We start from the raw sequence: 144179 nt of genomic DNA on the forward strand, positions 1-144179 counted from the left end.
CAAATCAAGCACACATGCAGTCAAAATTCCAAACCTAAATGCTGTGCTGCTCTAACCGCAAAATATGAGGGCCAGGTTTTTTTTATCCTTGTTAGAAGACGAACAGATATTTTAACAGAGTAGGTTTTGTTCGGTCTGTCTGTGCAGCCCATGACACCAGTGCTTGGTGCTATAAAGAAATTTTTATAAAAAAAGCTTGCACACATGCCACAGAAAGAGAGAGACCAAATGATTGGCAGAAATACAAAAGAATCAGAGGCACAGATGTACAGGAATTATTGACAGTTAGATGAAAAGCAGACAGAGAGAGAGAGAGAGACAGAGAGAGAGAGACAGAGAGAGAGACAGAGCGAATGAGGCACCCTTTTCCTGTCTGCATTCCCCTCTTAATTTTTTGTGGTCCTCAGGCCTTGGGCCGCATATGTGTGTGTGTGTGTGTGTGGAGGGGGGTATAATTGCCTCAAGGTGTGGAGAGAACAGGACTAGCTGAAATTGTGCGGCACTGCTCTCCGCTGTGTGTCACTACGAGAGTGGGGGGGGTGGGGGGGGTTTACGAGGACATTTTTTTTAGGTTACAAACTGGTAATTACAAGAGTATTATGCTATAAATGTGGTTTATGAGGACATTAGTGTCCCCATAATTCAAATCGCTTAAAAAAAAACATACTAAACTATGTTTTCTTTTTTTTTTTATGTAAAAATGCAGAACGTTTTTGTGAGGGTTAGGTTTAGGGGTAGGGTTATGGTTATGGTTAGGGGATAGAATCTATAGTTCGTACAGTATAAAAATCATTATGTCTATGGAGAGTCCTCATAAGGATAGCCGCAACAACCGTGTGTGTGTGTGTGTGTGTGTGTGTGTGTGTGTGTGTGTGTGTGTGTGTGTGTCGGACCAGGAGAACATGAGAGCCAGCGAGAGAGAGAGAGGGAGGGGGACGTGTTGAAAGACAGGTGAAAATACTGAGACAGAAAGAGCAAAGATATGAGGTGAAATCGGGGTAAACTATGTGCGGATTAACAGATGTCGACACAATGGGAAGGCAAAGAAAAGCATGAGTGTTTTATTTCATCAGTTGCGTTCGCTAAAGGTTTTGGTAAAAACTGTGAAAAGCGATGGTAAAATGTTACGTTTGTGGATTAGGGTTTTTATTGATAATCTTACAAAACTTTTTAAAATGAAAGTGATGGATAAAATAATAGAAGAACAGAATATACAAACTATGAAAATAAACAAATAAAAAAACCAGGCACCAGCAAGAGAGAAAGAGAGAGAGAGAGGGAGAGAGGGTGAATGAGAGAAAATAGGGAGGGCAGGAGAAGTTTGGGGGGAAAGTTAGCGGCCCACTGGGGGTGACTTTCAGAGTTCAGGCCTCTTGAACAAGGGGAGAAAAAGGAGAGAGGGGGAGGGAGACTGGATCATATAGGATGTGGGTTTGTGTAAACTGTGTGCCATACTGTTTCTCTCTATCTTCTCTGGAGGAAAACTGATTATACTGAGACTTACGAAGAAGTGATGTAGAGATTTGATCAGAATGTTCCACTGAAAAAACAGCAGAAATGTTAAAGGGATAGTCCACCCAAAAATGAAAAGTCTTTCATCATTTACTCACCCTCAGCCATTCTAGATGTGAATGACTTTCTTTCTTCAGCAGAACACAGACCAATATTTTTAGAAAAATATCTCAGCTCTGTAGGTCCATACAATGCAAGTGAATCGTGATCAGACCTTTGTAGTTCCAAAAATCACATAAAGGAAACATATGACTCGTGTTTAAATCCATATCTTCAGAAGCAATATAATAGGTGTGGGTAAGAAACAGAACAATTTTTTATTTCGATCTATTTTTCACCCACACCTATTATATTGCTTCTGAATATATGGTTTAACCACTGGATTATTATGGATTACTTTTGTTTTCTTTATGTGATTTTTGGAGCTACAAATGTCTGATCACCATTCACTTACATCGTATGGACCTACAGAGCAGAGATATTCTTCTAAAAATCTTTGTTTGTGTTCTGCTGAAGAAAGAAAGTCATTCACATTTGGGATGGCATGAGGGTGAGTAAATGATGAGAGAATTTTCATTTTTGGGTGAACTATCCCTTTAAAAAAATATATATATATATTTTTTTTAGTTGCTTATTTTACAAAACTGCCAATTAACTGTGAACAGTCACAGTTAATTCAAATATAAATTACATGCTGTTTTGCTCAGGAGAAAGACAAATTGCTGTTTTTGGTGCAAAAACACAACATCCCTGACATAATTAAACACTTGCGCAATCAATGTTTCCCTACTGATGCAATTTCAAAACAGGCTAAATAAATGTGTGGAGAAAAACACTGAAGTGTCTTTAGGCCTGCAGTGTAAATAATGCATATTAATATGAAAAACATGGCAAAGAAAGAATACTGAATGCAGACGTTGGCTGACAAAAAAACAGAAAGAAATCATGAGGAAAAAAAATCTACTAAATGCCATAGGGACAGTTGACGTAGACTTCAGCATATTTCAGTAGCAACCATGTGGAAGAGTTACCACAGATCTGGACAGCATTAAGTTGTGGTGCAGTTGATGAACTGACAAACTAAGAAGTAAAAAGAGAAAAATAAATGTGATGTAGCTGGAACTGAAAAACAAGTTCAGAACAATTAAACGGAAGAGGTGTTGGTTGGGGGTGATGATGAGAAACTGCCAATGTAAATATATCAAACAAAAAGAAAGGGAGGTGAAGGAGTTTGCCTGGCTATGAGTTACCACAAGGTGGCTATGTTTACTCTGTGCACCATAAACCTTTGCAGCCAAATCAAAGAGATCTATGATACCTGGAGAGAACTATGACCCTGTTCACACCTGGTATTAAGATGCATCTCAAATGCATCTCCTGTGACCACTTGTGTTCAGATTTCGAGGGGGTAGTCTCTGATTTAATGACTACATACATCAATCATTATGTCACTCTGTTACTGCATGATAATAAACTTTGAACAAGTCAGAAAAGACAAGGAAAGTGCGAACAAAACTGGTGTGCTGTTTTTCCCAGAAGCAGTTGAAATTAAATCTAAGCACAAATGCAACATTTCGAGCAGAATTATAAGTTGTTTTAGCGGAGAACCTGTGTAAGCTGAGCTTCAGACGATTGTGCTTCTCATCTGTGTCTCTGCATGTTGATATCAGACACACTGAATAAGTTCTTTTAAGTTCTTGTGCTTGTATATATATATATATTTGTTTTTCAAATGTTCAGATTGGATATTTCCTTTTTTTTTAAATTAAAAATAATAGAAAATATAACCACAAACCACATGAAATAAAAAAAAAAAAATTTTTTCTCCCCGATCAATAATCCCTCCACCCCACCTGACACAAACAAGCACTCTAGTGATCGGAAGTCAACTGACCAAAAAAAAAAAAAAACTCTAATCCCTCTCCACTTCCCCTCCCCATGAACCCTCCAAAAAGGCCAGATAACCACCCCACTTCCTAATGAAAATATCAGTTATTTCCTTTTTAAAAATGTCCTTTTAAAATGTTATAATCCGCAAAAGCTCTTGTTTTAGGGCTGTGGTTGACTGACAGGTCAACCAGGTGGCGACAGGTGGTGTTCGGTGTTGTCCCGGATCAGGATGAATTAGTGTTTGCACCTCAAATGCGATGTGGTCACATACATATTTGACTACCTCCGTATGTGTTTTTTGTGATCTGATCACAAAACGTTTCAAACCCCATTTACACCTGTATTTAGCACTGACCACCTGTAATTGGATTACCCGAATGCATCTTAATACCAGGTGCAAATGGGGTCTATCTGTTAGGATTCCCATTCATCTCAATGGCAGTTGCTTGGCTGGTGAAAATATTCCGAAATACACAACTTGGAGGCGGTTGTCTTTGCTCATGGGCACTCAGTTCTGGAAGCATTTGACTTGTGACTGATCACACTTATCAGGGAAAAATGTGAGTGCATTTTTTGCTTTTAGGAGTCTTCCAAATACCTATCACTGGAAAAACATTTACATTCTACAATGGAATATAAAACATGATTTAAATGTTGTTTGAAATTAAAAACAAATTCTTCAGAAAACATGAATACGCTTAAATGGTCATCAATGTGGAAACATGCTTTTTGCCATGATAATAGTGTAGTTCTGCCATCTACCAGCAGAAGCTAAGGGAGTGACACTAACTAGCCAGTTCCTGACCCTCTGAACCAACCAAAAAAAAAAATATTCTTTACTAAAGCATTGCAATGCATGATGACTTTTTAAATGTATTTTTGGACACTTTGATTGATACTGATAGCAGGAAAAGGACAGTAAATGGGGTGAAGAAAGATTGGGAAATGTTGTGAGATGGACTGGAACTCCCACATGAACTAACATGAACACCAAGGCTCAACTCCTTAGAGATTGTATGCTAACCGCTAGGCCACAGCTCAGATGAAGCTGCAGCATGTAGTGAGTGATTATGTTATATATGTTTTAAAAAAAAAAAAAAAAAGTATTTTGTTATTAATGTTATTATTTTATTTTAGGTTCTATTTGCAATTGAAATGTACCTGAATGACAAGCAATCTAAAAGAGGCTACCACTGCACACTGTTTAGTATTTATGCCTGTTTTGGAGTTCTTTACTTAGGGTGACCATATGTCCTCTTTTTCCCAGACATGTCCTCTTTTTCGGACCTTAAAAAAGCGTCCGTCCGGGATTTCAAAATTTGTGAAAATGTCCGGGATTCGGCTTTAGTTGTATTATGATGTGCATCTGGTCTAATACTTCATTGTGTGTGTGCACATATTTGTTTTGCTTAAACCCCTCTTTGTAAGTCCCACCTTCTCACACACCAATTGGTCAACTGTAAGAGGCTTGCAGCAACTATTGGCCAAATTCCTGCCTGTCAATCTCTGTTGTGTTCGGCATCAAACAGTTGCTTGACAGTAGCAGCAAATGACAGCTGAGTGGAAACAATGCCCAAACGAAAGTGCAAATTTACAGAAGATTTGCACAAACAATTCCCAAGCTTTCATCCTGTTATGATATTTAAAGCTGGCACTTATGTGTCAGTTGCTAATAAAGGTGCAAGTGATTTAGAAGCACACATTAGCTCTGCGAAGCATAAAGGATCAGCAAAAGGTGAAAGTTCATCAGGCAAATTAATGGACTACTTTTTGCGACCAGGTAAAATTATCACATTGCTTCCTTTTCCATGGCCATTCAAAATAATAGTAAATGAAGGTACACTCACGGCATCAAATATTTTATTTTAGTACATGGACATTCAAAAGAATGTTGGAAATTTTTATTTATTTATATATATTTATGTTATGCTAATAGAGTGTTCTTTTTCACTGTATTAATGTTTGCATTCATAGTAACACTGTTTTGAACCCTATTATTCCAGGGTTATCCTCCACCTGGTGGAAAAAATGGTGTCCTCTTTTTGGAAAACCAGAATATGGTCACCCTATCTTTACTGCAATTGGCCAGAGTAAATGGCAAAAGTTGAATTTTCCACATTTGTTCTCTCGGGTCCAAAACAAAATGTACACAGAAACACGGGCCAGTGGATTGCTATTTCACAAGGTACTGGATGGAAGAAAAAAGGTTTTGTATTTTTTGTCAAAGCCGTTTTGATGATGTTTGGATTTGCATTGAGGTGCACAAATTATTTTGTGTGTTTCACTGGCCGATACTGGCTATGTCCACATTAATCTGGATACATTTGAAAATGCCATTTTCATTTTCAAAACGCTCTCCGATCACACTGACATTTTCAAGCGTTTTCCCAAAGTTGCTCGTCCATACTAAAATGTATGAAAATGCTTAAATCCCCTTACTGCGTATGCAAAAAATAGATGTTCCATGTACGGTCTGAAAAGCAATTGTTCTGTCACTGGACAGCAATTCCTAGTAAACGTCCCGTCACCTTTGAAGTAATGCATGTGACAGTTGTACAAAGTAACATTTATCTTTAACAATGCTATCCAAGTGGATAGCAAGCACAACAACGCCTCTATAACACGGGCCACCCTCTTGATTGTTTTGAGTTGAATGGATCACATGACTGCATCACATGACAACAAATATTTCATCGTTTTCATATATTTCCATCTTCCCAGTCCACACTACAACGCAAAGATGGCGTTTTCAAATTTATCTACTTGGAAGAGCATTTTTGAAAAAAGCTCTGTTTTTACTGGATAAAATGCAGATTCAGTGTGGACGGAAGGCCTAAAATTAGAGAAAAAGATGCGTTTTCAAACGAAAATGTATTTGTGTGGACGTGGCCACAGTGTCTTGGACTTTATACTCACACCTATTGGTGTGGAGGCAGCATCACACAAAAGCAAAAGTTTTCAGTTTACAGCGGCCCTTGAAGAAATACTGAAGCCTATTCACAAGCAGCCGTGGCCCGTGCATTTTAAGTCTAGGCCTTCAGTGCGATTCATGCCATTAAGAAAACACAGTTGCACAATGATTAAGACACCGCATGCCTATCATACATAACGTGGCAGTCAACTAATAATGCCAATTGAAATTTTAAAAACACGTCCACGCACGTAATCCAGAACCAAGGAGGTCTAATACCAAGAAAAAGCTCTCTAATAATATCTGCGATTTAAATTTGCTTGCAATAAATTTTTTTTTGTCAGGGTACACGGTAACTTTTCAAAACTTGATCTGACAGTGAATGCTCAAGCAGTCTAATTTACACTTAGAAAACTCCTGATGTTGCTATAACAATGCAAAAAGCACTTACCAATTTACTTGAAGTGAAAATCAGTCCTCCTTTCCTGTTTAATTAATCAATCGCACGATCATGCAGAACATCTTAGGTTTTTAAATCCATAAGGATCTCTTTCTCAACTGCAATAACAGCAGTGACAGCCCACTCGTTAGCATCTCGCACTCTTTGCTTTCAAATTACGTACATCACTTAAAGCATGTTTGCATCACTCAAGGCCAGCTAGAAGGCCTGGACTGGGACATATCCTAAAGACCACACCCAGCAGAACAAATAAATCAATCTGATTGGCTGATGAATCTGACAATCTGACTTTAGATGCCTATTCACTTACACTGTTGAGGGATTCTGTGGAAATTCTGAAGGCTTGACGGGGTGGAGCTCAGATTCACGCGGTGCTTCGGCTAAGGAGCATGGCTTCGGCATGCGATTTGTGAAACAGTTGTCACACTTTGCTTGTAAGCATCGAGGAATAAATTCTGATTGGATAAATTTTTTTGAAGATGAATTAGGAGTGGAAAGCGATTGGAAATACATGGTTAATGGAAGGTTTTCATGAAAGGATGAAAACATGTTTAATTATTAGGCATGTTACACCAGCAGAGAAGGCTTTGCTTGCCTTGAGAAATCGCCACTGTTCACAAGCATATTTGTCAAACAAGATTAAATCATTCAGCAAACGAAAGGGATAATGTGGGTGTAACAGGTAACGTAAGCAGCGGTGGTTCTAGGGTCAGTGAATATTCAGGGCTTAGCTAAGTCCACTGTGGAAACCTATGGGTCCATCCATTGAGAAATTATCAGAATATTATACACATTATAATAACAGTTTACATTTTAAATCTGTGAGGTGTAATTTATATAGTATTTTTTTTTAAATTACCGTAACTGAAAGTAAAAGGTCCTAACCTTTGTCTCCTAAGACTTAAATATCAGAAATTGCATGATTTTAACACAATGTACTTAAAACGTGATTAAAAAAACACTATTTTGTCTTTCCATAGGTCAACATGTATTGCATACAATTCACAGTTTTATTGCCTTTTATTAATTTATCAGGTGCTTTTAAGTTAGTTTGGAAGATAACAGGCTGTAAATAGTGTGAAATAGCTCCTTATAAGAAAAAAAAAAATTTTGCTAGTTTTGCCAAAGTTTGCTATGTTCATGGTATCGTGTCTTAATAAAGAAGTTTGGCAAAAATGTGGCTTGTGATTAAAAGTTTGCACATTTCTTGAGCACATCTATATATTACCCTTTGTTTTTTAGGTTATATAGTATATCTAAATATTTGGTAATTAATGCATCTGGATGGAAGATCTCAACACAGTTTCCTGTATCTCACCAGGAAAAGGCTTTTTGACCATTCACACACATCTGCAATTGCTAGTCACAGCAGCTCTTCTTGCATATGTGCATGTACACAGTAGCCGCCAACAACACAGCGCGTGGGTGCTGAACTGAGTTAGTATTTGGTGTTATCGATACAGTAGAAAGACCGATCTCATTAATGTATACATATATTACATAATATTAAAATATATCTATATTTTAGAATCAACTTGTTACGAAGCACTGGTACTTTCAACATCACTACATGATGATAAAAATATTTGGGGTTTTACTGAAAACTTTCGTGGCTAAAGCCCTGGCAGCCCAGCCCTAGTGCTGCTCATGAACCTTAGTAGTACAGCTGGTCATGTGATCTCAACATGTTGGCCACCATAAGGGGGGATGCAATATATGCCTGTATGCTTGACAGGCTGATCAGGACAAAGCAGAGCACCTTCTACCAATGGGTTTCTGGACCACTGATAAGTCTGGATACTCAAGTGAGTGGACATCATAAACACATATGTCAAAAGTGCTATTTATTTCTTTATTGGTAAAACTTTAAGTACTTAGTACACCTTTAAATAAACTGTCTCAGAAAAATTATTAAATGTATTTTGTGATGTTTTGTAACCTTAAAACCTTTTGTGGAAGTATTTTAGTGTTAAATAAGAGCATTTAAGTCTAAATACAGTTGGATCCAGAAGTCTGACACCACTAGTGAAAACACTTTAATTTAGCATTTTCCTAATTTGATTAAATAATTAAAATAAATTAATAAGTTGCAAATTATAAGCATTACAATTTGAAAAAGTTAAGGAATAGTTCACCCAAAAATGAAAAGTTTGTCATAAATTACTCACTACGTTGCATGAGCGCTACTATACTTTTCTTTGTTTTATGTTCTTTACCTTTTGTTTTTTGTTTTTTTTTTTTACAAAAATTATTACGAGGCTTGAATTTAAAAATCCCATATTCTGTTTAGGTAATACATTATTAACACTTTCATATTAAAGTATCTCTGTCACTGTTGCTCCATAATGGATTTAGAGCAAAGGTCAAAATATTTAAAAGTAAGAGGAGGGGGAGATAATTAGAAATAGGAAATATGAGGAGGCAAATAGTTTGTTTTCATTTGTAAAAGTTTAACATTTGATGCAGGTTTACAGATTACTCCAGCAGAAAATGGAAGAAAACTTCTTGTCTTTCAGCCAACCAGATGAGCTCCGCCCCCTCCCTCTCTCTCATTTCCCTCCCTCGCTCTGTAATTCCTTCCTTTCTCCCTCTGCTGTGGGCTAAACTAGTCATAGTGACTCCATGCGAGTGAAACCAGTGCAGATTGTTGAGCCACAGATTGTTAGCTGACACTAAGAATATTGACAATCAGGCTGGGTTTGTCGAAACTCAATAACTTAGACACCATTGGAGAAGAGGCATTGGGTGGTGGTCACCATAGAGTTGGACAGGAGCCTTCTGACTCAAAGAAGAACACCTACGGGGAAGTTAAGTAACTAAGAGAGAAGCAATTGGCTACAGTGACAGCTACATCTGAAGCACAAGTCTGAAGTCCTTCTCCAAAATCTTCCACTGTGACTGATTGCTTTGGCAGTTTTGGCAAACTGACTGGAAAGCTCCTGATACTTGACTGTTGATGTTGGTCCTCATCTGCTGTTGTTTCTTAACTGTATCTACAGTTGAAAGACAGCTCAAGACATAGCACAGAACATCTGGGACAAACTTTGCAGAGCTCTTGGCGAGAGGTGGACATCATGTTTGACTATGTGGAGGCTCTCGGGGTAGGGGCAAGACCCCTGTTTGACGTTGCTCAAAGTTCCTGCATGCTCAGGAAAGCTAGATCCTTCTTCCCTGACCTAGAACCCTTCTCATGGACCAACAGCACTAGCCTGCAGTGTAAGTGTGCTGTATACTTACACTATACTTAGCATAATTGTGTTCGTATAAGTTAAATTTAGCCACTTTTAGACTAAAGAACTTCCATTTAAATCTGTGTGTCCTTAGCACTGACTGTGTTTGTTATAATTGTCCAGCATATTGTGCATGGTAACTGACTTGATACTCATGTTAACTAGGGTTAAACACTCAAACGTGACTTTCTAAAGACCAACCCCTCCAAATCATGCTTAGCTCATTGAACATGTTTCTGTACTGCTAAATAATAGACTCTTATATTTCCAAGCCTACACTACACAATTTTAGACTACAGTAAGCCTCTTTTAGAGTATGAGTGAGGCATATTTTGATCATTTTTATGCATTATAACATGAAGACAAATCATTAATGTGATTTAATTATTTTAATTTGACTAATATCCTAACAAATAACTAATGTGATCTAGATCAGCTCTTCTCAGCTGGCATATGAATACTGACATCTTAATATTTAGCAATGATAAGATGACTCCTTGTGTTTAGAGGAGATATACCACAGTAAAACAGTCAACCACTGTCAGAAAAGACATGTATAACATATAATAATATTATATTCAGGATTATTTTATAGAAAATTGCAAGACATACACTCACATGCTGATATTTATTAATAGAATTCTAATCCATAAACAGCAGACATCTATGTTTGATTACATATTCACTGTAAGCATTATGTAATAATTAACGCTGTCAATTGAACATGATAATTCAGTACGATTAATTATTCCAAAAATAACGCGTCTAAAAATGAATGCAATTAATCATGTACTCTGCCGTACATAAATTCCATATGGAATTTTCCTACCAACGAAACAATTCAAGCTTAAAGTGCCACCTCCTTGTTGTTGCGAATCTCAGTCAGCACATGGCAGTAAGCGAAAATCCAGCTGTACAGGCAACATGCAGCTGCACATACAACAAACAGACAGCTGTTCAAAGACAGCTGGGCAGAGCAGAGTACAGGGGTTTCAAGAAGCATTTTTTCAAGTTTTCAAGCTACTTTGAACTTGACAAAGCATGCAAAAACGCATATATAGCTATAGATACACAATATAGCTATAGATACACAATATAGCTATCATCTTTTCCATTCAAATTGGCTGTCTAAAGTTGACATAAAGGTTGAAATGTAATAATAACAGAAAGACGCAAGGAAAACCATATCATGCCAAACATTTATTGTGTATGGTAATTACAAAAAGTTTAAAAGATGAATTAATGCATACACAAACTTTCTCTCATCTGTGTGTATGCTTAGAGCATCTTTGTGTCTGTCAAATGGCCATTCCATTTTGACCTAAAAGGTCTTTAATTATTTAATTATAAAGACAATGGGCCCAATTAAGGGATTAGAGAACTAGTTGATACTGGCAGAGAATAGAGTGAGAGATGAAAGAGGAGGGAGAAATTTAACTGATGTGGGGGGTAGGGATTTTTTGTTCTCAGCTTTTGCCTCTTCATGACCATATCAAGATCCATTAGCGTGTTCATCCAATATGGAAATTACATTTATTTATAGTGATGTTTATTAAGTGACGCATGCGTTACTGAATGAGATTTATGATTTTTCATTAGTAGATCTGTAATATGCTATTCCTTTACCAACAATCCACAAACAAATGCTTCCTGCTCATTACTGCAGTTTTTCATTCTGCTGGTTTATCCTGAATTACAACAAAGTTGCTGAATTTTTTTTCTAAATAAGAAACTGTTGTAGTCTTCTTAGTGCACCTGGTACATGCAAAATATGCTACCGTCCCCACTGACTTCATTTTCTGTTTGCTTTTGTTCAACCATTTGGAGTCCATGACAATTTGAATGAGATGTCAGCTCAAGCCCTCTTCAGCATGGACTCATTACTGTGTTTATTACAATATTCAAACCATTTTCATTGATTCTGTTACATTATAACAACAAAGTTCATCAATAGATCATATAGGCAATAGAGCTAGAAGTATTATTCAAGGTCAACTTCAAACACCTCCAACACAGAGATTCAGAAGAGAAGCAAAGGGAAATGAAGACAGTTTAGACTGTGAAAGATCTGTGGAGTAGTAATTGAAGAATAACTGGCTTTATCCTAGTCAAAAATATTATTTAATTTGGCTGAATTAACTTGATTCAATTAGTTTATGCCAATGAATGTGATTTTTAAGGTTGAGATAAATTAGGAATAACTCATAACTTAAGGTGACAACTGCACGTAACCACTTTTTACAGTGTAAAGTTGGAGGAAAATACAGAAACAAGAGCTGAATTTAGAATCATGGATGACAAGAGAAAGCCCATCCAAATGTGTCTGTGTGTTATTTTGTGTGCGGCTGAGTAGATTTCACATGCCCCTGCTGGAATTTGCCCCTCTGATGTAATGGCATTTTATAGCCAGACTGTGCTGCTTGAAAGAACATTGTAAATAACATGAGCCCAACCCCACAATACATCCATTTGCAATGGACTGTTCTCTCTACTCACCTCCTGTGAACTAGCCTCAGAGGCAACAGTCCCGTCATACCTCACAATCTAAATTTGAACTTGTCAGCTTTAACTAGTTCATTACCCCTAGGATCTGTTCTACCCGAGAGTGCTATCTCAATTTTTTTTTTTTTTTCTTTTTCAGTTCTCGGTTACCTAAGCCTTAGGTTAGTCTTGGTTTTTCACATTGCAAACTTCTCTTAAGTTCAAGATGCCCCCCTCCCCCTTTTTTAACCTTTCCAGATATAGTCAGGTTGGGTTCTTGTTAGAATGGAACAGGTTATTGGGGGGGGAATTAAGTTCAAGGAGATTGTGGATGGGATGACCAAATGTTGACTCAGCTTCATCCTGAAAAGGCAAAATAAAGAAGTTAGTTTTTGAGGCGTTATAAAGAAGAAAGGAAGCATTATATGCATATCGTTAAATGAAAGGGGCTAAGTTTAACAACTTGTTTAAATCTAAGTTTAACAACTTGCATCTAAGAAAGACTGCTCCTGTTTTTCCAGTCTACCTTTAGCTGAGCAGGACATGTGTTTTTGGACCATGTGTAAAGTGGGTCTGGGGGAGATCCTCCTTGTTTAAGTTTTTTGCTAGTTAAATGTTTAATTCATCAAAGATCAATAATTGTTCAATCAGTCAGTTTGTCTTGTGTGCATATACTGTACTGTATGTGTATTTAGTGGTCTTTTCTGTATGTTTTGTTGGCAGTCCACCATTGCATGTTGTTGTAGGTAAATGCAAAACCATTCTCTTGGATGTTTTGTTATTGCCCATTGTATCAGAGCTGGAAAGAAATCTAGATAGAAACATTGTATGTGTGTGTGTGTGTGTGTGTGTGTGTGTGTGTGTGTGTGTGTGTGTGTGTGTGTTGATGCATGCAATGCTAATCTCATCAATAAAAGTACTAACATAAATGTTTAACAAAGGTGTTTTTGATTTTGTCTACATTAACAAAGACAAGATAAAGAAAGACTACTAGAAAAAATAATATACTGCTAGATATTAAAGGGATAGTTCATAGTTCATAATTCTCTCATGATTTACTCACCCTAATGCAATCCCAGATGTATATGACATTCTTTCTTCTGCAGAACACAAATTAAGATATTTAGAAGAATATTTCAGCTCTGTAGGTCTTCACAATGCAAGTGAAAGGGTGCCAACATTTTGAAAATCCAAAATCTACATTAAGGCATCATAAAATTAATCCATATGACGATATGATAGGTATGGGTGAGAAACAGATCAATATACAAAGTCATTTTTTTGTCATAAATTCTTGTCCCTGCCCATTAGGGGGAAACATGCAAGAAGGATGTAAATAAAAAAAAGAAAAAAGGAAAATGAGAAAGTGAAAGTAAAGTGGAAATTGACTGAGCAAGGAGGAGAATTTTTAGTTCAGAAATGACTTAAATATTGATCTGTTTCTCACACACCAATCAAATCGCTTCAGAATATATGGATTTACTGTACTTTTATGGAGTACTTTTATTTTGCCCATATGTGGATTTTGGAGCTTCAAAATTTTGGCACCCATTCACTCATATTGTATGGACCTAAAGAGCTGAGAAATACTTCTAAACATCTTCGATTGTGTTCAGCAGAAGAAAGGAAGTTAAACACATCTGGGATGGCATGAGGGTGAGTAAATGATGAGAGAATTTTCATTTTTGGGTGAACTAACCCTTTAAATAAAAACTAACAAAGGAAGGAATAATTTGTATACAATGAATTGATTAAAATAAACTAGTACTTGTTGGGGATTTCCCTGCTTGAGCTGCATGAGCAGAAAGAGCTGAACACCTGTAAACTGAATCGCTTTATTAAAGGGTTAATTAGGCCTAACTAATCAGTCACTAACTGAAACACATCCTATGAAATTAATAAGCTATATTCACAACATAAAAAATTATTTCAATTTACATATGCACAGACAATGAAGCAAATGCGCAGGTAAACTTGAACTAAGTTACATGCTAGTAAGTATGTGTAACATGCATTGTGTATACACTGTTTCCAGCAAAAAAAAAAATAAAACAAAAAAATGCGTGAAGAATTCAAAACACAGAAACTTCTAAAAAGTTCCTAAAACTGTAGTATACTCATTATCATTACTATTATTTGTATGTATGTGTTATTATTAGGGGTCAAGCCCTGAAAGGGCTTCGCCACACTGCCCCCTACTGGTCAGGAGATACTATAAAACTGCTCTCTTTAGATACAGTGAAACATTCCGAGTCAAACGATACCCAATTTTCCCATGTCGGCAATTTTGAAATTTGCCGCAAAATGCTGTATTTTATGAACGCATTGGTGTATCATTACGAATCGTTGTATGTGTCATCAGGACCATGCCCTGAAGGTGCCTGAGAAGTTTGGGACCGGCACCACCTAGTGGTGGAAAAATGAATTTTTGTAACTTTGTGAACTTTTAGTGCCGTTGGTCTATTTTCACAGGACTGGTCTCGTTAATTTCGGGAGGTCTTGCCGAGCACAATGATACCATATTTGCTAAGGTTCGCCTTATGGCCTGTTGCCACTTCGAAAATAGTTCCGAACTACTTTAGCGAATTGGTTCAAAGCCGTTCATCTGATCAGAACGAAACCACCAAAATAAGAAGCGTCATTAGTAAATTCCTTAAGATTAAAGAGAACATGGCAAAATTTTGCTCGTAAATGCCAAAATGAATTTTAAAAGTGGTCTCTGCTTTTATGTAAATTGATATAACTCTTAAGTGAAATGAGATATTTTCACCAAACTTGACACACTTATATAAGGGCTCAACCTGAGAACACACAGAAAAAGTTGTGGGGTTTGGCCATTGGTGGCACTATAACAGGGAACAATATTAAAGTGGCTCTAAATATAGAAACATTGGTCCAATTAATTTCAAAATTTGCATGCAGTGTCTTTGCATTCAGTGTCTTTGTGGGAGTTGCCATCATTGATCATGAGGACAGTTGCATATATTGAGAAACATGGCAGCCACTGGCCAATCATCTACAAATTTGGCATTGAGCACACCAAAATGGACTTGAGGCTGTATGTTTGCATTTTTGTGAGACTGGTCTTGTTAGATTGTGTGGGTCATGCAGAGAAAAATGATACCATGGTTGGCCATGAATTGATTTTATGTAAATGTTTTGTTGTTGCTATTACTCCTGTAACATTTGCCCAATCAACATGAAATTGAAATCTGCTGATTATTTGCAGACCATGCCTGAAAATATTAGCAAACAGATTTTGTTGTTTAGAACTGTTTCACAAACAAATTTGAAAGTACCAAATTTATAAAAAATACCAAAAAAGGAATTAAGGCTGTTGCATTTGCTTAGTAAAATGAAAATATTTTATGACCTTGCCCTGGGGGGTCATTGTGAATTCTGGATGCCCTGTAGTAAACAATTGCTAAATGTGCTTGCTTGAAATATTTCGATCAATTAGACAAATTGTTTTCAATTAAGTTAGTGTCATGGAAATAATCAAAACTTTTTTTTAGTTTAAATTGGATTAAATTAATATTGCATAGATGTCTATAAATGTATTGCTTATAACTCTATGGATGTAAAAACTAACCTTTCCAATTTTTACCAAAAAATCCTACAAAGTGCTTGAGATTACACAAAACAATGTATAGTGTGCAATGTTGCACTTAACACCCTGTGCACTACCTTGAGTAAATGCTCTTTATCTATGTACAAATAGCCAAAAGAGCAAGCACTTTTGTTCTGCAGATGATCGAGATTATAATGTGCAACTAGTACACACAAATAGAACAGTAGTGTATCTTGAGAAACATGGCCATAGATGTTTGGTTTTTTATATTTAACTCCTACAGCATTCATCAGAATTCTAACTTAAAATGTGTCACAATGCTTCTTTCGCTGCTCATGCTGGCCAATAATTGGCGTGACCCCTGTATTGGTGCTTGCAGCTATATTTATTATTATTATTATTATTTTAATCACAGTAATTCTTTCAAAGGTTTGAAGAACTCCTCTCCCTTGAAGAGATGGAGGGGGTACAGGAGTTTAAAGGGGGCAGATGTCTGGCTTTATTATTTTTCTTTTTTCATATTTTTGGGTTTTAGGTCTTTGACTGCTAATGTAGAGAAAAACATATTTTAACTGAGTGTCTGTGATTTTCACATTTCTCTCTTTTTGTATATTAGAAATTCATGATAAACCTTAATGGCATTTTCAATGGCCGATGCCTATACCAATATCTAGAGAGCAACGGTGGTCAATGACCAATATAATGCCGTTATCAATTATACAATTTAATCGTAGCAAATTACAAATGTCTACAAAAATGCTGAAATTTATTTATTTTACAAAATGTATTATCTATTGATTTAGAACTGACATGGGGGACTAACAATATTTGAATCAGCCAAGTAGGGTTGCACGGTTTACCAGTACTAACGAAGTATCGCGATACCAGAAAAATTTAAATGGTACGATATCATCTTTTTGCTAATTTTGGTACCATATTACAGTATGCTGTCATTAGCAAAATGATATGAGATGTGACAGTTTTGAGATGATGTAATTTAATTAAATATTATACAGTCACATGCGCTGCACGCTACGAGGTGCCACTCTGCTCTGTCATCTGCTTCACACACACACACACAAAAACACACTCTGCTTGTCCTTAATTTTCTTGCAGTGTGTTTGCTGTTAACACTTAAATTAACTCCTCTGGTGCAGCTCAGAGATTTCAGCTCCGTTCCATAAAAAAAGCGATTTCATGTACTATACTGTGCGTTACATTTAAAAACAACGGTCCAAATTAATTATTTTTGTATTTTATTACATCTCCATAATATGCCTATTAATAGTTATTGAAGTGAATCGAGCAAGAAAATATGTTTTTTCCATCAGCATGGAAGCCATCTAGACTAAAGTAAGTGCACGTCACTTGGGAAGGCACTGGCCATTAATTGCCATCCCTGGTGATGGCCCTGAATTTCAAAGAGTCGATTCCATTGACTCCAACAGCTGGAGTCGGGAATCGGAGACACTCCAAAAAACTTGAAAATGAACACCCCTAGAGATTCCCAGCATTAATGGGAAGCTTGATATAACTAACCCATCACAAACAGGAAGAACTCAAAGGTCTATCAAAATAAAAGTCCAGCTTAAAGGAAAGCTCTATTCAACCGGATGCATGAAATTGAAGACAGAAAAATATAACTACTGTATAAAAATGTAATATTCAAAAAGTAGCAATAATACTCATAATAACAATGATATAATATTAGATGGTTGTTTTATTATTATTATTATTATTATTATTATTATTATCATATTATTATTATTATTATTATTATTATTATTATTATTTGTAAGCAATATCACAAATGCAAGTGTTTTATCAGCATGTTGTGATTCAGCCATAGCAGCCTTGTGCCACAGGTAATCAGATTTTTTTTCATTAATGTTTTCATTAATACTGTGCAGCTCTGTTGTGCAGCATTTTATTTTACCAAAAATAAAATTGCAATTGTTTTGTTTTATATATATATATATATATATATATATATATATATATATATATATATATATATATATATTATTTGATTAATGCTGTATGTATCAATTTGATTAAATATTTAATATAAAAGAATTTTGGTATCGGACCAAGCCTACAGCCGAGTTAGCACATGTATCGGCCAGTGGCGTTAGTCTCAAAATACAATATATCAGCTAGGGGTGGGAATCATTGGTGATGCAATATTACATAGATATTTAGGTCATGATACGATATTATTACAATTCTTCATTTTTGGTGTATTGCGATTCAAAACTATGATATATTGCGATATTTCACTCAGTGTTTCTCATTCATCTTCACTGGACTTCAGAGAACTGTTACCAAATCACCATTTCATAATATCCATGTTCAACGCAAAGCCATAAGCATTTAAGACCATAATGGGTCCTTATTTCTGTGGTTAGGTCAATGTAGCTAGTCTTTCTAAAAATAAATGATAGTATTTATGAATACAATAGTAGCATCATACTTCAAAATAATTATTTATTAAAACACAGTTTCAATACACAATGGATTTCACCTAAAAGGTTAGCAATATGATAAAAAATGTTTTGTCAAAACACCTCTGTTAATTTTACTACTGTAAAATTGTAATACATTTTAGTAATGGTGGTTGATTGTGTAAAGCATGATAACTGCACCTTCTAAGGGACTGTTGTTGATTTCCTAGATCAATTTGGCAAAGAGAAAAAACATTTCCTATCACCATAATGTGAAAAAATGTAAATAATAATATCACTATTTGGCCTTCAAATATCGATACAATATCACAAGGAAAAATATCATGTATCTATATTTTTTCCCACCTCTAATATCAGCCAACTATTCCGTCTGGGCCTCGCTTCCCAAAAGCATCATAAGCCTAAGTTATTTATTTATTTATTTATTGTTCTTTTGCAAATGTACTATGGTAATACCATAGTTTTCTTTGAAATACCTTGTGTGTGTGGGTGTGTGTCTGTGTCAGTTTCTGTCTCACTCAGTTGCTGTATGTTTCTGTCATTGTTTTCCATTTCTCTTTTACCGCTGTTTTTACATAATATTTAGTGGTTGACCGATATATCGCTGAGGCCGATAAATTGGCCAATATTCTAACTTTTTTAATTATCGCATCGGCCGATACATTTTCCCGTTTGTTTGGTCTATTTGTTTGGTAAATAGACTAAACAAATTACATTTAAACAAAACATCAATTCATTATGACTGCATAATAATATTTAGTGGGGTGAAGTTTAATTTAAGTTAAATATTTATTAAATATTTGTCCACACACTTTGCTAAAATGTCACTGGTGTCCAAGTGTTCAGTGCAACTGCCTTGCATGTTCTGCCTTAAACAATTCTTTAAAAAAAATTACACATTCTAAATATTGTAAATTGTATGCATAACTTACACTTGGATTGGATAATTGGATTACTTAAAGAATTTATACTTGGACATCTCCGACGTTTTAGTGCTGTGGGTGGAATTTTCAGAGGGTCCCTTACAAGCGCTAGTTAATGAAAGCCAATCGGAGAATATTTAGGCACAATTCTAATTTTCTGACTTATTGAATGCACCTGAGCCCAACTCATTATAGATCGCTCTTATTTGGCAAGCATTAATTATGAAACAATTTTTGTATGTGTATCTGTCAGGTTTTCATTTCTGGAACAACATACAGTACACACTTAAGTTATTTATAATGAGGTATTTTTTCCACTTTAAAAATACCTCTTTAATTTAATGTTTTGCACTGTACAATGCAGAATCAAGTCAAATGAAGTGCAACAAGTTTGACAAAACAAACAATGAAGTGACTCTGATGAAACAGCATGCAGGAACAGATGTATAGAAACAGGTATAAAGAAACAGCAGCTAGTGTTATACAGGGCCACACCGCACCTCCAATGACAAATTTATTGTGAATACACTTAAAAGCCTAAAATTGGAACCTTTATAAACTGCCCCACTAAAGCCCAAATAAATGCCTTACCTTCAGTGAGAAAGGCTCTTATAAACTAAGCTTGCCACTAGGGCTGAAATGATTAGTCGACGTTATCATCAACATCGACAATAAAAACATTTTCATTGTCAAATAGTCATTTGATCTCATTTAACGTAACATGAGATCATATGAAACTAATGATAGCACGCCTGACTGAGGAGAGGAAGAATTAATTTTTCAGCACACACTCCAAATGTACATTAAACTTTCCAAACAGCTTCAGGTGATGTAGATCGCAAAGTATAGAGGAATTATACAAAAATACCAAATAAATAAATACAGAAGCACTCTCATTGTGGAATAAGTGGAGCTTAAACAAAACTTGCTTATTGAGCATCTTTAAAGGAAACACCCCACCGTTACATCTTTAATGCAGTTATATTTAATGCGCTATAGCTTTATTAAAGTTCAAATAATAAGGAAGCAGTTCATGTAAATAACTACAAACTCCAAAACTGCCATTTCTCTGTGCGGTCAGCGCCTCTTCTATGAGTTGTGCGAAGTGTCCCGATCTAAGGGGGAAAGATTAAAACTGCACCCGGCTAATGCCCACTCTGTCGTGAGGATGCTAGTCCCTCGAGCGTGTGCACTTGCTGCAGCTAGATTATAACGTGATGGCTCGCGACTTATTGAATCATAATATATGTGTCACTGTGCATTTCTTATTGTGAAGAAAATTGGCAATACGCAGCTTTATTAATAAGAGAGAGTTTTTTTTTTTTTTTTTTGTGAGTTAAAGATGGGTTGAAGTGAATAAAAAGATGAGAGATTCTTGGCCCCATTATACACTGCAACAAAATACATTTTTGATTTGTTTTTGTTTTGGCTTGTTTTTCAATATAAATTTATAACATTTCTTTAAAACAATGCACATATTTTTTTTTTTTTAAATCTGAGAATGTTAAATATAATATTAAAAATACAAATATTTAAAAATATCTAAAAATCCTAAAAAAAAAAAAAAAATGCATTCACCTGAAAAGCAGCATATAAGATATTTAGACTTGCTTTTAGAGAATAGATCTTGAATATAAGTATATTTTGTCTTTACTGCACTCGCAGAAGTATAACCAAGTGAAAAAATACACTTATTTATAAAATACACTTATATTTAAGATACATTCTCTTAAAGCAAGTCTAAATATCTTATATGTTGCTTGTCAAGTAAATGTATCTTGTTTTAAGATTTTTAGACTATTTAAAATTGAAAACAAGACAAAAACACTTGAAAACAATAGAATTTTTTGCAGTGAATTTTTCACTGAATTAAATTTAATAAAAACATTTTTTCCCCTTTAATTCAGTGAATGTCATTTAGAGGTATTTTTAAAAGATGATTTTGTCCTCTTTATTGTTAGCAAGCATGTTTAATACAAACTTTTAAGTCACAAGCAGAATATTCGGTTAAGAGATAATGATTAATCGTTGCAATAATCACCCAAATAATTGTTCTAATAATCATTAGATTAGTCGATTATCAAAATAATCTTTAGTTACAGCCCTACTCACCACATCAGTGCACTTCAACCTAATAATATACACAGATTAATATTGGTACTGTTGGGTACAGGTGCAAGAATAAAAAGCAAATGCGCAACTAACTGGGAGAGAGAGAACAAAGCTACAGAGTTGATCCTACTGCTTCTCTTGCAAACGAAATGCAAGAAAAGCACTACATAGTTTACGGGGTAGATAACAAACACAACTTCCTTTATATGAACACCATTTATCAATCAAATACTTAACATGCGGCACACCAATCGCAAGGGAGAGGCACACGTGTGCTCAATAACAGAGAATTGAGCTTAATTTTAGCAACCACATTCTCTTATAAGAGGCGCACACCATGCGTGCTCAATAAAGAATGCACATAGACACTGATTGACATAATAATGATGAAAAACACACACACACACACACACACACACACACACACACACACACACACACACATTAAAGCCATCTTATTGGTCACTTATAATTACGATGCATGCAACTTTTTTAAACTCATAGTAATTGAGATACATGCATTTAAAAATTCACTTGTTACACTGGACCATTTAAAATGAATGAGTGAATTAAACAATGTGCTTAAAAATTCTTAAAATAATCTTAAAAGAAATGGTGACCATTTACAAGACCTGTACATGCTGATTATAGCCTACTGATTAAATTCTAACCTAAAATCTTAATGTAGCCTATCATTTATTTTACTCAAGAATTTTACTGCATTAGTCATTCTAAAGAACAGCATGGCAACATGGCTTAAAGTTTGTGGGTAAAACCAGTATGTTAGGGTGTATTGACTAATTGAAACATTTGTCATGAGCCTGTTTGTTTATATATATATTTTAAAATTAAAAATGTAAAAAGTTTTCCTCAAATTTAGTGAATCTTTGGTTGTCTTTAAAGGGGTTATGAAATGCTCTTTTTTATAGTTTCATTAGCTTCCCTGAGGTCCACTGATAATGTTAATAAAGTTCAAAATGATGTCATCATTTTGTAATAGATGATAATTTTCCACCCTGTCTCTGACCACCTTTCTGAAAGCTTGATTTTTGCCTCTGCTCCTCCTTTAAACTTCAATGTAAACACCCTCTGTTATGATTTGCTAACAGCGTGCAGCCTCTCAAATTCAGCCATTTTTGAAACTCAATTAGAAGAGAATAAACAAGCACCAAAACATTAGAAATTTATATTTCATGGTTTACACATAACGCACATCCAACACATGGCATCCAAATATATTACACTATTCATCTCAAGCACAACTGTTAACACTCACACCCTGTCTACACCGGATGCTATAATCAATGATACTGTCTACCATGGAAGCGTCCATTGCGGTGCATCACTCCAGTAAACAAACAGGTGTACTGTTCCATTTTGCGCTGGCGCTACTACTGCCAACAACACAAAGAAACGTTTCAGAAATTTTGTATCGACATGCCAGGTGTAGACAGCATGTCAGCATCATAAACAATCATGACATTTGAAATATTAATGAATGGAACTGTTTACTTACGTTTTTGATTGGGTCCAAAAGTGTTTTTAACTGCACCATATCCTCAAGTGACAATTCCTTGGCAAAGACTCATTTTATGACTGCATCACAGGATGCACACATCCAGTTTATCATCCTGTACTGAGGTGCACATCACCAGAAACAAATCAAAATGGTCAAAGATGTCCATCTAGTGCGTGTTTACATACACCAACAATAAAAATAGCTCTGGTAGGAGTTGCGTGGTGCCACGTGAGGGTCAGACTTGTGAACGATAAGTTCTGCGCGCTTTGCTAGTTTTTAATTCTTTTTATGTTATAAACCGGGAGATTCGATACACACTGCTACATAACTGTTCTAAGAAGTCATCATGTCAAAGAATTCAAAATCCTCAGGCTCTGAGCTGATACCTCAGAGAGGACCGCAGACCGGGGACTCACTTTGGATGGTGCGGTGGGAGAAATCCAGTGGCAACTGGCGAGCATGTCTGTAATGCTGACGAAAGTCGTAGCGGACCCGGAAGGTCTTCGATCGATTACGGCAATGGAGGCGAAATTCTCTGAATTGGTTGCAAGAATCGGGGACGTCGAGAAACGGATCGATTATCTGGAGTCATCAGAGAGGAAATTAGTTGCTAATCCGCTAGTGACCAAAGTAGATTTGCAGCGCATTTGGGAAAAGCTGGAAGACCTTGAGAATCGTAATCGACAAAACAATGTCCGAAATGTTGGAATTCCAGAGCATGAAGAAGGTCGAGATATGGTGAAATTCCTAGACAAGCTCTTTCCAAGTCTGCTCGACATAACAGGCCATAGGCTGGAAATCGAGCGAGCTCACAAAGACCCAGCTCGCAGATCCACTGAGGGAGACAGGCCCCAATAAATTCTGGCCAAATTTCTGAAATCATCTGAGAAAGATCTCGTGTTACGCAAGGCGAGGAGTAAAGGAAAGCTTTCTTGGAAAAACCACAGCATTTTCTTGTTCCCAGACTTTGCAAATTTGACCAGAGAGAAACGTGATAAATTCAAGGAATGCAAGAAACTCTTACATCAAGGGAAGTTCGCTTTTGCACTGATGTTTCCGGCCAAATTGAGAATAGATACTAAGGGTGGTCGCAAAATATTTACATGCCCACAGCAAGCATTGCCTTTCATAGAGACAATGGGGTGAGTAAGCCATTTGCTGTTTCTCATGTGGCCCCCAAGTGAACTTGACTCGCTGAATATACACTTGACTGTCTGAGAAAGCTGGGCGCCATTTTGTTTCTTTTTGTGCTGGTTCCGCCTAGCGGCTGGAGTTTGTTTTGTGTAGTAACACTCCTTCAAGAAACTCTTGCATCGACGGAGGATCGCATTTGCACTGATGTTTCCGGCCAAATTGAGAATAGATACTAAGGATGGCATCAAAATATTTACATGCCCACAACAAGCGATGTCTTTAATAAAATCAATGGACTGAGGAAGTCATGGTGTGTTTCTCACGTTGCCCCCAATTGAGCTTGTCTCGCTGAATATTCACTTGACTGTCCGAGGAAGCTGGGCGCCTTTCTTGTTTCTTTTTGTGCGGTTCCTCCTAGCAGCTGGAGTTTGTTTTGTGGAATAACACTCCATTGGGACAGTTGTGGATGAATCTGCTCGTTCTTTGTGCTTATGCCTCCTATTGGCTGGAGTTTGTTTTGTGGAGTATTTGTTGCAGGACACTGGAAGGATTAGGTCATCTGCTGCATTCATGAACAGCCGGCTTATTGAACTGAACTTCGTTTGATTGTCTGAGGAAACTGAACTTTTTTTTTTTTCTTTTTTTTTTGTGCTGGTTCCGCTAGCGGCTGGAGCTTGTTTTGTGGAGGATGCAGTTTTGTGAATTAATCTATACGTTCTTTGTGTTTATTCTGCCTATTGGCTGGAGTTTGTTTCATAGATTATTTTCTGTAATGTAATTCTGTCTCACAAAATTTGTATAGAAACACCTGACTTGAGCAATCCGATGGCAAAGTTGTCACGGGGGCTCTCATAGGCATACATGGACTGTTTGAGTTTAGAGTGATGGACGCCGGTTGGCACTGTCGTGCACGGGGTTAATGCACACTTTTTTCTGTTTGTTCGGGGGGGAGTTTGGGGTTTGACTGTTGCACCAATGGGGAATGTGGTCTTTATAATTTTATTTTTGACACACAATCTATTTTTTCAAACATGTCAAAATGTCAAATGTTAATACTAGTGAATTGTCTCTCTCCACGTGGAATGTAAATGGGTTGGGGCACCCCATAAAAAGAAGGAAGGTTATTTCTTTTCTTAAACGTAAGAAATATCATATAGTGTTTCTTCAAGAAACACATCTTTCCCCTCAGGAAGCTGAAAAATTTAGGAAGATATGGGGTGGACATGTTTTCTTTAGTGCTGGCTTAAGTAAGAGCAGGGGAGTCATTACATTGATAAGTAAGCATCTACAATTCAAACGTCTCAAACATATTAAAGATAAATTAGGAAAAGTCATTATTGTTTTAGCAGAAATTCAGGGGCAAGGGTTGATTTTGGCTAATATTTATGCACCTAATGTTGATAATCAGGGCTTTTTTATAGATCTTGAAGGGATGTTGCAAGCTGCTGGTAACCCTCATGATATAATATTGGGAGGAGACTTTAATCTATTGATGGACTCAATCCTTGATCATAGTGAAGCAAAATGTGTAAGCCCCCTAGAGCAACACTGACGCTTCACAGGATGTGTAAATATCTTGGTTTACAGATATTTGGAGACTTTTAAATCCATCTGGGAGGGACTATACATTTTTTTCATCAGTACATAAGATTTATTCTAGAATAGATTTATATCTATCTATCTATCTATCTATCTATCTATATATATATATATATATATATATATATAAAAATCTAAAGTCCCTCATTTCATCTGTTTGATTGTTCAATTGGAAACATCTTAATCTCAGATCACGCCCTGGTGAGTTTAGAGATGTTGCCACATATGGAGAAAAATAAATCATATAGTTGGCGCTTTAATGTATCCCTTTTGCAAAATCCTGATTTTCAACAAATGTTAAAGACTTAAATCAATGTTTATATGGAGACCAACTGGCCCTCAGTATCCTCTGTGGGCGTGGCTTGGGAGGCATTTAAGGTGGTTCTTAGGGGTCAGATCATACAGTATGCCTCATTCATCAAAAAATCCAAAGCACGGGGGCCTGGGTAGCTCAGTGGTAAAGACGCTGGCTACCACCCCTGGAGTTCACTAGTTCGAATCCCAGGGGTGCTGAGTGACTCCAGCTGGGTCTCCTAAGCAACCAAATTGGCCCGGTTGCTAGGGAGGGTAGATTCACATGGGGTAACCTCCTCATGGTCTCTATAATGTGGTTCGTTCTCGGTGGGGCGCGTGGTGAGTTTAGCATTGCTTGCTGCGGTGGATGGCGTGAAGCCTCCACACGCGCTATGTCTCTGTGGCAATGCGCTCAACAAGCCATGTGATAAGATGCGCGGGTTGACGGTCTCAGATGTGGAGGCAACTGGGATTCGTCCTCCACCACCCGGACTGAGGCGAATCACTACGCGACCAATACCAACATTGGGAATTGGGCATTCCAAATAAAAAAATTTAAAAAAAATTCCAAAACATGAGAACTTGTGGAGTTGGAAGGGGATAATAAAAGTGCCGAGGCAGAGCTGAAGTGCCAAATGTCATCTGATGGCCTCAGAGAATTGACCTGATTGAAATACAGATATAATACTATTTTGTTGTGGAAGGTGGAGTTTTGGCTATTCAGGGCAAGACAGTCATACTTTGAGTCGGGGGACAAAGCAGGGAAAATTTTGGCTAGATACATAAAGCAGAGAGAGTCTTTTTCTACTATTCCCTCAGTGAAATCTGCTGGTGGTGAAATATTTACCTCGGCCATCGATATTACACTTTTACTTAAACACTATAACCAGGCTTTTGAACTAAAATTTCAAAACCATAATGCCATTTATCAAAAACCACACCCATTTCTCTAAGCTATAAACACTATTCCCCTGTTTTGACACGAGTCAGATTTGTTGAACTGTCACTGCAAAACTCTACACACAAATCCCTTCATTTCTCACTGCCTACAACATGTGGTCATTTAGAAAGCACTAGCATTTGATATTGTTCACTCAAGTCAGCACAGCTTGAGCTCAATTAGCACACAATTACCCAGGTGGAAACACTAAGAGTCATAATTGATCACACACCAATCAGAACTTTCAATAGATAGATAAAAGTGCCCAATCAGTTTATTCAGAATTGGAACAATGGATCCAGAGAGATATGAAGGAAGAGGTCAAGGACACTGGAGAGGAGGAGGAGGAAAAGCAGTAGGGAGTGGAGAAAGAGGTGAAGGAAGAGGAAGAGTAGGAGGTGGAGGTGGAGGAGGAGTAGGGAGAGGAGGAAGAGGAGGAGGTGGAGGTGAAGGAAGAGGAAGAGGAAGAGGAGGAGGTGGAGAAGGAGTAGGGGGAGGAGGAAGAGGTGGAGGAAGAGGAGGAGGAGGAGGAGGAGGACAAGGAAAAGGAAGAGGAAGGGCAAAGTCTGGGATGAAATTCGTGCCACTCTAATTGACCATGTCCTTGTCCATGGTATGACTATGAGGGAGCCAACACAACCAGAGCAGCCTCGCTACATTGTTGTTTGGGATAACGTCAGCTTCCATCGCACTGCTCTGGTTCGTGACTGGTTTACCTATAACCCGAGGTTTTCCAACACTTTTCTGCCTGCATACTCTCCCTTTCTAAACCCGATAGAGGAGTTTTTTTTGGTATGGCGGTGGATAGTGTATGACCGAGAACCTCACATCTGTGTTCACCTCCTACAGGCTATGGAAGAAGCCTGCCTTATCCGCTTGTATTGCGTGCCACTACCTGGGACGAAACCAGTTCCACCCGGAGGTTGTAGAACCTTGCAAAGGTGTTGGGTGTTGCCCAGCCCACTGCTCTGCAAATGTCTGTTAGAGAGGCACCCCTGGCCAGGGCCCAGGAGGCCGCTACACCCCTGGTAGAATGGGCTCATAGCCCTACCGGGGGCGGCACGTCCTGGGCGTGATATTCAATAGCTATGGCGTCAATGAGCCAGTGGAAGATCCTCTGCTTGGAGACAGCGTTTCCTTTCCGCTGTGCACCAAAGCAGACAAAGAGCTGCTCAGAGATCCTAAAGCTCTGTGTGCGATCCAAATAGATGCGTAAAGCGCACACCAGACACAGCAACGACAGGGCTGGGTCTACCTCCTTGGGCAGCGCTCGCAGGTTCGCCACCTGGTCCCTAAAAGGGGTCGTGGGAACCTTGGGCACATAGCCCGGTCGGGGTCTCAAGATCACATGAGAGTAGCCTGGACCGAACTCCAGGCATGTTTTGCTGACAGAGAACGCTTGCAGGTCTCCTACCCTCTTGATGGAAGTTACCTGGCTCCTTGTGACCACCCCCGGAACAGCCTGGGACTGGGGAGGAAGAGGCCTGTCCTCGCAACCCGTGGAGACTGTCACATTGGGGGCGGATGTGTGCCACAGCTGGGCGCGCAGGAGCGGGGAGACCGCCGCTGGAGCGCCAATCCTGCAAGAAAAAAAGGTGGACGGTGGTCGTGATGGTGACCGTGCACACTGGGTATGTGGCCCAGGGGAGGAGGAAACTGCTCTTTTGCTGAACTGTTGGGTACCGCAGCCATTTGGGCATGTGGCGAAATCAAATAAAAAGCCCAGCTGAGGCTTCTGCGTCTGACTAGTCAAGCCCGCTCTCCGATGCTGCGCTCGAGAGCTCATCAGCTTCGCGGGCTCCGAACAAGAGGTCGAACTCGCCATGAGACGAGCCGGTGGACTCATCCAGAAGCCCGATCGGGGCAGACGAGCGTGCTGGGGAATGGGAGATCCGCGGGGGGATACCTGGCGGAGGCAGTCCCATTGGGGTCCCCAAATCGCCCCCAGTGCTAGCCGCGCTGGCCTCAAACCCGTAGTTAGAAGGACCGAGGCGGGGCGCTGCTGGGGTGGCTTACGAAAACAAGCTGCGACCGCAACGTTGCCATGGTCATGTTCTCGCAGTGAGAACATGAACCATCCATGAAAGCTGCCTCTGTGTGGGTCGTGCCCAGACACGAAAGACAGCGAACGTGACTGTCTGAAGTTGAGAGGTAACAACCGCAACCAGGAACAACACACAATCGGAAAGTTATCTTTAAAAAGACACGTCTTTAAAAAGACGTTCCGTGTGTGCCGCTCTTTTAGAGAAATATACTCTTTCAGGAAAATATACTCTCTCTTTTCTGCCGAAGCGCCCAGGGGCGTTCTCTGCAGTGCACCAGTGCAGAGGAGGGAGAAGCCGCTGAAATGCTCCGTCAGATCCGGCAGAGGTGAAAGTCGTGAGAATTCAGCTCAGTGAGCATGACTGTTCGGCTCCGAAGAGAAAATCTGAATGAGTGGTTGCATACCAGATCCTTTTATATCCGTATGTCCGGGGGAGTGGCATGCAAATACCACTCGCCAATTTTCATTGGCCTTTTATCAATGACCAGAGGTGTCTCGGGCTCCCAAGAGTGACCCCTAGTGTCACTACTTCGACACAACTTCTAGTGAGTGACAGATAGGGAACATGTGGTTTCTCCCAAGTTGTTTGTTTGGGTGGAGCTCTGCTTATTATGTAAAGGATTAAATGGGCTTTTAGTCTACCTGGTGAAAATTGACTTTGTTATATTGCTTTAAATGTGAATGAATCAGCTCAAGTCATGACCTTTTATGTGTTTTCAAAGCTGATGCATTTAAGGTTGTTGCTTTCAAAATGGTGAAATATGAGGGCAGATAGTGTGTCTTAAAGTGTGTGTGTGTGTGGGCTGGTTTGGGTGGTTTACGAGGACAATTTTTTAGGTTACCAACTGGTAATTACAAGGGTATTATGCTATAAATGTGGTTTATGAGGACATTTCTAGTGTCCCTATAATTCTAATCACTTAAAAATGTAAAAATGCAGAAAGTTTTTTGTGAGGATTAGGTTTAGGGGTAGGGGATAAAATCTATAGTTCGTACAGTATAAAAATCATTATGTCTACGGAGAGTCCTCATAAGGATAGCCGCATCAACATGTGTGTCTGTGTGTGTGTGTTCATGGAGACATGCCATTTAACTCAGAGTGGTGTTCCTCAGTGCAGTCACAGATGCTACTATAAGGCATGAGAGACTGAAACTGAGCCCGTTTCTCGGGGACATGCTGGCCCTCTTTCACACATTTGGCTCTAGGGCAAACTATTGTATTTCACTTAATCAGGATCTTCATTTGAACTATTCTGATGTTGAGCCTTAAAGTTCCATGATCACTCTTTTATTCTGTGTGCAACCCTCTACAATGGCTGCATCCGAAAACATAGGCAGCTGACTTGCTGCCTAATCAGTTAATGGCTTGACTGACAGCTGTTTTGAATGAATAGAACTCTTAAATAAACTGGTCTCCGAACAGTTTGAAAAGCACCTTAATTTCATCCTGGCTCTGTATACATACTCCGAAGGCAGCATTTTTTTTTCCCCTGGAGATGAATCAACTTTTTTACAACCACAACACAGAGAAAAATAATCAGGTGAGTGCACCTATTAAGTGTTCATTTTCAGTTATTTCTGAGAAGGTAACTCGGACACGTTAAATTTGAGCTCATAAAATCAGATGAAATATTAATTCTTTTGAATCCTTATAATGCTCCCACTATGTACAATTTAACTATGGTTTATCCATACCTTGCTAAAAACATCAGCTAGAAAACAGCTTAAAATTGAGTAAAATTATGGTTTTAATAACCTATTTTTTTTTAAACATTTGATACAAGATTTTCACAAATACACAATTTAATTTTGCTTCTTTTTTCCATACAATGAAAAATAATGGTGACAGAGGCTAACATTCTGCTTGTCATCTTCTTTTGTATTACACAAAAGAAAGTAATTCATATGGGTAAGGAACAACATGAGGGTGAGAGTAATTGTTGTCAGAATTTTCATTTCTGGCACCACCTCTGCTGTGAAAAAATAAGTACAAGCAGAAGGTCTTGGAAGCAAAACTGAATTGACCTGACCTGTCAAATTTCTCAGTAACACTGCAAGTCGAATGTTGTGAGATGTAACAACATCTAGCAACATGCAGGAACCCTGTGAAATTGATTGTGTCAGTATTTGGCAAGAAATAGAATAAAATCATATTATTCCAGACAAAATAAGAAATGTACATCACACAACAATGAACTAAATATAGATCTACTGTACTGTTTAATGTTTGGTGTCGTCCCAATAACCCATCCACCTGACAATTAAAAAAAAAAGCTGCATGAAAATCAAAGCAAAGGTTAGCCTATGCGTTAAAATCTGTTTGTGAACTGACTCTGAATTTGTCCTTGTTACACATTGGAATTCAGAACATTAAGAACTTCATGAAGGAATGGAAAAAGACTTTGTAACTTTTGAGCTGTGACTCAGTCATGCAGTTCAATCCATCCACACATACAACCATGCAGAGGAAATGAAAGAGGCGATTCATCTCTCTCCATCTGCAAAAGATTATGTGTGTGTGAGTGTGTGAACTGTATAACTCATACTGTGTTTAGGTCCATCTGGCATACATGAAAAATGTATAAGAGATTACTACAATGATCTTTGATACTGGTCCAAGGAAGCCTTCCAGCTCTAACCAGCTTGACCAAGATAGTCAACTAGATGGTCAACTAGGTCGACATCAGTCCCACCAGCAGGTAGTCTAGCTGATAAACCATCCAGACCAGCTTAAACCAGCAAATGAACATAAAGGACTAGCTTGGACCAGCTAGAAACCACGTGAAAGCAGCTACCATCAGAAGCAGTTTTTAGCTAGATTTTCCAGCATGGACAGTCATGGTACATGTTATTCGTGTTATAAATCTATTACTATTTCATTAAATAACCAATTGCCAGACACTGGCTAGACTAACATTTCCATTACTAGATTCTTCTCTGTAAAGAGACATTTAGTTCCTCACTGACGTAAAGTGAGGCTGTGGTTACCTGCTGTTAGTGTTGCTGAGGTTTCTGAAAGACATGGATTAAATCAGTGTTTCCGTCAGCTATTCCATGCCTCAAGCCGACACAAAGGAACGTAGGCTGTCGTGCTAATGAAGCCTTCAACTCCTTCACTGATTAGACCTGCATCACCTTTCACTGCATTTTTTGTCTATACAGGACTGCAGAAATGTGGGCTGAGGCTTCAAAAAAGATGCAATGAAAGAAGTTCTGGTTTTGTAACTTCAGAGAGCTGTAACTGTATTTTAGTTTGAATGTATCGCTAGCTTAAGTAAGTATAGCTCAACTTGAAGAGGACAGTGCTAGCAATACCCAGGTCAGGGGTTTCCCAGACAACACATAAAAAGATACATTTATTAAAAGAGTCTACTAAGTCAATAACAACATGATCACATGGGAAGTCAGTATGTTGTTTCTGAATGTTCCAGTACTCTGACATCAGCCCTACTATGACAGTTTACTGACAAGTGTGTTGCATCAGCAGTGTGGGAGAGCTGGGTTCTCATCCCGTGTTAAAACCAGGAAGTACTGTGTTTGCACAATCAGTAATTAGCATGATTCAGAGGTTTAATTTTCCCTATAAGATTACATTTTTACTCCCCTGATATTTAGATTTAGGGCTTTTGGGGTTAATAAAATATGCATTCCTCTTCACTGTATTACATCCTTTACATCTAAAAACAACTCATTTTACAACTCGCTTTTGGAGCTCCTCTTTTGGCATTTCACCCAGAAACTGGAGCTCAAACATGCCCTTAAGTTCAAAAACAATTTCTGCTTCAGCCACTGGATTCAATGCTTCACATTTTGGTAAGACCTAGACCCAGACCTAGTTTAGCTCAAGAAAAGGCAAACTACTGTTTCCCAATTCACTGTGAGATCAGCCTGGGGTGTGATTTCCATACAGTGACGTATCTCACTGCTTAACCACCATAGTACAATGCATCATTGGAGAAATTAACTAGCTAGTCACGACTGTTTCCTGGAACCATAATAACTATGTCGCACATCCATTGTTCGAACCATGTTGGTTGAGCTGTCGTTAGTGATGTTACTCAGGGGATGGAGTAATAACTTCCGCAAATATTAAATTGTAAAAGCTCATTTAATGCGAGAAAGCTGCTGAAGACAAGAAAGTGGTGTGCATTGTGTAATGCGATAGATACATAAGCTGCAATGGATCTACATCAGACTTTGGGGATACCCCGACACTTGAGCACATACACACTCTTCAAAAACAGCATATAAACGGCATTTATGCATTAACATAAACCCATGAAAGCCATGTTCTCTGACAGAAACCGTGTGTGTTAAAGCACTTTCTCTTAACAGCCTTTAATCCCTTAAATGGCTGCATTCGTGTTTATGTGACATTTCAGAACGCAGCAAAACTCCGGAATAAATTGTTTTCTTAAATGCATGTAAACATGGTCAAAGTCTTGACAGAATGATATATATATATATATATATATATATATATATATATATATATAATCACATGTGTTTATCTTTACCATTTCAAAGGCGAAAAAAATAAATATTGACGCTCTTACCTAGTGTTCTACTTCAAACTTGAATATATTGTTTTCTAGAAAATCCACCCAGTTACATTGAAATTGTTTTTTCCTGATTGCTATGCTTAATTCGATTTTCATGCTGACAGTGATCAGATGGGTGGGCTATGTTTAGAATTCAAAATTACTCGCCTGTGCTCAATCCCCCTCCAGTGTTTGTGATAATCTTTTTCAGTTTTTGCAGCCGTAAATGTTTTTTTATTTATTTATTTATTTATTTATTTATTTATTTTTATTGTTTGCATTCGTATGCAAAAATAACTCACTCTGTTGGGCATTGAGGGGAATTTAGACCCTACTCATTAAAGGTCTGGTTAGATACAGATAAACCGGAATCAGATCTTTTTAATTTTTTAATTTGTAATTGTATTTATTAATTTACATTAAGTTTCCTGCCAAATCAGACTTGATTTATTTGATTTAATTGTTATTTCTGAATTGCCCTTGCTGCTTTACTTTACAAATTATCACAAAGTACTTGTACATGTATTTTCCAGGAGTCAATAATATAGTATGTTAAATATAACAAAGAGAGAGAATGGAATGAAAATAGAATAGCTTTCCATTTTTCTCCCCCTTTACAGCTGTCAGTCATTTCTCTGGTGGCGCTAGGTTTCCACTCCTCCAACACAAAAGGAGTTGATATTTTTCAGCACCTCTCCAGTCACTCAAGTATTGCTGCCATATAAAAACACAAAGCCAAATCAGCCTTGGGTTACTGCATAAAGTTATCAGGTTGCGTCCTGAATTGGGAAAGCCCTGCGAGCAAGGACTGAAACCCACTCACTCATAACCCTCAACACTGGGTATCAAAGAACATGTGCATTGTGCAAAAACTACGTCAACTAGCATTCCAGAAACCTGGAAGTCTTGACATGCAAAATGATCCAAACAATATCAAAAACAATTGTTGATTTTTATTTTGGTAGGTCATAACAAATGTAGTAGAAACTAGCAAAGCTGTGAAGCAAATCGCTTGCCTGGGACAATAATCAATTATAGAGTTAAACAGTCATTATACCGAAATATTTGACCACAGAATGCCATAATTAGACATGTTTCCATCCAAGTTACATATTTAATTTTTGCAAAAATAAGAATATTGCTAGAACAATGTGAATAATTGGGAAATTGGCACAAAATGAAAGTTACACTTCAAAAACACTCACGAACATGTTTACTACTATTCAGCAGAAGATGCCTTATATTTGGGTGCTAAAGAGTGTCAGTCTGGTAGGTAATATTAGCCAACCATTTTAATTGCAGGCTTTTGCTCTGGCATTTCAGAATAACTGTAATATTTGAGATGCTATGCAATGATTTTGAAAATATTCTCTGAGCGAATTGCAGAATGTATTCACATGGATTTTTGAGGCAAAGTCTCACTGTATATTTCTATACAATTCTATAGGAATATATTTGGTAAATCTGTTTCCACTGTAATTTTTGCAAAACTCTTTATTGAATAAAATTTTATCAACCTCAAGCAAGCATTTCATGCACATTTTGGAAATTTTATTTGCATCTTGGTGTTTTCATCCAGCATTTTTTATGCGATATCCTAGAATTCACATACAAATATGTGGATTGAAACCTAGTTAACTAATCACAAGTATTCCAGACAGTCATGTAATAAAATCAATAATCAGGATGATTTGTTTAAAAACACCATCTAAAATTTTACACATTTGAATTTCTTTTGTAAACAAACCTAACAACAGAGTTGTGACTTTGTAACTGTAATGTTGGGTTCTTGGAGAGGAAGAGAGATGCAGGAGTAGAACCTTTCAGTCTTTTAATAACAATCACTGGAGTGGAACAAACACTAATCACAAAATGCAAACTTAACACTATGTAACACTTAAATAACTCAACATAACACTTCAAGGACTGACAAATGAAGAAAACTAGAGGGTATTTATACACAAGGAAACTAATGAGGGAATGGAAGGCAGGTGCGGATGATGAGGAGCAGATAGAAGTGATTAGGGCAGTGAATTCTGGGAAACGTAGTGCAGGGGAAAACTTCAAAATAAGAGTCCTTGAAGATATGAGGGAGACAGACTGTGACAGTAACTAGTTAAACACAGATTTTTGTAATGTTTCAAAATTCAGCATTCTTTCATATTTTGCCAAATATCACTTCACCAATTTAGCCTAATTCAATAAGCTATCTCATTTTTCAAAGTATCTAAAGATGGTCTTTGTTTTGATGTCATTATCATAAAATGGTGCTTAAATTAGAGATTGTAGAGTGTTGTAGTGTTAGTATTCCTTTTGAGTCACGTTCATGTCAAGGCAAATCCACTGTCAAAGCCAAGGTCAAGGTGAAATTCAGCCTCTCTCTCACACTCTTCATTTTTCTTTTCTCTGTTTTCTAGAGGAGAAAACTTTTTTATGAGATTTCTCCTCTTTACCTTCCCTCATTTTTTAAAGTAATTTTGTTCTTGTTAAATTCTGCCCATGGAGTGAGCACAGAGGACAGCATGAAGAGAAGTGAGCATGAAAGGCACATTTGGAGCTGCACTAGGTTATCTGCTCCATTCAGTGGGAGGAGGTGAAGACCTCCGTGGGCCATAAAATCTTGAGCGCTAAAGACCCAGTTTTAACTGTTTTTTCTCCCATTCTTTTACAAATCAAGAGTGAGGGGACAGCTGCTCGTGTGAATGGCTGCCCAAGGTGACTCTTAGCTAATAAAGTGCTGGTCAGGCACTCCTCAGGCCTCACTCAGACCCCAGACAGGCTTTACGGGCAAGCTTATGAGCCTGGACCTCCAGTAAAAAGCCAGTCATCCAGGCCTGTGGAATTTAGGGTCTAGGAAACAAGAGCATTGGGGGTTGGGGGTGTCTGGAGGTAAAAGTTGAACCAAGTGACAGTAAAAGTGGGGAACAAGAGGCTGTTCATGTTACTGATTATGGGTTTGGCTGAGCGTAAGGGTAAGCGCGTGTGGAGTTCAGGGTTGGGGAGTAACTACTGTAACCGAAAGTAGCGACACAACACTGATGAAATTTAAAAAAAAAATATGCTTCATGTGGTAGCATCTAATCTAACTATTTGGATTTAAAGGAATATTCCGGGTTCAATACAAGTTAAGATCAATCGACAGCATTTGTGGCATAATGTTGATTACCACAAAAATTCGTTAGACTCGTTACTCCTTTTCTTTAAAAGAAAAGAAAAAGAAAAAAGAAAAAGAAAAGAAAAGAAAGCAGGTTACAGTGAGACGCTTACAATGGAAGTGAATGTGGGCAATTTTTGTAGTGTTCAAAATCCGAAATGTGAAGCTTAAAATTTTATGAAAGCACTTACATTAATCCAATGAAGTTGTAAAATTGGCTATAACTTTACACAGAAAAGGTTAGTAAGTGATTTTATCATACTTAAATCATGTTTACATGCATATTCTTGTGGCTATACTTTTGAAACAGTGAGTATTTTAATGTTCAAAAATTGGCCCCTATTCACTTCCATTGTAAGTGACTCACTGCAATGAAGATTTCTGCTTTTTTTAAAGGAGGGGCAAATCAATATATATATATTTTTTTGGTAATCAGTATTATGCCACAAATGCTGTGGATTGAGCTTAACTTGCATTGAACCCGGAATATTCCTTTAAGTCAAAATATAAATTAACATCACTATAAAACAACCTGCATGTGTTTGGTTACACCACTGAAACTAATTTCAAGGCTTACATTAAGCAGAAATTTCTCTTAAAGGTAACAATTGCAGGTTACCATATTTTACAGTGTTAACTTTAAAACTATTAATTTTACAGTTTTTAGTAACATGTCAGTAGCTCATCTATTTTTAAAAGACTGTGCTTTTGTACTGCATTGCTGTTACACTGCGTTGCACGCTCATAGGCCATGTTTACTTCTGACATTAAGATGCGTTTTGGGCGATCTGATTACAAGAGAACATGTGAGGGGATTTTGAGGGGAGCGTGTCTGATTTCATGATGACCTACATCAATGACTTCGTCAGTGTACAATATTACTGCATGACAATAAAGCACAAAAAGTGAAAGAAAAAAAATCACTGTTTCTCCCTATTATACTTGCATTAAATTTAAGCTTAAATATGATGTTTAGAGCAGAATTCTCAGTTATTTTCTCAGTCTGTACTAACTGAGCTTCAGCTATGTGTCATCTGCACACTGATTTCAGACATACTGAGGAAGTTCAGTAAAATTCTTGCATGTACATATTGGCTCTTTAGCTTTTTTTAATTTGATAGTATAAAACTCTTGTTTAAGATTCAAACGCATTTGAAGAGATTAATATGGTTGAATGTGGTAAGTGGAAAAATCTAAAACGTTTTGGACCCTGTTTGCACCTGTCTTAAGCATTGTATTGTTTCAAACAGACTGCAAACAGTTGCAAACTGTATTATGTTATATTTATGTATGAATGGTTTCAAGAATGTTTATGAGTTTGACTGTAGTACTATCTGTGTGTGTGATATGCAAAATTGCACACGTGCTGAGGTGTCAATCAAAGTATGTTATTAGTTCATGCATGTGTCCTGTAGATGATTTTTCATCTTTTAGCAGCTCTGCTCCTCACTGGGCTCAAATGATATTTGTCTTAGAACACAGGCCTCTGGACAGAGCCTTCATAATTGATTTGACAACCTATGTGTTCTAGTTTTCCATATGTAACATGATTTTGATGGAGCAGTGTAATATAATCAAATCAAATCTTAAATGACACAGGCTCATTAATTTTGCTTATTTGAGATAGTCAACAAACATGGCTTTCCTACAGATCCTAAAAAATTAAATGGTGAGAGAATAGGAAGTGAAAGTGACCCATGTTGTTCAAAGAGTATGAGTATAACTGTTTTTTACATTTTCGGAAGAAGAGGGAGTGCTTTCATGTGAAAGACTTGCTACCACAATCCCACAGTGTTGCTATATGGTTGCTACATAAAAAAAAAAAAAAAAGAAAGTTGCTTCATGTGGAAAAATCCAAATTAACTGGCTTTATTCAAGTCAAAAATATTATTTAACATCTCTAAATCAACCTGAATACATTAGGTTACACCAACAAAACACATTTTTAGGGGACGAGGTCTAAATATCTCTTTGAGATATTACCACTGCAAGTTACCACTTTTTACAGTGTTCACATTGATTGTAAGCATGTTACTGTACAGTTGCTAGGCTGTTGCAACAGTGTTCTGGGTGGTTGCTAGGTGGCTTCTTACAGGCCCATATCAAAAAATTCTCTATGATATTCTGGTCTCTTTTTGACTCGGGTCCCTCCTTCAATGAAGCCTAGGGGACTTTTTTGCCCTTCTTATTGTCTGTCAGGTAAAATTAAGTCTGATGACTTCAGAAGGTATTAGCACAACTTTCCCCAACAAGCCGTATGATTTAAGGTATCATCCATGCCTTTTGCACAAACCTAAGTTTAGGAGGTTTGAAAAATCCCTAAGCCTGAGTGAAAAATTGTAGTAAAAATGCTTGCTTTAGCAAACACCACTAAATCTCTCTCTCTCTCTCTCTCTCCTCTTTCTGCAGCGGTAGAGACCCAGAGCACGAGCTCAGAGGAGATGGTGCCCAGTTCTCCCTCTCCACCTCTTCCTCCACGCGTCTATAAACCCTGCTTTGTGTGCCAGGACAAATCTTCTGGTTATCACTATGGAGTCAGCTCCTGTGAGGGCTGCAAGGTACACAAATACATAAACACACACACACAAATCAAACCGAAAGCATGACCAAGTTTGCGTACAATTGAATAGTATTACATTGTAGTTACATGATAATTACATTGCAGTTACAGCCCAAGAAAAAAGCGAAGGTGGTGCTTTGAATATGTTAGATCAGAATGCAGCCACCTAGTGTTACTGTCAAGTGTAAGTTGTTTTGTCATGCACTCTTGCACTCAATAGTGCCCTCTGCTGATTCCTCTATTAAAGTTTAGAGATAGAATAACTTTATTTAAACAATGCCCTAAGCCAGGGTCATTCTAGGCCATTTTGACTTTGGGGGGGCGGGGGGGGGGGGTTGTGCTTGTAGGAGGGCAACTGTATTATACCATAAATGTCCCCTGTACACATATAAAACATAATTAACTCACAAACTATAAGCCATGTTGCCGTGCTGTTCTTTAGAATTACTAATGCAGTAAAATTCTTGGAAAAATGAATGATAGGGTACATCATTCAGATTTTAGGTTACAATTTAAGCAGTAGGCTATAATCAGCATGTACAGGTCTTGTAAATGGTCACCATTTCCTTTAAGATTATATAAGATTATTTAATATTATTATATTCTCAATTACTATGAGATTAAAAAAGTTGCTCGTGCATGTAATTATATGTGACAAATAAGATGACTTTAATGTGTGTTTTTTTTTTTTTTTTTTTTAATCATAATTATGTCTGTCATTGTCTATGCTCATTCCTTATTTAGCACACTTGGTGTGCGTCAGTGTTGTAGTACTTGAGATCGGTCTTGGTCTCGAAACCGGTCTCGAGACCACTTTTTGGAGGTCTCGGTCTCATCTCGTAATCGACCGCTTTTTTACTCAGTCTTGCCTTGGTCTCAGACAAAGAGGACTCAGGATTTTATTTCAAGACTGGTCAAGACCACAACTGCGGGGATATCACTAAATTGCCTGTGCATTATCTGATTTATTTGTTAAAATCATTACTGCAATTGGATGTGAAACTTCCTGATTCAAATGCAAGCAATAACTTGACTCATTTCTAATTTGAAATTTTTGTTACTGTTAACGGCTGTCACCCCACTCCACCCCCCTTCACACGCACTCCAAAAAAGTGAATGTGGGAGACAGGAGAAGAATCTGTGGCTTTCTGAGAGATGTCAGACAAATCATCTGTAATACAATTTGGCTACCTAAACCAATGTTTCCCAACCACTGTGCCCACTAGTGTGCCATGAAAGATTGTCAGGTGTGCCATGGAAAATTATCAAATTCCTCAAAATAAATAAATACAGTTTTTTTTCCCGGCATTTTAGTGAAGGCATAGAGATGGTAGAAGAGTTTTAAAGTTGCCAATTCAGTATATTTTCCATTACAAAGTATTTTATGCAACCAGTTTAAATATTTCTTCCATCATAACATTTATTGTTCTAACAAACTCTAGTCCGCTGTCAAATGCAACTTCTCACATTCCCACAAAATGATGCTTCATCATCACACGTGTAGTAAAAACATTCAGTCATTGAACCGAATGAATGAACAGAATACAACAGGTGTATTGTTTTACTTAAAGACTAAAAGCTGTTTATTTGTGCACAGCATAGAGTTACAGATGTTATGAACAGATGTGGCTTACTTGTCGTGTTTCTCTCATGAAACATAAAAAGAAGATGAGAAACTGTTACATATGATTACTAAAAGCAATTTCTCCTGTTTTAAACAAGTCCAAAAACACTGTGATACGATGTGTAGATTCTGAGGTACTGTAATCTTCAGGGAGCACGTTTGACATCTGAACCAGTGAATGGAGGCTGAGCGGCTGCTCTCGGGTCCTAGTGCCTGCCAGATCCAACCTCTGTCAGTGCAACTTATGTGTTTTTTTTCTCTTTATCAACAACACGATTTTAACCCGGTGTGACTTATAGTCAGTTGCAACTTTATTTCCGGAAAATACAGTAAATAAATAAATAATAAAAAATATATTTGCTGTGCTGTTGCAAGACTTAATTTGCAAGAACAAATCTACAAATTGGAATAGACACAAATTTGCTGGTTTTTCATTATCCAATTAGCATTCTTGGCATCTGTGACCTCATTATACAGCGTACCTATATTACTTGCGTTTTTTGCATAGCCGAATTTCAAACAGTACGAGTTCACGCTACTAAGAAAACATACAGACAGAAAACATAGACAAGTTCTTGAAAAAGAAAACTATCGAAAATGGTTATGTGGGATAGTGGTGTACAATGGGATTTCTTAATCGTAAAAAGTGTGCCGTGGCAGAAAAAAGGTTGGGAAACACTGACCTAAACCACAAAGAGTTCATCTGCAAAAAAGCATCCAAAAGAAAACACACAGCAGTATATAAATTCTGCAATGCAATGCTTACCGAGACGTTTGGGACCACTTCAAACTTTTATCGGCACTTAGAAAGGAAGCATAAAGAAAGATAAGCTAAGTGTAAGTGATGCTAGCAAAACTAGCTAGCTAACGTTAGCAATCTGCCTCTTGCATTCCATTCGACTCGGAAAGTTACTATATTGTTTAAGAAAAGACAGAGAAAAGTGAAGACTTAAGTATTGAATAATTGTTTGATATATTCTGTACTTAATGATAGTTTCTAGGGGAAGAGTCATCCAGAAAACCTGATGCGATGCTTGCACAAAAATGTATTGTTTTAGATGGATGGTTAATTTGATTTCAGCTCCTTAGTGTTTGGTTGTAAGGAAAATTCACACACATACAATTAATCTCTGTAATGCCTTTTGATTATTTTATCAAATCATTATTTCTCATGGTACACTGATACACACACACACACACACACACACACACACACACACACACACACACAAATGAAGATTCATTCACCTATTTTAAAAGAGGTGAATGAAGAGGAATCTGTGTTTATGGAAATGTGGATCTTTCAGATAAATTTGAGGAGTGCCTATGGTTTGCATGTTCCACACTGTATCGTAAGTGTGACATGCAGTGTGGGACTCGCACTGGTCTGGTCTTGGTCTTGACTCGGTCTCGCCCTGCCTTGGTCTTGGTCTCGACTTGGTCTCGACCCCTCAAAGTCTTGGTCTTGTCTCAGTCTTGATACACTCTGGTCTTGGTCTTGGTCTCCATTTAGGTGGTCTTGACTACAACACTGGTGTGTGCCACTTATTAGAGAATGCTGTTGCTAATATTAAGCTCAATTCTCCATTATTGAGCATATGTGTGCATCTCCCTTGTGCATTAAGTATTTTGATGATGTTTATAAAGAGGACCCCCCCCCCCCATAGTTGCAAGGCTTTTTTATATATATAATATATATATTATATATATTATTATTACTATTCATTTTTATTTTATGCATATATGCTTTCTCTGTCTTTCTCTCTTTATGTTCTTTCAATTAGGGGTTTTTCCGTCGCAGTATCCAGAAGAACATGGTGTACACCTGTCACAGAGACAAGAACTGCCAGATCAACAAGGTGACGCGAAACCGCTGTCAGTACTGCCGGCTGCAGAAGTGCCTTGAGGTCGGCATGTCTAAAGAAGGTAAGACATAGTTATACATCAATGATTCCATCCACAAACATTCACATTTCATACAACCAAATGTTTATGAAGCACAAATGTCCATGTATGTCCAGGACAAGCACACAAAGTTTGCTACCATATTGTGGTGTTCAAAAGCAGGGACTAAAAATGGTTCAAGGAACAAAAACGAAAACCGAGCGTAACCAAAACGGGAACAAAGTGATTTGCAGTTGTTCCTGAGTGAAAATGTTTTAAATGCTGGTAACCGGTTATAACCGGTTAATTTCATTCTGACAATTTTTTTTCATGAAACCAAAGGGTTTATCACAGTAAATTTTTGGAACTACACCACTTCATGTTGCCTGAAAAAAAATTAAGCGTGTTTTGATCCTGAAGGAAACAAATTTCTTTGCCCAACTGCCTGTTGTAGCTGTCACATTCTGTGAATGAAGACCTTTTTGACAACTATGTATAATTACTACATATACATGCACCGCTGATCCAAATACAAGGAAAACATTATTAGAGGTAAAAAGTACATTTCTCCATTGTTTCCAAGTCTTCACTGAATTATTGTTAGATATGATGCATTAATACATATTTGATCCTGCCAGATTTTGACTGAGAAGCAGATTTGTAATTAAAATTATACTTAATTAACAGTATGCTTGTTAAGATTTCTATGCTGATACCTTTACCAAACAGGAAACAATATCATTGCTTATTTTCGCTTATTCTGGTGAGGCAAGTGACTTATTTTTCCAGACTAGGTGGCTTCTTTTTCTTGCGAGATCTGGCAACACTGCAATTGGTATTTCACCCACCCCTTAGCTTAAAGTACTGTCATTTTTAAAAGAATGTTATTAACATTCTAGCCAGCACACCAGGCCGACACGTAACCTCCCCCAACACTGTTATGAGTGTCGAACAGCCCTTTGGGGACAAGTCTACTACCCAAAAGATAGAGACGGGCTAGCCCAGTTGTGGCCTCTTATCCCCTTTTTTTCCCACTCCCAAAAAAAGGGGGATTAACCAACTGGGGCCACCAGGTCTAGTTGGGGGGGTGTCCCTCATTATTTAAGTGGAAATACATCACATGGTCTTGCCGAGCTTTGCTGGAAGTATGCCATGTGGGGAAGTCCCATGGTAGGTCCTACCCTACTGGGGAGGAGTTACTACAAGCATGGTGACTGGGGTAGATGGGCCTCTGCCCAAGGAAGATGCAGTTTGCCAACAGGGAAACGAATTAGTGGAAGATAGACGTTGCATGGGGTTACCTACAGGGAACCACCACATGCAGAGCACCTACCCCAGTACAGGGCTTAGTTAGCACGTGTACTGAGCTGGCAGCGAGTTTCTTCGCAAACTCGTCTGCCACAGGGCTCGGAGGAAATCAACCAGGGAACACAGTTTGTGAACACAACTGGGAGTTAACGGCGCACGTCTTCAGCTCAGGGGAGGTGAAAGGTGATATGCGCAAGCGATACACCCGGCCGGCTGTCCAGGACTTACCTGCTTGTGCGTGTCACTACACAGGACGAAACCGGTTCCACCCGGAGGTTGTAGACCCTCGCAAAGGTGTTGGGTGTTTCCCAGCCCGCTGCTCTGCAAACGTCTGTTAGAGAGGCGCCCCTGGTCAAGGCCCAGGAGTCCGCTACAACCCTGGTAGAATGGGCCCATAGCCCTACCGGGGGCGGCACATCCTGGGCGTGATATGCCATAGTTATGGCGTCAATGAGCCAGTGAGTGATCCTCTGCTTAGAGACAGCGCTTCCTTTCCGCTGTCCACCAAAGCAGACAAAGAGCTGCTCAGAGACTCTAAATCTCTGTGTGCGATCCAAATAGATGCGTAAAGCGCGCACAGGACACAGCAACGTCAGGGCTGGGTCTGCCTTCTCCTGGGGCAGCACTTGCAGGTTCACGACCTGATCCCTAAAAGGGGTCGTGGGAACCTTGGGCACATAGCCCAGTCCGGGTCTCATGATCACGTGAAAGTAGCCCAGACGGAACTCCAGGCACGTTTCGCTGACAGAGAATGCTTGCAGGTCTCTTATCCTCTTGATGGAAGTGAATGCAGTCAGGAGGACAGTTTTCAAAGAGAGTGCCTTAAGCTCAGCTGACTGCAAGGGCTCAAAGGGGGCTCTCCATAGACCCTGAAGAACTACAGAGAGATCCCAAGAGGGAACGAGGTGTGGTCTGGAGGGATTCAACCTCCTGGTGCCTCTCAGGAACCTGATGATCAGGTCGTGCTTCCCTAAGGACTTACCGTCCACTGTGTCGTGGTGTGCCGCTATACCGGCTACATACACCTTCAAGATGGAAGGGGACAGCCGCCCTTCCAACCTCTCCTGCAGGAAGGAAAGCACCGATCCGACTGCGCATCTCTGGGGGTCTTCGCATCGGGAAGAACACCACTTAGCGAACAGACGCCACTTAAAGGCATACAGGCGCCTCGTAGAGGGGACCCTAGCCTGAGTGATCGTGTCTACCACAACGGGTGGAAGACCGCTTAGGTCTTCCACGTCCCATCCAGGGGCCAGACATGGAGATTCCAGAGGTCTGGTTGTGGGTGCCAGAAGGGGAATTTGCCAGGGGGGGGCTGTCGCGAGGAGCGTGAGGTCCGAGAACCATGTCTGGGTGGGCCAGTAGGGTGCTACCAGGACGACCTGCTCCTCGTCCTCCCTGACCTTGCACAGGGTCTGTGCAAGTAGGCTCACTGGGGGAAACGCATATTTGCAAAGTTCAGGGGGCCAGCTGTGTGCCAGCGCGTCTATACCGAGAGGTGCCTGAGTCAGGGCGTACCAGAGCGGGCAGTGGGAGGATTCTTGGGAGGCAAACAGGTCTACCTGTGCCTGTTCTAATCGACTCCAGATCAGCTGGACCATCTGAGGGTGGAGCCTCCACTCTCCCCTGAGGGTAACCTGCTGTGACAGCGCGTCCGCTGCAGTGTTGAGGTCGCCCGGGAAGTGAGTGGCTTGCAGCGACTTGAGGTGCTGCTGACTCCAGAGGAGGAGAAGGCGGGTGAGTTGTGACATACAACGGGAGCGTAGACCGCCTTGACGGTTGACATATGCTTTGCCGTGTTGTCTGTCCGAACTAACATGTGCTTGCCCTGGATCAACGGCTGGAACCTCCGCAGGGCCAGCAGAATTGCCAGCAACTCGAGGCAGTTGATGTGCAAATGCGGCCGCGGGCCTGTCCATAAGCCGGCGGGTCGGACGTGTGTACGGCGAGCTCTCCGCACTTTGCTAGTTTTTAATTCTTTTTATGTCATAAACCAGTGAGATTCGATACACCCTGCTACATAACTGTTCTATGAAGTCAACATGTCAAAGAATTCAAAATCCTCTGGCTCTGGAGATATGAAAAGGCACTTACATGCTCAAGATGATACCCCAGAGAGGGCTACAGAACAGGGACTCAACTTGGATGGTGCGGCGGGAGAGATTCAACGTCAGCTGTCCAGCATGTCTGTAATGCTGGCGAAGGTCGTGGCAGACTTGGAGGATCTTGCTGTAATACGTAGATCGATTACTGCGATGGAGTCGAAATTCTCTGAGTTGGTTACAAGAATCGGGGATGTCGAGAAACGGATCGATTATCTGGAGTCCTCAGAGAGGGAATTAGCTGCTAATCCACTAGCGACTAAATCAGATTTGGAAAAGTTGGAAGACCTTGAGAATCGTAATCGTCGAAACAATGTCCGAATAGTTGGAATTCCTTCCATGAGGAAGGCCGAGATATGGTAAAATTCCTAGACGAGCTCTTCCCAAGTCTGTTCGACATAACAGTCCATAATCGAGCGAGCTCACAGAGTCTCGGTTCGGAGATCCGCTGAGGGAGACAGGCCCGATCAATTCTGGCCAAATTTCTGAGATCATCCGATAAAGATCTTGTGTTATGCGAGGCTAGTAGTAAAGGAAGGCTTTCTTCGAAGAACCACAACATTTTCTTGTTCCCAGACTTTGTGAATTCGACAAGAGAGAAACGTGATCGATTCAAGGAATTCAAGAAACTCTTACATCAATGGAAGATCACTTTTGCAATGATGTTTCCGGCCAAATTGAGAATAGATACTAAGGATGGCCGCAAAATATTTACATGCCCATAACAAGCGATGTCTTTCATAAAATCAATGGACTGAGGAAGTCATGGTGTGTTTCTCATGTTCCTCCCAAGTGAGCTTGACTCATTGAACATTCACTTGACCATCCAAGGAAGCTAGGCACCTTTCTTGTTTCTTTTTGTGCTGGCTCTGCCTAGCGGCTTAAGTTTGTTTTGTGGACTAACACTCCTTTGGGACAGTTGTGGATGAATCTGCATGTTCCTTGTGTTTATGCCTCCTATTGGCTGGAGTTTGTTTTGTGGAGTATTTTTTGCAGGACATTGGAAGGATTAGGTCATCTGCTGAGCTCTTGAACAGCCGGCTCACTGGACATTCATTTGACTGTCCGAGGAAACTGAATAGCTTTTTTTTTCTTCTTCTTCTTCTTCTTCTTTGTGTGCTGGTTCTGCTAGTGGCTGGAGTTTGATTTGTGAAGGAACACACCTTCAATACAGTTTTGTGAATGAATCTACATGTTCTTTGTGTTTATTCTGCCTATTGGCTGGAGTTTGTTTTATAGATTATTTTCTGTTATGTAATTCTGTCTCACAAAATTTGTACAGAAGCGCTGGACTCGAGCAATCTGACGGCAAAGGTGACGTAGGGGCTCTCATAGGCATACATGGACTGTTTGAGTTTAGAGTGATGGACGCCGGTTGGCACTGTCATGCGTGGGGTTAATGCGTTTTTCTTTTTTCTGTTTGTTTGGTTCAGGGGGAAGTTCGGGGTTTGACTGTTGCACTAATGTTGGAATATGGTCTTTATAATTTTATTTTTGACACACAATCTATTTTTTCTCATATGTCAAAATGTCAAATGTTAATATTAGTGGATTGTCTCTCTCTACGTGGAATGTGAATGGGTTGGGGCATAAAAAGAAGGAAGGTTATTTCTTTTCTTAAATGTAAGAAATATGATATAGTGTTTCTTCAAGAAACGTATCTTTGCCCACAGGAAGCTGAAAAATTTTGGAAGATATTGGGTGGACATGTTTTCTTTAGTGCTGGCTCAAGTAAGAGCAGGGGAGTCATTACATTGATAAGTAAACATCATGATGGTGCCGTGGATGGCTGCCTCGGTGTGGAGCGCTCCTATTGTTTTGTTGTTTTTGTTTGTTTGTCCTGTATTTAGTAATCTTTTTCCAGTCAGTTTTACCAGAGACGAACTGCTGAACATTCGACAGCATATACCAGTCAATCTTTTCCTGGATTTTGAATATTCTGACGTTTTGTTGGACATTTTAGTCGGAGGCACGGCTGTGTTGTTTAAACACACTACAAGACGCAGGCGAGGAAGACGAGCCAGTGCGCTGGTCAAGCTCCGTCGGTGTGGCTTTTGAACAGCACTGCCGAGCATTCATCTTGCGAATTTCCACTCTCTCCCTAACAAAACGGACGAACTACATCTCCTCACCCGCACAAACAAGGACTTTTCAACCTCTGCTGCCTTGTGCTTCACAGAAACCTGGCTGAGTGAAGCCGTTCCGGACAGCGCGTTACATCTGCCAGACTTTCAGCTGTTCAGAGCGGATCGCATCGCGGAGTTAACAGGGAAAACGAGAGGCGGTGGAACATGCTTTTACATCAATGAAAGTTGGTGTACAGATGTAACAACGTTAAAGAAGATGTGCTATCCTAATTTGGAAGTGCTCTTTATTAACTGTAAGCATTTTTACTCACCACAGGAGTTTTCCTTGTTTATTCTGCATGTTTGACTGCCGCGCTGCAACAGCTGGCTGATCAAATCACAGACATGGAACAACAATACCCAGACTCAGTTATTATTATTCTTGGGGATTTTAACAAAGCAATCCTCACACGTGAACTGCCCAAATACAAACAGCACATTACATGCCCCACCAGAGACAGAAATATACTGGATCACTGCTACACAACAATAAAGGATGCATATCGCTCTGTCCCTAGAGCATTCCCAAAGCTATCTGATCACTATCTGGTTCATCTTCTTCCAACCTACAGACAGAAATTAAAATCTGCTAAGCCTGCACAAAGGACTGTAAAGAGATGGACCAATGAAGCAGAGCTGGAACTACAAGCCTGCTTTTGACTGCACTGATTGGAGTGTTTTTGAAGCTGCAGACACCAATCTGGACGAGCTCACAGATACTGTAACATCATATATCAGTTTCTGTGAGGATATATGCATTCCTACTAGGACTTATTTAACATTTAACAACGACAAACCATGGTTTACAGCAGAACTCAGGCAGCTTCGTCAGGCCAAAGAGGATGCTTACAGAGTTGGGGATAAAGTCTTGTACAATCAGGCCAGGAACACACTGAATAAGGGAATCAGAGTGGCTAAAAGAAGATACTCTGAGAAGCTGAAAAACAAGTTTCCAGCTAATGACCCTGCATCAGTGTGGAGTGGCATGAAACAACTTACGAATTACAGGACTCCTGCCCCCAACCCTGTGGTGGACCAACAACTGGCTGATGACCTGAATGTGTTCTACTGTAGATTTGAAAGGCCCAATCTCACACCCCACACCCCCTCTGACCTTCACTTCACACAAACACCAACACCTCTTGCAACCCCCCACCTCCCCCCTCCTGCTACTCAACCTGCACTTAAGATCTGTGAAGATGATGTGTGCTGTGTCTTTTGAAAAACAAAGGATAAGGAAAGCACAGGGCCCAGATGGCGTTTCACCTGCATGTCTTAGATCCTGTGCTAACCAGCTGGCCCCCATCTTCACACAGATCTTCAATAGATCACTGGAGCAGTGTGAAGTCTCATGCTGTTTCAAACGTTCCACTATCATCCTCATCCCAAAGAAACCAAAAATCACAGGACTTAATGACTACAGACCTGTCGCCCTGACGTCTGTGGTCATGAAGTCATTTGAGAGACTGGTGTTGGCCCACCTGAAGGACATCACTGGACCCTTTCTAGATCTCTTTCAGTTTGCTTTTCAAGCAAACAGGTCTGTGGATGATGCAATCAACATGGGATTGCATCATATCCTGCAACATCTGGACAGACCAGGGACATATGCAAGGATCCTTTTTGTGGACTTGAGTTCGGCTTTCAACACCATCATCCCAGCTATTCTCTGGACTAAATTACACCAACTCTCTGTTCCCTACGTCTATCTGTCAGTGGATCACCAGCTTTCTGACAGACAGGCAGCAGCTTGTGAGACAGGGGAAATTCACTTCCAGCACCTGTACAATCAGTACTGGTGCCCCCCAGGGATGTGTGCTCTCCCTACTACTCTTCTCCCTCTACACCAACGACTGAATCGCCAAGGACCCCTCTGTCAAGGTTCTGAAGTTTGCAGACGACACCACTGTCATCGGCCTCATCCGAGATGACGATGAGTTTGCATACAGAAGGGAGGTTAAACAGCTGGCTGTCTGGTGCTGTCAAAACAACCTTGAGCTGAACATGCTCAAAACGGTGGAGATCATTATGGACTTTAGGAGGAACACCCCAACACTGTCCCCCCTCACCATTCTAAACAGCACTGTGGCAGCAGTGGAGTCATTCAGGTTCCTGGGCACTACCATCTCACAGGACCTGAAGTGGGAGACCCACATTGACTCCATTGCAAAAAAGGCCCAGCAAAGGTTGCACTTCCTTCTCCAGTTGAGGAAGTTCAACCTGCCTCAGGCGCTGCTGATACAGTTCTACTCAGCAGTCATTGAGTCTGTCCTCTGCACTTCTATATCTGTCTGGTTTGGTTCAGCTACAAAATCGGATATCAGAAGACTACAAAGACAGTTCGGACTGCTGAGAGGATAACTGGTTGCCTCCTGCCCTCCCTTCAAGAACTATACACCTCCAGAGTGAGGAAAAAGGGAGGCAAAATCACTCTGGACCCCACTCATCCTGCCCACTACCTTTTTGAACTGTTGCCTTCTGGTCGACGCTTCAGTGCTCTGAGCACCAGAACCATCAGGCACAGGAACAGTTTTTTCCCCCAGGCTATCCAGCTCATGAACAGTTAAAACTGCCCCTTTGAGCAATAATTAATGTGCAATACACAGCTTAGTCTTTTTATATTATCCAACACACCCTACCTCTTCTGCCATTACATTCCCTTGCACTGTATATAACCGATTTGTATTTAGATTTGCACTATGTATGTGTATATGTGTTTGTGTGTGTGTGTATGTATGTATGTATGTATATGTATGTATATATATTCATGTTTATATGGAGACCAACTGCTCCTCAGTATCCTCTGTGGGTGTGGCTTGGGAGGCACATAAGGCGGTTCTTAGGGGTCGGATCATACAGTATGCCTCATTCTTCAAAAGCACGAGAACTCGTGGAGTTGGAAGGGAATATTAAAAGTGCAGAGGCCAAATGTCATCTGATGGCCTCAGAGAATTGACCCAATTGTAATACAGATATAATACTATTTTGTCACGGAAGGAGGAGTTTTGGCTATTCAGGGCAAGACGGTCATACTTTGAGTCGGGGGACAAAGCAGGGAAGCTTTTTGCTAGATATATAAAGCAGAGAGAGTCTTTTTCTACCATTCCCTCATTGAAATCTGCTGGTGGTGAAATATATACCTCAGCCATTGATATTAATAATGCTTTTAAAGGATTCTATCTTGATCTTTATAGTTCCACATGTTCATCTACCAATGAAGATATTAGAAACTTTGTGTGAACCATTAGAACTCCCTAAACTGAAGACTGAACAAAAAAAATTCTCTTGATTCTGAGATAACCTTGGAGGAGCTTGATGAGGTAATTAAGGCTCCGGGGCCAGATGGTTTTGCCGTTGAATTTTTTAGATCTTATGCTGCAGAACTGGCTCCACTTTTGTTAGAAGTTTATACAGAATCATTAAAAAAAAGGAAAGCTTCTGCCAACCATGACACAAGCCCGGATCAGTCTGATTCTTAAAAAGGACAAAGATCCATGTGAGTGTAAGAGTTACCGTCCATTTTCCCTGATCCAGCTAGACGTAAAAATATTGTCAAAAATTCTGGCTAACCAATTAAGTAAAGTTATGACACCTCTTATACATACAGATCAGGTGGGGTTTATTTGGGGCTGCAGCTCTTCTGATAACATTAGGCATTTAATCAATATCACGTGGTCAGTGGCGAATGATCAGACTCCGGTCACGGCCATCTCACTTGACACCGAAAAGGCATTTGATATGGTAGAATGGGATTATCTTTTTAAGATTTGGAAATATACGGGTCCGGGAATACATTTATTGGATGGATTAAGTTACTTCATAGACACCCCAGTAGTGGTGGTACAAACAAATTGATTAATTTCAGATTATTTTACTCTGGATAGGGGCACATGGCAGGGTTGCCCTCTTTCCCCATTATTGTTCTGTCTTGCCCTGGAACCATTAGCAGCCGTGATAAGAAAGGAGGATGATTTTCCAGGGGTGATAGCGGGAGGTGTGGCGCATAAGCTTCTGCTTTACGCAGATGATATTTTATTATTCGTCTCTGACCCAACTAGATCTATGCCTTTCCTCCACAGAATCCTCGGGATACAGAGATAATTCGTCTAAACCTGAAACTTTGGCTCTGACAACGTACTGCCCAATAACGGCTTTTCAGCCAGGCACCTTCCAGTGGCCCAAACTGGGCATTAAGTATTTGGGTATTTTATTCCCAGCAAATTTGTGTGATTTAGTTAGAGTTAATTTTGACCCTTTAATAAAAAGGTTTGAGCGATGTGGGCAGGTGGGCTTCATTACATTTATCGATGATTGGGAAGGTTAATGTTATTAAAATGAATTGTATTCCAAAATTCAACTACCTGCTACAGTCACTCCCATAGATGTCCCCCTCTCTTATTTCAAGCAATTTGATAGCATAGTGATGTCATACATTTAAAATGGGAAACGTCCCAGATTACATTTCAGTAAGCTGCATAGGCCGATTGATAAAGGTGGGCTAGGCCTACCCAAGATTTTGTTTTATTATTATGCGTTTGGTCTCAGACACCTGGCTCATTGGTCACGTCCACCTGAGAGAGCCCCTCCCTGGTTTTGTATTAAACAGGAAGTTCTTGCCCCTATTTCGCCATTGCAAAGCCTTTCTATCAAACTAATAGGAGAAGTTAAATTACACCCCGTTATCTCGCATTTACACTTGGTATGGACAAAAGTCCAAATCTGACATTTATTTAAATGTTGCCTCGAGCTTATGGCTTAACCCCAAATTATGCATTAATAAGTCCCCTTTCTACTGGTCAGAGTGGATTGTGAGGGGGGTTACTACACTCGGTGACCTATATGAGAGTGGAGTGTTGAGATCCTTTGAAAATCTGGTTCAACATTTTGGGATTCCCAGATCTCAGTTCTTTAGATATTTACAGCTGCGACACCTTCTCTGTACTATTTTTGGGAGTAGCATACACCCCCATAAAGCGGCAGATACTCTGGGAGTGGTGATTACTGCTTTTGGAAAAGGTCATGAGGCATCAGTGTATTACTCCCTGCTAATTCAGAGTCTGGGGGACGGAGCTTCAACTTCTCTCAAGAGATTATGGGAGAAAGATTTAACTTGTTATTGGAGGAGGGAGAGTGAGCTAGGATTCTAAAAAACATCAAGTCTGCATCTAGAGATGCAAGGGTGTGCCTTATGCAATTTTACATCGATTTTATTGGACCCCCTCTAGACTGTATAGATTTGGTCTTAAAGACACACCCACCTACTGGCGATGACAATCAGAGGATGGAGACATAACCCATGTCTTTTGGGGGTGTGTTAAGATCCAGGAGTTTTGGTTGAAGGTTCAGAGTCTTTTGTGTGATGTATTGGGCACTCAGCTTTCATTTTGCCCCAGACTCTGTATTTTGGGCGATGGGGCAGTCATCGACATTGAGAATAGACACATAAAGAGTTGGGTCCTAACTAGTGTCATGATCGCCAGACAGATTCTATTAAGGGGTTGGAGGTCAGCTGGAGCAACCTCATTTCATGATTGTTGCTCGGAGATGGGGAGGGTGGCAGCCTTTGAAGAAGGGTCATTTAGAAGACTAGGAAAATTGAATTTGTTTATGGAGAAATGGGGCGGATACCCTAATAAAATACCTTATTATTATTATTATTATTTTTTTGTATTTTTCTATTTTTGTGAAGAAAAAAATAAAATAATAATTGCTTGTTCAATTCAAAACGAATATTTCCTAGTTTCAACACACGATCTGAACCCTGGTCTCCCGCACTTCCAGTTGCACCACAGGGGAAGGTAAACACACTGGAGCCATTGCAAAAATGTCTGATAGGAACTGTTGCTTATTGGTGAGTCAGCATAATGTGGCTGATCCTAGGGTACCATATCTCACGGTAACAAAATGTCGATTTCCCATGTGATCAACTTGGCTGGATATGACTCAAACACATTTTCGAAATGGCATTGTACCCTATTAATCACTCATTGCTGGTCCCAGCATGTTTTTCCCATGTTTAAACACTTTTACTCTTCAACATAAATATACAGTACTTGCAATTTATGGTAGTAACTATGCATTGAAAATATGAGCAGTATGAATAATATGCTTAAAATAATTGCTTTAATACACTGAAAAAAAAAAAAAAAAACATCCTCTTAAATTTACTGTAAAATTCCGGCAGCTGTGGTTGCCAGAAATTTTCAATAAAAAATGATGGTGACCATGTTTCAGGCTTACTGGAGGTAATTTTAATACCTGTATATTTTACGGTTTACTACCATCTATATTATTAAATTATTTAAATAGGGTTTTCTGCCTTATTTTGTGGTCATCATGAGAGAAGTATTCTAAAATTATTCTAACCAAATTTTATAAATGAACTTTATTCTGAATACAGGTTCTTGAAGAGGTAACGGGGGCTGAAAAAAGTTACTTCATTTTTTGTCTTCTGAATACGTTATGGCATTACATGTATTCCATTACAGCCCAACCCTGTGTGCGGGGCATATGAAGCGTGCTTTCGCATGACTGCCGCAGTGCACATCCGTGTGTTCCAGATATAAGATCGCCAGAGCTCAGACAGTGCAAAGTGAAAACTTGCCTGATTCAGCCGGACTTTACTAGATATCGCGGCAGCCGGCGGAGAGCACAAAATTTATGTGACCCTTTTGAATTCTACTGAAAATATTCAAGGACATCATTAGGCCTGTGTCTTGCTAAACGTCCTGGTTACTTGTATAACCTCCGTTCCCTGATGGAGGGAACGAGACGTTGTGTCGATGTAGTGACACTAGGGGTCACTCTTGGGAGCCCGAGACACCTCTGGTCTTTGATAAAAGGCCAAAGAAAATTGGTGAGTGGTATTTGCATGCCACTCCCCCGGACATACGGGTATAAAAGGAGCTGGTATGCAACCACTCATTCAGTTTTTGTGCTGAGGAGCTGAGACAAGGTCCCGGCCATTTCAGCAGGTAGTCCAGCATTGTGGCAGGAGGGACACAACGTCTCATTCCCTCCATCAGGGAACGGAGGTTACGCAAGTAACCAGGACGTTCCCTATCTGTCACTCACTCGACGTTGTGTTGATGTAGTGACACTAGGGGTCCCTATACGAAACGCCACAACTGGCTGGACTGTGTTACATGAACTGGCAGTGTGTGACGGGCAGACCACTGTGTGCCTCAAAGCCAGCGCACCAGGCCGACACGTAACCTCCCCCAATGCTGTTATGAGTGTCGAACGGCCCTTCGGGGACAATTCAACTGCCCAAAAGATAGAGACAGGCTAGCCCAGTCGTGGCCTCTTATCCTCTCTCTTTTTTTTCTATCCCCAAAAAAAGAGTTAACCGACTGGGGCCACCAGGTCTAAGTCGGGGGGGTGTCACTCCCAAGGGGAAGACACCGCGAGACCACACCCCACCCGGGGGGGGGGTGGGTAATTTGAGTGGAAATATGTCACATGGTCTTGCTGAGCCTTGTCGGAAGTATGTTATGTGGAGAAGTCCCATGGTAGGTCCTACCCTATGGGGGAGGAGTTTCTACAAAAATGGTGACTGGAGCAGAGGGGCCTCTGCCAAAGGAAGATGCAGTTTACCAACAGGGAAACAAATTAGCGGAAGATATATGTCGCATGGGGTTACCTATGGGGAACCAACACATATGGAGCACCTACCCCAGTACAGGGCTTAGTTAGCACATGTACTGAGCCAGCAGCGAGTTTCTCCGCAAACTCATCTGCCATACGGCTCGGAGGAAGTCATCAAGGGAACACAGTTTGTGAACACTACTGGGAGTCAACAGCGCACGTCTTCAGCTCAGAGGAGGTGAAAGGCGCTATGCGCAAGCGATACACCCGGCCAGCTGTCCCGGACTTATCTGCTTGTGCCTGCCACTACACTGGACTAAACCGGTTCCACCCGGAGATTGTAGAACCTCACAAAGTTGTTGGGTGTTGCCCAGCCCGCTGCTTTGCAAATGTCTGTTAGAGACATTATGCCACACTCCTGGTAGAATGGGCTCATAGCCCTGCCGGGGGTGGCACATCCTGGGTGTGATATGCCATTGTTATGGCGTCAATGACCCAGCGGGCGATCCTCTGCTTGGAGACAGCGCTTCCTTTCCACTGTCCACCAAAGCAGACAAAGAGCTGCTCAGAGACTCTAAATCTCTGCGTGCGATCCAAATAGATGTGTAAAGCACGCACCGGACACAGCAACATCAGGGCTGGGTCTGTCTCCTCCTGGGGCAGCACTTGCAGGTTCATCACCTGATCCCTAAAAAGGGTCGTGGGAACCTTGGGCACACAGCCTGGTCGGGGTCTCAAGATCACTTGAGAGTAGCCCGAACCGAACTCCAGGCATGTTTCACTGACAGAGAACGCTTGCAGGTCTCCTACCCTCTTAATGAAAGAGAGCGCAGTCAGGAGGGCAGTCTTTAAAGAGAGTGCCTTAAGCTCAGCTGACAGCAGGGGCTCAAAGGGGGCTCTCCATAGACCCTGAAGAACTACAGAGAGTTCCCATGAGGGAATGAGGCACGCTTATGAAGAGATTCAACCTCCAGGCGACTCTCAGGAACCTGATGATCAGGTCGTGCTTCCCTAAGGACTTACCGTCCACTGTGTCGTGGTGTGCTGCTATAGCGGCTACATACACCTTCAAGGTGGAGGGGGACAGCCACCCTTCCAACCTCTCCTGCGGGAAGGAAAGCACCGACCCAACTGCGCATCTCTGGTGGTCTTCACGTCGGGAAGAACACCTCTTAGTGAACAGACGCCACTTAAAGGCATACAGGTGCCTCGTGGAGGGGATCCTAGCCTGAGTGATCTTGTCTACCACCATGGGTGGTAGGCCACTTAAGTCTTCCGTGTCCCGTCCAGGGACCAGACATGGAGATTCCAGAGGTCTGGTTGCGGGTGCCAGATGGTGCCCTGTCCCTGAGAAAGAAGGTCCTTCCTCAGGGGAATTCGCCAGGGGTGGGGGGGGGCTGTCGCAAGGAGCGTGAGGTCCGAGAACCACGTCTGGGTGGGCCAGTAGGGTGCTACCAGGATGACCTGCTCCTTGTCCTCCCTGACCTTGCACAGGGTCTGTGCAAGTAGGCTCACTGGTGGAAATGCATATTTGCATAGTCCAGGGGGCCAGCTGTGTGCCAGCGCATCTATACCGAGAGGTGCCTTGGTCAGGGCGTACCAGAGTGGGCAGTGGGAGGATTCTTGGGAAACAAACAGGTCTAACTGTGCCTGCCCAAATCAACTCCAAATCAGCTGGACCACTTGAGGGTGGAGTCTCCACTCTCCCCTGAGGGTAACTTGTCATGACAGCATGTCCGCTGCAGTGTTGAAGTCGCCCGGGATGTGAGTGGCTTGCAGCGACTTGTGGTGCTGCTGACTCCAGAGGAGGAGACGGCGGGCGAGTTGTGACATACAACGGGAGCCTAAACCACCTTGGCGGTTGATGTATGCCACCGTTGTTGTGTTGTCTGTGAAGACTTAAGTGGCCTACCACCCGCGGTGGTAGACACGATCTCTCAAGGTAGGGCCCCCTCGCGAGGGCATAGGTGCATAGATGCACCGTGAGTGCCTTATCCACTGGGGGGATCGCCTAATAGCCCTTGGCCGCCCCACCATCGAGGGTAGTGAGGGCGGGGGAGCTGAAAGATCGGGACCAGGCAGTAAAAGGTGCCTTCCATGACCTTGTCAGCTCCTCGTGCACTTCCGGGAAGAAAGGAACTGGGGCGGGGCGTGGCTGTGAGTGGTACTGCGAGCCCAGAAACCAATCATCGAGCAGCGAGGGTTCAGGGGAGAGCGGAGGGTTCCACTCTAGCCCGATGCTTGCGGCTGCCCGGGAAAGCATATCCGTTATCTCCACGTCAGCCTGTGACTGGGCGACCGTATCCGAGGGGGGGAGCCCAGCTGAGGCTTCTGTGTCCGACTGGACGCGCCTGCTCTCCGATGCTCTGCTCAAGAGCTCATCACCTTCGCGGGCTCTGAACAAGAGGTTGAACTCGCCATGAGACGAGCCAGCAGACTCATCCGGAAGCCCGATCGGGGCAGACGAATGTGCTGGGGAATGGGAGGTCTGTGGGGGGATACCCAGCGGAGGTGGTCCCATTGGGGTCCCCAAATAGCCCCCAGTGCTAGCCGTGCTGGCCTCATACCCGTGGGTAGAAGGACCGAGGCAGGGAGCCGCTGGGGTGGCTTGCTTTCTTACGAAGGCAAGCCACGACCACATCGTTGCCATGGACATGTTCTCGCAATGAGTACATGACCCATCTACGAATGCTGTCTCCGTGTGGGCAGCGCGCAGACACGAAAGACAGCGATCGTGACCGTCAGAAGGCGAGAGATAACAACCGCAACCAGGAATAACACACAAACGGAAAGGCATCTTTAAAAAGACATTCTGCGTGTGCCGCTCTTTTAGAGAAATATACTCTTTTTTTTAGAATATACTCTTTTATTTCTGCCGAAGTGCCCAGGGGTGTTCTCTGCAGTGCACCAGTGCAGAGGGGGGAGAAGCCGCTGAAATGCGCCATCAGATCTAGCAGAGGTGAATGAACAGCTCAGTGAGCATCGATCATTCGGCTCCGAAGAGAAAATCTGAATGAGTGGTTGCATACCAGCTCCTTTTATACCCGTATGTTTGGGGGAGTGGTATGCAAATACCACTCGCCAATTTTCATTGGCCTTTTTTCAAAGACCAGAGGTGTTTCGGGCTCCCAAGGGTGACCCTATTGTCACTACATCGACACAACGTCGAGTGAGTGACAGATAGGGAACTATCATTCTTGTTAAAATAAAATGTCCAAACAAATGCATGCAGTTACAGTCTCCAGTTATCTTTATCACTTTTTGTGATGTGAGGGATTTTGGCTAGTGAAAATGCTGAGTTGCTAGTGACCTTGGAAATTCCTAGCCACAGTGGCTAGTGAGCCGAAAAGTTAATTTCAAACCATGGATATGAACTTACTTACTTACTTATATCCTTAACTTCTGTGACTATAAAAGCCTGCTTTTCACTTTAAAATGAATTGTTAATCACAATAGTAACTACACAAGTCCACATGATGACTGAAAGTTCTTTAAGAATGGCCTTTCCAGGAGCAATAATTAATGCACATGTAGAGACAGTGCACAGTGTCACTCACCCAAACACAAAACACCATCAGGGTAACTCATGACACTAAAATAATGCAATAAACATTAACTGAACTATATAAAATATTACACAGAAAACCCCAATGTACTGTATATAACTGAAGAAACATAAACAGATATATTCCTAAAATATATTCTAGGAACGCCTGGTTATTGTTTTTCACCGTAATTTTAACAACAGTTTACCATAAAAAGTACATGTATTCTCTTGTTAAACATAATATACATTTTTCAGTTAATTATACTGTAAAACCATACTTTTTACATCTAATTTATATACATATATATATTATAATTTTATTATAAAAAATTGAAGGGATAGTTCACAGTTGAAGGGATAGTTCACCCAAAAATGAAAATTATCTCATCATTTACTCAAATTCATCCCATGCCATGTGTATGACTTTCTGTCTTCTGCTGAACACAAATGAAGATTTTTAGAAAAATGTCAGCTCTGTAGGTCGATACAATGCAAGCGAATGGTGGCCAGAACTTTGAAGCTCCAAAAAGCACATAAAGGCAGCATGTAAGTAATCCATACGACTTTAGTGGTTAAATCATCTTCAGAAGTGACATGATAGGTGTGGGTGTGAAGCATTTTTCATTCTGTTACCATTAAAATTAAGGACTTTTTTTTTTTTTTTTTTTAACAGTGTATGACTAGTCTATGAATGAAACCATGCTTTAGTAAATCCACTGTGTGGACAGTTAGTTTCTGATCAAAACTGTACACTGTGAATTAAACAGTTAGATGATTTGTTCAAGCAATTAAAGAGGTTCACTTTATGCTGTTCTTCCTCTTCCAGCAGTGCGGAATGACAGAAATAAGAAAAAGAAAGATGTAAAAGAGGAGGTTGTCCTTCCAGAGAGCTACGAGCTGAGTGGAGAACTGGAGGAACTGGTGAATAAAGTCAGCAAAGCACACAGGGAAACATTCCCATCGCTCTGTCAGCTCGGAAAATACACAACTGTGAGTCACACATTCAAATTCACACACCTCCTCTTATTTGCCTGCTAAATAAACACCACAGGTAACCTGCTACGTTCCACCAGGGTTGTGCACCATACAGAATTTAACTGAAAATGCCAATTCAATTATAATTATAATTCCTAAATTTTATATGAGTTTGAATTCAGGTAGCAAACAGACTGTGGAGTTGCAATTCAGATTTGAATTTAAGGAAGTAGAAATAAAATGGAATGGAATTCAAAGAAATTCAAAATGGTTGTTACGTTTAGTTTTCCAAAATACATTTGATTTTTTCAGTAAGACATGGAACATTGTGCACATAGCATATGGGGTATTTCCAAAAACATTACACTGTAAAACAAATGCTCTAAAATCAAGGAAATAATGTTCAAATAACAACCAAAATTTAAAAATTTCAGGAACACAAGTAATGCATCTCCATGCTGCTTTTCTATTACAATATACTCCATTTTATATTGTCGAACCAACAGGCAGACAGCAGGGAGTTGGATAAATGCATTTATTTAAGTTAAAATTGGCCTACACAAAATGTTTATATGCTTCAGCCCATTCACCCTCTTCCCAGCATGCACTGGAGTGGTGTTGTCAAAAGTACCGGTACTTCAGTAACAAGTCGGTACTCAAAAAAAAAAAAAAAGTAAGATACCAGAATTTCTCAAGGACCAGTAGTACCAAGAACCGAGTTGGGAAGTTTCGAACACTCACAAGCACAAGAAGACAACATGGCAACAGGCAATTTAGCTGGTGCGGGGGCGCCACCAAAGCTTGTGGACAAGAAAAGTGGCAAGAGCCACATATGGAAAAACTTTGTATTTGAGGCAGATGACAAAAGGAACATCATCAAAAGCCAAAAAACATTTTGCAAATGGTGCAATCGAAGTTTTCAGGCGGAAGGAGGAAACACATCAAACTTATTAATGTACCTTAAAGACCGACATCCGGATTTATTCAAGGAGTTCAAGCAGGTGAGTTTCAATTCATGTTTGCTGTTGCATTATGAATGTTACTGCATATTTTATGTTGAGAGTTGAATTGCAAAAACATAGCCGTTTGCGTACTTAATGGTAAGCATACGCTCATCAAAAGCTAATAAAGTCAAGAATCCTCATCAACTGTATACTGCTTTTGTACTTAAAACTGAGGTAAAAGAAAGGTAAGGACAGAACGGGGTTAACTATTCTCATACACCAGAGGCATTTAGATCACATATATATACGAAATTCATGTGTTGGGAATTCGAATATTTACGTATCACTCGTGCTTGCAGCGCAAACACTTTTTAAAGAACCCGTATTTAAATAGTTTTCACTCTTTCTACTCTGTGCCAGTGGTCACAAAACGATGTGAAAGAATTTTGTTTTATTTGTGAATGCTGCAAATAATCTCATATCAGCTAAGGAGGAGCTCTAATTTTAGTTCACTTAATATCTACAGAGCTGTTCACCTTTACATGCATTGTGAATGCAAAACTTTGCTGTTTCGAATTTTCATGTGTTTCATGTGTCATCATAATTCTGTACAACCTCAGAAATGTATATAGGCTAAATTACTTTTATAATTAAACATTGTAATGTATATAAAATTGTATATGTATTATAAAAGATCAGGTTTGTTATTATTTGAAAATTATATTTCAGCTGGTGCCAGTGATTTAATATTGCATATTTACTGAATATAATTAGGCTAGTTTCCTTATTTTTTAAATCTCTATTTTCTTTTTACAGCATCAGGCTGAGGAGGATGTTGTACATGAAAGACCCCAGCAAACATATACACAGCCAGCAGTTGCTGAAGCTTTTCAGTAGCAAGTAAAATATGACAAAAATTCAACTGAAGCAAGAAAACGTCATGGTTACTTGTGTAACCTCTGTTCCCTGATGGAGGGAATGAGACGTTGTGTCGATGTAGTGACACTAGGGGTCACTCTTGGGAGCCCGAAACACCCCTGGTCTTTGATAGAAGGCCTATGAAAATTGGCGAGTGGTATTTGCATGCCACGCCCCCGGACATGGATATAAAAGGAGCTGGTATGCAACCACTCATTCAGGTTTTATGCTGAGGAGCCGAGACAAGATCCGGCCATTTCAGCGGGTAGTTCAGCATTGTGGCAGGAGGGACACAACATCTCGTTCCCTCCATCAGGGAACGGAGGTTACGCAAGTAACCAGGACGTTCCCTATCTGTCACTCACTCGACGTTGTGTCGATGTAGTGACACTAGGGGTCCCTATACAAAATGCCACAACTGGCTGAACTGTGTTACGTGAACTGGCGGTGTGCGACGGGCAGACCACTGTGAGAACACCACTTAGCGAACAGACGCCACTTAAAGGCATAAAGTGCTGATGACTCCAGAGGAGTGAATAAAAAGTGAATAAAAAATAAATACAATGATTTAGCCTGTTTCTCACATGTTTCGTAAAAAGCAACATTAACTGTTCTATGTTAATTTGGTGTTGCACTGGAAAGCAAATATGCAATAAAACACTGTTATTTTACAAAAGTAAAAAAATAAATAAATATATATTAACAGTTTAAATTTAAACAATGAGGCCTTCAATGATTCTCCTGTAAAATTGCTTCAAACTTTTAAAGGAATTTTTCAAGAGCCAGTAATTAAATAGAGAACAAAGTAAACAGTGCTTTAAGTTTTTCAGCAACAGTATATTAAACATTAAAAATATTATAATATAAAAACATTAAAAAAGTAATTTATGCAAAATTAAACTACTTATATATTTGACACTCTTTACCGTGTGATTATTAAATATGCATTAATACTGATTTGATGCTTTAAGAATGCCTGAATGCCTATAACAAACTTAGCAGCTTATATACATTGAGACATCGCACGGATGTAACATTTTGAAGAATTTGTCCCATCTTTTGTCCCTTGATTGCTTTAATATCTCGTCAAGGCAGATTTAATCCTGTCTGTTTAATTCATTAACAGCTGTGTTTACATTCATATTACCTAAAGAGGGGTATTTTGATTAAAAACAGCACAGAGTCTCATGCAGGAGCGCTGCATTCATCAGGAGACACAAGAGCACGGGCAGACACACGCTTGTGAGCATTTGAAAGCAGCTGTTTAAAGTGTTATGGATAAACTCAAGTCAAACCTCTCAAACAATAGGAAGCCCTAACATGCCAAACAGCACTGAGGAAAAGAGCAACACTGTGCTATATGCAAAAAAAAAATAAAAAATAAAAATAAATAAATAAAAAAATTCATATATTTTTTTCATCTTTACAATTTTTTTTTATGATTTTACATGAGTAAAAGTAGCTGATATATTTTTACAAAATGTTATAGTTTCATATGAAATAATTCTATAGGTAGAATCTATTACACATCATTTTTATATCAACAGTGGCAGTTGTAGTTAAAATTTCAATGTGTTTAGGCTAGTATTTTTTTTTCATATATACTAAAGTTTATTATTATTATATATTATTATAGACTAGCAACATTCACCTAACCATGGTAATGAGGAGCCTTTCCTCCTTTGTAGGCTAATATGTATGTTCTGTTTGAATAATTTTTGAAATTAGGAAACAAACAGCATAATAATGGGCTAATTTAAATAAATATACTCTTATTTTTTAAAAGGGGGGAAAGAAAATTTCTGTAGCTTTTGTCAACAACAAAAATAATTTCATTAACGCATACCCTTATACTTGAAAACCATGAACAATACTATGCAAGATGAAAGGAAATGCGACCCAGGATACATTAAATGTGTAATGTGTAAACTGCGTAATGATGTGTAAACTGTGTTGTGTAAATCAGATGTTTATTGTAATTGTCATACTGCTATGTTGCTTGGAACCGCACCCAAGACTTTCACCCACGGTTGCACTTGTGTATATGGTTGAGTGACAATAAAGGGATTTGATTTGATTTGATTTGAAATACAGGTTACGTTTTTACTATGTTGGGTTGCCACTTGATTTCCAAAGTAAAATCTGGGTCCCGTTCTTTTGATAAGCACAGTTAACTGAATAACACAGATACAGATACTTAGACTATACAAAACAGTTTAGTCATGTTGCCATGGCGATTCACTAAATTAATGGCAAAAATAGGCAAACAGGAAGTGTCTCATAACTTCTGCGTGCATTGTGTGATTTAGATAAAAATTGAGTTGTATGGTTTTTCTTGGGGGTTAATCACATGGATGTGGCTATTGTTGGTCATGGTCATAGCTCCACCAACTGGCAGCAGGAAGTGTAGCACTTACAACAGACTTTGAAAAAGTTCTCTTACATTTACCCAAATTGCTTAAATTGTTTAAACACTGCTGATGGAAAATTGTGTGAAGTTGGAATGATGGCAAACTGGAATGATGGCATATATCTATTACTCACTGTATGATTAGGGTCCAAGTTTACATTAATGTTGAGTTGTTGCTGTGTCCATCATGCTTTGTTTTCCGAAAGCCACCGAGTAGAAATGGACCCATGGTGCTTGGGCCTGTCATTGCTGCTTGCAGCTATATTTATTATTATTAGGGCCTGAGCACCGATGGTGTGAGGCCCCTATTGTTTTTCTAGGTGTTTATTATTTTTTTTCCCAAATGAATCGCATTTTTGAGGGCCTAAACATACTCGAAAACTCATGAAACTTTCTTTGACCCATGCCCTAAACTCAACAGGAAGTCAGCCATTTTGATTTATCTCTTCAATTTTTGCTCAGTTTTTGCCATTTCCAGGCCTCGTACTTTAACGAACTCCTCCTGGAGATGTCATCAGATCTACTTCATATTTGGTTATTGTAATCTAAAGGCCTTGGCGATGCTAAATTGCGAAGCTTTTGAGTTTTCACTGCACGGCGTGGCCATGACGATCTGACAAATTTCGATGTTTCGCCATGAAACAGGAAGTTGTTATAACTCATACATACAATGTCCAATCTGCCCCAAACTTCACATGTTTGATAATAGTCCTGGCCTGAATACATCTATGTGCCAATATTCAGTTATAGTCATAGTGCCACCTACTGGCAACAGCCAATTCCAGGTCTTGTACTTTAACAAATTCCTCCCAGAGATTTAATCAGATCAACATTATATTTGGTCAGTCTTAATCTAAAGGCCTTGGTGATGTTAAATTGCAAAGCTTTTGAGTTTTCGTTGAAGGGCATGTCCGTGGTGGCCTGACAAAGTTCGATATGAAACGAGTCACATTTTTTAGGCTTAAACATGCTCGAAAACTCATGAAATTTTGTTGGTGCTGTCGTGCGTGGGGTTAATGCGCACGTTTTTTTTTTTTTTTTTTGTTTGTTTTGTTTGGGGGGAAGTTCGGGGTTTGTTGTAATAATGCTTGAATGTGGTTTGTATAATCATGTTTTTGACACATGATTTTTTTCTTTCTATTATATCAAAATGTCAAATGTTATTATGAGTAGGTTATCTCTCTCCACATGGAATGAGAATGGGTTGGGGCACCGCATAAAAAGAAGGAAAGTTATTTATTTTCTTAAATGTAAAAAATATAATATAGCATTTCTTCAAGAAATGCATCTTTCCCCGCAGGAAGCTGAAAAAATTGGGAAGATATGGGATGGACATGTTTTCTTTAGCGCTGGCTCAATTAAGAGCAGAGGGGTCATTATACTGATTAATAAACATCTACAATTCAAATTTCTCAAACAGATTAAAGATAAAATAGGAAGAGTCATTATTGTTTTAGCAGGAATTCAGGGGCAAAGGTTGATTTTGGCTAATATTTACGCACCTAACGCTGATGATCAGGGCTTTTTTTATAGATCTTGAAGGGATTTTGCAAGCCACTGGCACCCCTCATGATATAATATTGGGATGAGATTTTAATCTATTGATGGCTCAGTCCTTGATCATAGTGAAGCAAAAGTGTGTAAGCCCCCTAGAGCAACAGTAACGCTTCACAGGATGTGTAAATATCTTGGTCTTGCAGATATCTGGAGACTTTTGAACCCATCTAGTAGGGACTATAATTTTTTTTCATCAGTCCATAAGATTTATTCAAGAACAGATTTTTTTTTATACAGTTGTGCTCAAAAGTTTGCATACCCTTGGAGAATTGGTAATATATGTACCATTTATAAAGAAAACGTGAGTGAGCAGGCAAAACACATTTCTTTTATTTCTTATGGGATTCATATTCAACTGTAGGTTATAACATAATGGCACAATCATAAAACAAAACATGGCAACAAACAAAAAAATGAAATGACCCCTGTTCAAAAGTCTGCATACCCTTAGTTCTTAATACTGTGTATTGCCCCCTTTAGCATCAATGACAGCGTGCAGTCTTTTGTAATAGTTGTCTATGAGGCCCCAAATTGCAGGTGGTATAGCTGCCCATTCGTCTTGGCAAAATGCCTCCTGGTCATGCAAAGTCTTTGGTCGTCTTGTATGAACCACACTTTTGAGATCTCCCCAGAGTTGCTCGATGATATTAAGGTCAGGAAACTATGATGGCCACTCCAGAACCTTCACCTTTTTCTGCTGTAACCACTGGAGGGTCAACTTGGCCTTGTGCTTAGGGTCATTATCGTGCTGGAAAGTCCAAGAGCATCCCATGCACAGCTTTCGTGCAGAAGAATGCAAATTGTCTGCCAGTATTTTCTGATAACATGCTGCATTCATCTTGCCATATATTTTCACAATATGCCCCGTGCCTTTAGAGCTCACACACCCCCAAAACATCAGTGAGCCACCACCATGCTTCACAGTGGGGATGGTATTCTTTTCACTATAGGTCTTGTTGACCCCTCTCCAAACAATACTCTATTTTGGTCTCGTCACTCCAAATTACAGTGTGCCAGAAGCTGTGAGGCGTGTCAAGGTGTTGTTGGGCATATTGTAACCGGGCTTTTTTTGTGGCATTGGCGCAGTAAAGGCTTCTTTCTGGCACCTCGACCATGCAGCTCATTTTTGTTCAAGTATCATCGTATTGTGCTCCTTGAAATAACCACACCGTCTTTTTCCAGAGCAGCCTGTATTTCTCCTGAGGTTACCTGTGGGTTTTTTTTTTTTTTGTATCCCAAACAATTCTTCTGGCAGTTGTGGCTGAAATCTTTATTGGTCTACCTGACCTTGGCTTGGTATCAAGAGATCCCCAAATTTTCCACTTCTTAATAAGTATTGAAGAGTACTGACTGGCATTTTCAAGGCTTTGGATATCTTTTTATATCCTTATCCATCTTTATAAATTTCCATTACCTTGTTACGCAGGTCTTTTGACATTTCTTTTCTGCTTCCCATGGCTCAGTATCTAGCCTGCTCAGTGCATCCACGTGAGAGCTAACGAACTCATTGACTATTTATACACAGAAACTAATTGCAATTTAAAAAGCCACAGGTGTGGGAAATTAACCTTAATGTCACATTGTGTGTCTGTAACAAGGCCAAACATTCAAGGGTATGTAACCTTTTGATCAGGGCCATTTGGGTGATTTTCAGTTATCATTATGATTTAAAAAGGAGCCAAACAACTATGTGATAATAAATGGCTTCATATGATCACTATCCTTAAATAAAAGCATGATCAGTCATATTTTCAAAATCAATGCCAAAATTTCACAATTTCTGCCAGGGTATGCAAACTTTTGAGCACAACTGTATCTAAGGCCCTCATTTCATTTGTTGTCGGTTGCTCAATTGGAAACATCTTAGTCTCAGATCACGCCCTGGTGAGTTTAGAGATGTTGCCACATATGGAGAAAAAGAAATCGTACAGCTGGCGCTTTAATGTATCCCTTTTGCAAAATCCTGATTTCCAAAAAATGTTAAAGGCTGAAATCAGTGTTTATATGGAGACCAACTGGTCCTCAGTATCCTCTGTGGGCGTGGCTTGGGAGGCACTTAAGGCGGTTCTTAGGGGTCGGATCATACAGTATGCCTCATTCACCAAAAAATCCAAAGCACGAGAACTCGTGGAGTTGGAAGAGAATATTAAAAGTGCAGAGGCAGAGCTGAAGCGCCGAATGTCGTCTAATGGACTCAGAGAATTGACCCGTTTGAAATACAGATATAATACTATTTTGTCGCAGAAAGTGGAGTTTTGGTAAGACAGTCATACTTTGAGTCGGGAGACAAAGCAGGGAAGCTTTTGGCTAGATATATAAAGCAGAGAGAGTCTTTTTCTACCATTCCCTCAGTGAAATCTGCTGGTGGTGAAATTTTTACCTCGGCCATTGATATTAATAATGCCTTCAAAGAGTTCTATCTTGATCTTTATAGTTCCACGTCTTCGTCAACTGATGAAGATATTAGAAACTTTGTGGAACCATTAGAACTCCCTAAATTGACAATTGAGAAAAAACATTCTCTTGAATCTGAGATAACCTTGGAGGAGCTTGATGAGGTAATTAAGGCCCTGCCTACAAGCAAGGCTCCGGGGCCAGATGGTTTTGCAGCAGAATTTTTTAGATCTGCTACTACAGAACTGGCTCCACTTTTTTTTTTTTTTTTTGGGGGGGAGGGGGGATTTTTCCCCTTTTTCTCCCAATTTGGAATGCCCAATTCCCAATACGCTCTAATTCCTGGTGGTCGCATAGTGATTCGCCTCAGTCCGGGTGGCAGAGGACGAATCCCAGTTGCCTCCGCGTCTGAGACTGTCAACCCGCGCATCTTATCACGTGGCTTGTTGAGCGCGTTGCCACGGAGACATAGCGCATGTGGAGGCTTCACGCCATCTACCGCGGCATCCGTGCTCAATTCACCATGCGCCCCACCGAGAACAAACCACATTATAGCAACCACGAGGAGGTTACCCCATGTGACTCTACCCTCCCTAGCAACCGGGCCAATTTGGTTGCTTAGGAGACCTGGCTGGAGTCACTCAGCACACCCTGGGATTCGAACTAGCGAACTAGCAAACTCCAGGGGTGGTAGCCAGCGTATTTTACCACTGAGCTACCCAGGCCCCCGGCTCCACTTTTTTTAGAAGTTTATACGGAATCGTTAAAGAATGGAAAGCTTCCGCCAACCATGACACAAGCCCTGATCAGTCTGATTCTTAATAAGGACAAGGATCCAAGCGAGTGTAAAAGTTACCTTCCAATTTCCGTGATCCAGTTAGATGTAAAAATTTTGGCAAAACTTCTGGCTAACTGATTAAGTAAAGTTATGACATCTCTTATACATATAGATCAGGTGGGGTTTATTCGGGGCCACAGCTCTTCTGACAACATTAGGCGTTTCATCAATATCATGTAGTCAGTGGCGAATGATCAGACTCCGGTCGCTGCCATCTCACTTGATGCCGAAAAGGCGTTTGATATGGTAGAATGGGATTATCTTTTTAAGATGCTGGAAATATATGGGTTCGGAAATACTTTTATTGGATGGATTAAGTTACTTTATAGACACCCTGTAGCGGTGGTACAAACAAATGGATTAATTTCAAATTATTTTACTCGAATAGGGGCACCCGGCAGGGTTGCCCTCTTTCCCCATTATTGTTCTGTCTTGCCCTGGAACCATTAGCAGCCGCGATAAGAAAGGAGGATGATTTTCCAGGGGTGGTGGCGGGAGGTGTGGCGCATAAGCTTTTACATCACTCAGATGATATTTTATTATTTGTCTCCGACCCCACTAGATCTATGCCTTGCCTCCACAGAATTTGTAATTCCTTTTCAAAAAATTTTGGGATACAGAGTTAATTGGTCTAAATCCGAAGCTTTGGCTCTGACAGCATACTGCCCAGTAATGGCTTTTCAACTGGATGCCTTTCAATGACCCAAACAGGGCATTCAGTATTTGGGCATTTTATTCCCAGCAAAATTATGTGATTTAGTCAGAGTTAATTTTGACCCTTTAATAAAAAGGTTTTCGAGTGATGTGAGTAGGTGGGCTTCATTACATTTATCGATGATTGGAAAGGTTAATGTTATTAAAATGAATTGTATTCCAAAATTCAACTACCTATTACAGTCTCTCCCTGTAGATGTCCCCCTCTCTTATTTCAGAGATTATTATATTTGATAGTATAGCGAAGTCCTTCATTTGCAATGGAAAGCATCCCAGGTTACATTTCAACAAGTTACATAGACCGATTGACAAAGGTGGGCTAGGCCTACCCAAGATTTTGTTTTATTATTATGCATTCGGTCTCAGACATTTAGCTCATTGGTCACTTCCACCTGAGAGAGCCCCTCCCTGGTTTGGAATTGAACAGAAAATTATTGCCCCTATTTTACTATTACAAAGCCTTTCTATTAAAATAATTGGAGAAGTTAAGTCACACCCCGTTATCTCGCATCTGCACGCGCTATGGTCAAAAGTGTCTAGAGTGTTCAATTCAGACATTTATTTAAATGTTGCCTCGAGCATATGGTTAAAGCCAATGTTGCGTATTGGTGAGTCCCCTTTCTGCTGGTCGGAGTGGATTGTGAGGGGTGTTAATACACTCGGTGTCCTATATGAGAGTGGTGGGTTGATATCATTTGAAAATTTTGTCCAACATTTCAAGATTCCTAGATCTCAGTTCTTCAGGTACTTACAGCTGTGCCACCTGCTCTGTACTATTTTTTGGAGTAGTATACACCCCCCTAAAAGGGCAGACACTCTAGAAGTGGTGATAACTGCTTTTGGAAAAGGTCATGAGGCATCAGTGTATTACTCCCTGTTAATTCAGAGTCTGGGGGATGGAGCTTCAACTTCTCTCAAGAGATTATGGGAGAGAGATTTAAATTTGGTATTGGAGGAGGGAGTGTGGGCTAAGATTCTAAAAAATGTCAAGTCTGCATCTAGAGATTCAAGGGTGCATCTGATGCAATTAAAGATTTTGAATCGATTATATTGGACCCCCTCTAGATTGTATAGAATTGGTCTTAAAGACACACCCACCTGTTGCCGATGCCAATCAGAAGACGGGGACATAACCCATGTTTTTGGGGATGTGTTAAAATAAAGAAATTCTGGTTGAAGATTCAGGGATTTATGTGTGATGTGTTGGACACACGGTTTTTATTTTGCCCCAGACTCTGCCTTCTGGGTGATGGGGAGGTCATTCATTTTGGGGATAGTCACTTGAGAGGTTGGGTCCTGGCCGCAGTTATGGTGGCCAGGAGAATAATCCTCAGGGGGTGGAAGACAGCTGGGACACCCTCGTATCGGGAGTGGTGCGGGGAGATGAGTGAGGTTGCAGCATTTGAGGAGGCGATTTACAGAAGGTTGGGAAAGTGAGATTTGTTTAATAGGAATTGGGGTGGATATTTGGATTTTTTAGTTTGATGTGTATGTGCACTCTTGTTTTTGTTTAGTATTTTTTTAGTTTGTTTCTAATTTTTTGTTATAATTGTAAGAGACCACTGTAATGCGTGTTTGTGTTGGGTGGTGGTGGTGGGGGGTGGGGGGTGGGTGTTCAGGGGAGGGGTTTTAATTTATATAAATGATTCCGTATTTTATGTTGTGTTTATTGGTTTTTGTGTATGGAATCAATAAAAATGTTAATAACATTACACATAATGCATTGAATTACATTTGTTAATTTAACTTAAAGCAATTTTAGGGATATATAAAAATGGTAAATGACTTCATTAAATATAGTCTTCAGATCTACGTATTTTTTCAATAAATAATTATATTAAATTATAGCAAAAATGTAAAATTAATCAGTTAGCAATAAAATAAAAAATTAACAATTAAAAATGAATTTATATATATATATATATATATATATATATATATATATATACACACGGTTACGGTTGAGTGTGTGCGAGATATATATGGCAGACCTCTGCCTGTCCTATGGAGGGAGCGGGAGCCAGGTGAACAATCCACATAAGACTTTAATGCCACACATTTCAATGTACATCAAAACATAAATGTGCTTTTCTGCACAATAAACAAACACATTCAACAACACTCAATAGCCTTACTTTTCAGCAGTCAGCTCCATGCATCTGTCTCTCCCCATCTGCTGCTGTCTTCTCTCTTTAAATACTCCTGCCGTTCCTCCCTGGAACCACTCGGCCATGCCCTGCTTGCAACAATATAGATAGATAGATAGTAGAGGTGTAACACTTCAAATTTCTCACGGTTCTGTTTGTATCACGGTTTTAGGGTCACTGTTTCGGTACGGTTCGGTATTTGTTATGTACAGAAAAAGAAATATTACTGCCAAACTCAAAAATAAACATATTCTATTTGGTAACAGACACTTCCAAGAGATTTGCCCTCACTACAAATCACTATGGTTTCATAGCAGTAAATGGTATTTGTAGTAAAATCATAGTAACCACAAAATTAACATAATTACAGTCATGGTTACAATACTATAGTAAAATCAAGGTTACTATATGGAAATTACAGTTACTATTGTAAAACAATGGTTAATTGTATCAAAACTATGATTTCTGCCAAGAAAACAATGGTGACAGCAGTCATTGTTACTTCAGTCATGGCTTCTACAGTATTACTGAATAAAACCATGGTTAATTTTCGTTAGGTGTCCTTAACTACCAAAAAATGCTCTAATTACTAACTCAACATTTAACTTAATACCTGCATTTATGCATCAATATAATGTGCATTTCATATTCAACTCAACATATATTCAGAAGTTGTACATCGATATGGAATGAATAACCTTGCAGTAAAAATGTATACTAGAAGAGATGTCATAATGCAACATGAGTGTTTTAATCATTCATGGAAATCCCACATCTTCATCAACAGAGTAAGAGCCACATAACTTTATCAGTGAACACCCTGAGCACTTTAGTTTTTGTTTCATGTCTGTCTGAACTAGCAGCGAGTGCCTGTTTAAAGACAGAAGGGACTGTGTCTGTGTGCAGTTTCGGGCTCACCTGCGGCTCTGTGCGCACTGCGCGCTATATATTCCCAGGTGATGTCAGCGTAAATAAATAATCAAACATTGATGTATTACCAGTATACTGCACTCGTGTCAAGCAGTGTCTGCAAACAGTGCCTGTTTTGTAAAGGTTTTTTGACCATCGCTGTTCTGATTGACCGCAAAGTGAAAAAGTTCCCAGACAGGAGACTTGAATGACACAGGGGCTTCTATCTTGCAGCTTGTTTTCTCAGCTTGCCATTTTCAACTTCACACTAATGCATGCAGAACTGTGAATCATCAACTGATTTAACAAACTTACAGTTAATAGGACAACTTCTCCCTGTAGAAAGTTAACCCACGTGAAACACAGGCGAAGTGTGTCCATCTACAGAGCCATACAGGTGCATTAGCGGAGGTTACAACTGCGCATGTTTATTTGGCACTTTATTTTCTTTGCCAAAGTGTATGATCCAGATGCGTTATTAAACTAGAGATGAACCACGGAGCAAATGCTTACCAAACCGTGGGTGGTGAACCGTGCGGTTTGTTTTTTTCCCGAGAACCGTTACACCCCTGATAGATAGACAGATAGATAGATTCACATTTATATTATGTATAAATGTATTTTAACAAATAGCATCAAACATATTTACATACATAAAAGCTTATCCTGTATAATAAACTTCCGTTAAAAACAGCTGGCATAATGTTAGTGGACATTTCAGGTGAATAAAGCTGCTAAATCACAGATTCAAAAATATTAACAGAATTTAAACTAGAAGGTAATAATGTTACTTAACCAATCTGATGTGGTTCTTGCATTTTCATCAGTGGACCCTCACAATGAAATGCATGCTGTTTTTTCTTCAATCATCATAAGCAGAGAACATGAAACATAAGTACTGTCGTTCACATGTCGCATGTTTTAAAAATGCACTCTTAACATTTTTAAATGTTTTTACTGTAATGTTCTAATTGCAAAATAGACTTCAGAAGATGAAAGTTGAGTTTTTAAGCTTTAATTTGATACCAAGTTTGTGAACATTAGTAGTTATAACCTATACTATGTGTCAAAATGTAAAATTGATTGATTTATGACATGTGATTTATGACCCCCCTGTCAACCTTGATTGACAGGTATGTGTGACATGTGATTTATTACCCCCCTGTCACCCCTGATTGACAGGTACTGTATGTGTGACATGTGGTGGCATGTCCTTCCAGGCTGATGGGGTAGAAGATAGTCCGGACATGTTAAAGAACATGTTTGGTCATGTTAATGTCTTACCTTTCACCATTGTTCCTTCCTGGTATGCTTTTTACACCTACATCACTACCTACATCCTGAATTTGTTGTTTAAATAATGGTTTAAGTTGCCGTAGTTAAAACACAGAAGACACTCTGCAACTTTCTGTTACAATGGCTGCTCCGAGAACTCCTAAAATCCCTAGAAGAGTGATGGGTATTTCACCAACAAGAGGGCCTGTTGAAATGAGAGAGGAACTAACTTTTGCGCCAAGGAAAAAACAAAATGATAGCTTGACAAAGTTTCTTCATGAAGATGTGGATTTTGTGAAATGTGATTTCTCATTGTCTGGTAATCGTTTGTACAAAGTGGTGTGTCTGCATTCCCATGGGAAAATGTTTCGGCCAAATGCTTTGCTGTGTTTAGGAATTTTGTGTTTTAAAATCTTTGATCTGATCCTCTCTGAAGTGACATCCTGGATACTTGAACAACAAAACACAAAAACAAACGGCATGGTATGGTTGACAGTCCTTTTTAAATTATTCAAACATAGGTTATACTATCAAATCTACTAAGATCTTTTTCAGTTCTAAAAGAGTTTTTTAACAAAATATACATCCAAGAATTAGTTTACTCAATGAATCTTTTGTACTGTATATCGGCGTTAATATTGTAAATTTCATGTCTGTTTCTTCACACACAATCGCCTACTAAAAATAAGTCTTTTTTTGGGAAGGGGAAGACCCCCCCCGACCCCCCCGACGTAGACCTGGTGGCCACAGTCGGTTAATTCCTTTTTTTTGGGGGAGAGAAAAAAAAAGATAAGAGGCCATGACTGGGCTAGCCTGTCTCTATCTTTTGGGCAGTCGACTTGTCCCCGAAGGGCTGTTCGACACTCATAACAGCGTTGGGGGAGGTTACGTGTCGGCCTGGTGCGCTGGCTATGAGGCACACAGTGGTCTGCCATCACACACTGCCAGTTCACGTAACACAGTTCAGCCAGTTGCGGCGTTTCATATAGGGACCCCTAGTGTCACTACATCCACACAACATCGAGTGAGTGACAGATAGGGAACGTCCTGGTTACTTGCGTAACCTCCATTCCCTGATGGAGGGAACGAGACGTTGTGTCCCTCCTGCCACAACACTGAACTACCCGCTGAAATGGCCGGGACCTTGTCTCGGCTCCTCAGCACAAAACCCGAATGAGCGGTTGCATACCAGCTCCTTTTATACCCGTATGTCCGGGGGAGTGGTATGCAAATACCACTCGCCAATTTTCATTGGCCTTTTATCAAAGACCAGAGGTGTTTCGGGCTCCCAAGAGTGACCCCTAGTGTCACTACATCGACACAATGTCTCGTTCCCTCCATCAGGGAATGGAGGTTATGCACGTAACCAGGACATTACTACTACAATATTACTGTAGTAAAACAATGGGTTCAGCCCAAAAAAAAATAATAATAAATAAATAAATAAATATTTCTACTTGTTACTACTACAATATTACTTCAGTAAAACCATGGTTAACAATTTTTTTAATTACTTATTAACAACAATTACACACAATTATAAGAAATAAGAAATGTCACCTTTAGATATGTTGTTATTTTAGCGTTAATTTACTCAAGAAGCAGTGGTGTAGTAGTGTCTGAAGAGGTGGGCATACTGTGAATTTATGAAAAACGCATGCATCCGATCTCTAAAATTAATTTACATTTATATATAGTTCATGTAAAATGTGAAAGAATTTTTTTCCATTAAAATTGGGACTGTTGTAATTATAGTCCCACATAAACTTATATTATGTATATCAGGGTAAGTTTCTTGCTGGCATGGTATAGAGTACACTGCTAAGAACAATGGTATGGTAACGTCTTGGTGGGTGGAGGGAATGAGACGTTGTGTCGATGTAGTGACACTAGGGGTCGCCCTTGGGAGCCCCAAACACCTCTGATATTTGAGAAAAGGCCAATGAAAACTGGCAAGTGGAATTTCAGAATCAGAATCAGAATGAGCTTTATTGCCAAGTATGCTTACACATACAAGGAATTTGTCTTGGTGACAGGAGCTTCCAGTGTACAACCATACAAAAACAATACAAATACAGCAGCAAGACATAGATATTAATACAAAATTAAAAATAATTATACACATACGTACAGACACACACATACATACATACACACATGCACATGGGTAGTGCAAATCTAATACAATCTGTTATGTACAGTAATTTGCAGACCACTCCTCCAGACATACGGGTATAAAAGGAGCCGGCTTGCAACCACTCATTCAGGTTTGTGCTGAGGAGCCGAGACAGAGTCTGAAGCAGTCTCATATGCATCAGCCCAAGCAGTGTAACCACTGCGGAGGATGCCATATGCCCCAGGAGCCTCTGAAATTGCTTCAGTGGGACCGCTGTTCTTCCCCTGAATGACTTCAGACAGTTCAGCACCTCCGAGCGAGGGGCACCAAGGGAACAATCGTGTTTGATGTACCTGCGGATGGGGCCTCGTGGTGGGGCAGAGCAGGAACTGCCATGTTGAGGAGCCTGGCATCCCGAGCCCGTGGCTGTGCTGAAAGAACCACTAAAGCACTTACCTTGATCCGTATGCCCACCATAGGACGGCAGGAGGAGGCTGAGCATCCTCGTGGCTCATCACAACCGCCTGAGCGTGGGTGTATATGTGCCGCAGCTGGGTGCACGAAGGCGGGGAAACCGCATTCATAGTGCCCTGGCTGCGAATGTTCAATGTATGGTGGTCGTGACAACGACGGCCATAAACACAGAGTATGTGACCCAGGAAGTGAGGAAACCACTCTTTTTTAAAAAAGTGTGGTTGCCGCAGCCCCTCGGGCATGCGGTGAAATGAACACAAAAGGGAACAAAGGATTCTCCTCCCAGCCCTCCACCGGAGAATGGAGTGGTCTGTGCACCACCTCCAGACTTACAGTGGGTCTCCTCGCCCCTGGGTCGCCCATCTCAGGGGCACTTCAAAGCCTTCCTGGGGTACTTGGCACCGGATCGTGGGACGGGGGTGTCAACTTCCTGTGGGGAGCTCTATGGCGGGGCCGAGCAGTTGGCTCAGGTTGTGGTGGAGCCGGTGTTGCTGCCGCAGGAGGATGCCCTTGGCGACGAGCAGATGGGGTGCGGGACCTTGAACCACGCCAGGGCAGAATATGCTGGATAGCCTCCGTCTGCTTCTTGACCATCGAGAACTGCTGAGCAAAGTCCTTGACGGTCAACCTGGCAGATGGTGGCATCAAGGAAGTGAAACTTGTCTGCATCTTACCTTCATCTTAACCAGGTTAAGCCACAGTTGGCGCTCCTGGACCATCATGGTGGACATCAACTGCTCGAGAGCCCGTGCCGTGACCTTCGTCGCCTGCCGAGCGCAGCTCCTGCATCACTCTCGGGTCAGGACTACCCTCGTGTAGCTCTCAACGCCTTGGCCTGGTGGATTTTCAGGAGGGCCATGGCATGCACGCGGAGGCGGCCTGTCCAGCAGCACTGTAAGCCTTGGCCATCAGGGACGGTGTAGACTTACAGACCTTGGACGGGAGTTTCGGGCGATTCCACCAGGTGGTGGCATTTTGAAGGCACAAGTGCACCGCAACCACCTTATCCACCTGAGGAATCACCGTGTACCCCCTGCTCTCGAGCCCCAAAAGAGACATTAACTCGCCCTGGGGCGAGCTGCCTGTCTCATCCCAGAACTCGACTGGGGCAAACGAGTGTACTGGGGAATGGGAGGTCCGTGGGGGTTCACCCGGTGGAACTGCTCCCATTGGGGTCCCCAAATTGCCCCCAGCGCTAAACGTCGTGGCCTGATGCCTGTAGGTAGAAGGACCGGGATGGGGAGCAGCTGGGGTGGCTTTTCCACTGAAGAAGGAAAGCCGCGACTGCAACGTTGCCATGGTCATTCTCTTGCATTGAGAGCATGAACCATCCATGAATGCTGTCTCCGCATGGTTACAGCCCATACACATGAGGCAGCGATCGTGGCCATCAGAGGCGGAGAGATAGCAACCGCATCCAGGAACTACACACAGACGGAAAGGCATCTTTAAAAAGATGAAGCACCCAGGGGTGTTCTCTGCACTTAACCGTGCGAGAGGGGGAGAACCCGCTGTAATGTGCCATATATCCAACAGCTTAGAATGCTTTTTTTTTTGCTTTCGAGGTGAATGGAACAGCAGTGGAGTACATAGACACCGCTCGGCTCCGAAGAACAAATCTGAATGAGTGGTTGCAAGCCAGCTCCTTTTATACCCGTATGTCTGTGGGAGTGACATGCAAATTCCACTCGCCAATTTTCATTGGCCTTTTCTCAAATATCAGAGGTGTTTGAGGCTCCCAAGGGTGACCACTAGTGTCACTACATCGACACAACGTCGAGTGAGTGACAGATAGGGAACTTCATGTTAAATATGTATTTAAATTAATAGGTGTCATTAATGTTCCTTTTATTAGGCTACTATGAAAATTGTCAATACTTTATTATTATTCTAACTAATAAACTAATTCATAATACGCAATAAACTGTTAAGCATTGTAGCTAATATGAGTCGTAATGTTCACGTTAAAACGTTATCTTGTATTACCATATATAGCCTACATAAAAATGTATGGTTATTTTTTTTTTATTATTATTTGTGTACTATTATGTGGTTTTCTGTGTAGAGTGAAATTGTTTTCCTACTTAGAAATATAAATGTAACTTATTTGATATCACGAGAAAAAGTCACCATCGACAGCAGTAAAAGGCAAAAAAATGAAAATAAAAAAAAATAATAAAAAAAAGAGCAACAATAACTATCAGGGGTGCAATAACATGCAGTATTTTCACAAAGTTTAACTGCATAAGTTAAATTTAAATGTATATACAGTGGCATGCAAAAGTTTGGGCACCCCTGGTCAAAATTTCTGTTGCTGTGAATAGTTGAGTAGAAGATGAACTGATCTCCAAAAGGCATAAAGTTAAAGATGAAACATTCTTTTCAACATTTTAAGCAATATTAGTGTATTATTTTTATTTTGTACAATTTTAGAGTGAAAAAAGGGAAAGGAGCACCATGCAAAGGTTTGTGTACCCCAAGAGATTTGAGCTCTCAGATAACTTTTACCATGGTCTCAGACCTTAATTAGCTTGTTAGGACTATGGCTTGTTCACAATCATCGTTTGGAAAGGCCAGGTGATGCAAATTTCAAAGCTTTATACATACTCTGACTCCTCAAATCTTGTCCCAACAATCAGCAGCCATGGGCTCCTGTAAGCAGCTGCCTAGCACTCTGAAAATTAAAATAACTGATGCCCACAGGAGAAGGCTCAATCAACTTCAGGTAGAGATGTGTTTGAGTTTGATGTGGTGAAAGATTAAATCGTTGCCATAAATTAATGCTTAATGAGATCTTGCTGACGAGTTGGCTGTCACTGCTGGTATTGCCATTGAGAAAGAGATCCTTATGGATTTACAAACTTGAGATGTTCTGCATGATTGTGCGATTGATTAAACAGGAAAGGAGGGCTGATTTTCACTTCAAGCAAATTGGTAAGTGCTTTTTGCATTGTTATAGCAACATCAGGAGTTTTCTAAGTGTAAATTAGGCTGCTTGAGCATTCAGTGTCGGATCAAGTTTTGAAAAGTAACCGTGTACCCTGACGAAACAAAATTTATTGCAAGCAAAATTTAAATCGCAAATATTATTAGACAGCTTTTTCTTGGTATTAGACCTCCTTGGTTCTGGCTTTGTGCGTGGACGTGTTTTTAAAATGTCAATTGGTATTATTAGTTGACTGCCACATAATGTATGATGGGCATACAGTGTCTTATTCATTGTGAAACTGTGTTTTTTTATGTCATGAATCGCACTGAAGGCCTAGACTTAAAATCCACGGGCCACAGCTGTATATGGCGATATACCAGATTTAAATATCAGACAATGTAATAATGGAAACAGGCCTAATTATTGAATCCTCATTTGTGCTTTTAGCTTACAGATTTATTGTACGTCTATTTTAAACTTGGATAAGTTTTATTGCATTCTCTTTTTATAATACAAAAATAATTAAGGGTCTTTCAATACCCACAGCTTTCATCTAAATGTATGCTATTTTTGTGTGCATTTTTATTTATTTATTTTTTAATTTTTTTTGCTAACTGCATATTCAGTTATTATGCACTAAAATATTTACATGTAATTGCATTTAAAATGTAATTAACACAATTACAGAGGTATATAATGATGATTTGTGAGTTTTCACTGCAAAACAACCCCAAAAATTGCAGCAAATTGCATTGCAAAATTTGAGAAAAGCAGCAGCAAATTCAGCCATTTTGTAATTCCAGCTAGCCATTTCCAGCTGGCCATTTCCTAACTACACCGTAATTTGATGACCAAACTTTAGTTGTGGCAATGTAACTGATTATGTTGTGACAAACGGAAAAGTGAAATTCCTGTATCCGTTGCCACAGCGTAACTCTGTAACGGTGCCAGTCCGTCATGACAACGTTGTGGCAAGGTTGTGGATCAGTAGTGTCATGGGGGGGGGGGGGGGTGAAGTATGAAGTATGTTCATGTGATAAGTGTGTGCTTTGTGGAAGTCAGGAACAATACAAAGAGAATCCATTGAAGCTGGTGTGTTGCGAAACAAAGCCCTGATGATATTGTCCCCGAGACGCGGGCAGAGACCGAGGAATCCTCCTCCACATAAACTGGGCACAGAACTGGCGAGGGCAACGGCAAACAGGAAGGTAACCGTACCTCTACAGAGGGGCAACCAACAGACACACAAGAATGCTTCAACTACACGAGAGCAGTTAACATGACAGTGAACAATAAATGGGCAAATAACAAGGTGACACACAAGGAATAAGTAGGGAGTGCAATCAGTGTGAAGCAGATGGTAACGGGCAAGTAAATCATTGCTGTGATCAGCATCTCCCCGAGATCGATCACTGTTCCCATGGAAATGCTGATCGCGTGCCGGCTCCACCTGTGAGACACGAGGGAGAGAGAAAAACAAATGAGTATGAGCCGCACAAATGCCGGAACCATGACAAATAGTTGTTCGTTGGTAACCAGTTGGTAATTTATGCTTTGAATAATTATTCTATGGGCGAACATGTAGTATTCTTACCTAATTTGCAGTATGTCCTCATTTGCCCAACATTAATTTAGAGGCTATTTAAACAGTTGTGCCCATGAATAATGAATGCATACTTAGTTAATGTATTTCATTTATTTTGACAGTGAACAGAGAAAAAAATGCAACAACAGAATTACAACGAAATTACAAGCCTAAATGACTTCTGTGCTCATTTTAAAATCTACTTAGACTATCTTAACACCTAATGCCATGAATTACATTTGTTAATTTAATTTAAAGCTGGTTTATGGATAAATAAAAATGGTAAATATCTTCATTACAATATAATCTTTAGATCTACATATTTTTTTCAATAAATAATTATATTAAATTATGTCAAATTAATCAGTTAGCAAAAAATTTAAAATTACAATTAAAAACTGATGATAGATAGATAGATAGATAGATTCTCTGAATGGTGATTCATGAGACTGTCACCACATTTAGACAACATTATGCCAAGACATCGAAGATGCTAAATTGCCAACAGATTTTTAAATATCGAACAGTGTTGCCATGACGATTCACTAAATTAATGGCAAAAATAGGCAAACAGGAAGTGTCTCATATCTTCTGCATGCATTGTGTGATTTAGGTTAAAATTTAATTGTATGGTTTTTCTTGGGGGCTAATCACATGGATGTGGCTATTGTGGGTCACGGTCATAGTGCCACCAACTGGCAGCAGGAAGTGTGGCACTTACAACAGACTTTGAAAAAGTTCTCTTACATTTACCCAAATTGCTTAAATTGTTTAGACACTGTTGATGGAAAATTTTGTGAAGTTGTAGTCAAACTGGAATGGTGGCATATATCTATTACTCACTGTATGATTAGCGTCCAAGTTTACATTAATGTTGAGTTGTTGCTGTGTCCACCTTACATTGTTTTCCGAAAGCCAGCGGCGCTTGGGCCCGTCACTGCTGCTCACAGCTATATTTATTATTATTATTTTTATTTTTAACGCATTCGCCCATTTATAAAGCATTCATCATGCTTGAAAACTCAAGAAACTTGGCACACACATCAGACCTGTGTAAAATCAAAAAGTTATGTAGTGTTTAGGCTTGGGTGTGGTCAAGGAGTTCTACAGCACCTCAAAAAGCAGGCAATGGTTGGGATGAAGTTGCTCAGATGTGCACAAGATTTGGTATGATTACTGTTCTCATCATGTTAGACAAAGTTCACTTGGTTGTATTTGACTCCACCCAACAGGAAGTCAGCCATGTTGGATGAAATGTGGGATTTTCAAATTTTCCCGTGATGTTTTGAAGGGTTTACGATGGCCGGAAACTTATGAAAGTTTACACATACATTTGTCTTGGGACATCTTTTGATTTGATATTGCAATTCAGCATAGATGTGCCTCATTGGTTCCACAGCGCCCCCTAGTTCGTAAATAAATATTACATGTTTCAAACTATTTAAACTTTGCACACTTGTCAAAGTTTGGCAAGATTTTATAATTCTTTTGTCATTTGTCTTGGGTGTGGCCAGTGGACTCCATAGCACCCCCTAACATTTTGAATGAGTTTATCGCTGTGGTAGCCACAGAGTTTGTCTGATATTCACAAGTTTTGGTTAGGACATTGTTCTCACCATGACAGACATATCTCCCATTGGCTTGTATTTGCTCTGCCAAACAGGAAGTCGGCCATTTTTGTTTGTTTGTAAAATGCATGCTCTTGAATTTTAAATACTCCTCTTAGGGGATTTATGTGACAGGCACCAAACGTGGCCAACATCATGCCAAGACATTGAAGATGGTAAATTGTGATTGGTAAATTGATATATCGAACAGTGTTGCCATGGCGAGGCGATACATTTATGGTGAAAAATGAGGAACAGGAAGTGCTCATATCATTATGTGATTTAGATCAAAATTTTGATTTTTATTTGGCATTGGGGGCTGATCACATGGATGTGACTATTGTGGGGCACGGTCATAGTGCCACCAGCTGGCAGCAAGAAGTGTGGCACTTTTTACAGACTTTGGAATAGCACTCTCGTTTTTACCTGAATTGCTTCAAACTTGTTTAAAATAATGTCAGGACAATGCTGATGTGAAATTGGTAAGGATTTATTTATATCTTTTATAATGTTGCCATGGCAACACATTGAATGTTGTTATTCCTTTTATATATTAGGTGTGTTTTGAGGCACTTGGAATGCTACATAACATTTTACATAACATTTGGCACACACATCAGAGTTGTTAACCATTAGGGCTGGGCAAAAGTTCACATGGGGGGTCGTGGGGTGGCTCTGTTTTTTGGATGCTCTGTAGCACATCTTTTTTCAGCTACAGTCTCTAAATTCAGTACATATATAGATCTCAGACAACTTCGTGCTGACAGTCTTAAGCTCCGCCCAACAGGAAGTCAGCCAAGAAGTGGGTATAACTTGGTCATGCTTGGTCTGATCAGGTTCAAATTGTGCATAGTTACCAATGGGCCATTCCTGATTACACCAACATGGCAATTACGAGGCAGATGCTGTATTCTAGTGCCCGACTGATTTATCGGCCACACTTCTAGCGTGCTACGACTCCATTAGCCTGTCATGGTTATATCGGTATCAGTATATATGTTTACCAATATGCCCAGATATGAAAACTTTTTTCAGAACATAAAATGCCGAAAACAATGCTTGAACTGGTGTCATAATGTAGTTTTTCCAGCAAAGCGTGCTCCATCTCCATTGTTTACAGATTTGAGCTGACGTTGGTTCTGCAGACAGGGTAGAGTTAAGCGATGCGGAGTTAAGCGGTGTCTTCTCGGTAAGTTGCTTACTAGTTTGTGAAATACATATTGGAAAGTTAATAAACAATGACTCCATAATTTTCCCTTTTCAATATAGATAATATAACATTAACCCTGTCCCTGACAACCATGTCATTCATGTGTATCACATCTGTCTGCTATGTTAGCCAGCTATAGTTTGTCAGTGGAGTCCGTAAAGTAGCAGACTGAAAGATAAGCAGAGCATCTTTTTGCAGCTCAGCAGACAACGGTGCAGTGGTGGATTGTGTCTGTTGAATGTTGATTTCACGCTACGTTGTTACCTAGTTGGTGAGATGCAGTGCTGGAAAGTAAATCAAGTCCATTGTTTACTTCTTGTGACAACGAGCTTATAGCTAACTAGCTAACCATGTAGCTACTTTCATACCTTGTCAGCTGAGTAGAAGCTAATGTGTAAACATGTATTCACCAAACTGTTTTATTCAGGATTCGCAGTTTGGTACCCCCTTCAACCAAACAATTCCACTTGTATAGCAGAATACAGTGTAACACCTTTTCTGCTGTTTATCTCTTGACTCAGCAGGTGTAAATGCTTCTTGTTTTACAACCTACCCCTAATTGACTGGCAGTATTAAAATAGTCTGCATTTGACTGATACTAAACAGTACTGATGTTTATTTAGCTATTTATTTTATTCTTATTTATTCTTTATTTAAATGGTCAGCAACTGACTGATACTGAACATACAGTACTGATGTTTATTTAGCTATTTATTGTATTTGAATGTATTCTTTATTTTAATGGTTAGCCATTGACTGATACTAAACATACAGTACTGATTTTTATTTAGCTGTTTGTTGTATTTTTATTTATTCTTTATTTAAATGGTCAGCAACTGACTGATACTGAATATACAGTACTGATGTTTATTTAGCCATTTATTTTATTTGAATTTATTCTTTATTTAAATGGTCAGCAACTGACTGATACTGAACATACAGTACTGATGTTTATTTGGCTATAATTTTAATGTATTCTTTATTTAAATGGTCAGCAACTGACTGATACTGAACATACAGGAGTGATGTTTATTAAGCTATTTATTGTATTTTTATTTATTCTTTTATTTTAATGGTCAGCAACTGACTGATACTGAACATCCAGTACTGATGTTTATTAAGCTATTTATTGTATTTTTATTTATTCTTTATTTTCTCAGTGTTCATTTCTAGAATTAGTTGACAATGTATAATAAATATGTCAAATATTCCTTGATAAAAATATTTGTTTAAGAAAGCAGCATTCTGAGTACCTTTGCATAGCAAAATCGGTGCACAATCCACATAGAAATGGTCTGTTTTCATTCCAGCTCAAAAACTGACTATATCGGCCACCATATCACCAATCTGTGAATTTCCCCTCTCTAAAATCCCATATTGGTCGGGCTCTACTGTATTCAGTTACACAATTTTATATGTTATAGAAACAAGTTTATGTTTGTGAAAATGTACAGTTAATTGCTTCATGTGTACTGAAATATACTGGCATAAGTTATGCAATAGTAGTATATTTAGATGTCATTTTCTTGTACACATGATCAATCAATGTTCCATTTTCAGTAGTAGGTTCTTTGACACACTGAACATAGTCTAGGTTTGCCATCAACGTAGACATTGTGTTTGTTTTCAATTCATCATTGTTCCAATCACCAATTAAAAAGATATTATCTGACATATTGTTTAATGTATTGCAGACTTTGGTAATATATTTTTGAAACAAAGATTAGCGATATTGTGGTGGCCTGTAAATAACAACTAGGATTATATCAAGTTTGGGAATGTCCAAAATATTGTAATCATTATTAGTTATACAGTATATGCCAACACCACCATGTTTTTGGTGTCGAACTGAGTTTAATAGAGGATTGTCTGTACTGTTAGCAAAACAACATGGAGCATTGTGAAAGTGGTAGCCTTCAGTGCAATTGGATTCACTTGATATGTTTGTAGGCAGCCATGACTCTATTACAGCTATACAGCTATAATTATAGGATTGGATTGAAGCCGTTAAATCTAGCAAATGGCAGTGTAAACTCTGAACATTCATTAGGAAAATTATAAAAGATTTGTTGGTGTTATGTGGTGAAATATAAAGTTCAAACTGTGGCATTGTGTTGATACATTCTTGGATGTTGTTTTTGCAATAAATTGCTTTATCAGCAAAATCTTGAATGATCAACCCACTTAAAGTCTTGACTCGACTTAAAGCAACATATGCCTGTCCAGCTGCAAATATATTTTTTAGTGAAATGACTGCTTCACTGACAGTTAATCCTTGCAATTTGTGTACAATGCAAGCACATGCCAACATTAATGGGAACTGCTTACACAACCCACCCTTGCTGTTAACTCGCTCTTCCTCTAAAGTAATTGGAGTGGAATTCATGATGTTTCTAGGTGGTGATGTATGCTTTCTAGTGGTATCATCAAACTGAACAAATACTACATTTACAATTGTGTTGTTTGTATTAAGGGCCATGTCTATTACAGTACCACAGATTCCGGTAAACAGGAATTTAATACATTGGAGAAGTGTCCGTTTTGCATGTTAATGTTGCATTTAAAAGTTGCATTTATCCAGTTGATTTTTCTCAAAATCCGGAGCCTCTACACAAATGTGGTCTGGGCAATATGCAATTATCTGTTTGATGTTATGCTCCTCCACTTGCATATTTATTGGGAAAATGTGTAAAGCGGAAGAGGTTTGCCCAGTTTCCCTACTTTTGAGCATATTTATGTCATTAAGTGATAGTGGGGAACTCTTGCTATGTGTACGCAATCTATTCAATATTTACACAAAAGCTGAATCTTTTTGTCTAACAATGATTGTTAATTCTGACAGTGCAAATGTGCTGTTCAACAAATCCATTGGAGCATTTTGCAAATACAATGGTTTTCCTCTCCCAGGTGGCAATTGGAAAGAATCTCCCACAGCAATTATATTAACTTTACCAAATGGAGAGTAGTCACCTGTCTGCTTTATTTGTCTAAGCCTACAATGGACATAGGCTAGTAGGCTGTGGTTTACCATAGAAATTTCATCTATAATCAGTATATGCAAGTCACTAAATACCACACACATTGTATTTACTTTTTCTTCTCCTAAAGGTGTTTAAGGCAATTTTACATCTGTCCTGATTGAAAATGTACTATGGATGGTCTTGGGACCCAAGTTGAAAGCAGCAACTCCAGTAGGTGTTGTCAATAGAACAGAAACTTTGTCTTGAAGCCCTTGAAGCTTGTACGGGCAGTAAAAGGTGCCTTCCACGACTTCGTTAACTCCTTGTGCACTTCCGGGAAGAAAGGCACCGGAGCGGGGCACGGCCTACTATATTTGCACTGGCTGTCCGGGGTGTGGGTCTGGCAATGCATCTAATTCACACCGGACCTTCCCCACTCTGTTCCTGGTCCTATGAAGACACCAGCATGTAGAGACCAGTTTCCCGAGGAGAGGCACACTTGGGTTTTAAAGCCAACGGTGATGAGGCTCTTCATATTGTTCAGGTGAATCCCATCACGTGCCGCCAAATGAGGAACAGTCACTGCACCCCTCCTCTCTCTCTTCTGCCCACTCCAGTTGTGGGCCTGGCTGAATAACAGCCCTCTGAAGAGGTGGGGTGACAATGATCCATGGATGGGGTGTGTCGTTCCATCACAAGTTAGAATTTAAATACTGCGAAGATAAACTCGGACATCTCCATGCACTGCAGGATGATAGCACAAATATGAATGTGTTCATATTTGTGTATTGGTCTCATGAAAAACATAATCAATGGCAAAACATCCATTGCTAAACTCTCATGCATGGTGAACATGCAAATTTGCATTATTACTATGACAGCTAATGTGGACGTGCTAGCAAAGGGACTGCAGTCTGAACAGAAATAAATCTGATCTGGCCGCATAAAACTTGCAGTTTGAACAGAGTCTATAAAATTGGATATGAGGGAAAATAAATATTTTCTCTGCAGTATGAACAAAGACTTTAAGACATCTTTAATTTTCTTAAAATTTAAGGGGGAATTGTGCACAAGGTGTTGCTGTTTACCTACTGTTTTACTCTCTGCTTCAGAATTCCAGTGCAGATCACAGGGTTCAGCTGGATCTTGGACTGTGGGATAAGTTCAGTGAGCTCTCTACCAAGTGCATTATAAAGATTGTGGAGTTTGCAAAGCGCCTGCCTGGTTTTACCTCACTCACCATTGCAGACCAGATCACCTTACTGAAATCTGCCTGCCTCGATATACTAGTAAATACTATAAAAATCACTCTAAGTTAACTTTAAAGGGTAAAAGATAAACAATAATGTGTGTCTTGTTCAATCTTTCCATTTGATGTTTTACATGTATTTCCTTACCTTCTTATATATATATGTATTATAAACTGAACTTTACAGTATGTACAGTAATAATTCTTTTATCTTCTCATAATGCTGTCAAGTCATGCTTATTGTTATCATCCCTGCAGATGTTGCGGATTTGTACACGCTACACTCCAGAGCAGGACACTATGACCTTCTCAGATGGCCTGACCCTCAACAGAACACAGATGCACAATGCTGGGTTTGGTCCACTGACAGACCTGGTCTTTGCTTTTGCTGGGCAGCTCCTGCCTCTGGAGATGGATGATACAGAGACAGGGCTCCTTAGCGCCATCTGCCTCATCTGCGGAGGTACTGCAGTCTCTCATTTATTCATTAGTTTACTATAGACTGAATTAAAAAGGAAATAGATGACTAAATTAGACTTCGAGTGTGTTAATCTGATGTGACATGCCTCTCTGTGATTGATTAAATGAGTAGACCGTATGGACCTGGAGGAACCTCATAAAGTAGATCAGCTGCAGGAGCCTCTGCTAGAGGCCTTAAAGATATACGCTCGCCGACGACGCCCCAACAAACCTCACATGTTCCCACGAATGTTGATGAAGGTCACTGACCTCAGAGGAATCAGCACTAAAGGTAGACAGGGTCACACATACACTCATACATGCACTAAATATAAATTCAGTCAGCTGTGTGATGTAACTTGTGGGGTTGTTTTAACACACACATATAAGGTTATTTGCATTTATGACTGAGAATGGGCAGACAATGGCAGATTAGATTAGATTAGTGATTTTGTATTCAGAATTCAGTACTAGCATTTAGTTTACTGTGTACTATGCTGTATACACTGAGCAATGCACTTTTTAATAGTATGTGAAACAGTATGATGCAATAAACATTTCAAGCAGTAGTTTGCTATATAACCTGAATATGTTGCACTCTGTATTTAATTTAGCAAGTGTCTTCTCAGAAATGAATGGTAATATCACATTGTGGATACAACTTTGTGTAAAAAAAATCAAATAAAATAAAAAGTATTGAATGTTTTAAGTCTGATTAAAGAGTCTTATCAAATAATGAGTCAAGGAGATATTAATAATGGTGGTTATTATTACTTCTGGTTTATTCATCATACTGAACATGGAAGGTTGAGTGCATTGCATTCTCATATTTATGTAATACAATTCTCTGTTCAATACCACACATTTTGGCAAATGTAGTTGATCATCCAGGTATTGTCTCTGTGATGAATATGGTAAATACCCATTGTAAAAAAAAAACACCACATATGAAATATCTTTTAGACCGCAATGAGAAACCAAATGGAGACTTTTACTGAAGTAATTTCACATGTGTCTCCTTTAGAGTTTCAGAAGCAATTTCAGCAAGGTCTTAAACTGTGCTCAGATTTGGCAAGATACCAGAGTCTGTAATCAAAAGTTAGAGATTTTAAAGAATTTAAACATCTGTCATTTAGCTAATTATTCCAAAACCAGATTATTTTAGCTGTGTTGTCCACATTAATCTTGGATGTCTCCTAAGGAATTGGAGAAGAAACATCTGAGACAAAGTTGATAAATCAATAAAACATAACTCAGATATCCATTAAGTTTCCTAAGCTTTGAGAAGAGGACATAATTGAAGAGATTGATCATATTTGTGTGTTTGTGTAGGAGCGGAGCGAGCCATCACTCTGAAGATGGAGATCCCAGGCCCAATGCCGCCTCTGATCAGAGAGATGCTGGAGAACCCAGAGGTCTTTGAGGAGAGCTCTGACTCTGGTGACAAAGGTGCTGCTGCCCCCCTCCCACCGCCTGCCATCCAGGCCATCAAACATGATCGGGATGAGGAGTCTGCCCTGGAGGACGAGGAAGAGGAGGAGGATGAATGTGCAGAGGAAGGACTGGAGAGAGCAGGGGACAGTGAGGATGAGGAATGGGGTCTCCAGCAGGTGGACATGGGTGGCGCTAGAAAAGGTGCCACAGGAAGAGCACAATGACTCATGTATGTTTGATACATATGGACAACAGGCTATATATTCACATTGATGCTGCATTTGCTCTTAGACACCCAACTGATGCAAATAGATTTTTCACAGGACATAAACATTTGATCACACAAACAACACTAAATTATGACTTAAAAAAAAAAAAATAAATAAATAAGAAATTACACAAATACACAAACATATTTTTTGGACTTTCAGTGGGGTCCAAAAGTCTGAGACATTAATGAATATGCTTGTTTTTTTTTGTTTTTTTTTTGTTTTTTTATATAAAAAAAATCATGATCAAATATAGAATAAGCATAACAAGTTAAGTGAAATTTTTAATTAAGAAATTACCAAAAAAGAAAAAAAAAAAAAAAAAAAAAGGAAATCTGTCTTCACCATAACATTTTTATCTTACCACTTGGAGTTCAACAAAGAGTTCCTAGCTAAGAGTTTTTGCTTAAAAACTATTCATAAAACTGCTAAGAGCAAGTTTACTAAGGAAATCTTTTATTTTATTTTATTTTTTCCTCCCCTTTTCTCCCAAATTTGGAATACCCAATTTCCAATGCGCTCTAAGTCCTTGTGGTGGCGTAGTGACTCGCATCAATCCGGGTGGCGGAGGACTAATCTCAGTTGCCTCCGCATCTGAGACAGTCAATCCGTGCATCTTATCACGTGGCTTGTTGAGTGTGTTACCATGGAGACGTAGCGCATGTGGAGGCTCACGCTATTCTCTGCGGCGTCCACGCACAACTCACCATGCACCCCACTGAGAGTGAACCACATTATAGCGACCACGAGGAGGTTACCCCATGTGACTATACCCTCCCTAGCAACCGGGCCAATTTGGTTGCTTAGGAGACCTGGCTGGAGTCACTCAGCATGCCATGGATTTGAACTCGTGACTCCAGGGGTGGTAGTCAGTGTCTTTACTCGCTGAGCTACCCAGGCCCCCTTTACTAAGGAAATCTTAACGTAAGAGTAAGGCAGAGTTGACCTCATTGCTATGGATGATGTCACATTTTATTATCGTGCTCTTTTAATTCAACCAAAGTGATTGGTAGACAGGGAAGCGCTATTTGCCAGCACATTCTTCATAATGACAGACAGATAGATAGATAGATAGATAGATAGGGTTGGGGGGGTTGCTTTTGAAATGTATTCCACTACAGACTACAGAATACATGCTGTAAAATGTAATTTGTAATGTATTCCGTTAGATTACTCAAGGTCAGTAACGTAATCTAAATACTTTGGATTACTTCTTCAGCACTGGTAGATTTTTTTCACTTGTTTTGACTATAAAAACTCTGCCAGTACAGTAGACAAAATACACATGTTAAAAATACATTCTCTGAAAAACCTGAATATCGTATGCAGTGTTGTTTCTAAAACAAGATAAATCAAACTGATCTTGTTTTAAGGATTTTTAGATATTTTTACAGGAAAACAATAAAAAAATTATCAAGTATACCATTTTTGCCCTAATATCAAAGGTCTTACTAGAAAAAAAAGAAATTATGATTCAGCTTGAATTTTCTTGATAAAAAACAGTGTTTCACCGCTGTTCAAGTGCACTTTGTATCACACCATTTATATGTATAAATGTTTTCCATCTGAAAGGACTAAATATTAAATGAAAAAAATGGCAGTAAAATGCAAAGTAATCTCTTCGGTAATCAAAATAATTTTTTAATGTAACTGTATTCTAATTACTAATTATTTAAATTGTAACTGTAGTGGAATACAGTTACTTATATTTTGTATTTTAAATACGTAATCCCATTACATGTATTCCATTACTCCCCAACCCTGTAGATAGATAGATAGACAGATAGTGTGCATCCATGAGAAAACATACACTATGAATGGTCGGACGATATGCGGTCGGGAGAGGGCATATATAGTTTGATAGGTGATTTTGAGAGGATAAATTCCTAATTCACTACACAGTTTCACTTTGCCTGTGGCTAGATCGCGCGCATTGTCAACCTTTATCTCCGGTGTAAATGGGTTGTTTTGGTTCGTGGGAGAGTTAACTGCATCTCTAAATAACTTTGCAATAATGAAAACACCCTCGCAATTCAGACTATACTTTTTTAAAGGTCAATGTCGATATTATAATGTTTATAATATTATAATGTTATATTATCAAAATACATAGACTCAAATGTGATTCAGACGATAACTTTTTAATAGGTTTATGTCATAATAATATTCTAAAACATTGTTTTTAATGTGGATTGACGACAGCAGTCACTCTTAGGGATTTAGAAGTCCTCAGGAGGACTTCTAAGCTGTTGTGGGTATAGGATCTATTTTTAGCCTTAAAATGCTTCATGAATAACTCTTAGATGAAAATGTTACTAGTCCTAATATTAGGAGTGACACGCCCCTCATTTTTAAGAGTTGCTCCTAAATTTCGAGGTTAGGAGCTACTTTTAACATTTAGTGAATAAGTGCCCTGACCTTTGTACAATGCAGTGATTTCAATGTACACATGGACAGTGGAAAAATGTTGCTTATTTGATTATTGACAAAGAAATTGTGCAGTCTTAAATATTTATTTTTAATTTTATTTCATAATGTTTCTTTGCTGAAATTTGTTTTCAAAATCCAAAACATTTTTAATTCCAGGTGTTTAATTCCAGATCTTCAATTTGGTCTCAGACTTTTGGACCCTTCTGTACATAGTTTACTTCTATTTTCCAAAAGCACCACAATCAAAAAAGACTCTAAAAACTATAAGAATCCCTCAACACTGTTACAGTAGACAGTGTCACCCCAAGATGCACTACAATCTCTGACCATGTACTGAAGGTGAAGGCTAAGGGAAGAACGATAAACCATTGTGCCATATTAAGACCATATATGGAAGCTTATTTCTATGCTTATTTTTGTACTTCATTTGGAGCTTCCAAAGACTTGTTCTCTAAGGGAAACATGTTTTTATGAGTCTATGGTTTACTGATACATAATCATAAATTGTAAATGAGAAAAGATATATTACAAAATGATAACAACCAAACAATTATAATAATAATAATAATAATAATAACTTTCTGAGCTGACACTTATTGTATAATATAACTTTTTCTATTGATGTTGATGTTATTTTTTATTTTGTATATGCACTCTACATGCCTCAACTATGTGCTTATTTCAGTGTGATTTTATATGTTACTTATGATATAAGTTTTTACCAAACACTCTCAAATGTTGACCATTTTTAGGGTATGTTTGGACATTTGATGATTACAAACGTTTGGTGCATTATTCCTCTGTGGCAGAAGCGATCCTCATTGATGCATCAGATTTCAAAGTCAAAAATCTCACTCAGGGCAAATCAAGAACCAAATATAATCCATAGACTCGTAGATCAGAATAAACCAGCTGTCTGAGCATGCATGTACAATTCACATATAGTTTATTTTCAGCTGATATATAGTCAAAGCAAAGCAAAATCAAATGGAACACATGAAATGCTGAAATTTAAAGGGGTCATGTCATGGATTTTTATTTTATTCCTTGAGGTCCACTTATTATGTTAGTTCAGTTTTCTTGCACAAACAATACAGTCACAATGTAGTATTACATGACCATTTTCTACCCTGTGTTTAGCCCTCTGTCTAAAATGCTCCAATAATCCTTACCACAGCTTTAAGACACACCCAATATTCTGATTGGCTAACATCTTTGCAGAGCGAACGCCCTCCCATCATTACGCATGTGGAATTCTATTTTCCAAAATGAAAGAATGAAAATATGTGATTTACAAAATCCACTAAAAGCACTCACTCCAGACAATCATTGCTGTGTGTCCCAATGTGAAGCACACAATCAAATTACAACAACTGTTTGACTGAATAACTGAAAACCGAACAAAGTTAGCACATTGTTGTTTCCCATACTTACATTATCAGGCATATAAGATTTGGTGATAAAATAATGCTAAGTAAAGCTGACAACAGTGAAAATAGTTCAGACTATTACAAGCCGTGAATGTGAAAGGTTAACAAATTTGTATTCTGCTGTAAAGAGAGTTATAAGGGACGGTGGGCTTGCGGGTTTCCCTTGTCTTTCTCCGCATTTATACGCTTCCCATGTTGACAAATACAAGTTGGCACTGCTTCATCTTTCAATATAAGTTTCTTTGCAAAGCCTGAATCATGGTTCTCAAAAGAATCCATAGAGAAAATGTCCCCAAAAAATATAATTCCACATTGACGCTTGTCTGAATAAGTCACTCGTTTCTAACATTGGGATCCCTCATAAGGCTATGCAGAGATGCAGTTTGTCCACATCCAGAGACACAACAATGTCTGGGTCCGTTACTCAACATCTTAATTTTGTTGTTGGTTAAAAGCAAACTACAGTAAAAAATAGTGCAATTTCCAGTGTTGGCGTCCCTCCTCCGCTCTCTCTCTCTCTCTATCTCTCTCTCTGAATTCACTGCAACGATAACATATGTTGTGGAGGTGGTGACTATGCAAATTACTCCTATCTTCTACGTCACAAGGGGGGAGATTTTAAATCAAGTTGTTTTTGGAAACAATAAATGCTCTTAGGAATTTTTGAATTCTAAAACTTACAGTATGTTTTTATAGTACAATGACCTCTTATATGTCAAAATATCAAGGAAAATTTGATTCCTCATGACATGACCCCTACTTTACTCTTAGTTACATAAAAGCAATTATACAGTTGATAAGTTTTACAATAAAAGCACCTGTGTATCAAACACAGATATGAGCCATGCATCTCAGCAGATATGACAACGTTACACCTCCTCACATGACAAAACACTGTTACCAATAAAAAAAACATGCACACTTGTCATAAGCTCATTTTGCTTTATTAATATTCAAAATGTCCCAAAGACAGGCCTATATATGTACATGTTTGGGATAGAGCCATACGGTTAAAAAGCTTTGTGTGTATGCAGCCTTGCATTATATTTGCTTAATATTTTAGAACCTGAAAAGATTGCTTTTCTTATTTATGTTACTGCAAAATATATTAATTTGTTTAAAATACATCTTAGTCTTTTTAGACATCTAGTCATTTTTTTCAACCTGCTACTATGCTTGAATTGTGGCCCATCTTAAAATTGAAACACATGTCATGGAATTTTAAATGCTCTTCTAGTCATTGCTTGTTTATCTTTTTTTTTTTTAAAGATTTCATTTGTAATCAGTGGTGCATTTTATGGTCTGGGGTTTCTTGTGGTCCCCAAAAATTACCTATCTGCCTCTATCTGTATTCTCTCACATTGTAGTGGAATATGTCATTATGCTCTAATGATCAGCCAATGTCTATATGTGCTAAAGACAACAAAATTTAATATTTTACATCGGTTTATGATTTGCAGAATAAAATTATTGAATGTTTACCACATTGTGTAATGTATGAATCTGCAGTGATCATAAACTTTAACAGTTTCATGTAAATGCACTGTTCCGAATGTGTGACAGAGTAAATATGACATGCTGCATTAATATATATGGTACTTGTTAGAATAACACACCATTGGCTGATCTGAACTCTTTTAGACTCTACACTTCTATTTGCAGAGCTAGATTATAATTGCAGAATCAACAGTGCAAGTTCAGTCTGTGCTCAAAACCAGTGTTGGGTGTAATGCGTTACAAAGTAATGTGTCACTGTAATTAAATTATTTTTCCTTGAAAAGTGAAATTGAAAAGGGATTACTCTTAATTTTTTTTTTTTTTTTTTTTTTTTTTATAATTTAATTACAATTACTAATGATGCCATTGTGTTACACACTGTAAAGACTTTAAACAAGTCTATATAAAACAATTTTGAATTCTAAAACATCTAATGATAACATTAATTTTTTGGAATAACTTACCAAACACTGCTCAAAACCAAACATTTGTACTACAACTACACCAAAGCAAATTTTGAAGTTGAACGGTTTGTGTGAATGTTCACTGTGTTCTTTCTGCAAACAGTTGTAATTACCAACACAAGTCATATATCTCTGGAAATGTGATTTAAAAATCTCCCCAAAACTCTTGAGTAACTGTTTTATGTTGACTAACCTATAAATGTAGCAGTCCATGACAAAGTATAATTTGTGTATGTGTATTATAAAAGCAAGTGGGTTTTTTTGTTTGTTTGTTTTTTTGTTTGTTTTTTACAATTTTTGTTTCCCGATTACAGTTTTTTTTTATCACTATCTTTAAATCAGTGTAGAGGCTTTTTTTTCTGGTAAAAATGTGAAATCCATATCTCTTCCCAATACTTTCTAAATATAATAGCATTTTATATTTAATATTTGCTTCTATCTCCTTCTCTTTCCTGTATCATCTTCCACTTCTAATCCTGGCATTAGTTTGTTCCTAGAATTTCTCTCTTTCTCAGCCACAGTATGTGCCTTGGAAAAACTTTGAATTGCCTTGCACAAATCTCAAATCTACAAGCAGCTGTCATGTCCAAAAGACAACTATTAAGACAGAGATACCAGTGATATTAATGAATTTAAAATGACCACAACATGTCTGGCCTTCTTTTTGTTAACACATTCTGTATTTTTAAAAACTTTGTTTTTCAAAGGTTATGATTTTATAAAGACATTTTTAATCAGGTTCTGTACTGTCATACATTCCTTCCTGGATTAAGAGGTGAATTTACCTTGTTCCACATCATGCAAGCAATAATTTTACTATCACTGCCTCCAAGAGACTTCTTAAACTGAAACACATAGTAGTTCTGCTATAGTAAAAGATTAAATTAAATTAAATGTATTTTATTGGTGTAACACTATACCACCATTTCTTCTTAATAAGGTGTGTGTGTGTGTGTGTGTGTGTGTGTGTGTGTGTATGTATGTACACACATTTTATTTCATCACTAGTTTTTCATTTATTAAATTCAAAAATGTTATTCAACCTGACTAAATTTATGTGAAAAAATAGGATACACCCACAGAAGTTATTTTTATGGATAAGATCATCTAGAAATAGTTCCCTATCTGTCACTCACTCAACATTGTGTCGATGTAGTGACACTAGGAGTCACTCTTGGAAGCCAGAGACACCTCTGGTCTTTGATAAAAGGCCAATGAAAATTGGCGAGTGGTATTTGCATACAGCTCCCCTGGACATACGGGTATAAAAGGAGCTGGTATGCAACCACTCATTCAGATTTTCTCTTCCCCCCCCCCTTGGGTCTGGTCGCCCAGTGACGTGGAAATGACGGATATGCTTTCCCGGGCAGCCGCGAGCGTTGGGCTAGAGTGGAACCTTCCACTCTCCCCTGAACCCTCGCGGCTCGATGATTGGTTCCTGGGCTCGCAGCGCCGCTCACATCCACGCCCCGCTCCAGTTCCTTTCTTCCCAGAAGTGCACGAGGAGCTGACAAGGTCGTGGGAGGCACCTTTTACTGCCCGGTCCCGAGGGGCGGCCAGGGGCTATTTGGCGATTCCCCCGGTGGAGTGCCGCCACCTGGCGCGGGCGCCTAAAGCCCTCGTCCAAGGCCTGTAGGTTTATGTCGTCCCTAATGGCCAAAGCCTACAGTGCTGCTGGACAAGCCGCCTCCGCCCTGCATGCCATGGCTCTCCTGCAAGTCCACCATGCCAAGGCGCTAAAGGAACTGCACGAGGGTAGTTCCACCCCAGATTTGATGCAGAAGCTGCGCTCGGCGACCGACCTCGCTCTCCGGGCGACAAAGGTCATGGCGCGGTCATTTCAATTTAATTTCGCTGCATGCCCAAGTGGCTGCGGTACCCAACAGTTCAGCAAAAGAGCGGTTTCCTCGTTCCCTGGGTCACATACCCGGTGTGCACGGCCGTCATCACGACCACTGTCCACCATTCCATTTTGCAGGTTTGGCGCTCCAGCGGCGGTCTCCCCGCCCCTGCGCGCCCAGCTGTGGCACAAATCCGCCCCTGATGTGACAGTCTCCACGGGTCACGAGGACAGGCCTCTTCCTCCCCCATCCCAGGCTGTTCCGGGGGTGGTCACAAGGAGCCAGGTAAGTGCTTTGATGTCCCTGAACTCAGCATGGCCACAACATGGCGTGGCACCTCAGGCTCCCACCCGCCGGTACGTCTGACGAGATTGTCCCCTTGGTCCCCCTTGCCTGGAACTTGGACGCGTGGCTTGCGCTTTCCAATCTGTCGCGATGGCTGATCCGGACCGTCCGACTCGGCTACTCGATTCAGTTCGCCAGGCGTCCGCCCAGGTTCAGTGGTATCCACTTCACCTCGGTGAAGGGCGAGAACGCAGCTACCTTGGGCGCGGAGATCGCTACCCTCCTACGGAAGGATTTGATAGAGCCTGTCCCTCTGGCCGAGATGAAGAAGGGGTTTTACAGCCCCTACTTCATTGTACCGAAAAAAGGCAGTGGGTTGTGGCCAATCTTGGACCTGCGAGCACTGAACCGGGCTTTGAACAGACTCCCGATCAAGATGCTGACGGAAAAACGCATCCTAGCGAACGTCCGGCATCAAGTTTGGTTCGCGGCAGTAGACTTGAAGGACGCGTACTTCCACGTCTCGATTCTACCTCGACATAGACCCTTCCTGCAGTTTGCATTTGAGGGTCAGGCGTATCAGTACAAGGTCCTCCCTTTTGGCCTGTCCTTGTCCCCTCGCGTCTTCACGAAGGTCGCAGAGGCAGCCCTTTCCCGCTAAGGGAAGTGGGCATTCGCATCCTCAACTATCTCGACGATTGGCTAATCCTAGCTCACTCTCAAGATGTGTTGTGTGCACACAGGGACCTGGTGCTCTCGCACCTCAGCCGACTAGGGCTTTGGGTCAACTGGGAGAAGAGAAAGCTTCTCCTAGTTCAGAGCATCTCTTTTCTTGGCTTGGAGTTGGACTCAGTCTCGTTGATGGTGCGCCTCACGAACGAGCGCACACAGTCGGTGCTGACCTGTTTGAAGGCGTTCAGACAGAAGACAGCGGTTCCACTGAAACTCTTTCAGAGGCTCCTGGGGCACATGGCATCCTCACCGGTGGCCACTCCGCACGGGTTGATGCATATGAGACTGCTTCAGCACTGGCTTCAGACTCGAGTCCCGAGATGGGCATGGCACCGCGGGACACATCGCGTGGCCATCACGCCGATCTGTCACCGCCTCTTCAGCCCTTGGACCGACCTCACGTTTCTACGGGCAGGCGTTCCCCTAGAGCAGGTCTCCAGGCATGTCGTGGTTATGACAGATGCCTCCAAAACGGACTGGGGCGCTGTATGCAATGGGCAAGCAACCGCCGGCTTATGGACGGGCCCGCTGCTGCGTTGGCACATCAACTGCCTCAAGTTGCTGGCAATTCTGCTCACCCTGCGGAGGTTTTGGCTGTTGATCCAGGGCAAGCATATGTTAGTTCGGACAGACAACATGGCAACGGTAGCATATGTCAACTGTCAAGGTGGTCTGCGCTCCAGTTGCATGTCACAACTCACCCGCCGTCTCCTCCTCGAGTCAACAGCACCTCAAGTCGCTGCGAGCCACTCGCATCCCGGGCAACCTCAACACTGCAGCGGACGTGCTGTCACGGCAGGTTACCCTCAGGGGAGAGTGGAGACTCCATCCTCAGGCAGTCCAGCTAATCTGGAGTCAATTCGGGCAGGCAGAGGTAGACCTGTTTGCCTCCCAAGAATCCTCCCACTGCCCGCTCTGCTACACCCTGACCGAGGCATCTCTTGGTATAGATGTGCTGGCACACAGCTGGCCCCCTGGACTTTGCAAATATGAGTTTCCCCCAGTGAGCCTACTTGCACAGACCATGTGCAAGGTCAGGGAGGACGAGGAGCAGGTCATCCTGGTAGCACCCTACAGGCCCACCCAGACATGGTTCTCGGACCTCACGCTCCTCACGACAGATCCCCCCCCCCCCCGGCAAATTCCCCAGAGGAAGGACCTTCTTTCTCAGGGACGGGGCACCATCTGGCACCCGTGACCAGACCTCTGGAATCTCCATGTCTGGCCCCTGGACAGGACGTGGAAGACTTAAGCGGCCTACCACCCATGGTGGTAGACACGATCACTCAGGCTAGGGCCCCCACTACGAGGCTCCCTGTATACCTTTAAGTGGTGTCTGTTTGCTAAGTGGTGTTCTTCCCGATGCGAAGACCCCCAGAGATGCGCAGTCGGATCAGTGCTTTCCTTCCCGCAGGAGAGGTTGGAAGGGCAGCTGTCCCCCTCCACCTTGAAGGTGTATGTAGCCGGTATAGCGGCACACCACGACACAGTGGACGGTAAGTCCTTAGGGAAGCACGACCTGATCATCAGGTTCCTGAGAGGCGCCAGGAGGTTGAATCCCTCCAGACCACACCTCGTTCCCTCTTGGGATCCCTCTGTAGTTCTTCAGGGTCTATGGAGAGCCCCCTTTGAGCCCTTGCAGTCAGCTGAGCTTAAGGCACTCTCTTTGAAAACTGCCCTCCTGACTGCATTCACTTCCATCAAGAGGGTAAGAGACCTGCAAGCATTCTCTGTCAGCGAAACGTGCCTGGAGTTCGGTCTGGGCTACTCTCACGTGATCATGAGACCCCGACCGGGCTATGTGCCCAAGGTTCCCACGACCCCTTTTAGGGATCAGGTGGTGAACCTGCAAGTGCTGCCCCAGGAGGAGGCAGACCCAGCCCTGATGTTGCTGTGTCCGGTGCATGCTTTACGCATCTATATGGATCGCACGCAGAGCTTTAGAGTCTCTGAGCAGCTCTTTGTTTGCTTTGGTGGACAACGGAAAGGAAGCGCTGTCTCCAAGCAGAGGATTGCCCACTGGCTCACTGACACCATAACAATGGCATATCACGCCCAGGACGTGCCGCCCCCGGTAGGGCTACGAGCCCATTCTACCAGGGGTGTAGCGGCCTCCTGGGCCTTGACCAGTGGCGCCTCTCTAACAGACATTTGCAGAGCAGCGGCTGGGCAACACCCAACACCTTTGCAAGGTTCTACAATCTCCGGGTGGAACCGGTTTCATCCCGTGTAGTGGCATGCACAAGCAGGTAAGTCCGGAACAGCTGGCCGGGTGTATCGCTTGTGCATAGCGCCTTTCACCTCCCCTGAGCTGAAGACGTGTTCTGTTTACTCCCAGTAGTGTTCACAAACTGTGTTACCTGGATGATTTCCTCCAAGCCCTGTGGAAGACGAGTTTGCGGAGAAACTCGCTGCCGGCCCAGTACATGTGCTAACTAAACCCTCTACTGGGGTAGGTGCTCCGCATGTGGTGGTTCCCCGTAGGTAACACCATGTGACGTATATCTTCTGCTAATTCGTTTCCCTGTTGGTAAACTGCATCTTCCTTGGGCAGAGGCTGCTCTGCCCCAGTCACCATGCTTGTAGAAACTCCTCCCCCACAGAGTAGGACCTACCATGGGACTTCTCCACAAGACATACTTCCGACAAAGCTCGGCAAGACCATGTGACGTATTTCCACTCAAAATAGCCCCCCCCCCCCCTTGTGCGGGGTGTGGTCTCCGTGGTGTCTTCCCCTTGGGAGTGACACCCCCCCGACTAGACCTGGTGGCCCCAGTCGGTTAATTCCTTTTTTTTGGGGAGAGGAAAAAAAAGAGGTTAAGAGGCCACGACTGGGCTAGCCTGTCTCTATCTTTAGGGCAGTTGACTTGTCCCCAAAGGGCCGTTCCACATTCATAACAGTGTTGGGGGAGGTTTTTTTCGGCCTGGTGCGCTGGCTATGAGGCACATAGTGGTCTACCCGTCACACACCGCCAGTGCACGTAACACAGTCCAGCCAATTGTGGCGTTTCGTATAGGGACCCCTAGTGTCACTACATCGACACAACATCGAGTGAGTGACAGATAGGGAATGTCCTGGTTACTTGTGTAACCTCCGTTCCCTGATGGAGGGAACGAGATGTTGTGTCCCTCCTGCCACAACACTAGACTACCCGCTGAAATGGCCGGGACCTTGTCTCGGCTCCTCAGCACAAAACCTGAATGAGTGGTTGCATACCAGTTCCTTTTATACCCCTAAGTCTGGTGGAGTGGTATGCAAATACCGCTCGCCAATTTTCATTTGTCTTTTATCAAAGACCAGAGGTGTCTCGGGCTCCCAAGAGTGACCCCTAGTGTCACTACATTGACACAACGTCTCGTTCCCTCTATCAGGGAACAGAGGTTACACAAGTAACCAGGACGATACTTGAGGTAGCAACTCCAAGTTACCAATTATTTTAGTGAAACAATAAATATGAAGACTTGAAACTGCATATATTACTGTATATGTTTAATTACATGTTTATTGTTTACATGCATAATTTGTTCTATTTACAAGTATTTATACTGATATGAAGAACAAGAGCTAAAACATAAAACCAGCCAGTGAGAGCATTTTAATGAGAAAGGGGGTGCACAATTTTTTTACCGCATGTTTGATTAGAATTAATGTTTCTAATCAATTGTTTAAATGAAGATCGTGAATAATTAGGAAATATTTTACCCATTCCTAATTCTTATTATTTTAATTTTAAGCCATACATTTGGTTAGGTTAAACCAGGGCCGGACTGGGGCAAAATTTCAGGCCGGGAGTCTTACACTCATCCAGGCCACCTACAAAAATGTATCTAAAAAAATATTTACTTTTAAGAATATTAAAAAAAAATTGTGATATTGTTTTTATTAAAGTGATATTGTTCCCTTTGTGTGTATTTCTGTTGTTATGAACTTTTAAATGTATCACAGCCCCCAGCAAAAGTTACAAAGTGGTGGCCAAAAGTTTGGAATAATGTACAGATTTTGCTCTTATGGAAAGAAATTGGTACTTTTATTCACCAAAGTGGCATTCAACTTATCACAATGTACAGTCAGGACATTAATAACATGAAAAATTACTATTACAATTTGAAAAAAATTATCAGAACTTCTTAAACTACTTCAAAGAATTCTCATCAATAAATCCTCCATGTGCAGCAATGACAGCTTTGTAGATCCTTGGCATTCTAGCTGTCAGTTTGTCCAGATCCTCAGGTGACATTTCACCCCACACTTCCTGTAGCACTTGCCATAGGTGTGGCTGTCTTGTTGGGCACTTCTCATGCATCTTACAGTCTAGCTGATCCCACAAAAGCTCAATGGGTTTAAGATCCATAACACTCTTTTCCAATTATCTGTTGTCCAATGTCTGTGTTTCTTTACCTACCCTAACCTTTTCTTTTTGTTTTTCTGTTTAAAAAGTGGATTTAAAAAAAAAAAAAAAAATTAAATTTTTTTTTTCAATTCTTCCCATAAGGCCTGCACCCCTGAGTCTTCTCTTCACTGTTGTACATTAAACTAGTGTTGAGCGGGTAGAAATCAATGAAGCTGTCAGCTGAGGAAATGTGAGCCGTCTATTTCTCAAATTAGAGACTCTGATGTTCTTATCCTCTTGTTTAGTTGTACATATGGCGTTCCACATCTCTTTCTGTCCTTGTTAGTGCCAGATGTCCTTTGTCTTTGAAGACTGTAGTGTGCACTTTTTATGAAATCGTAATTTATTTATTTATTTTTTGGCAATTTCAAGTATTGTATAGCCTTCATTCCTCAAAACAATGATTGACTGATGAGTTTCTAGAGAAAGTTGTTTTTTTTTTGTTGTTTTTTTTGCCACTTTTGACCTAATATTGACCTTAAGACATGCCAGTGTATAGCATACTGTGGCAACTCAAACACAAAGACAATGTTAAGCTTCATTTAATGAACAAAATAGCTTTCAACTGTGTTTTATATAATGGCAAGTGATTTTCTAGTGCCAAATTAGTAATTTAGCATGATTACTTAAGGATAATGTGTTGGAGTGATGGCTGCTGGAAATGGGGCCCATCTAGATTTGGTGAAAAAAATTACTTTTTTCAAATAGTGATGGTGCTGTTTTTTTACATCAGTAATGTCCTGACTATACTTTGTGATCAGTTCAATGCCACTTTTGTGAGTTAAAGTACCAATTTCCTTCCAAAACAGCAAAATCTGTACATTATTCCAAATTTTTGGCCACCAGTGTAAATCCAGAACAGAGAGAGAGAGACAAAAAACTTACCCTGGCCTAGAAGGTCATCAGGTGGCGCAAGAGTTCACTTCTTTCAGAAACTTTATCAATAATGATGTCACAGTGAAATCCAACAAATATGTCTCTCTCACTGTGTTGAAATTAAGACAAAAGTCTCAAGGTGCTCCTGGGTAATAGTGGTCCTTAGTCTGTTCTTAACAAACTTTAACATGGAGAAGGTTCTCTCACAGGCAACTTGTGTCACAGACAAGTTCAAAAGAAACTTGTAGCTCAAGCTAATGACATGGTAGGCGTCAGTGAGCAAGTTGCACCGAGAAAGGCAATTTTGTCAAGCTGAACAAATTCTGGTCATCAACTCCAAGCCCTCATCACATCCAGAGGGTTGTTATCTGCTCCTGAAAGCTCCTTTATTGTCACTGTCTTCACACAATAGCTATCTAAAGTTGATATCTTTAGCCTTTCCCAGTGTGTTGCCAAGTTTTACAGTTCTTCCTGCATTGTCACCAGGACTTTGAACTTGTACTCTGTCAAATAATCTGACAGTGGCTCATTCCCATCACTATGCTTTGGGCAGTTTTTCATGTATCATCTGGCTTTTACTCTCACAGTGGGCTGCAATGTATTGTCTTTCTCCATCTTCGCAAAGGTGGTCACTAGGTCAGTGAAATGTGTCCTATCAGATTTTCTGAAGCATCAGGAGACTTTTCTCAGGGCTTTGTCTTTGGATCACCACTGTGTTTTTCTATTGGAGCAAGATGTCCGTGTCTCCTGTCCTCACTGACTTCCTCCCACACTTTCATGCGTTTGTAGGACTCATTAATTAATTACAACATTTAAAGGGAGAAAAGTGATGCACTTCAACTCAAGAAGTTTCTGCCAACACAAAATGTATTACATGTGCATAACACCAAACATGAACTTGTGGTGCCCCTTTGAAGTGCAGAAAAACCCTTGTACTGCCCTTGCATGTTTGCAGAACCACCTGATGAGTTTCCAATGGATTTTTTTTATGTCAATGCCAACTTTATCCAGATCTCTCTTCCATTAAACTAAAAGATTTTCACAAGAAGAGGACTCACAATCAGTGACTGCTATTGATCCTTGGATGTCAAATCTTGTGTTGCATCCATTTGTACTGAAAGCATTCCAGCTCCCCTAACTTCTTCAGCAATGTTTATTGGATTAAAAGCCTGATGACATCAATTACTTTGTTCACCGTTGTTTTGGACAGCAAAGTCACAAGGGAACCTGTTCCTTTACCCCCAGTTTCATGCAGCTTTTTACTTTTTTCAATGCAGTCATTGACATGTCCTTGTAGACAGGCATCGTATTTGCTAAGCAGTAGCATTATTTCTAAAAAAATGTCCATGATCCAAATTCAGGTATTCTAAGGAATAAGCAGCCTCAAGTGTGTCACCCAGGCACATGCCATGGGCTTTGAGACTGGGCAAGCATCAAAGATTTTTAATAAATATTATTAAACGCTGTGCCAAAACACATTATACAGGTGAGTGTAATGTCGTGGGAATGTTATAGACTTAAATTGTTGCCTTAGAACCCACCAGTCAATGGAAGCAATTATGTCACAGTGGCAAACTTCATGACCAAATTGTTTTAAATTCAGGACAGTAATATTGCTCATATCACACAAATAAAAGATTGTCATATATTGAGCCAAGCATGTTTATGTCCATTAAATCATACAATGAACCATAGTGCCAGAAGAGCTTGTTTTGACATACAACAAAAAGAAAAATAAAAGATTGCAAGTTACTAGTTTCACTACGTCACTCTTCCCACAGTTCAGAAACACTCAAATGGACAGCAGCAATTAACTAATCTGACCACCAAAGACAACAGTCTTAACCTGAATGCACAAGGCAAATGTAACTTAAACATGGCAGTCATCCCTTAATATATATATTTTTTTAACAGACACTGCGCCCTAACATTAGAACTATAAAACAGACAGAGCATAACACAAGAAGGACATGATTGCCAGATCACCACTTCATAGCCTCAGAATAACCAAAAACAATGACCTAATATCTATGACCTAGTATCAATAATACAGATTTTTAATAAACATATTAACTTAACCTTTACTGGAACACAAAATCCATGTGTCTCTCCTTGCGAATGAATATCTCCATCACTTTGTTGTAAAAGTCGCCTGCTTGTTTAAGTTTCGATAGCCTCTCTTTCTCAATTTTTTACTGAAATTAACTTTTCTAAATCCGCGTAGGTCGTCAATGCTTACACTATATCCATTTTAGCGCTTAATAACGCATTAGATACGTGAACTTGAACATGTTGATGCAAAACAAAAATCTAGCCTAACAGATAGTGTGACTGAAGGAAGGAGCTTCTGATTGGCTTACTCGTTTAGGTAAGCATGCTTACCTTGGTCATTTGTAGTGGGCGTGATTCAGTTTGAATGAACATATAATGTTAAATAAAAGGGCGGTAAACAATGATTTGAATCTAAGTCAGAGAAAGCATATCATAAAGTGCTTGTACCTGAGGGTGGCGCCAAAGCAAATAAATGAATAACTGTCTGTGCTGCTCAACTGAGATGAAAGATGACTAATTTGAATGAAAACAGTAGTTTATATTAATAATTGTATTTAAATATTTCATAGTGTCATTTTTCTTTTCACTCTTCTGTTAGGTAAGCACTGCTTACCCTGTTTATATGGACGGCAAGTCCCTGGTGTCAACCCAGTAGTTAAGGGCATGCTTACCAATGACCTTCATGACATTAATTACATGTTCCATGACCTGTCACTTCTTCATTACCTGTCACTAGATTAAATTCTGTCATATGGAGTTGATGTTGATACTATAGAAATTCTTCCGCAGAGCGATGACATCTTAGATCATTACCTCATCTCTTGTATGCTGCGATCAGCTAATGTTACTCAATCTACACCATGCTATCATTCAGATAGAACTATTCTTTCGACCACTAAAGATAGTGTAAGGACAGTCGATAAGGAGGACACGGGAGGCATGTTGCTCCACTCACAGGTAAGGCTTTTAATGACCACACTAATCTCTTCAGCTTCACAGTAATAAATTCTTAGCTTCACACTAATAATCTCTTCAGCTTCACAATAATAATTTCTTCAGCTTCACAATAATAAATTCTTAGCTTCACAATAATAATCTCTTCAGCTTCACAGTAATAACTTTCTGGACCCAGGCTCTCTCCCTGGTCTGCTGGCGGTGTGGCTCTTTTATGCCGCTCTCCCCATGCTCACTGTAATTTGAGAAAGGTGTTAGACATAATTTAGCTAAAGTGCAAGCGCCCTTACCGCTTTCTCTCTCTCTGGACAGACGCTTGACCACGCCCCCGCTGCCACAGATAGCTTCACTAATAATCTTCCAGATCTATCTCATACACTCAGTAAGCCCCAAAGTCTAGAAGAACTTGATGAAATAACAGAAAATATAAATACAGTCTTCTCTAGCTCTCTTGATAGCGTTGCCCCCCTTCGATTAAAGAAAATTAAAGAAAAAAGCCCTGCACCATGGTACAATGATCACATTCATGTTCTCAAGAGAGGTGCTTGGAAAATGGAGCTGGAAGAATACAAAATTAGAGGTATTTCGCAATACATGTAAGGATAGTGTCTGTAGTAACAGACAGGCACTAAAAGCTGCCAGGTCAGCATATTTTAGCAAACTCATAGAAAATAACCACAACAATCCTAGGTGTTTATTCAGTACTGTGGCTAAACTGGTTATGAATAAAGCCTCAACTGAACAAGATATTCTGTCGCAGCACAATAGTAATGACTTCATGAATTTCTTTACTGATAAAATTATCAGAAATAAAATTGGAATTATGCAATCATATGTCACATTACCTCAGAAAACAATGTCTCATAATTTTCCTCATGGGCAACTTCAATCCTTCGCTGTCATAGGTCATGAAGAGCTAACAAAACTTATCGAAACATCAAAAGCCACAACATATATGTTAGATCTAATACCAACTAAGCTCTTAAAAGAGGTATTCCCTGTAATCTCAGAACCTCTTCTTAATATTATTAACTCCTTAAAACCTTATTAAAACCTTAAAATGGCAATTATCAAACCACTTATTAAGAAGCCACAACTTGATCCTGGAGAACTGGCTAATTATAGACCGATTTCAAATCTCCCATTTATTTCGAAAATATTAGAAAAGGTAGTGTCCTCCAACTATGTTAATTTCTTCAGAGAAACAGTATATATGAACAGTTTCAGTCAGGATTTAGGCCTCATCACATTACAGAGACTGCACTTATCAGAGTTACAAATGACTTGCTCTTATCATCTGATCGTGGCTGCATTTCACTTCAAGTGCTTTTAGATCTTAGTGCTGCCTTCGAAACGATATATCATGACATTCTCTTGAATAGGCTAGAGAATTATGTTGGCATTTGTGGACTTGCATTAGCATGGTTTAGGTCCTATTTAGCAGACCGCTACCACTTTGTCTATGTAAATGAAGAATTGTCAAACCAAACAAAATTTAAGTATGGAGTTGTGGAGCGGGACGTTGTCATGTGTCTGTCACTGGGGAGAGAGGAAGCAGTAAGGGCCATCACCTGGTGATTAATGATACGTAACACCTGTGTCTTGTTGCAGTGACGACAGAGATGGGCTTGAAAAGGCTGCTGAGAACGCCAGTGAGGGAGAGAGAGACCAAGACACACACACCCTGAAGCTCAGAGCTGGTAAGCTAGTGATATCTTACCACGTGAAAGTGTTTATTTTTAGTGTGAAGCTGTGTGTGAAAACGATAGAGTCTAGAGATACCGGCTGTGAAACTGAAAAGCCCAAGACTGTGTTTGGGGAACTGAAAAGGCATTAAAGGTTTATTTACCTGGACTGCAACCCCGCTTCCCACTTCCTTATTGCTGGAACTTCTACACTGGTGCCGAAACCTGGGATAAGGAAAAAGATTGGTCGCCATGGACACCTCACCACTGGATGAAGTCATCTGCGCCTTGGCTAGGATCCAGGAGTCCAATCACCAAGCCCTGCTCACCCAGGAGCGACATTTCTGGGAGCTCCTCTAAGCCCAGGATGAGGATCGGCAGGCCCTACAGAGCTGGCTAGCCCCAGGCGGATCATCCGCCATGACCCCAGAGGCAGCGATGAAGCCGCACTTGCTCCTGACCAAGATTGGCCCTCAGAACGATCCGGAGGCATTCCGGATAGCCACTGCCTCCGGCTGGGCGCGAACACAATGGACCCTCTACCTGCTACCTCTGGTTTCCGGGGAGGCCCAGCTCATGGCCCAGCAACTACCAGCTGAGGACAGCCTGGATTACACCAAGCTGAAGACCGCTGTCCTGAAACGGGTTGGCCGCACCCCCGAACAACATTGGCAGCGGTTCCACTCCCTCACCCTGAGCGACGTCGGCCGCCCATTCACGTTCACCCAGCAGCTCCGTGACGCCTGCCGAAGATGGGTGCTTGCCAGGGAAGGCCCCGGAGTGGAAGATGTCATCGAGCTGATGGTGCTGGAGCAGCTGACAGTATGCCTACCCCGAGGAATAGCGGAATGGGTCCAGTGCCATTGACACACGTCGGTGGATGATGCCGTCTAGCTGGCCGAAGCCCACATGGCAACCTACCAGGAAGCCGGCGAACAGTTCAGTTCTCTCTCTCACTCTATCCCTCTTGCAGATGGTTGTGGCTGATTTCCTCTCCAGTAATGGGGGGGAGTTGGCAGGCCGGACATTGCTCGGGCCTGAGTTGGGCGGTGGGGGTATGTAGAGCGGGATGTGGTTATGTGTCTGTCACTGGGGAGAAAGGAAGCGGTAAGGGCCATCACCTGGTGATTAATGTGTCTTGTTGCAGTGACAATGGAGATGGGCTTGAAAAGGTCGCCGAGAACACTAGTGAAAGAGAGAGAGACCGAGTCACACACCCTGAATCTCAGAGCTGGAAAGCTAGTGATACAGTATCTTACCACATGAAAGTGTTTATTGTTAGTGTGAGCCTGTGTGTGAGAACGATAGAGTCTAGAGATACCGGTTGTGAAACTGAAAAGCCCAAGACTGTGTTTGGGGAACTGAAAAGGCATTAAAGGTTTATTTACCTGGAATGCAACCCCGCTTCCTTATTGCTGGAAATTCTACAGGAGTGCCTCAGGGATCAATTTTAGGGCCTCTGCTTTTCTCCTTGTATATGCTTCCCCTAGGAGATATTATCAGGAATCGTGGAATAAATTTCCATTGTTATGCCGATGATACCCAACTTTATATTTCTTCAAAACCTGACTAAATTTCACAATTCTCCAAATTAGCAGAGTGTATCAATGAAATCAAAGATTGGATGACCATAAATTTCCTTTTACTCAATTCTGATGAAACAGAGGTGCTAATTATTGGACCAAAAACCTCTGAAAACAAGCCACTAAAATATAATTTGACTTTTGATGGATGTAGTTACATCATCTTCAACAGTGAAGAACTTAGGTGTTATATTTGATACCAATCTGTACTTTGAAAATCAAATTACCAAAGTTTGTAGAACAGCATTCTTCCACCTAAGAAATACTGCTAAATTACAACACATGCTCTCTGTTGCTGATGCCAAAAAACAAATTCATGTGTTCATGACCTCAAGACTAGATTATTGTAATGCATTACTGGGAGGATGTCCAGCAAGATCAATAAATAAACTTCAATTGGTTCAAAATGCAGCAGCCAGAGTGCTGACTAGAACCAAGAAATATGATCATATTAGCCCCATTTTATCGTCGTTACATTGGCTACCTGTTAAATTTCATATTAATTTTAAAATTCTTTTAACAACGTACAGAGCTTTGAATGGTCTAGCTCTGCAGTACTTATGTGACCTTCTACCACGCTATATTCCATCACGTTCATTACGATCGCAAAATTCTGACCAGTTAATAGTTCCTAGAATATCAAAATCCACAAAAGGTGGTAGATCCTTTTCATATTTGGCTCCTAAACTATGGAATATTCTCCCTAACACAGTTTGGGACGCAGACACACTCACTGAGTTAAAGTTTAGACTAAAGACTCAGCTATTTAGCCAGGCATACACCTAATTTATCCATCAACTCACAATTAGGCTGCTTTAGTTAGGTCTGCCGGAACCAGAAACCAGAAACATTGATCATGATCTATAACTCTGCAATAAATTGAATGGCATCTATGCTAATATTATTCTACTTGTATGCCTGTCTCAACCTTGGGACTCCTATCCTGAGGTCACCAGAACCGGCTGAATCCAGCTCCATTCCTGCTTCGTGTTGGACTCCACTGCTATGTGTCTCTGAGTGATGATGACTAAATGCAGCCGGTGCCAGCCAAACATCACTTCAGTCTATCATGATGGACTTCAGAGGATGAACTGATGCCAACTCCAACCATAAGAAATGGGATATATCATATGCCATTGCCTGAACCTTGGACTTAGGATAGACCTCACCGAAATTACCGGCCGGTTGGACTGTGATGCACCTCACTGATCTCTGCCTGCATCACCTTGGTCTAATGATGGACTACACTCTTATAATGGAATACATAGACAAAAAATTAACTGCCAACAAAAACCTTCATCAGCCAACTAACAAAGGACAATGCATCTATGTGAACTTCTGCAGTTAATCCAGGATGAACTTCAAAGACATTACTCATTAATCTTAAAGTTCTTTCAAAATCTTTGTTTAAACACTGACCCTTAACATTTACTTAGTTTAATAATTTTAAACCATGACTTGTACTATATATAATTAAGTAATATTGGCATTATACTCATGATGTTAGCCAGAGGGGAACTGGCCCCCACAGTGAGCCTGGTTTCTCCCAAGGTTATTTTCCTCCATTAACCAACATCTTATGGAGTTTTGTGTTCCTTGACACTGTCAACTTCAGCTTGCTCACTGGGTTTCTAAACATAACTAGATAAAAAAGTTCGTCAAGACAAACTTTGATGTTGGCTTGAGAAAGCCTAGCCTGAAAGTTTGAAACAGTTGTAAAAGCTTGAAGTTTGAAGGTTTTAAGTTTGAAGTAGTTACAAGTTTAAGTATTAGTTTTAAAAGTTCAAAGTTTAAAGATTAAAAGACCATTTGGTCTATCAGATAGATAGATAGATAGATAGATAGATAGATAGATAGATAATGACCTTCAGATAGATAGAGATAGATAGATAGATAGATAGATAGATAATGACCCTCAGATAGATAGATAGATAGATAGATAATGACCTTCAGATAGATAGATAGATAGATAATGACCCTCAGATAGATAGATAGATAGATAGATGATAGATAGATAGATAGATAGATAGATAATGACCCTCAGATAGATAGATAGATAGATAGATAATGACCCTCAGATAGTTATTTAGATAGATAGATAATGACCCTCAGATAGATAGATAGATAGATAGATAATTACCCTCAGATAAATAGATAGATAGATAGATAATGACCCTCAGATAGATAGATAGATAGATAGATAGATAGATAGATAGATAGATAGATAGATAGATAATGACCCTCAAATAGATAGATAGATAATGACCCTCAGATAGATAGATAGATAGATAGATAGATAGATAGATAGATAGATAGATAGATAGATAGATAGATCACCCTCAGATAAATAGATAGATAGATAGATAATGACCCTCAGATAGATAGATAGATAGATAGATAGATAGATAGATAGATAGATAATGACCCTCAGATAGATAGATAGATAGATAGATAATGACCCTCAGATAAACAGATAGATAGATAGATAGATAGATAGGTAGATAGATAGATAGATAGATAGATAGATAGATGTGTTTTCTACTTGGTTGCTAGGGTAACCCCATCTGGTTGCTAGGCAGTTACCAAGGTGATACTTTACAAGGCTCCTTGCTATCCTGAGTGAAATAAGTCAACCCGGAAGACTCTACAATTTTCTGGTGCAGAGATATGTGATTTATTACTTGGTTACTAGTGTAACCCCATCTAGTTGCTAGGCAGTTACTAGTGTGATACTTAACATGGCTCCTTGTCATCCTGAGTGAAATAAGTCAACCCGGAAGTCTCTACGATGTTCTGATGCAGAGATATGTTATTTGTTATTTGGTTGCTAGGGTAGCCCCATGTGGTTGCTAAGCAGTTACCAGGGTGATACTTATCAAGGCTCTTTGCCATCATGAGTGAAATAAGTCAACCCAGAAGTCTCTACGATGTTCTGATGCAGAGATATGTTATTTGTAACTTGGTTGCTAGGGTAACCCCATCTGGTTGCTAAGCAGTGACCAAGGTGATACTTATCAAGGCTCCTTTCTATCATGAGTAAAATAAGTCAACCTGGAAGTCTCTACGATGTTCTGTGCAGATATGTGATTTGTTACTTGGTTGCTAGGGTAACCCCATCTGGTTGCTAGGCAGTTACCAAGGTGATACTTAACATGGCTCCTTGCCATCCTTAGTGAAACAGGTCAACTTGAAAGTCTCTATGATATTCTGGTGCAGAGAAATGTGATTTAAATGGTTGCTAGGGCAAGGCTAAGTAAATTCCATGATGATACTTGAAAACTGATTGCTCACCCAATTCAAACAAGCCAAACTCTCGTGTCTGTAGGACATTCTGATCAGGAGATATCCATCTAAGCCATTTGAATGGCAGTCAATGGGTTTTGGTTGCTAGGGTGCAGTAAATGGTTGCTAGGTTGTATGCAGTTGCTAGGGTGTTAAAGTGATAGAGTGAAAGAAAGAATAATAAGAGTGATGTAAAGATAGAAAAAAAATGTATGTGTGTTGGAGTTACAGGATTTAGCTTGAATTCTCTAAAGGAGTTATTACAGGAAAAAGTTTTCATACCTCAAATCAAAATCAGATCACTTTTATTGTCACACAACCATATACACAAGTGCAATAGTGTGTGAAATTCTTGGGTGCAGTTCCGAGAAACATAGTAGTCATGACAGTGATGAGACAATTTACAATAAACATCAGATTTACAATACAGTTTAAAATCCAATATACACATAATTACACACAACACAATATACAAATAATAACATACAATGTACAGTATACAATACACACAATATAGAATACACATTATACAATAAAATAAGTATATATAGTATATATAGAATGTACAGGTTGTATTGTACTGTATTGACATTCAGGCTGACGGTTGATAGTAAGTTGTTAAGAGAGAATATAATATAATAATAATATAATTTATGACAGTCCGGTGTGAGATATAAGAGTAATAAAGTGCAGTGCTGATGTATTTGATCATGGGAGATCAAGAGTTCAAAAGTCTGATTGCTTGGGGGAAGAAGCTGTCATGAAGTCGGCTGGTGCGGGTCCTGATGCTGCGATACCGCCTGCCTGATGGTAGCAGTGAGAACAGCCCATGGCTTGGGTGGCTGGAGTCTCTGATGTTCTTCTGAGCTTGTTTTCACACACTGCCTATTATATATGTCCTGGAGGGAGGGAAGCTCACTCCGATGATGTGTCTGGCAGTTCGCACCACCCTTTGCAGTGCTTTGCGGTTGTGGGTGGTGCCGTGGCTTTGCGGATATTCACCCGTCTGAAGGATCAGGTTACATCCGCAACAGAGACGGAGAGTGAACTAACCTCTGTAGCTTTGGCCGCGAGAGCTCTCTCCGCAAGGGCGGTGTTATTTCCCTCAAAACGAGCATAAAAAGTATTTAGCTCATCTGGGAGAGAGGCAGCGGTGTTCGCGGCAGAGTTTTTATTCCCTTTAAAGTCTGTGATGATGTTAATTCACTGCCACATGCTTCTAGAGTTGGCGGTGTTAAACTGTCCTACAATCAATCAATCAATCATACCTTGAATGGAAGTCAAAGTGACATGAGGCCTATACGGAAGTCCGATACTGGAATACCGTAATTCAGATCAGTTAGAAAAGATATAGCACACTATTCGGGATTAGTCTGAAGATCTGTGCCGAGTTTGGTGCCTGTAGCTTAAAAGCTCTAGGAGGAGTTACATTCAGATTTTTTTAGACAGATAGATAGATAGATAATGACCCTCAGATAAACAGATAGATAGATGTGTTTTTCTACTTGGTTGCTAGGGTGAGCTAATTTGGTTGCTAGGCAGTTACCAGGGTGATACTCAAAAGGCTCCTTGCTACCCTGAGTCCAATGAATGAAACAAGAAGTCTATGATGTTCTGGTGTGATTTGTTACTTGGTAGCTAGGGTAACCCCTTCTGGTTGCTAGACAGTTACCAGAGTGCTACTTAATGAGGCTCCTTGCTATCCTGAGTGAAATAAGTCAACCCGGAAGTCTCTACAATGTTCTTGTGTAGAGATATGTGATTTGTTGAAGACTCTATGACATTCTGATCCGGAGATATCCATCTAAGCCATTTTGAATGGCAGTCAATGGGTTTTGGTTGCTAATGTGCACTAAATGGTTGCTAGGTTGTACGCAGTTGCTAGGGTGTTAAAGTGATAGAGTGAAAGAAAGAATAAAAAGAGTGGTGTGATGTAAAGACAGAAAAGAAAGTGATGGAGTGATATATATATATAGATAGAAAGTATGAGTGGTAAATTAGATAGAGCAGCTAAAGGCATATTAAAGGCCTTCTGTGTGGCTGTATACTTTTGAATTTTTGACAGTTGGAGTTTGAATAGTCTGAACATTCCATCAGTGTAAGTGAATGGGGATTTTTCCTATGTTTGGAAAAAGCTCTCCACCAGTCTTTCACATTGCTGTTGTTTGACTTTATGCCACTCCTGGCACAAAAATTCAAGCACCTCAGCTTTGTTTGATGGCTTGTGGCCATCCATCTTCCTCTTGGTCACATTCTAGAGGTTTACAATGGGGTTCAGGTCTGGAGATTGGGCTGGCCATGACAGGGTCTTGATCCGGTGGTGCTCCATCCACACATTGATTGACCTGGCTGTGTGGCATGGAGCATTGTCCTGCTGGAAAAAAACAGTCGTCAGAGTTGGAGAACATTGTCAGAGCAGAAGGAAGCATGTTTTCTTCCAGGATAACCTTGTACATGGCTTGATTCATGCATCCTTCACAAAGACAAATCTGCCCGATTCCAGCCTTGCTGAAGCACCCCCAGATCATCACCGATCCTCCACCTGGTCGTCTAATGGTTAGACGGAGACCTGGAGAGGCCTTCAAGCCACAGTGTCTCGCATCCACTGTGAAATTTGGTGGAGGATCGGTGATGATCTGGGGGTGCTTCAACAAGGCTGGAATCGGGCAGATTAGTTTCAGTCCTCAAATCTGACTGAGCGAGAGACGTTCCATGACTACTGCTGTCTCACACCATCAGCACTCGGACACTTCGCTGTTTGTGTCACTCCACTTGTGTTCGTGGCGTTCTAAACTAAAGTGTAAGAGCAGCGCAGATGTGTAAAAAGAGCTAGATATGTGTCTTTTAATTTTCCCTGTGACCTTAAAGATTTTAGCCAGCAGGAGGCGACAAAAGACCATTTTTATGTGTAATGAGCCAGTAAAGTTTGATGTGCATTGAGTCAGCCCACATCATTCAGCAAGCGGTTTCTTTGAAGTCATCGGAATTGTCTCTCACTCCATGATCTATCGGATTGATACTACAACATTATAGCTGGGAAATACAGTTAAACTAACAGCTTCAGCATTAAGGCGTCTCACAGCTGAGAGACACAACAGACAGTGTAATCAAAAACATACTCAAGGCGCTTACCTGATACCGGAGTTTCAGCGTTGTGAGGAGATGTAATCAACATGGCGGAGGAGAAAACGTTTTCTGTAGTGAATGAGTCATGCACAGGGGCTACTGCAAAATACTCAGAGGGGACCCCCGCTCGGACGGCTATTACACAGAGAAATAATGCGTTATATACAGGTGTTTTGATGTTATGAGATGTTTTATTATAAATACATGGTCTATTTCGATTATAACTACTGACTGGGTTGTCTTGTATTGTGGTGTGGACATTGTTTTGGTCAATCTCTCAGATCATAAAAAAATGTGCCACCCTATTAAAACTAAAATTAGCACCTCATAACACCAAAACGCCATACAAACAAAATAGTCCAGCCTACAACAATTGTGATAAATTAAAACATTTCTCCACAGCCCATTTGCATTTATGTAACATATAAGCCCATAGTTTAACAAACATGCATCACCACATTAAAAGTTCTTCAAATACAACAACACAATAATAAAACATCCAAAACCATGAAACATCAATAAAAAGAACACCTGTTACGTATTCGCAATAGCATGAATCCGTGTATCATTCGTTCATTTCATATTCAATTAGGAATTCAAAATCGGAAAAACAAAAAATGACTTCTCATTATTCGTTTACAAAACCAATATTAAAAAACAAATAATGACTTGTTTTTCGTAATTCAATTTAATGCTCAAGTTAAAAAATAGGAAATTAAAAAAAAATAAATAAATAAAAATAAAGCCACGGGACGGTCCGTGTACTTTTGCGTCCATTCCTTTTTCTTTTTTAATTCATAAATGAAAAACTAAAAAGTTTTTTTTTTTTTTTTCTTTATTGGTTTTAACACTGATAAATAAAATAAGCAGATACAAACTAATTTCCTGTTGACCATTTCACTTTCTATTTAAAAAGGAATAAACAAGATCGGGGGGGGGGGGGGGTTGAAGGCTCAATTTTTGTTTTCCATCAGTGTTGAAAAAATTTATTTACGCCTTGAATATTTGATAGGTACATGTGAGCGGCACTGAAACGCCCCTTTCATCTGATTGGTCAACTTGCCCCGTCTTCTGTATCATACTGCCTTCAGCTAGAATTAGAGTTGGAATCGCTCTGCAAATTTGTCTAAATTTTCATTAAATATTGTCCCGAACCACCACTAACTGTAATCTATGCATGCCATATATATTAGAATCTTGCTGCTTGGCACATCATGGTGTTGTTGTGAAAAAAAATTTGCGTCACTATGTATAAAAGCCCCACGAGTTAATATGAGTTGACACAAGTTAATATATATTTGACATTTAATAATATATTTACTAAATATTCATCCAGGCTGAGGCAATTACATCGGCCGCACACTCTATCAGTAATCTACAGCTTGCAGAAATTAACATTGCACTTATGGGTATAGGGTGAATAGACGTTTCCATCCAAGGATTTTTTGCGAAAAATATTTTAGCGCATTAAAATAAAGCTGATGGAAAAGCAAATTATTGCTAAAATTTCACAACTGTCGACATAATATTTTTCCGTTTAACTCTAGCGCATAAACTCTATGTCGATACTTCAAATGTCGCGAAAAACTGGTTTGGAAATACTTTTTGTTAAGATAATTGGCATTAACGCAAAAATGTAGTCACATGACAGAGTTAACACCAATCGTTAGCCTGTGTTAATCATGACGACTGTATACATCCTTGAAAGCCAATTTATTGTAAGTGATTATGGACTGATCTTAACGGCATATAGATCCGATGCCGCAAATATGACACTTCCAGGAGTGCCCTGGAACACAAATATCTCGTATCATACACATCTACAAGTGCACGGAGAACAAATTAATGGCCACTGTTTGTGATTAATTTAATCGCGGTAGTTTATTTATTAAAGTTGTTTTTCCATACTATTCAAAATAGTAGACGGCAGTCATGAAAATAGCCCACAAATAATAAATAAATAAATAAAAAAACATATCATTTCTGTGCACAAAGATGTTTTAAATTAAAAAAATAAATACACAATACTAGAAGAAAAGCATCAGTGTGCTTTTTTGGAACACTAACATTCTATTAAATTATTGTTTAGCTTACTTTTGGAAAAATGCTGGCAAAATTCCCTGTATTAAATTAAATTAATTACCAAACGAAAAGAACATTAAAAAAATAAATTACCAAACGATATATATATATATATATATATATATATATATATATATATATATATATATATATATATATATATATATATATATATATATATATATATTAGACCTATATATGCCTTTTCTTTACACAAACTTAAATTAGCCTTACCCTGTTCTGTAAGCGAAAAAAGTCGTCTGAATGACATTCGCAGAATGTTCTAGACTTTTTTCAAGACTATACATTTACGAAACATTGATGTCAATTTAAAACGCTTATTTAAAGCAATCAAACTATAGCTGCCTTAGACTAATTATTAGGACAAAAGGTGTCCCGACTGTAAGTCCACCGTGACGCGGTACATGACTTGTAAAATCGGAACTGTCCCCGGTTTTAAAGTGACGTCTACTCACCCTAACTGCAAATGCCATTCCCAACTGCAGCTGACTCTCCAGTGCAGTGTGGACCACCAGTTCCCAACTGATCAGCTGCACTGCATGGTACCACTTATAAATGAATAAAACAAGTTGTGTGGCACGAAGAAGGATAACTGTGAGAAGACATTTGGCATACAGAGCGAGGGATTAATCTTAATAAACGTCTTAATAATATTTGTGTGTGAGTGTGTGTGTGGGCGGGTTTGGGTGGTTTATGAGCACTTTTTTATGTTACAAACTGGTAATTACAAGGGTATTATGCTATAAATGTGGTTTATGAGGAAATTTCTAGTGTCCCCATTATTCAAATCGCTTAAAAAAAAAAAAAAAAAAAAAAAAAAAAAAAAAGGGGGTTAGGGGATATCAATTATCTTTAGATCTGTATAAAATCCATAAAATGCACGCAAGTCTATGGAGAGTCCCCACAATGATATAAAAACAAGTTTGTGTGTGTGTGTGTGTGTGTGTGTGTGTGTGTGTGTGTGTGTGTGTGTGTGTGTGTGTGTGTGCTGAATCGCATGAGTCTGCATTCAGTGAACATTTTACGGTTACGTGTAGGCACTGTGTCTGACTATTCGATGAGAAAGATAGCTCAGCTGAAATATACTTGTCGAGTTTTGGAGAATAAATGGTAAAGAATGTAATATTAACTGAGACGAATTCATCTGAACAATTAAACAGCAGAGAACTTTTATTCTGTCTCACAGCATTGAGGAAGGCGATGGTGCAGGTTGACCAATTAGAAGAAAGGGGCATTTCAGGACCACACATATGTGTGAATCAAATATTCAAGTCATATATTAGTGAAATCAAATCATCAAAACGATTCGTTTTGTAAACGAATAATGAAATAAGTCGTTTTTTTTGTTTTTACAATTTTGAATTCCTTATTTAATATTAAATGAATGAATGATACACGGATTAGCATGCCCATCTGCTGCTCTGTCAATGACGATGCTGATGCCTGTGTCTCGTTAGGCCCATTCAATCCTCCTACTGCCACACTCTCCACTCTAATTCGTACTCTGTTGATGCTGGTCGAAGTTGATGATGATGACTCTTTAAACCACTTTCTAATATCCATACTACTTCTACCCAGAATCACATCACCACCAAAATAAGATTTTGAGACTGCAGCAAGCACAGAATCATATGTTAAGTAAGGTTACAGCTGCTGTTGTTGATTATGCTTGGGGACTAGCCATTGGCTGTTGTATTTGAATAATTTATGAGGTAGGTCTGTACAGTGGCCGATCCTGGCATAGGCGATATAGGCAGCCACCTAGGGCGGCAACGCTTTCTGGGGCGGCACGACAGGGTACCTGCTCGGCCGTCCCCGCACAGAGCTCAAAAGTTTGCGATGGGAGAAAGGTGCCCCGAATTGTGCCGCCCCGCCCCTGGCTCACAAGATCGCCATGGGAGAAAGGTGCCCTAAATCGTGCCACCCTTCCCGAGCTCGCAAGGTCGCCATGGGAGAAAGGTGCCCTAAATCGTGCCACCCGCCCCGAGCTCGCAAGGTCGCAATGGGAGAAAGGTGCCCTAAATCGTGCCACCCCGCCCCTGCACGGAGCTCACAAGACCGTGATGGGAGAAAGGTGCCCCAAATCGTGCAACCCTGCTCCCGCACAGAGTTTGCAAGATTGCGATGGGGGGAAAGGTGCCCCGAGTTGTTCCTGTCAGGCTACTCAGCCTTAAAAGCTCTATATGGTTAGGCTTATGGATGTTCATAATGCATTCTTGGACCTACATTATGAAAAAACATAAGATAACCATGATCAACAATATAGGTACACCATGACACAGGGTCAACCATGTGATTGCTGGGCAAATATGAAAAAATCATTGATGATTTTGCATCAATGAAATCTGGGAGGGGAGGGTTACATTTTAAATTAGGGATTAGGCGTTATAACACAAGCAGCAATCTGTAAGAATTCTGCCATTTTTTTTATTTATTAACTCTGCAATTTGTGAAAGACCTCTGTTTGATTGGGAAAGGAGGAAGCTGGAGCCAGGTGCACATTCAAGGAACTTTAATCCGAACACCACATTAGACTGAAAACATAGCGACATAAACACACACAGCTTCAGTCTCTCCCCCCAATTTTCAACAACAGATAAGACGTAACAAGCAGATAAAGAACAGTCACGATCATTTATTTTTGAAAATGCACTATAATAATATTCCAAACCATACGATGGCATTGTGTGAGTAGCAGAGAGAAACTGAAGTTTTAATCTGTAAAAATATTCCCCCTCCATGAAGGCATCCTGATCCTGTGTCAACCTGATTCCACTGGCACGTCTCATTAAAAAAATAAATGTAAATCCGAACTTGAGGTTGTCGTAATCGTCACAAGACATGTGGGAACCACTCTGACGTCAAACCCGTTTCATTATTCTTGAGGCGGCATTTTTTGAATGTGTTATAACGAAACTTGTGTTGAAACTTGTTATGGTGGACACCGGGTGACCGTGATCGGTGACTAAAAACTTACATTTAAGTTTGTTCTTCACATAAAATTATTATAAGATTCGGAATACACCCGGAATGAAATGGGTCACTTCAGCAGTGCAGGATGTGTACAGAGATTAAATAGACAGATAAACAACAGACTAAATATTAACCACTGTGAATAAATCTTGCTGATTTCAAATGAAATGAAAATCATTCCCCCAACATAAGTCATGATGACAAAATTACACCCCAACAATTGGGAGTGAGAATGTGTTGCTGTTCTGTATGTCCATACAATACAAGTGAATGGTGGCCAGAACTCTGCACCAAAAGCACAAAAAAATTCAGCATAAAAGTAATCCATAAACCTCCAGTTGTCAAATCTATGTCTTTAGAAGTGACATGATGAGATGTGGGTGAGAAACAGATCAATATTTAAGTCCCTTTTTACTCTAAATCTGCACTTTCACTTTCACATCTGAAAGTGGAGATCTGTTTCTCACCCACACCTATCATGTCACTTCTAAAGACATAGAATTAACCACTGGAGTCATATGGATTACTTTTATGCTGCCTTTAAGTTCTGGCCACCATTCACTTGCATTGAATGGACCTACAAAGCTGAGATATTCTTCTAAACATTTTTGCTCATGTTCAGCAGAAAGAAGAATACACATTTGGAATGGCATGATGGTGAGCAGGGGCGGACTAGCCATTGGAAGAACCGTGACTTTTCCCGGTGGACCGGCCACGAAACGGGGCGAATGGGCTGTAAAACGGCGCCGCGATATGCACTAACCAACCCCCTACAAATTATAGGCTACTAGAATTTTTTTTATTATTATTATTTTTTTTTTCTTTTTTTTTTTTTTCTGAAGTTAAGGTTTTTCCACAAGTAGGCTAAATGTCTCACAAGCACATAATCATATAAATAATGTTCAGGGAACGATTAAGTAACATTATAAAACACATAGGTAAGGCTTCAAATTCAAATGTGAATACAAATGCTAATTCAAATGTGCTCACTGCAAATCTTATATTGTATTGAACATTGTATTCACAGACACTCATTTTTCCAAAAGTCATTTTTATATTTCTTGTCATAATTATTCATCTTCAATGACTTTACAATTTCTATAACGTGAACAGGTAAAACATTAGCCAGTTTGGACCAATACAGAGGCATATTATTCATGATGTGATCTTCACTCTTCCATCAATTGGTTTTGTGGTGATCGTTTGACTGATGACAGACATGACACGAAGTGATATTATTTTTTATGCTTTCATGGAAAGCTTTCATTTTGAACAGGGGTCATTTCATTTCTTTCTTTGTTGCCATGTTTTGTTTTATGATTGTGCCATTCTGTTATAACCTACAGCTGAATATGAATCCCATAAGAAATAAAAGAAATGTGTTTTGCCTGCTCACTCATGTTTTCTTTAAAAATGGTACATATATTACCAATTCTCCAAGGGCATGCAAACTTTTGAGCACAACTATATGTCAATAAAATCCATTTAATACATTTGTCAATAATTTGGAGTTTTGACACTTGGCAAATAATACACAACAAAGCCAGAGTACTGGCAGAAATAATGCATGGATTGATACACAGCACACGCGCATAAAGAGGAATTATGTGAATTATATATCTGACTGCATGGAATTGCATATAGTTTGTTCTAATTGGGGCACATTGTCAGCTCAACTGGGATTTAAACTAAGCTAGTCACTTCTGCTTGCTAGCTAAGAATTAAAATACTATGCAAGATGCTAGCTAAGAGACTGTAGATTAAAATGACGCCAAGTTTGTTTCGTTTTAAATAAACACAAAAAAAAAAAAAAAAAAGAGATGAAAAATAACCTTCCTGTTAATTTTTACTTTTTCTACTGTTAAATTAACTTTTGACGATATCTTCCAAAGTGTTTTTTATTTTTTATTCATTTATTTATTTTGCTGCATATTTTCTCTAGTCTACACAGTGTTGATATGCCAACAAATAAACAAATGAAGTTTCGTCTTACCAGAGTGTATGGAAATATTTAAACTAAATGTTTAAATTAAATGACATTTACATTTGTTTTAATTTCAATCAAATTGAAATGTGTGTTATAACTAGCCCCGTTCTCCCCCTACCTCATAAAAATGAATTATTGTAATCCTGGTGCGTTTCTCAAAAGCATCGTTAGCCAACTATGGTCACAAGCTTCATCGTTACCAACATACCTGATAGATTTGGTTGTATCCCGAAACCGTATTTCAAACGTTCGCAAACAGCATCGCAAAGTTGAGTGGTTGGAACTACAGATATTTACCTGTGGTTACAAAAAATAGTTTCTTGTTAGTTTGCTGTGAGTGGACATTATTTGACTTCGCGAAGGCTTCTATATATTTCATTCAATATAAATATATTATTCTGTCAAGACTTTGACCACGGCAGTGCACTAAGAAAAACTTATTCTGGGATTTTGCAGAAAGCGGCGTTCTGAAACGTCACGTTAACTCGAATGCAGCCGTTTAAGGAGAGCTTTCAAACACACAGCTTCTGTCAGAGAACACGGCGTGGCGTTCACACAGACACGCCGCCTTCGTGTCTTCAGCAGTTTTCGCGCATTAAACAGCTTCCTGCAGCGTTTGGGTCTTTAACAGGGTCTAACTGAGAGCTTCCAAGCTAAAGTCTGAAGTAACTTGTACAATGGTGACTTTGTCTTCTTGGCACTATCAGTAACTCTTAAACTGCCACGCTCGTGCAAGAACTGGACTAACCATATCCAACCGATAGCAATATTGTCCACAGACATGATAAACGTAACAATAACATAATATAAAAAGTTATTATACAAAACTTGCGAAAATTTCAAGTAATTAAATATTTTGTTTTTTCAAGTCGAAAGCAGTGGAATATCTATTATTGGAATATCTGAAAAATATCTACAAATATTCAACAGACAGTAGCATGCTACACATGCAGGTTCTTTGCTATTGTCCATTTACAACACCCAAATGTTGCTAGACGGAAATCTTACTTTGGAACGTCATCGGTATCTCAAACATGTTTCAGCGTTCTGGATAAAAAATAGTAATAGTATATTAGCTAATCAATTATTAGTTATCATCAATGGTCCTTTACTTTATAACAGGGGCTTCTTGCACCATTTTTTTTTTTTTTTTTTTTTTTTTTTGAGGGGACCGTCTTAATGGGCATGATGCCTCTGGCTAGTCTTAGAGCCACCTGCAAGACTAAACTATATTTCCTTTTGAGGACACACGTCCTTCTTTTCCTGTCATCTGAATTAATAGTCCGCAGTCAGGTCGTTAAAAAGTGTTTAAAGGGATAGTGGTATGTTCATGTATATACCACTATAATAATAATAATAATAATAATAATAATAATAATAATAATAATAATAATAATAATTTAATTTTATCATTTTCAAATTGTATCTCGAGTCATCTTGCCAGCTTCGTTCCTCTTTGTATTTTCTTGTTCTGTCATATGTAATATATGTACCTAAGCATTCTGTGAACGCTGTGAAATTAATATTTTCGAGACAACAAAAGTTTCACTGGCGAAGTCTCAGAGGACACTTGTGCATAAGACCACGCTCTACTGAAGAGGTCTGCAATAAGACATTTCCCTGCACAATTCCACTCCATCTAAGAACAGACCATTAGGCTATTGTACTTTTACCACTATATTCAGTTCAGTTCACACATGAGAGCTATGTGGTGAAATACTGCAATTTGTTCTGCAAACTGTCATGAGTCAAATTTTAATCACTGTGCAAAACAATACAAATACACAATATACGCACTCTTTCGACGGCCACTCGATCATTGTGTGAACGTTTAAGAGACTACTTTTTTTATGAGTTTTTTTGTCTGTCCCCTGCCTTTCACACTTGTTTCAGGTTACTTTACTACACATTTTGTCATGTATGTTAAATAAAAACAAAGAAATCCAATGAAATGAATAGTAGTAACAGCTCTAACTCTTTACTTCGTTAGGCGTCTATGGGGAAAATAATGCTAATCGATTTCTAACAAACCACTGTAGCTGAGGCTATTCACTAATTAGATAATTTTATTACCAAACCTTAATCTCGTTTATCCTACATAAGGGCTGGGGCTTGTGGACATAATTCTGTATTACATGACATTACCTCTTAAAAATAAACGAGGGGCGAGCCAGATAGAGATATATTGGCAATGATTATGCTATTAAGCTAAAACGATTTATTTTCCTTAAACCTAGTTATACTTTAAATAATTTTTATCACCTCACTCCGTGCTCGTTTATAGTAAGTAAATGTTTATTTAGACAATATCAGGTCGAGACACGCACAATGATATGCCAGTGTGTGTGTTTGAGAGAAAGAGAGAGACAGAGGGAGGGAATCAATAATCAAATATCTTAATATAAGGGGTGTGCCTGCATGTGCGTTAAGGTACCTACGCTGTTGGACCAGAGAAAAGAAAAGTAGATATTTTTCGTACTTTTCATTTTGCTCGCTGCTTTTTTTTTTTTTTTTTTTTTTTTTTTTGGCAGTGGTCAGCTGACTTTGTCATCTTATTCATCTTATAGCGAGGACCTGGTAACATTAGGCTGCCTGCACAGAGTCTTTATTGGGGTCCTGAAATAAATTACAAAGTATTTATGCAGCACTTCTAATAAAAGATAGGTTGAGAAGGAAATAACAGAAAAAAAGCTTGAGTGAGGCAAAGACAGTAAAGGAAAGCAGGTATGAATTCCTATTTTACGAACCCGTCGCTCTCATGCCATTTAAGCGGTGGTCAGGAAGTTCTGCCTAACGTTGCCCTCAGCTCGACAAACTATGACACGGTGCGACATTTCTCGTCGTATGGCGCCACCGTGGCCCAGAACCGGATATACTCCAATCCGTTCTACTCACCACAAGAAAACGTAATGTTCGGGTCCGGCCGGGGACCGTACGAGTACGGATCAAATGTGTTCTACCAGGACAAGGATGTACTTCCAAGTTGCAGACAAAGCCTTGGACAAGCACAGGGTTCACTTACACAGAATTACGATTCAGATCAAGGCAGGACTGCGTCTCAAGAACCGAAAGGAAGCATTCAAATATATCCGTGGATGCAGCGGATGAACTCGCATAGTGGTGAGTATCGAAACTGGTTTGCTTTTTACGACTGGGAAAACCACGTTTTATTACCACATAAAGCAATAGTGAAACTCCTGTCGCCCAGCAGTAAAAGTTCTTCATGTCGCTTTAGAGGAAATCCATTTTGGCTGGATTGCCTATTGTCATCAAGCAATGTATTGCTTACAAAAATAACTCAAACTATTATTAATTTGTTTGTTTGTTTGTTTGTTTGTTTGTTTTTTACCTTGTTAAATATAATATAGAATGATGTCACTTGTCTGTAAAATTATAGGCTGCTAGCCAACATGACTGGAACACGGTTTTAATCAAATCATTTTTTTTTTTTTCTGACAGGAGTTGGCTATGGGTCTGACAGACGGCGAGGTCGACAAATCTATTCGCGATACCAAACTCTAGAACTAGAGAAAGAGTTCCATTATAATCGTTATTTGACAAGGCGCAGACGAATCGAAATTTCCAGTGCGCTGTGTCTCACTGAACGCCAGATCAAAATCTGGTTTCAAAACCGCCGGATGAAATGGAAGAAGGAGAGCAATCTTACATCGGCACTCAATGACAGTTGCTCGCTAGGGGCTGGTCAAGAAACGGGCAAAGAAGAAGCACGGGGGACGACAGAAGAAAATGTGTAAAACTGACGGCATTACCTCCTGATATAGGGATTTACAGCATACAATCTTAAATATGTATTTAAATATGCTACCTATTGAACTTCAACTGTTCGGCACAATTTATTTACACCAAAACTGTTACCTGCCAAATAGACAAAGCTTAAATAATCTCTTCATTGTCTTCTATCCAAAAGTTGATGGAAACATATTAATTCCAGAACGTTACAGACTTTCCTGGAATAACACACACCTCAACGACATACTACTGGACAGGGTAAAATCTACCAAAAATCTTTGGCGTACAGGCCTATTGTTTTACTCCGGGAATACACTAGAAGCATGTCTTTCGAATATTACGAATTTTTGGAAAGTGCATAAACGGGACTATGCAGACTTTGATTCTGACCTATATGTTATGGAAATATAAACATAATGCTACAATCATTGAGATGGTGTACTGATTTTTTTCTTCACTGTATTACTTTTACTAATCATTATCAATTGTAAAACATGCATAGCACTTTGTAAATGTTTGTAAATGTATGAGATTCAAGCGCCATTGTGGTGAGATCATTTGTGTGCTTTTCGCAACATTTAGGCTACTTTGTGCTTTGTTAAGAATCACACAGTGTAAACAGTATTCTCAGATATAGCTAGCTTGTGACATGAATACAATGTTAGAAAATAACATAATGAAAGTTAAATAAAGTTGCAAAGAATATAACGGTAATACCTGCTTTCCGGTGAATCATTAAATTAACTTTTTAAACTCAATTGTATAATTTACTTTAAACTGTGAACGTGTGAAATTGAACAGAAAAAAAGTGTAAAAACATTTTTACCCTACCAATGTAACAAACAGACATTGGCTTTCTTCCCAAAGCACTAAGTAGAACGTTATTAGCACTTAAGCAGTACTTCATCTCTAAGGCGCGTTTCCCGAAAGCATCGCTATCTAAGTAGTTAACGTTCATAAATTAAGGAGAGCTTTGAACCGCTCTTAAGTCCATTAAGTACAACTTAAACGTTTTTTCTGGCATCTTTTACAGTTTATCAAAGGCAATGCGACATTTCATACATTGGATTAATATATTTTGATATTGGAAAGCCATTGTAAACTATTTCAGAGAATAAAAAAATGTTGAAAAAATCGCAATGAAATCAATAGGCAGTCTCCGCAGTCTGTGCATGTGACGTGATAGGTCTAAATTTGCATGCCACATAATACAGTATAACATTATATTAGCCGTCTTTGATAAGCATAATTGTAATGGCAATAGAAGATAAAATGTTCTTATTAAACCGATTATTTAAGACATGAGTAATGTAATGTGGCCATGCAGTTTAAAACTTAAATAAATATGCTTAATAAATAATTAAAATTTGGTTAACAAAGGAGATTAGAGTAATGTGTGCAATGAGAGATTCCCTCTCTCTCTTCCACCTCCCTCCATGGCTGGTTCAAATCGGCTTGTCAATAGTCTTTTTACAAGGCAGTAACAAATTGCATGCTGCATAATGACAGTGTAAGGCTACAAGTACGCAGTGCCTTGAACTCTAACCAGATGATCTATTAATCTTTAGATAGGTCTATGAGTAGTTCAACACTGATGCTCGTCATTTTAACCCTGTTCTGTGTGCATTTTTTCAGTTTCCAGCCAAAAAACTTTAGACTATGTGAGAGTCGCTTATGATTCACATCGCGTACATTCACGTTATGTGCATTTATTTGGCACATTCATTAATCTCTATGATTGAGCATCAATACATCTGAAATACAGTCTTACTAAAGTCATCATTATTTCTATAATTAAATTCTGTAATAGTTAATAAATTGATGTGCCTTGACAAGGTTACAAACAACTTCCATGTTTGTTAGTATTTCCACATCTCATGTTGAGAAGACAAACTCTGGACATATTTGCCAAAGCGATCAGCAGTTTGGACCGGACAGCTCCCACAACGAAGCACTTAATTTCAAATTTATAACGAGCGATCTACTTGCTGGTTTGGGAAACAGGCCTTACTCCATAGTAAAATAACCAGCTTAAGGTAAAACCATAAGCTGCAACGTTATTGGTTAACCCATTGTCTGTGGTTGTTTAAAGAGGTCAAATTCCAACCTATTGATATTGGTATATCTTCATAAAAAAAATTAAAATATGTGGATTTGTATTCAAATTCAAAGAGCATGGTAAAAGCCTCAGGAAATAAATATATTATTAATGGAAGACGTAGTGCAATATTTCATAATGTCTTTTGATCTGATAGTTGTTTTGCTGTCTGCTGCTTTGAAAACTGAAAAGTAACTGAGGAATTTAAATACAAGAAACTGATCTTGAATTTAGGAATTGAGGGTAATTCAACTTCTTCAGTTACTTACATGTCGCATGTTCTCAATGGAGTCTGTAAGCCTATTTTTTTTTTCTATCAAGAAAATCCATGTAATCTATTCTCTCTCTCTCTCTCTCTCTCTCTCTCTCTCTCTCTCTCTCTCTCTCTCTCTCTCTCTCTCTCTCCTGATTGATGAAGCTTATGGTCCAAGGTTAGTTGTTATGACAGCCATCAGCTGCACAGGTTGAGCCTGAAATTACTTTTTACTCCAAATATTGTAAATGGTTGTTTTTCTCCGTCTGGATCGCTGGTTTAGTTAGATTTACATTGCGTCTGGAGACCACAAACAGAAAACAGGTGCTGTGGCCGAAATCGCCCCCTAGGCCCTGTTCCGATATCCACACTTGCGGTCTTGGTGACTTGAGTGCGGGTGCACGCGACAGGAAGTAAGTGTTCAAGACTGTCCCATGTCTAAAACATGGAGCGTCTTTCAGGCTAAGTGTATCACAGGGTTCATCACATTCAGGAGCTCACACCTCGCCTACCATGATGACGTCAAGGAAAGCTTATCAAAATAAGATATTTATTACAATCAAATAGTGAAATGTAAGTGAAGCATATATTTATTTTAGTATAAATTAATATATTCATCATTATATAACGTGTCTGGGATGACTTAATAGCAGCATCATAATTACAAAATATTATTTATGTGTAGCCTATATTTATATACCTCTTTGTTATCCTTCTCGTCCAATAATCACTCTAATTTGTATGTTCTTGCCTAATACTGCTGGTGATTTTGGTAATTTATCAGCCAGTGTAACACAATATATGGTATAGTAAATGTTGTTTTAAAATTATATATATATTTATTATTATTATTTTTTTAAACTACTACCACGGTTTCTTTCTCATCTTTATGTATTTAAAATATACGTTTTAATGCTTTTTATTTGTTGTATGAAACCACATACTGATAAGCTGTGTAAAGCAGTCTTTGCTTGTCTTATATAAATGACAATCCAAAGCATATAATTTAAATGGTTTGTATTAGTATCTATTAATGGTTGAATATCTATTAAAGTATTGAAAATCAAACTGAGTAAAAAGAATTAACTTTTACAATTATTTTCACACAATAAAAACATTATAAAAATGTACTTACATATTTTCTACAGCATAATACACTTCCAACAACCAGTAGTGTATTAATAAATGAAAAGATGGGTAAAATATTCAGTTAGTTATTATTTGAAGTAGGCTATAACAGTCACCACTTCCAAAAACAATCAGTCTTCAACTGAGTGAAAAGACAAAAACAGCTGTCGCAACCAGCAGCAACATTAAGTCTACGAGTGTCCCAACCTGCAATCAAAAGTCATCCACACACTCGCAGTCTTCACGTCTACTTGCACACTAGTGGCTAAACACCAGAAATATGTAATAAAAGTGGGTAAATAGGCAAGACCAAAACCGTAAATGGGGGTATTGAGACAGGGCCCTATCCACTCTATATAGCGCTCTATTTTGGGTGTCGGCCATTTTGTAGCAGTGTCCGAATTCATCTCATTCCCTACATTTGTTCACTCATTCTTGCCCACAATGCAATCTGATTTCAAGTGTGCACTTGCCAACACTATCTTGCCCATAATCCAACACAGGGAGGACTGACATGCAGGGAGATAGAGCGCGGGCGGGAGAGAGAGAGCAAGTGGGTCAGCAAGAGAGACAGAGAGAGCGCGAGAGACACCAGTTAACGGCTTCATTTAATTTCTGCAATGTTTTATTTCACGCTGGCTGTAGTGTTTTTGACACAGCAAAACTTTATTAAAAGTAACATAATACAATATAGCAATCCAAAATCATATAGATAAATTGAACAATTTATTATTTATTTATATAGATGATATATATATAGATGATATATATATATATATATATATATATATATATATATATATATATATATATATATATATATATATATATATATACAGGCGTAAACCCCCCCCCAAAATCAAAACAAGTACAATATTTATACAATGATCAATAGAAACTCTTCACACTGTAACCCCCCCCCACCAATGTTCAAGCCAAATCTACGCCCTTGAATACAGTGGTGGATCCTGGCATAGGCAAATATAGGCAGCCGCCTAGGGGCAACGCTTTCTGGGGCAGCACGACAGGGTACTCGGCCGTCCCCGCACAGAACTCACAAGATCGCGATGGGAGAAAGGTGCCCCAAATTGTGCCGCCCCGCCCCTGGCTCACAAGATCACGATAGGAGAAAGGTGCCCTAAATCGTGCCACCCACCACGAGCTCGCAAGAACGCGATGGGAGAACGGTGCCCCAAATCATGCCACCCCGCCCCCACACAGAGCTGACAAGTTCGTGATGGGAGAAAGGTGCCCCAAATCGTGCCACCCTGGCCCCGCACAGAGTTCGCAAGGTTGCGATGGGAGAAAGGTGCCCTGAGTTGTTCCCAACAGGATACTCAGCCTTAAAGGCTCTATATGGTTAGGATTATGGATGTTCATAATCAGGGTTGGGAGGGTTACTTTTGAAATGTATTCCACTACAGATTACAGAATACATGCTGTAAAATGTAATTTGTAACGTATTTCGTTAGATTACTCAAGGACAGTAATGTATTCTAAATACTTTGGATTACTTCTTCAGCACTGGTAGATTTTTTCTTGTACAGTAAGACAAAATACACATGTAAAAATTATATTCTCTGAAAAACCTAAATATAGTTTCTAAAACAAAATAAATCAAATTGATCTTATTTTAATGATTTTTAGATATTTTTACAGGAAACAATACAAAAAGTATTATCAAGAATACGATTTTTGCCCTAATATCAAAGGTCTTAATAGAAAAAATAAATGATGATCCAATGTGAATTATGACTGTGCCTGGTAACATGTGCATGTTAAATGGCTAGAAATAGCATTTTAGCTTAGCGTAAAGCTGACAATTTACACAAGGTTTATTTCTATTTCTTCTGCTCCAAACTTACTTCAAACTTACTTCTCTGTCTGCTCGTATGAATGTAACACATCATAAGAAAGTGTTTCACCGCTGTTCAAATGCACTTTGGATCGCATCATTTATATGTATAAATGTTTTCCATCTGAAAGGGCTAAATATTAAATGAAACAAATGACAATAAAATGCAAAGTAATCTCTTCAGTAATCAAAATACTTTTTGAATGCAACTTTATTCTAAATACCAATGATTTAAATTGTAACTGTAGTGGAATACAGTTACTTATATTTTGTATTTTAAATACATATTCCCGTTACTTGTATTTCGTTACTCCCCAACCCTGTTCATAATGCATTCTTACATTCTGATTAAACATAAGATAACCACGATCAACAGTATAGGTACACCATGACACAGGATCGACTCAGTGGTCTTGAGAAAATTAGTATCAACCATGTGATTGCTGGGCAGATATGACAAAGTCATTGATGATTTTGCATCAATAAAATCTAGGAGGGAAGGGTTACATTTTAAATTAGGGATTAGGTGTAATAGCACAAGCAGCAATCTGTAAGTATTCTGCCATTTTCTTTATTTATTGACTCTACAGTTGAACTTAATTTAAATTATGTATATATAATGTAAATGTTAATATAATTTTCCATTAAAAAATATACATATATGTATATAAACATACAGTAAACTGTATATAGTTACTTCATTTCTATATTCATTGTCTGATTATTTTTATTTAAAGGGATAGTTGAAAATTCATCATTTACTTACCCTCATGCCATTCCAGAAGCATGGCTTTCTTTCTTTGCAGAATACAAATGAAGATCTTTAGAACAATATCTCGGCTCTGTAGGTCCATAAAATGCAAGTGAATGGTAGCCAGAACTTTGAAGCTCTTTAATACTTTAATTTAAACTATTAATTCAATTTTAAAATTGCATGTTTCAATAACTACAAAACTGCATGATCTCTACATTGCATAATGTGCATTGTTTGCAACTGAAACAACTTTTTTCTCATTCACATATTTCCAAATATTTTGGCTATTAAATTAACAGCCTATAAAACGAATGCACCACCACAGAGGAGATGACAGCATTTCTCCAGATTTGGAACGAGGAGCTATAAAAATCTTATCAGCTCCTTCATGCCAATTTAAAAAAACAATGCAAAAATAAACATTTAACAATGAAAGTTAGTCAGATATGATTCATACACTAAAAGTGGTTAATGTTCTGTAAAATGATTATTGTATCATTAATAACATTTTATTCTATTTAACACATTCAGATATTATTTTTGTTAAGATTATTATTATCTACATTGTAGCATTTGGTAATTTTAGCACGTGAGCACGACACCAAACTGATGCAGAGCGTGAGAAGTGGAGTGCCCGTCTGTGCGCGTTTATAGCACGAGCATCCACAACAGACTGGGCGACATCTGCACAACGGATGTCACAAAACAAATCATGTTCAGCGAGAATTCAAATAAACATTGCGATGTATTTATGAAATATATTGCTGGGGATTTTATTTTTATTTATGTATTTTTTGCCCAGAGCCCCCGTTAAGAGATGGAGATGAGAGATGTAACAGGTGAAGCATCCCTCTTCACCGTGCTGCTGGTACACAAAGCATTTGGCCTATTTCTAACTTTTTTTATATATATATCAAATATGCTGCATTATGACTAATGATGGAGTACCAAGATATGAAAGGCGTCAGAACTATAGATCGCTCCAAAGTCGTAGGATTACAATGTTAACAGCTTTGTTGATGATAAACAGGGACGATATAAAAATAAGACATGCTATAACGCCATTTGCATGTCAAATTAACAGGTTTAGAAAAGTTTATACATCTGGAACATCATAAGTTCAGGAGCAAAGTGACAAAATACTTAATTACTGCGCACACACCCACTAAACTCAACAAGCGCTCAAGGCCCTGCTGACAGCTGCACATGCGAGAAAGGGAGAGAGAGCGGATTTACTCGCATATCTTTTGGAACAGTTTGATAGAAAAACAAGTTTATTGATTTGATTTGTTCATCTGTATCTATTGGTTTATAAAGTGAATAAAAGTGTGTGAGAATTTCCCGCATTATAAACGTGGAACTTGCGGGAATTCTATTCTTGTCATATATTGCAAGGTAGGTTTGGGCATCTCTGGAATAAAGGAACTATTGCAACTGACTCAACAGCACAGGGACAACTGCCCTTGGTCACACTCTTTGCATCACTCTTCTTACTCTCTTCTAAAATTCATTCTCTTCTCCTCTTTTCATTCAACTTTACCTGGCACTTTCCTAAAAGTAAGATGGTAGGCTACTAACTTGCTTGCTGACAAACTGGCAGAGGAATTTCAAAAGAAATGAGCTCACTTGACTAACATTTCCCTCAGTATTACAACTGAAATCAGATAAAACACTTACACTATGTGTTATATCAGGGCCCGAAATTCATTTCTGAATGGATGATTTTCCCCCTTAGATGCCTCATATTGTTGGGGATTTTTCCCACTTTGTAGTCATGACACAAAGATATTCATTACTGTATAATAATAATAATAATAATAATTATTATTATTATTATTATTACACCTACCTGTTTCTATCAGTTATCTCATATGGTATCTCCTATGGTCCTGTTTTTCTTAATGATACCTTTTATTTTGATCAACTCTTATGCATTATGATGTTATTTTCGGTCACTTGTTTCCGCGCAATGTAATCTATGCTGTAATGTGATGACTTAAATTTACTGTTGTTCTTTGCAGATACTTTATTATACATTTAATTTATTTTTCCATGTTATTAATGTCATATTCTTATTTTAAATGCATTCATTTTATCTAATACATAAAAATATACCTATAGCTAGTATGTGCCTCATCTCGAAGCTGATAACAATGATGATGATTCTTTTCAATTGTGCTTGCTCCCTGGTACATTTCTTAATGGCAAAACTGGTGCGAACAAGTAATCAGTAAAGGAAGATGAATGACTTAAAGCTGCTATAGCGAGCAGTCCCCTCTGTTGGTCAAAATAAACATCACATGATTAACCTTTTTGTCGGTAGTCTTCAATAGGGGCTTACTTGCCATGTATTTTCACTTTGCGGACTGTTTTGAAGATGCAGTAAAAACGGGGACATTTCTGGGGTCAGCTCCAGTTGGGGACAGACTGTCAAAAACTGGGACTGTCCCCGGAAAACAGGGACATCTGAAAGCGTCCAAATTCACTCACTCATTTCATTCACTCCTTGCCTGATATAGGGCACTCACAGACTTCCACTATATAGGAAATAGTGAATGAGTGAACAAATGGGCGATTTCAGACATAGCCAGGCAATTAGAATAATCATGGCGCCGCCGAGTGTTGCTCAGGAAAACTGTGGATTCCGTACTTAACAGCAGTTGACACTGTCGACCATCAGTTCTGCTTTTCCTCAAGTCTCCATTATCATCTAATCAAACACTTTGCCCACCTCCATTAATAATCTCTTGATTTAACTAAATGTATGACTGGACCATACTTGCACGTGATTCATTTGAACCATACATAATTGGATAATACACAAAGATGAACCTCTTTTGCCTATATATCGAGATCTATTAGAATTGAAAATACCACGTTATTTAATTGCTTTTATTTGCTTTTTATACATAAACAATAATGAGACCATTAAAAACTTTAGATCAATAATTCAATTTAGGCCTAGTATCCATGCATCTCGCTGCCTGAGTCTGATGGGACTCCATGGATACGATTAAATGCTTGCAGATATCCCATCCGATTACAGCCTCGACGTGCTTTGAACATCAACACGGCGGGTCTTCTTTGAGCCCATCATCGTCGAACTCTTAGAAACTGCATGCAATTAATTAAGGTCAGGTTGTCAGCAATGATGTTTCTTCAGCAAGAGATGAGCTTCCAGCTGATACCTCCAATGTCCGATTTTTTTCCGAATAATTTCAGCATCCTTAATCAAGGAAGATATCTTCCAAAAAAAATGAATGTTTACGAGAGTCCTTTGACTCGGGCACCAAGAAAAAACAGTGGAGAACAAACTTGGAGCTCTGCTTCCTGTTCAGCCTGTAGGACAAAGTATTCAAAGGAGCAGCAACCGCAAATTACCCTTGTATGACTTTGAACATTGGTATCTGTCAGTGGTATATATGCAAACTATTAGGCTACTATTTATTAGTGGATCTAATAAAGTGCAAAATTTTAAACCACCAATGTTTGCTAACATGTTTAATTTGAGATAAGATTTATTCCCATTGCTATCGTTCATTCTATGATTGTCCCTCTTTAGAATGATTTCTGACTGAAAAATTGTTTGTGATATTTTGTCCACTTTATCTATTATTTTATTCAGAATAGTAAAAAACCCTAACCCTTTTTTTTTTTTTTAAAATGCTTCTAACGTGTTTTAAACATGTTGTACATTATTTATGTTTTTACTTTATTCATTCATTTTGCCAAATTTCTTTCTGTTGTATAAGTACAAATGTTTTAGGTGCATGTTTATTGTTTCTTTTTTTCTTATACTTTTTATGCACACTTGTCACCATGTTTGTGTTAGTTTAGTTGAAAAAGAACATGCAAATGAACAAACAAGTTCAAACTGTAAGATCCTGGGAACAGGAAGATGTATTTTAGCACTTAGACAAATTACATATTGAACAGTATAATTCTTGAATATGACTTCAAAAGTTCTATACCCCATTTAAGTAATTTTAATTGTGATTCCAACCCAGAGTCTGATGGAACACGACCGAGGACAACTTTGTTGTGGATAAAATTGTTTATCCTTTTGACTTTAATTCAAGACATTTACACAAATCCAACCTTTAATTGAAGTAGAACAATTGAAAGAGGGGAAATATCTCATTATTAAATAAATATTTTCCTCAAACACGTTGGTCACAATTATTGGCACCCTTAGAAATTCTTATGAGTAGAATATATCTGAAGTATATTCCCCTTCATATTTAAAATTTTTAGTGCACCTGGGAGACTAGGAACATGAAATTGTTCAGCCATGACTTCCTGTTTCACAGGGGTATATATGTAAGGGGGTTTAGAGGAAAGGAGGAGGCGAGAACCGGCTTGACAACTTAAATAACAATTTATTAACCAAAAACACACAACTAAAAACACAGCACAGCTGGCTGCAATTCTCTCTCTCTCGAACTGTCGTCCCCGGCCGCCTTTATCCCTCGCGCGCCCCATCAGGCTGATTGGGGACCGGGTGTGTCTCATTCCAACCCGGCCCCGCCCTCCTCGGCTCTACAATATATATATATATATATATATATATATATGAGGTAACACACAGGCAAAATTCCCTTAGGCTGTGTCTCGTTTGGAAGGCTGCATGCTAGGTAGGACACGTACTTTGAAGGCTGCAGTATACCGAATTTCCTCCTTTAAACAAGCCTCGTTTAAATGAGATGGCCTTCGTAGGACAAACGGAAATGGAACGTATCATGGTTGCTATGACAGCACGCCACTCTTTAGCAAGCGTGAGTGCTTCGAGTGAGAAGGTAACAAAGTCTCTTTAGAAGGGAATGTATGAGGTAAATTTTAGGAGAGTTATAATGATGTAAAGAGAAAAGAAAATAGATTTTACAGGTGTACTTTTAGTCTAATAGTTTATTTTAATTATATATTAATATAATTATACATATTATATACTCTGCACCCATCTACTGAGGTACTTCAACTTGGGAATTAAAATTACTTGCGTTTGAACATCATATGATACATCATATAATTTTTTTAGACATTTCCACTGAAGCAAAGAATTGTTGGTTGTGAGTGCCCATGAAGGATACACCTCATGCATCCTCAGAATTCCCGTAAAAGAAGGTCGCATTCAAAGGCTGCATTTGAAGTGTCCTACTCACTTTTCTGAAATGAGACAGCCTCGATGATGTATGCAGCTGACAAATGCAACCTCCGGAGGTTGACAGAGACACAGCCTTAATCATCAATCACAGTGGGTTACACTAAAGAATATAGTTCTGATGTGCGGCAAAAGGTTGTTGAGCTTCACAAAATGGGAAGTGGCTATAAGAAAATAGCCAAAGCATTGAAAATGCCCTTTTCCACCATCAGCACAATAATTAACAAGTTCCAATCAACTGGAGATCTTAAGAATCGGTCTGGAAAAGGACATGTCTATATTGTCTCCACGCACAGTGAGGACGATGGCTCAAGTGGCCAAATAATTTCCAAGGAACACAGCTGGAGAATTGCAGAAATTAGTTGGGTCTTAGGGTCAGAAAGTCGAGAGGAAAAAAAAAGACATCACCACAAGTTGTTTGGGAGGTTTTCAAGAAAAAAAGCCTCTGCTCTCTTCCAACAACAAACCCAAGCTTCTTCAGTTTGCCAGACACTATTGGAACTTCAAATGTGACTGGATTCTATGGTCAGATGAAACAAAAACAAAAAAAGAGCTTTTTGGCAGCAAACACGAGAGATGGGTTTGGCGCACACAGAGATGAAGAAGTACCCAATGCCCACGGTTAAATGTGGTGCTGGATCATTATATGGATTGAATTTACATGATTTTAGACAGAAAACCACAGGTATCATGGGCACCTGCAGGATTTATTCTGAGGGTATGCACAGAAATCTGCCTAATTGAACTTTATATGTATGGGGATCAGGGGGCATGCTCCCATGGTAATTTTGTATTTATTTTTTTATTTTGTTGTTGTTGCAAAAACAACACCAAATCATTACATACTGGTGACTTTGAGAGAAGCATTTATTTTATTTTATCGAGTATAAGTAGCATTCATGTAACTACTGGCTAAAGCATTTCTTCCAGTAACCATTCAGAACAAACGCATTCTAGTGCTAAAAAAAAAAAGTAAAATGCACCACAACGAACAGAGCAGAACGCAGATGTCTCAAGACGCGTTTTTATCAGTTGAAGAAGTTCTTTCTTCAGAAACACGTTCGTTTTGAACAGCCCCTTGTTCACATGACACAGCACTAGCTGAAGTTTCTCAGAGTTACCTCTCAAAAAGACAGCATTTTGTTTCAGTTGATTGTAGGGACTTTCCAATGAATCCAGCGCTGTTTGTTCTCTGTGTTCGTAAATATCCTGGTACTGTTTTACTGCATTAGAAACCTCTTCAAGTGGTTCAGTGAGAGTGCGCAGTGAACGAATTGTACTGAATCACGAATTGATTCAGACCGTTTTTCAAGCCCGTTTGGCCAATTCACTGAAAAGAACCGATTTAAAAGAATTATTCATTTGCAAATTGGGCAACATTAGTTCTTTTAAACAGCCAACAGAAATACGGGACACACTTAATGATTGATGAAATATTCTGAGAGTAAATGTTTCTCTGGTCAGTAGTAGCGCTTATGGTATGCACAGTGCATATGGCCATACAGCTGCAGGCGCCACTGATAGGTACCATATTTAAAATTATTAGTAATTGAAAAGAAATTTTAGCTTTACACCATTGTCATTTTTTTTAGTGATCTGAGTGTATGTAAAGTCAAGGGCTACTTGATTTCTATATTTTTCTTTATTAAGTAACAAAAATTGAATACATTTATGCATGTAGAAGGACTGTTTTATTGACAACCTCTATAGCCTTTCATTCTGAGACAACATCAGCACAATTATTTATTTAATGCTCTGATATGTTCAATAAGGTATTTTTTTCTTTTTCTTAATTCCTTAGGAATCACTAAAGCGTTGCGTTCTCCAGCGACTCCAGTTACATTCTCCAGCACCATATGGTACATGTCTTACAGAGACAGGCTCTGGACACTAGACTACCTTCAATTAGTGTTTTTAATTAAAAGCACTCTTACCCATCTTATTGAACTTGGGCTGCCTCTGAAATGTGTTGCCAGACTACTGGGAGTCTCTTGAGCAACACTGTTTAGGAGGTTGGCTGACATATTCAGTAAGAGCATTGTATAGCACCTGTACTGATGATGAGCTGGAGACAGATATGGTCGGATAACAGATGGTTACCGTTACCGTTACTGGTAAAGGACACCGTGTGCAGTGGAACAGAGCGTGTGCATCCAAGTACATGGTGCGTATAGACACCAATCACAAACCAATCAGGTATGTCTGCATGCCACTCTTAATATCACAATTGTAATGTGTATTCACATTGTGGGAATAATTGCAAAGTACATTCAGGGTACGTTTACACAACAACGATGCACTAAAAACGGAAAAGTTTCGCGTACAGACGACAACGTTGTCAAAACGATCCCCGTTCACATGGATCCATGAAAACGACTAAAAACGCTGTATTATGCATGCCAGGCCAATAGTTGGCGATGTCACTTTATAAAGAAACACTACGCGCCTGCGCACATAAGCATTCTTCCACAGAGCGGTGAATACAAACAATGAAGATGGCGAAAGCATCGAGGAATTTTCAGGACGGACGATGAGGTTGCTTTATTACTACAATTACTTTGCTGGATAAGCATCAATAAACTCAAAATCTTGAGTAGCACAAACACAGTCCTGTAGTCCGCCATTGTAGTTTTGAAGTACTCGCGCGTTGTTTTGAAATACTCGCACGCATGCCTATAGACTGAACTCTCAAGATTATTAAATAAACTCTGCTCATTTTTACCATCGCTTCATCTCCTGCCTTCTATATTCCCCCTTGCTGACCCTTGGATTGGTAGGAGAGTAAGTTAACATAAGCTGTTGATGTTGACTGGTTTTGGATAACAGACAGGACTCAGATATATGGATATCTTCTGATGGAGAGAGAGGTCTTGTGTACACTGGATCTAACATGCATTTTCACTGCCTCATGTTTTCATATTCTAAGCATATCATTGAATACTGTACATGGCATCACATCTCTGTCTATAGGCTATATATATATAAGCGGTGGGTGAAAAAATTGCAGGGTAAAGGTACATCAAATAAAATTAAGTAAATAAATAAATAACATTTAAAATACAAATATATTTTTCCCATCAGAATCCATACATTAATTTCAAGATTTTCAAATTGCAGGTTCTGCCTACTGTACAATGTTCACACTCCATACAAAACACTCCAAATTAATAAATTGTTGATTATTGTTATTTGCACAGACTCCAGTATTCATATTGATAATTATACATCTCAAATTGATGCCTATCAATCCATCATTCTTTATATAACACGTAATACTCGCGCGCATGTCATCATCATTTTCACAAATTCTCATATGTTTACACGGAGACGATAACAGCATCATTTTCAAAAACGTGCACTTTGAAACCCGTTTTCAAAAGTTTGCGTTTTCAGGCCCCAAAACACCGTTGTTAGTGTTTTTAGTTGAAAACGTTGTCGTGTAGTTGGTAAAAATAAAAATCTCTTATTTTCAGGTACAACAAATACACACTACTGCTATTTACACTGGCTTTCTGACTCAACACCCTGAGATGCTAAGAACTCAACAGTGTGTTCTCAGGAAAAATGTGTGTCATATTTGTGAGCAAATTATTGTCATGTTTTATTAGATACACCATTATTAACTTTGGGGGAATAGATGGTTATTCGTGAAATGTACGATTTTTCTTGTTTTTCTTGTTTGTGCTATTTGTACTATCTGTCCTTAAAGAAGTATTCTGTTTCATGAATTTACATCCACACCTGTTAATATTTATTCTACAGATAATGTACCTAAAGGTAGCAAACAACAATCGTTCTGACACCCATTTGGAGTGAGGCTGTGAGTGAACATGCAGTGAATATGTATTAAAATAGAAACTTATATATTTGTCAATGTTTAGTGTTTTCACACAGAACTGCTGTTATTTCTGCTTAACCTGCTAGTCCATAATCAATTGTGTGTTACTGTAATGCATCATAATGTTTGATGCTTTGTTTGTAGAGTGAGAGGTGATCAAGGTGGTGAAAATCTAGAAGTAGCACAGCTAATGTTTTCAGTTTCTAGAACTGACAACAACAGCTTCATTGCTGGTAAAAGAGCTCATAATCAGAGGTAATTTGATTTATATGTTGGTGTGCTGACAACTTAAGTTTGTGTTTTTTTTTTGTCCTGTCTTTGTCATAAGGGCAGCTGATCTAAGATGTGTGTAGAATGTCAGAGCTTTACTATGGAAATAAGGATATGGGTAAGGTGATATAGACCCTAATATAGACTAATATGTACCATATGGTGGTGGAGAATGTAACTGGAGTTGCTGGAGAACACAACACTTTAGTGATCCCTACAGAATTAAAAAAAAAAAAAAAAAATATTCAGACCTTATTGAACATATCAGAGCTTTAAACAAATAACTGTGCTGATGTTGTCTCAGAATGAAAGGCTTTAGGAGTTGTCAATAAAACAGTCCTTCTACATGCATAAATGTATTACATTTTTGTTACTGAATAAAGAAAAATATAGAAATCAAGTAGTCATTGACTACATACACTCAGATCACTGAATAATCATGCAAAAGTAAAGCTAAAATTGTACCATTTTCCTTTCAATTACTAGTAATTTT

The 144179-nt window shown here is 39.4% G+C and overlaps 2 protein-coding genes across 2 annotated transcripts; both read left to right on the forward strand.

Annotated features, from left to right (window-relative positions):
* Positions 1 to 9378: 9378 nt before the first annotated feature.
* Positions 9379 to 96232, forward strand: rargb (retinoic acid receptor, gamma b). The gene is made up of 8 exons (XM_051676643.1): positions 9379 to 9989; positions 39190 to 39338; positions 42749 to 42890; positions 60345 to 60508; positions 88593 to 88769; positions 88988 to 89192; positions 89322 to 89480; positions 90521 to 96232. The coding sequence occupies exons 1-8, from the start codon at positions 9848 to 9850 to the stop codon at positions 90844 to 90846; spliced, it is 1464 nt and encodes a 487-aa protein (XP_051532603.1). The 5' UTR covers positions 9379 to 9847; the 3' UTR covers positions 90847 to 96232.
* A 31076-nt stretch (positions 96233 to 127308) lies between these two features.
* On the forward strand, positions 127309 to 128363 carry hoxc6b (homeobox C6b). Its single transcript, XM_051676678.1, has 2 exons — positions 127309 to 127702; positions 128042 to 128363. Exons 1-2 carry the CDS (start codon positions 127309 to 127311, stop codon positions 128335 to 128337), a joined length of 690 nt encoding a protein of 229 aa, XP_051532638.1. The 3' UTR covers positions 128338 to 128363.
* The last annotated feature ends 15816 nt before the right edge of the window (positions 128364 to 144179 follow it).

Source organism: Myxocyprinus asiaticus, chromosome 37 (assembly GCF_019703515.2).
Source record: "Myxocyprinus asiaticus isolate MX2 ecotype Aquarium Trade chromosome 37, UBuf_Myxa_2, whole genome shotgun sequence".
NCBI classification, from domain to species: Eukaryota; Metazoa; Chordata; class Actinopteri; order Cypriniformes; family Catostomidae; genus Myxocyprinus; species Myxocyprinus asiaticus.

Bases quoted from the DNA above. Each gene is read 5' to 3' on its own strand.
- hoxc6b (XM_051676678.1), top strand. From the start codon at position 127,309: ATGAATTCCTATTTTACGAACCCGTCGCTCTCATGCCATTTAAGCGGT. The intron at 127,703-128,041 runs GTGAGTATCGAA...TTTTTCTGACAG, and splicing joins GCGGATGAACTCGCATAGTG to GAGTTGGCTATGGGTCTGAC.
- rargb (XM_051676643.1), top strand. From the start codon at position 9,848: ATGTTTGACTATGTGGAGGCTCTCGGGGTAGGGGCAAGACCCCTGTTT. The intron at 9,990-39,189 runs GTAAGTGTGCTG...CTCTTTCTGCAG, and splicing joins CAACAGCACTAGCCTGCAGT to CGGTAGAGACCCAGAGCACG. The intron at 88,770-88,987 runs GTAAATACTATA...TCATCCCTGCAG, and splicing joins CTGCCTGCCTCGATATACTA to ATGTTGCGGATTTGTACACG.